Source organism: Rissa tridactyla, unplaced genomic scaffold (genome assembly GCF_028500815.1).
Source record: "Rissa tridactyla isolate bRisTri1 unplaced genomic scaffold, bRisTri1.patW.cur.20221130 scaffold_29, whole genome shotgun sequence".
In the NCBI taxonomy this organism is placed as follows: Eukaryota; Metazoa; Chordata; class Aves; order Charadriiformes; family Laridae; genus Rissa; species Rissa tridactyla.
In genome coordinates, this window is record NW_026529507.1 from 1,700,052 (window position 1) to 1,841,112 (window position 141,061).

The 141,061-nt window shown below is 52.2% G+C and overlaps 8 protein-coding genes across 8 annotated transcripts; 4 read left to right on the top strand and 4 right to left on the bottom strand.

The window, feature by feature from the left end:
* Positions 1-805: 805 nt before the first annotated feature.
* Positions 806-1,714, top strand: LOC128903331 (olfactory receptor 14J1-like; the record flags this gene model as incomplete). The annotated part of the gene is made up of 1 exon (XM_054187347.1): positions 806-1,714. A coding segment is annotated over exon 1 (909 nt), but the record flags the coding sequence as incomplete, so codon positions are not given.
* Positions 1,715-10,502: 8,788 nt separating this feature from the next.
* Positions 10,503-21,093, bottom strand: LOC128903250 (olfactory receptor 14J1-like; the record flags this gene model as incomplete). Its single annotated transcript, XM_054187263.1, has 2 exons — positions 10,503-10,547; positions 20,404-21,093. Coding segments are annotated over 2 exons (735 nt in total), but the record flags the coding sequence as incomplete, so codon positions are not given.
* An 8,903-nt stretch (positions 21,094-29,996) lies between these two features.
* LOC128903251 (olfactory receptor 14J1-like) lies at positions 29,997-43,815 on the top strand (the record flags this gene model as incomplete). The annotated part of the gene is made up of 2 exons (XM_054187264.1): positions 29,997-30,458; positions 43,801-43,815. Coding segments are annotated over 2 exons (477 nt in total), but the record flags the coding sequence as incomplete, so codon positions are not given.
* Positions 43,816-57,905: 14,090 nt separating this feature from the next.
* Positions 57,906-60,483, bottom strand: LOC128903252 (olfactory receptor 14J1-like; the record flags this gene model as incomplete). The annotated part of the gene is made up of 2 exons (XM_054187265.1): positions 57,906-57,911; positions 60,022-60,483. Coding segments are annotated over 2 exons (468 nt in total), but the record flags the coding sequence as incomplete, so codon positions are not given.
* Positions 60,484-60,486: 3 nt separating this feature from the next.
* On the bottom strand, positions 60,487-60,864 carry LOC128903377 (olfactory receptor 14I1-like; the record flags this gene model as incomplete). Its single annotated transcript, XM_054187395.1, has 1 exon — positions 60,487-60,864. A coding segment is annotated over exon 1 (378 nt), but the record flags the coding sequence as incomplete, so codon positions are not given.
* Positions 60,865-63,017: 2,153 nt separating this feature from the next.
* Positions 63,018-72,883, bottom strand: LOC128903253 (olfactory receptor 14J1-like; the record flags this gene model as incomplete). The annotated part of the gene is made up of 2 exons (XM_054187266.1): positions 63,018-63,023; positions 72,242-72,883. Coding segments are annotated over 2 exons (648 nt in total), but the record flags the coding sequence as incomplete, so codon positions are not given.
* A 12,633-nt stretch (positions 72,884-85,516) lies between these two features.
* On the top strand, positions 85,517-86,176 carry LOC128903314 (olfactory receptor 14J1-like; the record flags this gene model as incomplete). Its single annotated transcript, XM_054187330.1, has 1 exon — positions 85,517-86,176. A coding segment is annotated over one exon (660 nt), but the record flags the coding sequence as incomplete, so codon positions are not given.
* A 12,378-nt stretch (positions 86,177-98,554) lies between these two features.
* LOC128903254 (olfactory receptor 14J1-like) lies at positions 98,555-101,158 on the top strand (the record flags this gene model as incomplete). The annotated part of the gene is made up of 2 exons (XM_054187267.1): positions 98,555-99,016; positions 101,150-101,158. Coding segments are annotated over 2 exons (471 nt in total), but the record flags the coding sequence as incomplete, so codon positions are not given.
* Positions 101,159-141,061: the final 39,903 nt, after the last annotated feature.

Here is a 141,061-nt window from a genome sequence, read left to right on the forward strand (position 1 = left end):
CTGTCCTGGAGCATCCTGGTGTTACCTGAATGCCCAGTGGAGAAGCGCAGAGACGCTACGACCAAGGAAAGGCTGCTGGGTTTGTGAAACGAGCCATGTGTGTCCTTGGCGAGAAGTGGGGTGCTGAGACCTTGAGAAAAGGTGAGACGCTGAGCTCTCGGCAGTGGGTTTCTCTGCTCTCAGCAGCGCCTGGTGTCTTTTCAGGTCTACATGTGAGTGTGATTCCCCTCTGTCTCAGAAAGGCACAAGCAGAGGGCAGCTGGGAACAAGACAGAGGGACAGGCCAGCTCCCCTCGCTCTGCACTAACCCTCAGACAATCCCCTGGCCTGGCAGGACTCCCTTTGCTGTCCCTGAACGCAGCAGAAATGGTGAGGGTTTCTGAAATCCAAGAGAATCTCCTGCTGAGACGGGAGAGAGCTGTATAAGAACCTCTCTCCAACACTCTTGCAACTGTGGTTTCATGGCAATGGGAGTGCAGAGACTGACAAGCCCTTTTTTCACGAGGAGAGGTTTATCTGAGAAATTGGGACACCAGGACTGCCCACCCCATTCCCACGAATCTGCTGCTGCAGAGCAGGGCTGACTCCTGGGCATCCGGCGGGCAGAGGTCCCGCTCCTCCTGGCACACCTGGACAGAACCAACCAGAGCTCCAGCCACAGAGCTGAATGAAGATCTGACAGAAATGGAAAAGCAGAGCAGAGCGTGAGGTATGAGAACTGGTGTTGATTTTTCTCAGAAAAGTCTCCCCTAACTTGTCACTGTGCTTTCCTCCTTGTTCAGTGCTCCACACCAAAAGGCACCAAATGTCCAACAGCAGCTCCATCACCCAGTTCCTCCTCCTGGCATTCGCAGACACACGGGAGCTGCAGCTCTTGCACTTCGGGCTCTTCCTGGGCACCTACCTGGCTGCCCTCCTGGGCAACGGCCTCATCATCACCACCATCGCCTGTGACAGCCGCCTCCACACCCCCATGTACTTCTTCCTCCTCAACCTCTCTGTTCTCGACCTGGGCTCCATCTCTGCTACTCTTCCCAAATCCATGGCCAATTCCCTCTTGGGTACCAGGGCCATTTCCTACAAAGGATGTGTTACACAGGTCTTTTTTTTCTTTTTCTGTACTGTAGCAGAGTTTTATCTTCTCACTGTCATGTCCTATGACCGCTACGTTGCCATCTGCAAACCCCTGCACTACGGGACCCTCCTGGGCAGCAGAGCTTGTGTCCACATGGCAGCAGCTGCCTGGGGCAGTGGGTTTCTCCATGCTCTCCTGCACACGGCCAATACATTTTCCCTGCCCCTCTGCCAGGGCAATGCCCTGGACCAGTTCTTCTGTGAAATCCCCCAGATCCTCAAGCTCTCCTGCTCACACTCCTACCTCAGGGAAGTTGGGCTTCTTGTGGTCAGTGTGTGTTTTGGCTTTGGGTGCTTTGTTTTCATCGTGCTGTCCTACGTGCAGATCTTCAGGGCCGTTCTGAGGATCCCCTCTGAGCAGGGACGGCACAAAGCCTTTTCCACGTGCCTCCCTCACCTGGCCGTGGTCTCCCTGTTTGTCAGCACTGCCGTGTTTGCCTACCTGAAGCCCCCCTCCATCTCCTCCCCATCCCTGGATGTGGTGGTGGCTGTGCTGTACTCATTGGTGCCCCCAGTACTGAACCCCCTCATCTACAGCATGAGGAACCAGGAGCTCAAGGATGCCCTCTGGAAATTAATGACCAGGTTATTTTCTGCAGCAATAAACTGTCTCCCGCAAATCACTCATAATGTAATTCATTATACGCCAAGCCCGTCTTCTATAGGTTTGGTTAGGGGTTAGGTAACTGTGTGTTAGGTTTGGTTGAGGGTTTTGGCTTTTTCTTACTTTTTTTTTTTTTAAATTATATACTTTTGTCCTCAAATAAATGTCATTATTTGAGATTTTTTTTTTTACTACCTATCTATCCAAATTTCTGAGACTCACAGAGTCATGCCCAAAATCCTTCTTCTCAGGCCTTTTCTGCACGGGTAGAGCTGCAGGGGTAGAGCCTGAGCGCCGAGGAGGAGGGGAAAGAATCCCAGTACTTGCAGAGCACCAGCACTTGTTCTTTCCGGGGCTGCTCTATTTTCACTTCCACACTCGCCTTCTGAGCCCCTGTGTTGATCTAAGGCCTGAGTGCTCTGGCAGCTTGGTCATGGTGCTGCTGTGTAGCAGCTCTGTGATCACAGGCACGGAGAAGCAATGGGCACCTCTGAGAAAAAGCTCGTCTGCATAACAGAGTTTCCACCATGAAAGGGGATCTGCTCAGGGCAGTGCAGGAAGGATTAGGTCTTCTTCCACAGTTGCTGTCAAGAGCGTTCCTTCAAACGTGCCCTGGTGAGGGATGCCCAGTAAAGAGGTAAAGAGTGTGCGTGTGCAGGGTGAGGGCACACACAACAGTGTCCTTGCACAGCCACACCTCCAGGGACAGGACTGAAGGACCAGCAGAGCGGGGTCTGGTCTGTGCCTTTGTTTGCTGGACACCCCGGGGAAGCTGTCCCAGGGCAATCGTCACAGAACAGACACCTGAAACCACCATTTGCAGAACTGGACGCCTACGCAAACCCAGAGAGGATGTTTGTCTGCCTGTGGAGAGACACCGAATAACGAGGTCAGAAGTCCCTGTTTGCATGGTTCAGAGGAGATTTCGGCATGCACACCGTGTGCATGTGGGGACATGAACCCGAGAGAGCACAAACACCAGCAGCTGTTCTTAGAAATGCCCGAAAGTGCTGTGGGACAGGCCGTGTCCCTTCATTGGAGAGTAACGTCCCCTGGGAAACCCCCTGAATGCAGCACTGGGATGGGCTTCCTTGACCCCAGGTCCCTGTGTCCATTCCTCACGCCGTGGGGCATCTCAGAGAGGTGCCGAGCAGGGAGACACAGCGCGGGGCTGAGGTGCTGCCGGCCTCTGGGAGTGGCAACAGGAGGCCATGGAGTCTGCTGCAGGGCCTCTGCCCGTGCCAGGGAAGGACTCGTGTCTCTGAGCAGCCCTGCCAGAGCCCTGACAGTGCCGTGTGTGTCTCCAGGAACACCTGTGTGCTACCTCACCCTCCCCTCTCTTCATGGCCTGTCCCTTTGATTACACGGTGTGACAGAAGCACCTCTGTGGAGCATCTCCCCTGTGCAGTCCGAAAGGGTTCTGCAGGCGTGAGCGGCATTGCCCTCTAGAAGATGGCATTTCTCACCTCTCACAGAGCACAGAGCACGTCTAGGGAGTAGGAATGCAGTGAGAGGCACAAACCCTCCATGTTTCACCTCTCTGAACGTCCTTCACAATATTTTTAAGCAGCTGACAGAGAAGCAAATGCCTTTAGTACGAGATGTCCTCAACCTTCAGAAAAATTCTCGTCCTCCTCTCTCTCATGACCTGCCCCATGACTGTGGTTGGGAACACCCTCCTCATCATGGGGCTGCCTCTGGAAAACTTGTAAACCTGCTCCAGCTCCACCACTCTGACTGTCCCCTGGCTGGGGACAGCACAATCTCTGCTCACAGCAATGGTAGTGCTCTTTCCTGCACCTTTGGCATGTACAGAGTGTTTCCTGCTGGTGGCCCCATCCTACGATGACGACTGGGCTGTATGCCACCCCCTGCTCTCTGCAAGGCTCAGGAACTGGAAGGGTTGTCTCCAGAAGGCGGCTGCACCTTGGCTAGGGGGATTTCTGTCATCTACAGCAATCATATCCTTCTTGTCCCAGTTGTCCTGGACAGATGTCTGGACCAGATCTGGTCCAGATGTCCTGGAACACTTCTTTGTGGGGGTGAAATACTGGAACAGGTCACCCAGAGAGGTTGTATGTACCCAGTCTCTGGAGACATTCAAAGTCAGGTTGGACAGGGCCCTGAGCAACCTGTCTAATTGAAGATGTCCCTGCTCCCTGCAGGGGGTTGGACTAGGTGGTCTTTAAAGGTCCCTTAAAACCCAACCCTGTTTATGATTCTGTGATTCTGTGGGTTTACACCAATGCTGAAACTCTCCTGATGTGAAACCATTACATTCATCATGGACTTTGTTTTCATAACCTGCTTTTTAGACCCATTCTTCCCCTGCCTGCACTTGGGGGCAGCTCTCCTGCCCAGCATGGGCAGGCAGAAGGCCTTCTCCACCGGCTCCTCTGCCCTCCCTGGAGCCACTCCTTTCTGCGGCACCCCCACCACTGTCAGTGGGATGCCCAGAACAGCCCTCCTGAGAGAGTTTAACAAAGCCCTGTTTCAACACGCACCTCACCCCTGCTCGATCCTCTCATCTACAGCCTGAGGAGAAGGAAGGATGGCGGTTGGGAGGAACTGACAGAAACAGCTTAGGAAAGCTGTCGGCTGCAGAGAGATCCCGTTGGAGTCGTGGGCTTGTAGGAAGAAATCACTTCTGGTTTTCTTCTGAAGCGGCCCCCAAGGATCTGGACAGCGAGTATTGTGTCCTGGGCACTCCTCTGGCAGCGTGTCATAGTGAGAAGACTTTTGGTGTCATGGAGATGGAGAAGGCTGGCCAGTGCCATTGTGAGACCTCTCTCCAACACCTTGGAAAGGCCAGAGCCATCTGAGAGCCTTGGAAAAAGCAGACATGAAACCAGTTTTCAAAAAAGCAGGAAGGAGGATTGGGACAATGACAGACTGGCCAGCCTCATCAGGGAAGGGATATGACAAGTCCTCCTGCAGCCATCTGCAGGCGTTTGAAGGACAAGAAAGGGATGGCAGAAGACATGTGGGAGGGAAAAGAAGGGGATGTCGTGTACCCGGACTTTAGCAAGGCTTTGACATGGTTTTCTGTAGTCTCCTTATAGCCAGGTTGTTGACAGCCGGGCTGAAGAAGTGGACGATGTGGTTGGTGGAAAGCTGTCTGAATAATGACAGAGGGGCATCATCTGTGGTACAAAGTCCTTCTGGAACCCACTTACTAGTGGCATCCATCAAAGACCAGCCCTTGACACCTACTATGGAACATTATTATCTCTCCGTATGATGGCAGACAATGCACTTTCACCTCCTTTGTAGATGATGCCAAGCTGGGGGAGCCCTTGAGGAATGTCACCCTGTTAGCACTGTTGGTAGCAGGAGAGTTGGGAAGGATGACTGTGGTGGGTTACACATGGCAGGGCACGGAGGGTCGGAAGGGAGAAGCGTAGAGGGATGGCACCTTTGGGAATGAGCGCACAGGAGAGGTGACCCAAAGCTGACTAACAGAGTACTCCATCCGACCTGAATCTTGCTCAGTATAAAAGCTGAGGGATCACAGGGCTCAGGCTCTTTTTTCAATGTCAGATGCCAGCTGGAGGAGCGGTGCTAGAGGAGGCTGGGAAGCAAAAGCGTGGTTGTGATGTGACAATTCAGGGCAGCACTTGACCAGGGGCTGATCCCAGGGAAATGGCGCTGGAGCCCCGGTGGTCTCGCTGTGGCCAGGAGAATAATGGCCCCTCCGAGTGGGGTGGGGGCCTGGGCTGGGGCACAACGAGATGCCCTGAGCAGGACAGGGACAAAACTGAATGCCCCAAGTGGGGCAGGAGGCAAACTGCCTGTCCTGAGCTGAGCAGGAGGAACTCAGTGCCCCGAGCAAGAGTGGGGAAAACTAGACGATGCAGGTGGTGCAGGGGCCCAACTGGCAAGCTCAAGGAGGGCAGGAATAGCAACCAGCTGCCTTCTTGGGGCAGAGGCAACACTCACTGCTCTCCAGGCAGGTCGTGGGGTAAAACGAGATGCTAAAAAGCCACCCACAAATGTTTTTTGGAGCTGCAGGGTGGGAGAGCAGCTGGGTGGGGGCCTGGCAGCCACCCGAGGTGCACCCAGTGCAGTTGCTCAAGGGGGTTCTTTGGTAGCACTAGTTCAGAGTCAGTCTGTGGCTGTATCTTGGGGGGTAAATAAAATTCATTGGAAACGAACTTGTAAGACACCAAGTGCTTTGCTGCAGGAGTCTCACAGACACAGTCCTGTACCTGGGAAGAGTGGAAAAGAAGTCCTCAGCCCCCCGACTGTGCCAGCCAAAGCTGTGAAGGGGCTCGCTGACAGCCCTGGGCAGGTTTTTATTCCTGGGGCTGGTGCGGCTCCAGGCAGAGGCGGGAGCTCTGTGGGCAGATGAGCAGCCCTTGGCCAGCAGTGCCTGGGGCAGCCCAACAGCTGCTGGCTGGTGGCTGCAGGAGGTGCCCCAGCTGTGGTGGCTGAGGGGCCACAGTGTGTCCCCGTGCGTCTGGGGGTGGCCCCTGTCACAAAGGGGCAGTGATGCGGCACCCACCCACTGCTTGTGAGCTCACCTGGCTAGGGCTTGGCATCCTCAAGAGCGGGCCAGCCAAAGCTCCTTGGGCTGAGCTGGCCTTGGGACAACTCGGCTGCTTCCTTTGCCACTTGCTTGGCTGCTTTTTCACAACCATTCATCATTTACTGCCCACTTCTCCTCACCTTCCATCCTCTTCTGAAGGTAATGATGATTTGACCTTCAGGACAGATCATACAGGAGGTAGATATGGGATCAAAGTGATGGCTGGTCTATGCCTTCGGAGCTTTAGGGTGAGCTGTTACAGCTTTATAGGCTGGCCAGATACGCGCTATTGGTAGAGTTCCTATTTGCTAATTGTTATTTCTTCAACACATCCCAGGGTGGGTAAGTAGGGGGTGGCAGTGTACTCTGAGGCTTTGGGCTCCGTCTGGAATGAGAAGAAGCCCATCCTGACGGATGCGGTAGGAAGAGAGACAGAAAAGGAGCACAGCAAAAGCAGCTGTTAAGGCAGCGGCTGAAAGCCGGTCCCTCCTGTGTCCAAGGGGGCAAAGTGTGGGGTGGAGAACCAGAGGGCTCTGCTGCTAATGGCAGCCAGAGGGAAGCAGCAGGTCCTCTTCAGAGAAGGTGACACCCAGTGCAGTCTTCCCAAAGGGCCTTGGTAACTGCTGTCAGTTGGAGTCCTGTGACAGGGACAGCAGGGCCGTCAGCTGCAGCTCTGCAGCGGTTGGAACTACCACTGAAACGGTGCTGGTGGCAGATGCTGTTCTCTGGGTTTAGTTTGGGATTTTTTGTAATTTATTTTGTTGAGGTGCAACTATTTCTTTGCACTCAGGTGTCAGGATTAGCACTGATCTTCTCTTTCTGGAGCATGTCCTGGCATCCTTCGTCATCCAGAGATTTCCCTGCTGTTCCTGAAGAGGAGCGATGGCCTCAATGGGGCCACCCATCACTCCTGTGAGTGCCGACTTCACCATCAGGCTTGGACTTTGTGAATCCCCAAAGGCAAGGGACGTGGCTGGTGCTCCGTCCCTGAATGGTGATGTACAGGCAATCGAGAGGGAATTCTGGGGTGAGTCAGTCATGACTTATGAGCCAGTTTTGACATCTCATGTCATGACTTCTCATCATGATGAGACGTGAGGGATGCCCCCATCCATCCCCCAAGTCCATTCAGCACCCAAGCACATCATCAAGGCCTTTCAGCCTTCAGTTCCCTGAGTGTGTTCTGCACTCCAGTTTGGGAAGAAAAGGCCTATTTTCACCCATGGCAATCAGGAAACTCCCTTTTATTACAGAGATACCAAAAGGCAGGCCAGCATTACCATGGTGACAGACTAATTGACAGAAGGTCTCTGGGTCAGACAGACTGGGTTCACCCTCTGGAGAAGTGGGAGAAAGCAAATATTTGTGTTGAGACAGCTGTATGACTGATACAATAAGCACAAGATAAATATGAGGTCACATGTAAACAGAGAGGGGAGACTCAATGCTGCTGAAGCACACTGGTAGAATCAGTTTCCACAGGGCATCCTTGAGCTCCTGGTTCCTCATGCTGTAGATGAGGGGGTTCAGTGCTGGAGGCACCACGGAGTACAGCACAGCCACCACCAGGTCGAGAACTGGGGAAGAGATGGAGGGAGGCTTCAGGTAGGCAAATATTCCAGTGCTGATAAAGAGGGAGACCACGGCCAGGTGAGGGAGGCACGTGGAAAAGGCTTTGTGCCGTCCCTGCTCAGAGGGGATCCTCAGCACGGCCCTGAAGATCTGCATGTAGGACAGCACGATGAAAACAAAGCAAACAAATACTAAAGAGACACTAACCACAAGAAGCCCAACTTCCCTGAGGGAGTCTGAGTGTGAGCAGGAGAGCTTGAGGATCTGGGGGATTTCACAGAAGAACCGGTCCACTGTGTTGCCCTGACAGAGGGGTAGGGAAAATGTATTGGCCGTGTGCAGGAGAGCATGGAGAAACCCACTGCCCCAGGCAGCTGCTGCCATGTGGACACTAGCTCTGCTGCCCAGGAGGGTCCCGTAGTGCAGGGGTTTGCAGATGGCCACATAGTGGTCATAGGACATGACAGTGAGAAGACAATATTCTAATGACATCAAAAAGAGAAAAAAAAAAACAACTGGGCAGCACACCCCGGGTAGGAGATGGCCCTGGTGTGCCACAGGGACTTCACCATGGATTTGGGGACAGTGGTGGAGATGGACCCCAGGTCAAGAACAGAGAGGTTGTGGAGGAAGAAGTACATGGGGGTGTGGAGGCGGCTGTCACAGGCGATGGCCGTGATGATGAGGCCGTTGGCCAGGAGGGCAGCCAGGTAGATGCCCAGGAAGAGCCCGAAGTGCAAGAGCTGCAGCTCCCGTGTGTCTGCGAACGCCAGGAGGAGGAACTGGGTGATGGAGCTGCTGTTGGACATTTTCTCCCTCTGGCTATGGGGGCCTGATTTTTAAGGAAAAGGTAGTGAGAAGTGAAGACTGATGCCTCTGAGTAAATCCTATGCCATTTTTCACAGAACCCCCGGCGTGGCCTTCGTCCTGCCAGGAAGTACTTGCTTCTGCTCCTCAGCTTGAGCTCTGCATTGTACAGGCTGAGCGTGCAACGGGCATCAGGAGACTTGTCTGTCTGCTCCGGAGGAGTCAGTCTTGCTGTGCACCAACAGGAAAATGGGAACCAGGATCGATCTCTGCTTAAATCTGCTCCTGCGATCAAAGAGATTTTGGCATTGACTCTCCAAATTCACCCTACTGCAGAGCAGAGCTGGCCTGATCTTCTGTTGTTTATTTTACTCCTGTTGTCCCCCTCACCTCTGAGGAGTGTTTTCTGAAGGAAGACATCCTTGACATTTCTATCCTGAGAGTCCTGGGATGCAAAGGGACAGACCATTAGTGCTGAGTGAGGACAGCTGGTCTGCCCATCAGCCTTGCTCCCAGGTGCCCTGGTCTCTCACAGCTGCAGGATGATCACACTCAGCTGTTCTTCTGAAAGGAAACTGGGTACTGCTGGGAGCAGAGGAATCCACTTTCAAAGTGCAGATCTCTAAACTCCCCTCCCTTGGACCAGCTGTGCACTTCTGTATGCCTTGAAGATGGGGCGTCCGGCAAAAAGTATGCCATGTCTCTGCTGCCTGGAGCTGCTGCTCTGTGCCCGTTTCCTCCCTGTCCGTGTTCACAGAGCCCATCCCACCCGCTGGGTGCTCAGCTCTGCCCTGCAGACACCTCCTGGCAGCAGGGCACTGCCCAGGAGCATCTCTGTGTGAGAAAGTCCTAAGAAGCAGGTGAGATAGATGCCGAGATCACAGAAATGATGATGCTTTCTGTAGAGAAAGGAATGGGTAGAGGCACTTTTTCAGGTTCCTCACAGACCTACTGGTTTCCCGTTGTAACACTGTAGGAGTTGCAGTCTCTTGTGGAAGCATCACAGCTCCATTGCTGTGATTGCAAACATCACAGCTCCCCAAGTACAGGTCCTCCTTCCTACCCTTTTTAAAAATGGGTGCAATGTTTGCCTTTTTCCAGTCCCTGGGGACTTCACCTGACTGCCACGGCTTTTCAGATATCATGGAGAGTGGCTTGGCAACTCCATCAGCCAGTTCCCTCAGGACTCTGGGATGCATCTTGTCAGCCCCCATAGACTCCTGCATGCTCAGGTTCCTCAGGTGGTCACAAACCTGATCCTTTGCCACAGTGGGGGGGACTTGGCCCCTCAAGTCCCTACCTTGAGGTCCATCCACTCGAGAGGTGTGGGAAGAGAGGTTGCCAGGGAAGACTGAGGCAAAACTGTTGTTGAGTACCTCGGCCTTCTCCTCGACCATTGTTACCAGTTTGCCAGTCTTGCTCATCAGGAGGGGTACGCTTCCTTTGACCTTCCTTTTCTGGCTGACGTATCTATAGAAGCCCTTCTTATTATTCCTTGCCTCCCTTGCCAAATTCATCTCCAGCTGCGCCTTGGCCTTCCTGACCCCATCCCTACGCTCTTCCCAGGATACCTGTCCCTGCTTCCACTGCCTGTGCATTTCCTTCTTGCCCTTTAGTTTGACCAGCAGGTCTCTGCTCAGCCATGCGCATTGCTCAAGGCTTTATCCATGGGGATTATCTCCACCCCAGCCACACCCAGTGCACTGAATGTCCCCTTCCATATCATTCCTGGTCACATCTCTGTCTCATTCCCTGTCCATTGCAGACCAACCATCTGCAATATAAATGTGGGCACCACATGAACTCCTCCTGGGGCCTTTGACAAGCACTTAGACCTCAAAGAGCAGAGAGGTGCCTCTAGGAGGTCCTCCTCTTCCCAAGATATGCTTCCTCAACTGGTGTCTTTAGGACACATGAGTGGTAAATGGAGAAACATGGTCATCCCCTGAGAGCTTCTTAACGTTTCAGTTAGTGGTGAGGCAGTGATTGGTAGTGGGCAGGGATGCCAGAGAGGGCAGAGGAAACTCAGTGACAAACAAGTCTTATGAGGAGCGGCGGAGGGAACTGGGATTGTTTAGTCTGGAGAAAAGGAGGCTGAGGGGAGACCTTATCACTCTCTCCAGCCACCTGAAAGGAGACTGTAGAGAGGTGGGGGTGGGTCTCTTCTCCCAAGTAAGAGGCAAGAGGAAAAGAGGAAACAGCCTCAAGTTGCACCAGGGGAGGTTTAGACTGGATATTAGGAAAAAATTTTTCCTCTGAAAGGGTTATTAAGCATTGGACGAGGCTGCCCAGGGAAGTGCAACCATCCCTGGAGGTATTCAGAAGACGGGTAGACATAGCGCTTAGAGATATGCTTTAGTGATGGTTTTTGTCAGAGTTAGGTTGGTGGTTGGACTCGATGATCTGAAAGGTCTCTTCCAACTTAGGCAAGGCTATGATTCTATGCACCCCAGAATGCAGGTTGCCCTCTTGGCTGCCAGGGCACTCTCCTGACTCACATTAACCCAGCTGCCAACCAGCGCCCCCAGATCCCTTTCTGCAGGGCTGCTTTCCAGCCACTCCTCTTCCAGCCTATACTTGTGGCCACCATTATTTCATCCCAGGTGTAGAATGCACCATTTGTTCTTGTTAAACATGCTGAGAGTTGCCTTCTCTGGGTCACGGACACAGGTGCTAAACCGAACAGGGCCCAGGAGCCAGCATCCCTGTGCTGCCCCACAATGCCCCAGTATGTCCCAGTACGTAGCCTCAGTAAGTCCATGCTGACTGCATTTGAAGACAATTTTTTCTTTTTGGTGCCAAGAAATGTCACCCAAGAGGACACTAACTGGTGGCACACTCCTCACCAACGTGAGCTTGTACAGCCAGTGAGTTGTTCCCTGAATTGCATTTTTGGCCTCATTCAGAGCTGGGTGCAACACTTGCTTGTCCTCTCTCACAAGAGACCTCTGCTAACCCAATGACTTTTCAAAAGGGATATCCCAAAGAAATGTCAATCTTGTTCTGTAACTTCACTACCACTATTTTGCCTGTAATCCTACGTACATAATTTCTCATATCTTTCATACATTTTCACCTGTCCAAATACAATGACCATTTCTAAAGTCATCTTTCCAGGTGCAGACTGTCTAGACAGGGGCCTTTTCTATTATATTCCCATTTTCTCCTTCCCTTACTCTTTCTTCATTCAGGTTCCTGTCACCCATCCAGCTGCTGCTTTGAGCTTCACATGGTTAAAGGTCTCCCCGTCTTTCAGTAGTCTAATTATCTCCTGTAGCCAACTCTTTAACTATGTTTATATCAACCTTTCTGTACCTACCTATCTAAAGCATTTCTCATAAGATTACCCCTTGCAGAAAAGCAACCTCATTAGAGGCAGCATGTACTTAGCATATGGCCGCAGAGGGTGTTTTATTGTTTATCAAACACGATCCGACATGATCAGGCTTTACTTTTCTTTGCTTGCAAAGAGGAGAAACCCTTCTGTGCCTGGGTGCAGCCAGGTCTCTAAGGAGAGCCAGAGGGAGCTGGTGCAATGGAGCTGTAACATCCAGCTGCAGAGATCGGCGGCGAAGTCTGATGGAAGGAAAATGATGTAAATCCCAACTGGGCAATGACAGAAATAGTGGGGTTGGGGTGGGGGTGAGGAGCAAGGATGTCCACACAGTGTCAGACCTCAAGGGACTGCTTTTCCTAGCCATCCAGACCTCCTGAGGAGACCCTCTGGATCAATATCAGTTGCAGAAGACTTCTATCACCTTTTCAATAGACTGAAAAGTAAAATAAAAGAAACCCTTTAAACTAAAAAAAAAATAATTTATTAGGTTCTGATTGAAATCTTCCTTCTTAACTACACTATGAAAGAACTCCAATTAGCTGTAGAAGTCTTGAAGACTTGAAGGAAATTGAAGGAAGAGAAATAGGTCTTTAGGGCTTTCTGTACTTCAATGAGCCCCATGGTGTATTTAGCTCTGAGTCCACGAACCTCAGATACTGAGAGAAGATTAAAAACACTCCTCAAGAAGTCAGAGGCAAAACTCAAAGTACCTGGAAGCATTAATGGGCCCCACTGAGGGCCACTACTGACAAAGTCTCCCCATGGACTCGTTAGAGGAGATAGCTGGAGGCTGTGATTGCAGGAAGGCAAAGGCACAGTGCAGGTGGCTGTAAAGCTGTTGCTTTGTTTGATGAAGCAGAAGGGCCAAACCTGACCCTCAGGCCCTGGGAAGGCAGATCCTGCCCCTCAGGTGTGGCTCAGGGCTCTTCCTGGGGGCAGTGGGGTGTGAGGGTGAGCAAGGCCAAGGGTAGGGAGACTGTGCAACACCTCCCGGCTTCCCCATGCAACCGTGAAGCAGAAACCAAGCCCAGAGCCTCAAAATAAAGTTTCTTCTGGTGGGCCTTGGTGGCAGAGGCAACTGCCATAGCCAAGGGGACAAAGACCTTGGTGCTGTTGGGCTTTTTAGCCTGGCCAGAGCCCTAGGCCACCTCTACTGCAGAGTGACCATCACTGTCCCATGCCTGTGCCTCTTTCCTTGTAGGCTGCAGGCACCCATCATGCTTTCCCACATCGCTCTCGCCCCGGCATTTCCATATCTTTTCTGATGTCTCTCCACTCTCACTGGCTGTTCCTTGAAACACAAAGCCATGGGCTAATACAAACTCCCTCTGGGTGACCTCTTGCACCACAGTGCAACCCTTTGGGTGAGATTTCTTTTTCCTCACATGCAGTCCAAACCTTCCAAGCTGCAGTTTCTTGAGGTTTCCTTCTCTTCCTACTACCAAGAAAAGCTCCACCGCCTCTGAAGCCACCCTTCAAGCAGGTGCAGGCTACTCCTAGAGAGCCCTGGGCCTCCACTTCAAAAGGTACAGAAGCCCAGCTCCCTCAGCTTCTCCACAAAGGCCTCAAACGCCATCCTGGCCAATGTCCTTTGGAGCTTCTCCACTTCCTCCTCCTTCCTTCAGAACAGAGAGCCCCACACACAGACACACTAGACCAGATGTGGCCACAACAGTGCTGAGTCAAGGGGGATGATAAGTGCCTTGTCTGGGTGGCCGTGTGCCCCCTAATGCAGCCCTGTGTGCAGCTAGTCCAGTTCACGGTCCGCATGTACCACTGGCTAAAGTTGCATCCCTCGTAATGCCCAGGACCTTCTCCTCTGGGTCAGTCCTCGGCCAGTCAGGTCCCAGCATGCCCTCATCTCTGGGGTGATCCTGCCCCCAGGAAAGGCCTGGCCACTTCTCCTTGTAAAACTGTGTGAGTTTTCCATTTGCTGAGTCCCAGAGTTTATCAGGGTCCCCCAGGAATGAAGCTCCATTGGGCCAGTCGTTCATGTGTGCCTGCAGATGGCTCTCCCTGACATGTGCTGCCTCTGACAAGATAACAGCATGAGGAATCGCAGGACACTACAGATTATCAAAGGAGGCACTTGATCAATGCCATTGTTCACCAAGGTACACATTCCCATGGTGAGAAGCTCGGAAACACCAAATGAAAGTACAAAGGAAGCCAAACTAGGACCATGGAGGAAAGGGTAAACAGAGGTGGGCTATTTGCATGGGAGGGTACAGGGATGGTCAAGGGGAAAAACTTTTGAGTGGGGAAAGAGGGAAAAAGAAACGGTGAAACAATGGAAAGGATCAGGGCTGTTTGGGGGGACCTGCCAAGCAGCCCTGCATCTGAGCAACCATGCCTGGAGTGCGACAAGAAAGTCCCTGATCGTCTGACCACACTTTCTGGTTGACTTCCACGGTCACCAGGAACCTGACTGATTTCCCTCCCCTCATGAAGGAAAGATGGTGGATTGAAACGCAGAATCATTCATGCTGGAAGGAAGCTGAGGAGATCTCTAGACCACCCTCCTGCCCACAGCAGGGTCAGCTATGGGGTCAGACCAGGTTGCTCAGGGCTTCCTTCATTTTGGGCTTGAAAAGCTCCAAGGATGGAGATGACACAAGCTCTCTGGGAAATCTCCTCCAGTGTTTGACTGTCTTGACAGGGAGAAAGTTTTACTCATTTGTTTCAGCTGATGCCATTGGCCTTCATGCTCCCATCACACACAACAGTGAAGAGCCTTTGTCATGGTGACAGCCAAGAAGATGTGGGAAGGCTGATATTAGGTCTCCCCAAAGCCTTCTCTTCTCCAGGCTTTGCACCTCTGCAGCAAGGTGGCCAATGGCTTTCTGGGCTGCACTAGGAAGAGCACTGCCAGCAGGTCGGTGGAGGTGATCCTTCCTCTCTACTCAGCCCTGCTACAATTTGTCTTGCCCATTTCCCTCGGTGTTTGCTACCCTACTACCTTCACTTAGAGGTGGTGGTAGGGCTTCAGGTTACTGGTTATAAATAGGGTAAAGGCCTCTCATGAATGTTTTCACAGTCAGTGTCACAGAAGTCTAAATATCCTCTGAACAGACCTTACCTCTTCATACCTTCCAACCCCTACTGTTCTGCGATGCTGATTCTTTGATTCCACTGTCATTGCCCAGAGGGGCTACCACAGATGTAGACTGCTCCAGGGCAGGTATTTATATTTAGGCCGATCAATGATGTTGTTGCTTTAATGTTTTTTTGTTGTGGTATATGCTGCTGTTGTTAGGGAAATCACACAAACACTTGAAGGACAACGGAAGGGCTACCACCTTGGTGGCCCTCCAGTGAGCTGGCTCCTGTTTGCCCCTGTCTCACTGTCACTGGTCAGGGTGTGGTGTAAAAGGTGCTGAGCAGAGCAGGACAATCACTTCTTCTGGCTGTGCTCCTGCTCATACAGCCTCAGATGCTGTTGGCCGCCTTTGCTGCTGGCTCTTGTTTGGCCTGATAAAACTCAAGGAGCGCCAGGGCCATTTCCACAGAGCTGCTGCCCAGCCACGCAAAGTGATCCAAAATGGATCAGAGCAGCCCTGCTCTGACATCAGCCTGGTCTCTCAACATCCTTGGATTCATCCTGTCTGGTCCAATGGACGACCAAAGGTTGACCTAACCCATGTAGCCCCTGACTTGATCTGCATCCACTGCTGGATTTCGCATGGGGTTCTGCCTCTTAAGCACACAGACCTGGGAGACCTTGCTGGTGAAGACGCAGGCCAAGAGTACCTGGTACCTATCCACACCTACTCTCTGCAAATTCAGCCGTGACCACACATTATCTTTGTTTATTCTTTAGGTGTTCCTGAAGGAGTAACTGCTCATTGTTGTGCCCTTCAAATCCCTTGCAAGTGTCAAGTCTATGGGAGCTTTGGCTTTTCTAAAACCAACCATATTCCTCAATTCCTCCTTTGTTTTCATCCTGGCATCCACCTCTTCATGCTTCCTTTTTTCTCTGGGGCTTCCCCATGAGTGTCTTGTTTCCCCCAGCTCTTCTTCTGGTAGCTCTGCTTGTTGTCCTGACAATGGGTATGACCACACTCTCGCACTTGAAAGACGCTGTCCTTGCAGACCTCTGTCCTTGCAGACCACTGTACTGCAGACCCTCTGCTGCCCTTCTGTGCTGCTCACGTGGGCTCCCCCCAAACAAGTCAGAAGACTAGGCCAAAGTCTGCTCCTCTGAGGTCTGTCATCTGCATTCTTCTATTCTCCTTCTCCTTGGGAGGTGAGACCCCACTATTTCACGGTCACGGCACCCAAAGCTAGCACTGTTTTTTACGTGAAAAAACAACATTTCCACTAGTTGAAAATGTCCATGGTGTTGATATCTTGTGATTCAGGCAGACGATGAAAATTATTGGCATGCCCAAAACTGGACAGAGAAGAGCCTCATGAAGTTCAGCAAAGGGAAAAGCAAGCCCTGGACCCAGGGAGAGATAGTCCCCTGCACCAGTGTAAGCTGGGGGCTGAGTGACTGAGAGCTTCTCAACACTTTGGCATAGAAGGACCTTTGTGTTCTGAGAGACAAGCAGCTGACCGAGAGCCAGCAGTGTGCCCTTGCAGCAAAGCAGGCCGACAGCCTCCTGGGTGCGTTAGGAAGAGCGGTGCCAGCAGGTCGCGGGCAGCGATCCTTCCTCTCTACTCAACACTGGTGACGCACTTCTGTGGTGGTCAATAATTTACATTTACTTCAGCTTCATTAACTGTTCTGTAACTCCACATCCTTGTGCCCTTGAAGTCCAGGGGAGCTCTGGCTTTTCTAAAACCTCCCTTATTTCTAAATTCCTCCTTTAATTCTTCATCGCCCTCTCATATGCTTCCTTTTCCTATGGAGCTTCCCCATGGGGAGACGCCACTATTTCCCAGGTGAGAACCCTGGCAAGGCCAAAGGCAAAAGGACCTCTGAGGTCCAGCGTCTGCAGTCTTCTGTTCTGCTTCCTCACTGCCCTGGAGTGCTGGGACCCCACTACTTCAGGGTCACGACAGCCAATCTTCACGTCTCTGACCAGCTCTTCCTGCATCGCAGGTATCACATCAAGGTTGGTATTATTTTTGTTGGCCCATCTGGCAGCTGTGCTAAGACGTTGTCCTAAGACACTCCAGAAACCACCTGGACTGTACGTTCTGCTGTGCTCCTCTTTCAGAAGCTGCCAGTATCATGGCAGTCCCCAGCGAGACCCAGGCTCGTACAGCCAGACGCTTCCCTGGGATCCTTCAGAAAGACTATACCCTCTTCCTCATCCTGACTGTGGGTTCCTTATCTCCCACCATGACAGGACACTTCTACTGGCCTCTCCTCTCACCCTCCCCCACAAAGGCTCACCAAACTCTTCACCTGCCCCAAGGAGTTGCGCCATACATCCAGTTAACGGCTTCACTTTCAGGAAACCCCACTCCTGATCCTTCCAGCCTGTCTCTCCTGAAAAGCCTGTAGCCATCCATTGCAGCACCCCAAGCTGTGTGCCTTGTCCCACCACGCCTTGGCAGTTCCTCTGTCAAAGTCAAAAAGCACAGGCTCTCTCTCAACTTGCCTCTTCCCCTGGCTGAGAGTTTTGGTGCACATCTGGGCTGTGGCACCTCAGGTGTAGCTCCAGGCCAAGCTCGGACGTCTCTTAAAGGAAACCTGGTACCAAGCATTGAAGACCTTCTGTGTGCAAAGGCTTTGCTTCACGGCAGAGACACGGTCAAGTGGACGGCACCTGGAAGCTTAAAGCTGAAATTGGATGTTGATGGTGAGCAAAGCCTGCTGTCTGCAAGAACAGAGAGAAACAGGGCTGGGAAGGGCGGCCCTGGCAAGAAAGAGGGTTTTTGTCAGTGGTGTCTCTGCAGCCCTCAAGGGCCTTTGACAAAGGTGAAGGTGATCTCCATGAATGACAAGGTGCTGCTGACAGGTCCCCCACGAGATTTTTTGGCCTGTTCCTTGACTGTATTATGAAGAGGGCGAGTAAATGTTGGGCAAGAGAAAAAACAGCACTTTGAGAGTGCAACACATGAGTGGAGACCCTGGTGTGACGTGTCTTGTGTTCTAAACTGCCTCACATCTACTGCATGGAGAAGGGAGAGACCTTGCCCCACTGCAGTGGCAATCAGTCACTTGTGTTATGAAAATTTGCAAGTGGCCCGTGCTGACCGAGCAGAGAGGCTAGGACACAAAGTACAGAGGTGCAAGTGTAAATATTTAGTCATGCGCATGAGGTGTCCGAGCTCAATTGGGGTACCTCAAATGCGGTTAAACACAGGGTTCTTATGCCATTCAAGCATTCAGGTACCTTATTATTTGACTAATGACTAACTAACACACACACGGAGTACCAATTCCTAATCACAGTAAAACTGCACAAAGTAGCTATATCTCTGCAGCTCCATCAGCCGTCAGCCTTCTCGCGGCTTGTCTATTGATCCAGACGTCCCCGGAGTTGGTCTATTGCTAATTACTTGTCTGTGATGCTGGACACTGGGAGAGTTTCAAAGGTGTGTAAGAGGGACGAGGATACTGGCATTATCTCGGTTCTCCAGGGGTATCTTTTATCCTTCATGGACAGCTGAATGATTCTGAGAAGTCCTTATTTTGAGGGCAGGGCTGTTCTTCTGCTCCTTGTGATGAGCTGACCTCCTTTAACTCACTTACCCAAGCATGATAAATCAGTACACAATGGGAGCTAGCTAGCTATATATCTTAAGAAAGTTAATTCATTCTCATACGATAAAGACTGATGGGCATAAGAGTTAGGGAGGTAAATTTTGATACCCTTGGATCAGAGGATGTCTGTGGCCAGGTGGGTCCTGCAGAGAGCTTTTTGGTGGTCAAGGATCACCTCTTCGTCATCCAGAATGGTCCATGCCAACATGCAGGAAGTCATGCCAAGGTGGCAGGAGGCTGGCATGCATGAGAAAAGAGCTCTGAGTAACATCAAGCCTGAAGAGGAAGCACAGAGAAGGTGGAAGCTGGCTGCCTTCCAGCCTCCAGGGTTCCGTGGTTCTGTGCTGGAGTTGAACTTTCGGTTTTCCTTTTTCCTCTTTCCCCTTCCCAAGTTCTTTTCTTTAACCATTGTCGTAGATTCCTCTACAAACAGCCCAGCTTCTCTTTCCCCACAGGCCCTACATTTGCTTGCTTTGTGCCCTCTCTACGGGGCACAAAGATGTTTCTAACATAGCTGTCGTGACAATTCCTCTGCTGGACAGTACAAAATTAGGAATGCCTTTAATTCCCTGTAGTGCCCTGCAACTCCTCGTGCTGTTATCTTGTGCTGATGCATCACCACAACCATGGTGAGGTGCCTGCACGCAAACATGAAGAACGAACAAAATGGATCTTCAGTCCAGGGGGACCTTGGGAAATTCTGGGACTCAGCCAGAAGAAACTGCTGAAGTTTTACAAAGAGAAGTGGCCAGTCCTGCATCAGGGGGAAGAAAAACACCGTATTACAGTGCCAGGTGGGACGTGACAGGATGAGCAGTGACCCTGAGGAGAAGGGCCCACGCATTATGAGGGATACCACATGAGCCAGTGGCGCATGCTGACCATGAACAAGGCCAGCTGCACACAGGGATGGATTAGGAGGAGAGGGCTACCCAGACAGCTTGACTTTTCATGCCCTTTCAGTGAGCCGTGGTGTGGCCACACCTGGACGTGTCTGTCCCTCTGTGGGAATTCCTGCTGTAGACAGGTGGGGAGGAACGGGAGAGTGCCCAGAGGAGGTCTGCACATGGCCTCTGCTTGAGGCCCCAGACCCCATCCTTCTGACCTCTGCCATCCCAGCACAACCCCAGGAACATGCTGTCCCTGGAGAAACACCAGCCTCTCCAGACAGCTCCAGATTCCCCTCCCACAGGATGGGTGGCCTTTATGTCATCTGTGTGAAGGGCTGGGGTACGTCCCTCAGTTAAACCCACGATCTTACCTCTCACCAGACACCGACTGGTGACTCCTAAATCCAGTCCAATATCTCTAAAATGTTACAAACGGACAGTCAGCTTTTTATTCCTGGACACATGGAGGAGGAAGAAGAACTTCAGGGGTGAATTTCCTCAGGCATGTTTGGAGAAAGACCCCAGCATTAAAGCACTGCACCAGGGAGATCTTGCTTTGTTAACAGAGACTCTGTGAAAGAGGCCAGCTCTGAGCCACTGTGAAATACATTTTTAGAAGGGAACCAGGTGAAACTAAGACGTAAATGTCTCAGGTGTAGTGACACAAGTGAAACCTTTGTGTAGGAGCATAAAAACCATAAATGACAATATCAACAGCAATGATGAGAAATGTAATCATTAAAAACACAAAGCCAATAACAAAACACACAAAAAAGCAGATGGAATCAAATAGTGCGGGAGTCATTTGTGGAGAGAGGTGGAACATTTCTCCCTCTTGAAAAAAATCCATGAAATCAGATACCTAATGGCCTCCTTGAGCTCCTGGTTCCTCATGCTGTAGATGAGGGGGTTCAGTGCTGGAGGCAACACTGAGTAGAGCACAGCCACCACCAGGTCGAGAACTGGGGAGGAGATGGAGGGGGGCTTCAGGTAGGCAAACATGGCAGTGCTGAGAAACAGGGAGACCACAGACAGGTGAGGGAGGCAGGTGGAAAAGGCTTTGTGCCGTCCCTGCTCAGAGGGGATCCTCAGCACGGCCCTGAAGATCTGCACATAGGACAGCACGATGAACACAAAACAACCAAAGCCTAAACAGGCACTGACCACAAGAAGCCCAACTTCCCTGAGGTAGGAGTGTGAGCAGGAGAGCTTGAGGATCTGGGGGATTTCACAGAAGAACTGGTCCAGGGCATTGCCCTGGCAGAGGGGTAGGGAAAATGTATTGGCCGTGTGCAGGAGAGCATTGAGAAACCCACTGCCCCAGGCAGCTGCTGCCATGTGGACACAAGCTCTGCTGCCCAGGAGGGTCCCATAGTGAAGGGGTTTGCAGATGGCAACGTAGCGGTCATAGGCCATAATGGTGAGAAGACAGAACTCTGCTGTGAGAAAGAAGATGAAGAACAAGAGCTGTGCAGCACATCCGGCATAGGAGATGTCCCTGGTGTCCCAGAGGGAATTGGCCATGGCTTTGGGGAGAGTGGTGGAGATGGAGCCCAGGTCAAGGAGGGAGAGGTTGAGGAGGAAGAAGTACATGGGGGTGTGGAGACGGTGGTCACAGGCGATGGTGGTGATGATGAGGGCGTTGGCCAGGAGGGCAGCCAGGTAGATGCCCAGGAAGGTCCAGAAGTGGAAGAGCTGCAGCTCCCGCCTGTCTGCGAATGCCAGGAGGAGGAACTGGGTGATGGAGCTGCCATTCGACATTTTCTTCCCCTGGGCTTGGAGACCTGTGAATGGAAAGAAAAGCAGTGAGAAGTTAGGGAAGATTTCTCTCAAACTAAAGTATTCAATTGGTCTTAGAAACCCACCAAACTGGCTCTCGCCTTTCAGGAAGACCTTTTGCAGGTCCTTTTTGTACACTCTGGTTGGTGCTGGCTGATAGTCCACCAGAGAGCTGAGATCTCTGCAGGATTCAGTCCTGCCCTACAGCCATGGGTAAAAAGGAACACGGGGTGATCTCAGATTAAATCCACTCCTGGCATCAAAGGGCTTTTCAGCATTGTCACCCGACTGCAGGGCAGAGCTCAGGGCACCTTGTTGTTGGTGTTGTTCTGTTGTAGTTTCCCCGCCACACCTGAGGAGTGTTTTTAAGGCAGAAATCCCTGGCATTTCTGCTGTGCTGCAAGTGAAACCTTGTGGGTCCTGCGAGCCAAGGGGACTGTCCCTCAGTGCAGAGCGAGGACAGCGAGTTTGTCCATCGGAATTGCTCTCAGCTGCCCTGTGCTGCTGCCTCTTTGAGCTGGAGGATGATCCCAAGCAGACATTCCCCTGAGAAGAACCTGGACACTGCTGAGAGCAGAGGAGTCCCATTTACAAGCGCAGTTCTCCCAGCCCCTCACCTGAGCTCACTGGACCCGAGGAGGATCTCAGCTCTCCCCTCCCAGCCAGGGACACAGGGGGCTCATTGCAGCTGCCTACATTCAGCCCTCCAGCTGGATTTACGTGGCCTTGGCACTGACATGTCTACTCCGTGGGGCTGCTAGACGACACAGGGATGCCACGGGAGAGCTGAGCCCTTCTGGAGGGCAGCGTGCAGCCAAGCAGGACACTCCTGGGAAAGAGTCAACTAGCCTAAAGATGGGGTGGCTTACTCTCGGCCCCACACACTGCAGTCCCCAGAGCCCAAAATATTAAAAGCATTTGGATGCTTTTCCTCCCTGGATACACAGGCATGACAGGACGTGCAGCATCAGTGTCTGAGCTGCACCTGAATCCTCAGCCCCCCCACAGTGGAAGAAGGGAAGGAACAAGGACAGCAGGGGTGAGAGGGGAACAGGTGAAAATTCTTCTTCAAAAAGAGTCAGGACAGGGAGACACTTGAACATTTCTCCTCCAGGATGTGGGAGAGGAGACCAGGGAGTATTTCCAGGGAATGTATGTGTGGTGGTGGGGAGGTGCCATCCTAAATGGAAAAGGAAATTCCTTTCTCCCACTCCCCATGCATCCCACTAAAGGTGGAAAATTCAAAACATGGGCTCCATTTCTTTCAGGTAAATGCTGCCTTGAAGTCCTTCTCCAAAAGGATCCTCTGCAAATGTTCTGGGGGTGATCTGGAGCTGGGAGGAAACACGACCCATGCAGCACCCTCACGACTGCAGAAGGACCCTGCCATGACACGACTGGGGTCACTCCTTCCACCCACAGCTTCTCCCCGCAGCGCCAGGGGGAGCTCCCCGGGCAGGCTGAGAGCTGACCCTGGCAGGCAGCAGAGTCCCTGGCCCAGCACACAGTTCCCTGGGACACGGGGACCCTGCTCTGAAGGACAGCCCTGAGCACCCCTGCACGCACACCCACCTTCACAGCCCGGCAGCCGTCCCTGGGAGAAGGCAGCCGACATGCCCTGTGCCTTTGGTGATGTGGTAGGGGTGCCCTGCTCTCGAGCACATCCTTCTCAACACCGACGGAGCCTTGAGAGCCTTCCTGACAGATCACATTAGCCATGGGCTATGCCAGCTTTAGGAGACTGCTCCAGGGAGCCTCTCTGCATTATACTGCAGCAGAGACACAGCATGCCCTGTCCCTCTGACGGTGCAGCAGGGAAGCCCTGCTCCACATGTTGTCCTTCTCCTCGAAACTAGAGAAACTGTGAGAGTTGTACTTGCAGATCCCGTAGGCTGGGGGTTGGTCCAGCTTCTGGAGATCCCTCCAGCAGCTGCAGATTCAATGCCCTGCAGCCAGAGACTGTGCAAAGGCTGTGAGGATTTCTCCCAGTGAGCTCTCAGCACTCTCCCACCCCAGGCTGCCTTTAAGATCCGCTGGCCTCACACGTCTCCCCTCGTTACCTGCAGGCATGTAACATGTGCATGCTTCAGTCTCCTCCATGCAATGCAAACAAGGACTTCTGACCTAATCAGGTGGCACTTTCTCGGCTCGCTGTGGCTCCATCATAGATGTCCCTGAGGCTCCAGGGGAACCTGCTGTGAAACAAGCTGAAGTCATGACTGATGTTTCCTCCCTCAGCTGTTGGGGGGGGACATTCCTTTCTGGCAGTATCATTTCCCCTATCAGAGGCAGAGTTAGGTCCCAGAACGACCTCTTCTTTTCCACCTATGAGACAGGACACCCAGACAATGAAAGGGAGGAATCTCCTGTACCCCTGCAAACCACAGTGCACATTTGAAGTGCCAGAGGTGGCCCAAGACATGTGCAGGTATCTCTAAACTTTGATGGAGCAGTTCAGAGGGACAGGGCAGCGTCTGGGGCCATCATTTTGGAGGCTCTTGGGGCATTGCTTTGGGCAGCTGAAGTGACAGCAGATGACCACGTTTAGGACAATGAAGCCTGTTCCTGCTCACTATGTACAGGGCAGCCTATAGAGCTGTTCCTCTGAGCAAATGGAGTCATTGCCATCTGAAGAGCTACGTCTCTCTCTCTTCTCCACCAGCCGTCGTTACCAGATCTCCATTGGCAGTTAGGGCTGGGTTCTCACTGGCACCCCTACAATGCCCAACCTAATTCAGGGCAGCTGCCCAATTTCAAGGTTAACTCCATCCTGTGGAGCTGCCTGAGGTGCCAGGGCTCTCCAGCACAACTGTGTGCAGCCGGCAGGGACAGCACAGGACTTGCGCGAACATCATCCCCATTCAGAGCAGCCGTGTAAGAGACCCCAAGAGACCTTCTGAGGCGGTCAGTGCTTTCCTTCAAGCAACTGCAGTGAGGCAAGTGCTGTCCCATCTCAATCCAGTAGATGCAGGGAGTGCTTCTCCCACATCCCTCAGTCATCCCTTTGATGATGCAGTCAAGGAACAGAGCAATGATTTTCACAGTGTTCCTGGATCTCAGGATACCCATAGCCAAGGACACTTGCAAAAGCCCCTTGTCCTGCCTGGAGATCAGCTTCACCTGCACCACAGGCCCTCTGGGGCTGCAGAGACCCCGCAGACAGCAAAGCCCTCTCGTGCCGGGGCTGCAGAGTCCAGCCCTGCTTCTCTCTCGTCCTGAGGAGAGCAGGGATTGATCTCCTCGTTTCCCCTTTACATTGCCATCTGCCATCCCCCCCAGCATGCTCTGACGCAAACCTTTTGCCTGCACGGTACTTGGGCACTTGGTAACAGCTGGCTTTGTTGCACGCCTGAGCTTGGCCCTCGTGCCACGACTGAGGTCCAGCACATCTCTGCTCTGACACAAAGAACCTATAATGAAGGAGAGGCAGGGGACCAACTCTTATTTAACCAACCTGAGGAAGTCTTGGGCTCACCAACGACTTAACGTCTTACCGGGGACATCAATGACCCTGTGTATTGCGTTGACATGGCTAGGTTTTGGTAGGGGTGAGGGGGCTGCAGAGGTGGCTTAGGAGAAAAGGGATCAAGAGGTGACTCCATGTGAGAGAGAGCCACTTTCAGCTGGCTCCAAAGGGGATATGCCACTGCCCAAAGCTGAGCCAGTAAGCAATTCTCGTGGCACCTCTGTGATAGCATATTGAAGCAAGGCTAAACAGCAGTGTGCAGTCACTGTAAGAGAGAGGAGTGAGACACATGGAGAGAAACAGCCCTGCAGACAGCAAGGCGAGTGGAGAAGGAGGGGGAGCGGGAGTGAAGCTGGGTGGGCACCTGGCAGCCAAAAGTCAGCCCAGCACCCCCTGACATTCCCAGGAGAGCACAGTGCAAATGCTCCTTTAGGTGTCTGGAGGCTCTTTGCCTCAGCTTTTTAGCACAGCTGCCAGATGGGCCAAGCAAGGCGATGCTCACCTGGATCAGAAAACCTGTGTCATCCTTGTCAGCCTTGGCTCTAGTAGCAAAGAAAGAGTGGAGTCTCAGCTCCCGAGGGAGTGAGGACGAAGAGCAGAGTGCAGATTCCAGGTCTCAGGGTGGCAGACATTGGCCTGTTCTGGGAACTTTCCGTTCAGGCTGGAAGTGACCTTGCAAGATTTCTATAGACCAACATTCTACGCAAAGCAGGGTCACAGCAGAAAGTGCCTGCAGCATTTGGGTGCTGCCAGTTGTTAGGGAGTTCCCGCAAACTCCAGATCCTTTCAATGATGATGGAGAGTGGCTTTACTGTGGCATCGTCCTGCCCTCTCAGCTCCCTCGGATGCCACCCCTCCAGTCCCATAGACTGGTAAGGATTGTGTTTGCTCAAGTAACTCCTGACTCTATCCAAATTCACCACGGTTTTTTTTCCCTCCAGAGTCCTGCCTCAAGGCACAAAGGCCTGGGAGAGCTTGCTGGAGGAGACCAAGGCAAGAAGGACACAGAGAATCTCAGATTCATCTACACCTGCTGTTACTAAATTCCAGCAGTGGCCACTCATTCTCTTTGTTTCTTCTTTAACTGTTCCTGAAGCAGCAGCCTCTCCTCTTGGTGCCCTCGAACCCTTGCCTTGCAAGGGTCTATACTTGGGAAGCTCTAGCTTACCTAAAGCCATCCCCATTTCTCCTCTAGAGACCCAGCATCTGTAGTCTGCTGCGGTCTTTTCTCACTCCCCTTGGGAGCTGAGACCCCGCTATTTCATGGTCGCTACAGCCCAGGCTGACATTTTCACACCCCTGATCAGAATTCCCTCTGAATTGACTGGACTCAGCAACACCTTTGTTGGCCTACCTTGCGCCTGTGCAAAGAAGTTGTCCCAAGAGACATGAAACCTGCTGGACAGTATGCATGCTGCTGTGTTCCCCTTCCAGTGGTGTCAGGGTCATTAATGTCTCCAATAAGACCTGGGGTCATTATTCTGGAGACTTCCTTGTGTTGCTTAAATAGGCAAATGAGTGGAGATCCCAGTGTGATGTGCTTCCTGTTCCTGAACTGCTCTGCATCCACTGGATGGAGGTGGGTCAGACCCTGCCTCATTGCCCTCGTGGGATTCAGTTGCCGGCCAACAGAAACTGAATCTATGAGACATGGCATCTGGAGTGTGTGTCTCGCACCCACTCTGAAGGCGATGCCTTTCCCGTAGGTCCTGTGCAGTCCCTGCCGGCCACCTGCAGCTGTGCTGGAGAGCCCTGGCACCTCCTGTAGCACAACAGGCCTGTCCATGGCCATCGAGTAGCTGCCCTGAATTAGGTTAGGTGTGATGTGGGGATGTCCATGAGACATCTGCCGTTACAGTCAGTGGGGATCTAGTATACACGCCTGATGGAGAAGATGGATGATGTCAATGGCAATGAGTACATCTGGTCCCCTGACTACCTCAGAAGGCTGCCCTGGGTTGAAAGAGTAGGGAAAAGTTCAGTTGTCCAAAATGTGGGCACGTGCTGGTGGCCAAAGGAATTCCTCGTGAATCTCAAAGATGGTGGCAGCAGATACTGCCCTGTCTCTATGAACTGCTTCGTTAGATCTTGCAGTTACCGGCACGTATCTTGGACCACGTCTGAGACCTGAAATGTCAGTAGGTGTTTGAGTCTGAAGAGCTCACTGCTGGCCTCCATCTCCAGGAATGACGCTGGAAGCTGAGACCAGCAGCTCCCATGCAGCAGGTGCCTATTTTGTGCCCACCTGAAGAGAGGCAAGAGGAATCCCCCCTCCTGTGGGATTGTGGCAGCCCTAAGTGAGAGCTGAGTCCACTTCACACCCAGGACTACAAACCAAGGAGGAGATGCCTCAATTGACGAAGCCGACTGCCTTCGCTCAGCGGGGGCAAAGGAGATCTGGCACTGTCCAGGTTTCCTGTCTCATACCAGAAGGAACAAGACCTTTCTCGTGCGCAGCTCTCTCTGACAGGAGAAATTACCCGGCTGGAAAGAAGCGTCTCTCCAGAGGTGCAAGAGAGACCACACAGTATTACTTCAGTCTCTTTCCCAGCAGGTTCCCCTGGAGGCACAGGGACACCTCCAGGGAGCCCCGAGGAGGCAGAGAAAGCGACGTCTCGGGCTGGTCCTCTGCGTCTGAGCTGGGCTGGGCTCCTGGCATGGAGGGAGCTCGTGGCAAGCGGGCAGCGCTGCAGAGAGACAGCTCTGCCCAGGAGCAGCTCCTCTGCAAAGGGCAGCAGGGCTGAGGGCACTGCCTGCAGGTAACGAGGGGAGACGTGTGAGGCCAGCGGATCTTAAAGGCAGCCTGGGGTGGGAGAGTGCTGAGAGCTCACTGGGAGAAATCCTCACAGCCTTTGCACAGTCTCTGGCTGCAGGGCATTGAATCTGCAGCTGCTGGAGGCATCTCCAGAAGCTGGACCAACCCCCAGCCTACGGGATCTGCAAGTACAACTCTCACAGTTTCTCTAGTTTCGAGGAGAAGGACAACATGTGGAGCAGGGCTTCCCTGCTGCACCGTCAGAGGGACAGGGCATGCTGTGTCTCTGCTGCAGTATAATGCAGAGAGGCTCCCTGGAGCAGTCTCCTAAAGCTGGCATAGCCCATGGCTAATGTGATCTGTCAGGAAGGCTCTCAAGGCTCCGTCGGTGTTGAGAAGGATGTGCTCGAGAGCAGGGCACCCCTACCACATCACCAAAGGCACAGGGCATGTCGGCTGCCTTCTCCCAGGGACGGCTGCCGGGCTGTGAAGGTGGGTGTGCGTGCAGGGGTGCTCAGGGCTGTCCTTCAGAGCAGGGTCCCCGTGTCCCAGGGAACTGTGTGCTGGGCCAGGGACTCTGCTGCCTGCCAGGGTCAGCTCTCAGCCTGCCCGGGGAGCTCCCCCTGGCGCTGCGGGGAGAAGCTGTGGGTGGAAGGAGTGACCCCAGTCGTGTCATGGCAGGGTCCTTCTGCAGTCGTGAGGGTGCTGCATGGGTCGTGTTTCCTCCCAGCTCCAGATCACCCCCAGGACATTTGCAGAGGATCCTTTTGGAGAAGGACTTCAAGGCAGCATTTACCTGAAAGAAATGGAGCCCATGTTTTGAATTTTCCACCTTTAGTGGGATGCATGGGGAGTGGGAGAAAGGAATTTCCTTTTCCATTTAGGATGGCACCTCCCCACCACCACACATACATTCCCTGGAAATACTCCCTGGTCTCCTCTCCCACATCCTGGAGGAGAAATGTTCAAGTGTCTCCCTGTCCTGACTCTTTTTGAAGAAGAATTTTCACCTGTTCCCCTCTCACCCCTGCTGTCCTTGTTCCTTCCCTTCTTCCACTGTGGGGGGGCTGAGGATTCAGGTGCAGCTCAGACACTGATGCTGCACGTCCTGTCATGCCTGTGTATCCAGGGAGGAAAAGCATCCAAATGCCTTTAATATTTTGGGCTCTGGGGACTGCAGTGTGTGGGGCCGAGAGTAAGCCACCCCATCTTTAGGCTAGTTGACTCTTTCCCAGGAGTGTCCTGCTTGGCTGCACGCTGCCCTCCAGAAGGGCTCAGCTCTCCCGTGGCATCCCTGTGTCGTCTAGCAGCCCCACGGAGTAGACATGTCAGTGCCAAGGCCACGTAAATCCAGCTGGAGGGCTGAATGTAGGCAGCTGCAGTGAGCCCCCTGTGTCCCTGGCTGGGAGGGGAGAGCTGAGATCCTCCTCGGGTCCAGTGAGCTCAGGTGAGGGGCTGGGAGAACTGCGCTTGTAAATGGGACTCCTCTGCTCTCAGCAGTGTCCAGGTTCTTCTCAGGGGAATGTCTGCTTGGGATCATCCTCCAGCTCAAAGAGGCAGCAGCACAGGGCAGCTGAGAGCAATTCCGATGGACAAACTCGCTGTCCTCGCTCTGCACTGAGGGACAGTCCCCTTGGCTCGCAGGACCCACAAGGTTTCACTTGCAGCACAGCAGAAATGCCAGGGATTTCTGCCTTAAAAACACTCCTCAGGTGTGGTGGGGAAACTACAACAGAACACCACCAACAACAAGGTGCCCTGAGCTCTGCCCTGCAGTCGGGTGACAATGCTGAAAAGCCCTTTGATGCCAGGAGTGGATTTAATCTGAGATCACCCCGTGTTCCTTTTTACCCATGGCTGTAGGGCAGGACTGAATCCTGCAGAGATCTCAGCTCTCTGGTGGACTATCAGCCAGCACCAACCAGAGTGTACAAAAAGGACCTGCAAAAGGTCTTCCTGAAAGGCGAGAGCCAGTTTGGTGGGTTTCTAAGACCAATTGAATACTTTAGTTTGAGAGAAATCTTCCCTAACTTCTCACTGCTTTTCTTTCCATTCACAGGTCTCCAAGCCCAGGGGAAGAAAATGTCGAATGGCAGCTCCATCACCCAGTTCCTCCTCCTGGCATTCGCAGACAGGCGGGAGCTGCAGCTCTTCCACTTCTGGACCTTCCTGGGCATCTACCTGGCTGCCCTCCTGGCCAACGCCCTCATCATCACCACCATTGCCTGTGACCACCGTCTCCACACCCCCATGTACTTCTTCCTCCTCAACCTCTCCCTCCTTGACCTGGGCTCCATCTCCACCACTCTCCCCAAAGCCATGGCCAATTCCCTCTTGGACACCAGGGACATCTCCTATGCCGGATGTGCTGCACAGCTCTTGTTCTTCATCTTCTTTCTCACAGCAGAGTTCTGTCTTCTCACCATTATGGCCTATGACCGCTACGTTGCCATCTGCAAACCCCTGCACTACGGGACCCTCCTGGGCAGCAGAGCTTGTGTCCACATGGCAGCAGCTGCCTGGGGCAGTGGGTTTCTCAATGCTCTCCTGCACACGGCCAATACATTTTCCCTACCCCTCTGCCAGGGCAATGCCCTGGACCAGTTCTTCTGTGAAATCCCCCAGATCCTCAAGCTCTCCTGCTCACACTCCTACCTCAGGGAAGCTGGGCTTCTTGTGGTCAGTGCCTGTTTAGGCTTTGGTTGTTTTGTGTTCATCGTGCTGTCCTACGTGCAGATCTTCAGGGCCGTGCTGAGGATCCCCTCTGAGCAGGGACGGCACAAAGCCTTTTCCACCTGCCTCCCTCACCTGGCCGTCGTCTCCCTGCTTGTCAGCACTGCCATGTTTGCCTACCTGAAGCCCCCCTCTATCTCCTCCCCAGTTCTCGACCTGGTGGTGGCTGTGCTGTACTCAGTGTTGCCTCCAGCACTGAACCCCCTCATCTACAGCATGAGGAACCAGGAGCTCAAGGAGGCCATTAGGTATCTGATTTCATGGATTTTTTTCAAGAGGGAGAAATGTTCCACCTCTCTCCACAAATGACTCCCGCACTATTTGATTCCATCTGCTTTTTTGTGTGTTTTGTTATTGGCTTTGTGGTTTTAATGATTACATTTCTCATCATTGCTGTTGATATTGTCATTTATGGTTTTTATGCTCCTACACAAAGGTTTCACTTGTGTCACTACACCTGAGACATTTACGTCTTAGTTTCACCTGGTTCCCTTCTAAAAATGTATTTCACAGTGGCTCAGAGCTGGCCTCTTTCACAGAGTCTCTGTTAACAAAGCAAGATCTCCCTGGTGCAGTGCTGTAATGCTGGGGTCTTTCTCCAAACATGCCTGAGGAAATTCACCCCTGAAGTTCTTCTTCCTCCTCCATGTGTCCAGGAATAAAAAGCTGACTGTCCGTTTGTAACATTTTAGAGATATTGGACTGGATTTAGGAGTCACCAGTCGGTGTCTGGTGAGAGGTAAGATCGTGGGTTTAACTGAGGGACGTACCCCAGCCCTTCACACAGATGACATAAAGGCCACCCATCCTGTGGGAGGGGAATCTGGAGCTGTCTGGAGAGGCTGGTGTTTCTCCAGGGACAGCATGTTCCTGGGGTTGTGCTGGGATGGCAGAGGTCAGAAGGATGGGGTCTGGGGCCTCAAGCAGAGGCCATGTGCAGACCTCCTCTGGGCACTCTCCCGTTCCTCCCCACCTGTCTACAGCAGGAATTCCCACAGAGGGACAGACACGTCCAGGTGTGGCCACACCACGGCTCACTGAAAGGGCATGAAAAGTCAAGCTGTCTGGGTAGCCCTCTCCTCCTAATCCATCCCTGTGTGCAGCTGGCCTCGTTCATGGTCAGCATGCGCCACTGGTTCATGTGGTGTCCCTCATAATGCGTGGGCCCTTCTCCTCAGGGTCACTGCTCATCCTGTCACGTCCCACCTGGCACTGTAATACGGTGTTTTTCTTCCCCCTGATGCAGGACTGGCCACTTCTCTTTGTAAAACTTAAGCAGTTTCTTCTGGCTGACTCCCAGAATTTCCCAAGGTCCCCCTGGACTGAAGATCCATTTTGTTCGTTCTTCATGTTTGCGTGCAGGCACCTCACCATGGTTGTGGTGATGCATCAGCACAAGATAACAGCACGAGGAGTTGCAGGGCACTACAGGGAATTAAAGACATTCCTAATTTTGTACTGTCCAGCAGAGGAATTGTCACGACAGCTATGTTAGAAACATCTTTGTGCCCCGTAGAGAGGGCACAAAGCAAGCAAATGTAGGGCCTGTGGGGAAAGAGAAGCTGGGCTGTTTGTAGAGGAATCTACGACAATGGTTAAAGAAAAGAACTTGGGAAGGGGAAAGAGGAAAAAGGAAAACCGAAAGTTCAACTCCAGCACAGAACCACGGAACCCTGGAGGCTGGAAGGCAGCCAGCTTCCACCTTCTCTGTGCTTCCTCTTCAGGCTTGATGTTACTCAGAGCTCTTTTCTCATGCATGCCAGCCTCCTGACACCTTGGCATGACTTCCTGCATGTTGGCATGGACCATTCTGGATGACGAAGAGGTGATCCTTGACCACCAAAAAGCTCTCTGCAGGACCCACCTGGCCACAGACATCCTCTGATCCAAGGGTATCAAAATTTACCTCCCTAACTGTTATGCCCATCAGTCTTTATCGTATGAGAATGAATTAACTTTCTTAAGATATATATCTAGCTAGCTCCCATTGTGTACTGATTTATCGTGCTTGGGTAAGTGAGTTAAAGGAGGTCAGCTCATCACAAGGAGCAGAAGAACAGCCCTGCCCTCAAAATAAGGACTTCTCAGAATCATTCAGCTGTCCATGAAGGATAAAAGATACCCCTGGAGAACCGAGATAATGCCAGTATCCTCGTCCCTCTTACACACCTTTGAAACTCTCCCAGTGTCCAGCATCACAGACAAGTAATTAGCAATAGACCAACTCCGGGGACGTCTGGATCAATAGACAAGCCGCGAGAAGGCTGATGGCTGATGGAGCTGCAGAGATATAGCTACTTTGTGCAGTTTTACTGTGATTAGGAATTGGTACTCCGTGTCTGTGTTAGTTAGTCATTAGTCAAATAATAAGGTACCTGAATGCTTGAATGGCATAAGAACCCTGTGTTTAACCACATTTGAGGTACCCCAATTGAGCTCGGACGCCTCATGCGCATGACTAAATATTTACGCTTGCACCTCTGTACTTTGTGTCCTAGCCTCTCTGCTCGGTCAGCACGGGCCACTTGCAAATTTTCATAACACAAGTGACTGATTGCCACTGCAGTGGGACAAGGTCTCTCCCTTCTCCATGCAGTAGATGTGAGGCAGTTTAGAACACAAGACACGTCACACCAGGGTCTCCACTCATGTGTTGCACTCTCAAAGTGCTGTTTTTTCTCTTGCCCAACATTTACTCGCCCTCTTCATAATACAGTCAAGGAACAGGCCAAAAAATCTCGTGGGGGACCTGTCAGCAGCACCTTGTCATTCATGGAGATCACCTTCACCTTTGTCAAAGGCCCTTGAGGGCTGCAGAGACACCACTGACAAAAACCCTCTTTCTTGCCAGGGCCGCCCTTCCCAGCCCTGTTTCTCTCTGTTCTTGCAGACAGCAGGCTTTGCTCACCATCAACATCCAATTTCAGCTTTAAGCTTCCAGGTGCCGTCCACTTGACCGTGTCTCTGCCGTGAAGCAAAGCCTTTGCACACAGAAGGTCTTCAATGCTTGGTACCAGGTTTCCTTTAAGAGACGTCCGAGCTTGGCCTGGAGCTACACCTGAGGTGCCACAGCCCAGATGTGCACCAAAACTCTCAGCCAGGGGAAGAGACAAGTTGAGAGAGAGCCTGTGCTTTTTGACTTTGACAGAGGAACTGCCAAGGCGTGGTGGGACAAGGCACACAGCTTGGGGTGCTGCAATGGATGGCTACAGGCTTTTCAGGAGAGACGGGCTGGAAGGATCAGGAGTGGGGTTTCCTGAAAGTGAAGCCGTTAACTGGATGTATGGCGCAACTCCTTGGGGCAGGTGAAGAGTTTGGTGAGCCTTTGTGGGGGAGGGTGAGAGGAGAGGCCAGTAGAAGTGTCCTGTCATGGTGGGAGATAAGGAACCCACAGTCAGGATGAGGAAGAGGGTATAGTCTTTCTGAAGGATCCCAGGGAAGCGTCTGGCTGTACGAGCCTAGGTCTCGCTGGGGACTGCCATGATACTGGCAGCTTCTGAAAGAGGAGCACAGCAGCATGTACAGTCCAGGTGGTTTCTGGAGTGTCTTAGGACAACGTCTTAGCACAGCTGCCAGATGGGCCAACAAAAATAATGCCAACCTTGATGTGATACCTGCGATGCAGGAAGAGCTGGTCAGAGACGTGAAGATTGGCTGTCGTGACCCTGAAGTAGTGGGGTCCCAGCACTCCAGGGCAGTGAGGAAGCAGAACAGAAGACTGCAGACGCTGGACCTCAGAGGTCCTTTTGCCTTTGGCCTACGCTGAGGAGTTTTCGTGGGGATCCAATGGTCAGGAGCACTGAAGGTGGCGCAAAGCTCTGTACAGCTGGTCTTCAAGGACAGCATCCTCCAAGAAGAACATTGGCCTGTATCAAAACTCAGTTTGAAACCTGAAAGTAAATTCAGGGGAATCATAACGAGATTTCCAACTTCAGGAATTCTTACAGAAGAAAACAAAGATATTAGTTGGACACTGCTGTATTGAGTTAGAGTAGGGAGAGAGAGTTCCGAGATACTCTATGCCTTTTTTGCCTCAGACTTCCCCAGCAAGGTCTCTCAGGGCTTTGTGCCTCGAGGCAAGACTCTGGACAAGAACAGCCAATGGCGGATAGGAATGAAATCAGGATCTACTGGAGCAAACTCAACCACTACCAGTACATGGGAATGGACGGGGTACATCCAGAGGTGCTGGAAAGTAAGGGAATGTCACAGTGAGGCCACTCTCCATCATCTTGGAAAGGTCCTGGAGACTGGCGGGACTCCCTGACATCTGGCAAAAAGTAAATGCTGCATGCATCTTTCAAAAGGGTCCAGAGAAGGAGGTGGGGAGCTAAAGGCTGCTTAGCTTCCCTTTAGATGAGGAACATGTCCCAAAGCATGTTCTCTCGCACTGCATTTCTGGGTGCCTGAAGGAGACGGTGCCTGGATGAACTCAGGCAACATGTACACCGGTTACGGTTTGGCACTTGGAGGGCCATGGTGTTATGCCATTGAACGCCCCATAAAGATTTGGCCATCTCAAAAAAGGGACAATAGGAGGGAAGTGCTAGCAGGTGGGACCATTGCTTGACTGCAAAGAGATAAAGGCAGGATCTATCCAACATATCCAAACTTCATTGCGCCCAGCCTCTTTTAGATAGGAGATATAGATGTGAAATATATTAAAATAAACTTGTCCTCGGAACACAGTCTGGGATCTGTGCTTGACAGGAAAATGTGTTTTCTATTGGTCTAAGGCCATCCAGAATGGAAAGTGAACTTCAGGGCAGGGAATGGGGACTTGACATACAGCTGAGGCATGTCTTCTCTGTATTGAACTCTGCCTGCCTTTGATTTCCTTTGTTGGCAATTAGGAAACACCATTCTGTGTCAGCTCGTTTTCAAGGTAAAGCAGGTGGGAACCGGTGCCAAGGAGTGGAAACACGCAGCTACGGACTGGAGTGGAGAAAGCTCAGGTTTGAACAGGCTGCTGTCAGTCCTGGTTGCCAGGTGAGAGACATGGTGAGATTGAGACAAAGCCTGTCCATGGAGTGTTAGCAATAAAGGGTCTTGCCTTAAAGGGTCTTGAGGCTCCATTAGCAGAAATTCAGGACCAATATGAACTGGAGATTGCTGGCATCATTTCATGTGTAAGAAGAAAAAATAAAGAACAAAATAAGAAGGAAGCAATCCTTTCTTATGGTTGTTTAGTATTGAAATGTATTCATCTGAGAACTCTCTAATTAAGCACAGAAGAACTGAGGAATCCAGGAAGACTATGCACAGAGACTTGGCTGGTTATGGCATTTTGTATGGAAATGAGTCCTCTCCGGCCAAGATCCTGTAGACCCTCAAACACTGGGCAAGCCTCTAGAGAAGTAAAACTCAGCAGCAAACCCCAAGATGGTGAGGGTGTTACCAGGCCCCACTGATGCCCATCACTGGAGACACCATGGAGGGAACGACCGGACAAGATTCCTGTCCCTGGGGACCGGTGAAGCAGAAAGTGAGAAGCACTGGTTATAGGTGGAAAATCAAATGTGGAGGTGGCTCTGAAAACCTTTGATGCACTTCATCAATGGAGATAGCTACGCCCTGTCCCCTGTCCCTTGGGGATTTGCCAGAGCCTGTGAGATTCCAACAGTTCACCCACCTTCTTCCAAAGCCCTGATAATGTTCCCCTCGCACATAAGATGCCTTAGCCCCCCGACTTGCTTGAACCTTCTGGTGGAAGTTCCAATATGAACTGGTGCCAAAGGCAGCCAAGTGGTGTGCTACATCTGACATTGCCAATGCATTCTTCTTTTTCAATCCCTTTGGCAGCAGGGTGCAGGCCACAGTTTGCTTTCACGTGGTGTCCAATGCACCTGGAATGCCCCCAGTGACAGGACAAGAGGTACTTGAACATAAGAAGTTCCATCCAAACATGAGGAGGAACTTCTTGACTTTGAGGGTGGCAGAGCACTGGAACAGGCTGCCCAGAGACGTGGTGGACTCTCCTTCTCTGGAGACATTCAAAACCTGCCTGGACGCATTCCTGTGCAACGTGCTCTAGATGAACCTGCTCCGGCAGGGGGGTTGAACTACGTGATCTCCAGAGGTCCCTTCCAACCCCTACCATTCTGTGATTCTGTAATCGACTATCCTACAGTTTGCCATGGACTAATCCAAACTGCACTGGAAGAGCCTGATAGCCCTGAACATGTACAATACATCCATGATCTCATCATGTGGGGCAACAAAGCAGAAGTGTTTGAAAAGGGAAAAAGAGCAATTCAGATTCTTCTGAAAGCTGGTTTTGCCATAAAAGAAGCAAGGTCAAGGGACTTGCAGAGAAGATTCAGTTCTTGGGAATAAAACGGCAGGATGGATGCCATCATGTCCCTACGGATGCGGTCAACAAGATAGCAACCATGTCTCCACCAGCTAAGAAGAAGGAAGCACAAGCTTTCTTAGGCCTTGTGGGATGCTGGAGAATGCATATTCCAGGTTGTAATCAGCTTGTGAGCCCTCTCTATGGAGTAACCTGAAAGAAGATCTATTCTGAGTGTGGCCTTGAGCAACAGCAACCCTTTGAGCAGATCAAACAGGAGATAGCTCGTGTGGTAGCTCTTGGGTCTGTCCAGACAGGACCAGCCGTGCGTAATGGTCTCTACAGTGCAGCTGGGGCACGTGGTCTCACCTGGAGCCTCTGGCAGAAATCATCGGGAGAAACCTGAGGTCAACCTCTAGGCTTTGGAGATGAGGGTATTGAGGATCGGAAGCCCTCAGCACCCCAATCGAAAAAGAGATCCTGACAGCGTATGAGGGGGTTTGAGCCACTGCAGAAGTTGTTGATGGGCAAGCACGGCTCCTCCTGGCACAGCAGTTGCCTGTGCTACACTGGATATCCCCTCCACACATCACGCGACTGACGCTACATGGACTAAGCGGGTAGTGCTGATCACACAGTGAGCTCGACCAGGGAAACCAAACCTCCAGGAATCCTTGAAGAGATTACGGACTTTCCAGAGGGCATAGATTTTGGAGCATCTCATGAGGAGGTGGCTCCTGCCCAGGTGGCACCCTCATACAATGAGTTGTCATCTACTGATGAAAGGTGTGAAAGGCAGGGCCAGAAGGCTGGATGCCTCTCCCAAAGCTGCTATCAGGAGCACACCCAAGGAACTGTTCCATGAAAAGTCCTCATGGTGTTCTGGGGTTCTCCACAGACTCAGGGGGACAGGGTCAGAGTTGCAGGGGGATCTGTTAGGGACCAAGGGCTGGACGAAGAGAGCTCCCTTCTTGGTGGCACATGTCCAAGCAGAGTGCACATGGCCTTCGATTGTTCTTCCTGGTACTGTCCCGCTTGTGGTATGGGTGATGGCCACTGCTATCCTGGAGAGGAACTTGGAGTTGCCAGGAGAGCTCATGGGATCTCCCGGAAAAGTATGCGAGTCTGGGTGAGCAGTGAGTGGCACCTCATCAAATGAGTGACCATCCAAGGTGGAGTGTCCTTGAAGCAAAGGTGAACCTAAAGAGCCCATGGGCTAACAAGACCCCTGCAATGCCAGGAGCCAGCAGGCCAAAGGGACAAAAGACTAGACAATGGTTCAGCCCACTGTCCTGGAGACCCTGTGGGACCGATCTAGGGCAGCCCTTCCCTGCCCTTTGTGACACTAAAGACACCCCATTGTCCTGCCAAGCCCTGTCCTTGTCTACTGAGCAATCAGGGAAGATGGAAGGGGACTCGGCAGCAGTGATCCCTTTCTGGCTGGGGCTGCTCCCCACCTTGACCAACATGGCGAGTGCAGGGTCACCCCATGGCCCCAGGGCACCACAGCCCCCTCCCTCTGCAGAGCAGCACCGCCAGCTCAGGTCCCTGCAGGAAACATGGGGTGGGAACCAGGAATGTCCAGCCAGGCCAGCCTGGACACACTCACCTGGGGAAAGGCTTTCTGGGGAGAAAGGGTGACCAGGGAGAAGAGCAAGGGAGCATTTCTGTGCCTGCAGGGAGGAATCCATGGGAAGGACAAACCTCTTTCTGCAGGCCCCCACTCTGGGCAGGCTGCTCTGTGCCTGGAGCAGGACTCTTGTGCTGGCCTGGGGAGAGGGGCTGGCACTGAGGGGACACAGACCATCTGTGGCCCAGGCACTGGGGGAGGCCACCAAAACAGGAGGGCTGAGGGGGACAGAGCCCTGAGGGCTGCTGGGGTACTTTGCCAGGGAGATGTCTCCCCACCCTTGAGCACACCTGTCCCATGTGGTTCCAGCACGGTGGGGCCATTGGACCGTTAATGGGGCAGCAAGGACGGCCTTCCCATTGCTCTCCGGTTTCCCATCCCCTTACTCCTCGCTCAGTCACATCCCTCTAAACTCCGCAGGTGCTGCTTTGAGCTTCAGGCAGTTGGAAGAATGCCCTGGTCTTTCAGCAGGCTGATAATCTCTTCAGCCTAATCCTTCCATGTGTTTATATCTGTCATATCCCATCCATCTCTCTCCCATACTTGGAGTGAGGTTATTCCTTTTGGTTGGTGACCCTCGCTGGAGGAGGTTCACCAGGTTGAAGAAGCCCATGTCCCTCATCGTCCCCACACAGGGCTTATGCGCTAAGCCCCAATCCTCAAAACTAAGAAATTCCAACTGAACTCAAGAAAACAGGTTTTGGCATCAAGAACCCTGGCACGGGCTGCCCTGAGAGGCTGTGGAGTGTCCTGTCGTGGAGATACTAAAAACCAGCCTGGACATCTTCTTAAGTGACCTGCTCTGGCTGACTCCCTCTAGGGCAGCAGGAATGAACTAGACGATCTCCAAAGATCCCTTTCAATCTACATGATTCTGTGAGGACATGGCAGTCCAGCAACATCTAGGGTAGATGCTTGTGAGGTCCCTTCTGCCTGAGAACCCAACAGGCCAGCAGCAGGCCAAGGCCTGGCGTGTTGATTGTGAGGTCACCGCTGCTATAACGGCAGGAACCTGGTGGCAGGCCAACCCCCGGCTCAAGGCTGGGTTCGGTGCCTACGAGGTCATTTCTCCATGAGTACCTGACAGGCCAGCAGCAGGCACGTGGTGTGGATGTCGGTTATGAGGTCAGTGCTGCCACAATCTCTGATAGGCCAGAAGCAGGCAGATATTGACTTGGAGGTCACTTCTGCCTGAGTCCTTGATAGCCCCGCAGCAGGCAAATGGCCTGAATGCCAGTTGTGAGGCTGCTGCTGCCTGAGGACCTGAGAGACCATGAGCAAGCTCGTGGGTGTTTGAAGCCCTGTGTTCCAGAGCACCCCTTAGGCCAGCAGGTTGAAGACCAGGCTTAGTTCTTGTGAGGCCCCAAGTATGGGACATGCCAGCAGCATGCGTATGAATGCAACACACAGTATGGGACACGCCAGCATGTATGGAACACACCAGCAGCTAGAGGTCGCTTGTGGGATCACTGCTGCTTGGGCACATGATTATCCAGCAGCAGGCTCATGACTGGGGTCTGTGTTTGTGAAGTCATTTCCTTCTGAATACCTTTGTAGGCCAAAATGAGGCTTGTGGCTGTGTTTGGAGCCTGTGTGGTCTCTTCATCTTGGAAACTTTCTGGACTCTAACATAGGTGGTGGGACATCCACACTAATGGTCCCAAGGCTTCTTCCAGCTTTTACTTTCTGAGCAGTGAAATGTCTTGGGATTTCTCTTCCATGGGTTGAGGTTTCTGGGCTCACTGGTAGGGCGTCCAACAAAGCTAAGATGCCTGGGCGTGAAGAGTGAAATATTTATTAATATACAAACAGTGATTTAACAAAATTAGTAGTGAACGCGACAGTGTTTTATGGGATGTGATGACAAGGTACACTTGATTCTTTATTGCATAGAGGACAGGGTCGGACAAGCTGTCAGGGAGACCCTCCCGTTGAGTCATGAGGCTCAACTTGCTTTCTAAACTCCTTCTCGGAGAGGAGTCTGCCTGAGGCTGGATCCAATGCTAGTCCCAGCCTTGGTTAACGGTTTATGTCTAAAGGATTATATATGTGCAATCAATCCTTTCTATCACTTAGCTAAGATTTCACAGTTTAACGTTCTATTAATCACCTACCGAGAATCTGTTGTGGCAAGGAATCTCTCGACGTCTAGGAGGAGAACCTTAAGCGAGCATCCCTGCTCAAGGGGAGATCCTGGCGTGCAGCCCACCGCCGTGCAGGAGAGCTCCAAGCACTCTTGGGCTGTCCACTATTTATAGAGTAAGAGAATTGACCTACAGTCATATTCGCATGGGGACAAAATATCTAGGCCCCCACTCCAGACAGTGTGTTGGCTGTGTTGCCAGCCATCCCCCAAAGTCCAGGTGACACTCATCACACCTCCCACTGATGGTTATGGCTTGAGCAGGAGCTGGGGAGGGGCAGAAGCGGGAGAGCGCAGCGCCACAAAATGCGGCACACAGGGATGTGGTTTAGTGGTGGACCTGGCAGGGTTGGGTTTACAGTTGGACACAATGATGTTAAAGATCCTTTCCAACATAGATGATTCCATGAGTCTGTGATTGTTTTGAGCCTCAGGACTCTGCTTCCTCCTCGCCCCTTCTCTGGGAGGCCAGGAGGTGTCACAGAATTTTCCTACGCTTGGCATTGCTCCCCCTCACATCCCTCTGCCCCAGGAAGAGCCCTGGGCCACAAGTGAGGGACAGGATCTGCCTTGCCAGGGCCTGGGGCTGAGGGCTTGGCCTTTCTGCTGCATCAAACCAACCAAGGGTTTCTTCAGCATTACAGCCACCTGCACTCTGCCTTTGCCCACCTGCAATCACAGCCTCCAATTATCTGCTCTAACGAGTCCCTGGGGAGGCTTTGTCAGGAATGGCCCTCAGTGGGGCTCATTAATGCTTCCAGGTACTTGGAGTTTGACTTCTGATTTCTTGAGCACTCTGTTCAACCTTCTCTCAGTATCTGAGGTCTGTGGACTCAGCAGCAAATACCCCATGGGGCTCATTAAAAGACAGAAAGCCTTAACAAGCTTCTCTTTTTGTAATTTTCTTCAAGACTTGTACAGCTAATTGGAGAGGTTTCATAGTGTAATGAAGTAGGAAGATTTCAAAATGCATCTGATAAAAATGATCTTTTCTGTTAAAGGATATATTTTATTACTTTTCACTTTGCAGAAGAGGTGATAGAAGCATTCTCTGATTGATATTGGTGCAGAGTGTTTCCTCAGGAAGTCTGGACACCTAGGTAAAGCAGTCCCTTGATGTCCATCGCTGGATGGACAGCCTTGCTCCTCACCTCCCCAACCTCACCATTTCTGACATTGCCCACCTGGGACTTGCATCACTGCTCCTTGCATCAGACTTCTCCACTGGTCTCTGCAGCTGGAGGTTACAGCTCCATTGCTCCATCTCCCACCTGAGCCCCTTAGAGACCTGGCTGCACCCAGGCACAGGAGAATTTTCCCCATTCTTCAGAAAAGAAAAGTAAAGCACAATCAGTTTTCATAAACAATAAATGATATTCTGTAATCATATGCTAAGTACAAGCTACCACTAATGAAGTTGATTTCTACAAGGGATAAACTTAGGTAGTTAGATAAAAAATGATAGATATAAACATAATTAAAGAGCTGGCTAAGGAGGCAATTAGACTGTTGAGAGACAGTCAGGCTGTTCAGTCCCTGAAGGTGAAAGCAGCAGCGTGGGCGAGAGGTACCTGGATGAACAAAGAGTAAATGGAGAAGAAAACTGAAGAATTACGAAAGGGCCTTTGCCTAGACAGTCTGGATCTGAAAAGGTGACTTTAGAAATGGTCACTGTATCAGGACAAGTAGACAAAATATTAGAGAAACTAACTGCACTGTGTAACAGGGAGAATAGTTGTAATGGCGTTAGAGGGAAGATCAATATTTCTTTGGAATATCCTTTCTGAGAGGTCATGGGATTGGCAGAGGTCTCTTGTGAGAGAGGACAAGCAAGTGGTGCACCCATCTTTGGAAGAATCCAACACTGCACCCCAGGGAACCAGAGGCTGCACAGGCTCACATCGGTGAGGAGCGGGCCATCAGTTGGAGTCCTCTTGGGTGACATCTGTGGGCACCAACAGCAGAACGTGTCCAAAACCCATCAGCATGGACTTACCAAGGGTCAATCATGCCTCGCCAACCTGACTGCCTTCACGATGTAGTAACTGCATTTGTGCATGAGGGCACTCTTGCCACGTTTGTCAATAGCAATAAACTCGGAGGATCATTTGTTTACCAATTAATTTACCAATTACTGCCATGGGCAAAACAGACCCAACTTGGGAAAATTCATTAAATGTATTTCCAATTGATTGTAACAGAATAGGACAGTGAGAAATAAAACACAATTCAAAACACCTTCCCCCCTCCCTCCCTCCCTTCTTCCCAGGCTCAACTTCATTCCTAACTCTTCTACCTTTGCCCCGAGTGGCACAGGGGGGTTGTGGAATGGGAGTTGCCATCAGCTCATAACACTTCGTTTCTGACCTTGCCCAAATGTGGGTCCTTCCCACTGACTGCAGTTCTCCACAAACTGCTCCAGCGTGGATCCTTTCCACAGGGTACAGTCCTTCAGGCGTGGACTGCTGCAGTGTGGGTCCCCCACAGGCCACAGGTCCTGCTGCAAAACCTGCTCCAGCATGGGCTCCTCTCCTTGGGCAGCAGGTCCTGCCAGGAGCCTGCTCTACCGGGGTCCTCCATGGGCTGCTGGTCTAACTCTCCTAAAGGAAAAAGGCCAGCCCAGCACGGCTTCTCTTCTGGACCAGACCACAAGAAGTCCCGGAGGATGGCTGTTTCCTATGCCCGTGGGACTTGAGAAAACTCAGAAGACTCCAGTGTTTTGGGTATTGCTGAACAGAGTTTGCATGGTGTCAAGGCCTTCTCTGTTTCTTCGTTCTGCTCCCTCCAGTGAGTAGGTGGGAGGTGAGAAAGAAGTTGAGAGGGGACCCAGCCAGGACCGCTGATCCAAACTGACCAGAGGCATATTCCATACCATATGACCTCATGCTCAGAAATAAAAGCTTGAGGCACAGGAGGAAGATGGTGGGGTTTTTTATTGTTTAAGGAGTCTGCTGCTTGGAGACTGGCTGGGCATTAGTCTGCTTGTGGGAGGTGTTGAGTGATGGTCTCCGTTTCACTTGTTGAGGTTTTTTTTAATCTCTTCTCTTCACCAGTTAAATTGTTATGTTGACCCCAAACTTTTCACACTTTATTTCTTCCTTGTCCCACTTGTGAAGGGGGAAGAAAGTGTGAGCGACTGTGTGGCTGCTGGGCTATTGGCTATTGGCCATGGTCAACACATCACAGCAAGGAAGATTGTGATAGCTGGGAGCGAGTTCAGCGGTTGGCCACCAAGATGCTTAGGGGCTGAAGGGGAAGGGCCTTCTTTAGCCTGGAGAAGGGAAGGTCTTGGGAAGCTCATAGCAGCCTGTGTGTCCCTATGGGGACATTTTCAGGGCCATGGAGCCAGGCTTGTGACAGTGGTGCTTGGCAGGAGGTTAATAGACAATGGTCAGATGTTGAAATAAGGAAGGTTCAGGACAAAGAAAATGAGAATCTTTTCCTCTGTGAGGGCATTCAAGCATTGCAGGAGGTTTCCCAGTGACATTGTGCCATCTCTGTCCTTGGATGTTTTCCATCTCCTACGGGATAAAGCCTTGAGCAACATTTGACCAGCATTGGTCATGCCTTGAGGCATTTGACCAGCTTCCTGAACAAAGCTATCAGTATGCCATGCCTCCTGAGATTCCTGGGAACAGCCACTTTCTTGTCTTTCTTGTTCTTCTACAAACTTCTCCACATCTCCAGACCAAGTGGTGATTTAGGCTGTAAAGAGAATGGAAACAAAGCCTCTGGCTTGGTTACTATCAACTTAATTGCTAAAAGAGAGTGAGATGGAGGGATCTCAGAGCTTCCAGATTCCTGTGGAAGATTGAAGGCCTCCAAGAAAGGAGTTGAAAATAAGAGTGTTGAACTAGCCTAGCCTTTACATCACTTCACATGGGATGCTTCGGCTTCCCACTTTCAGCATTGGCACCCAGAAACCTCACATGCTTTTCTTCCTCTCCTCCCCAAACCTGACCAAGTGACATGAAGAAAGAAAGCAGAAAGGCCCTAGGCCCCTGTGAATCAGCTGGGGTCTGGCACTTGGAGGGCCGCTCAGTGAATGGCAGTTCTTTCGTGGTCCACCCGATAAAGAATCAAGCTGGGAAGTCAGCCTGCAAGAGCAAACCAACAAGGTCCATGGACAGGCAAGGCTGTGTCTGGAGAACCTTTACACCTACAGCGTAGATCAAGCTGGGGCTGAACCTCAGGCCTGGGCTTAAAGGGGATCCTGAGCTGAGGGACAGAGGGGTGGGAGGAGGCCCCAGGTGAAGCTGCTCAGGGCCATGAAGGCCTGTGGATATTTTCAGGGCCCTGACATGGTTTCCATGGGAGCCCACCTGCCAGTGCCCTCAGTAGGCCTCCTTCCCTACTGTCCAGGGCCTGTGCTCTGCTCCTCTCCTTCCCTGTTCCCCTGGAGATCTGGGAGACCACCATTTGATGGTCACTACAGCCAAGGCTGAGACTGGTCTTCACATCTCTGACCAGCTCTGCCTCTTGGCAGTACCAGCTCCACTTGCGCATCAGTGTGGCCCATTTGGCAGCTGTGCTAAGAACCATCAGCATGGACTTACCATGGGTAAATCAAAGAAAAAGGAAGCCTACAGAAGGTGGAAGCAAGGACAGGTAGCCTGGGAGGAATACAGAGAAATTGTCCAAGCAGCCATGGATCATGTCAGGAGAGCTAAAGCCCAGAGAGAGTCAAATCTGGCCAGAGGCATCAAGGGCAACAAGAAAGCTGAATAAAGAACACGGACTTCACAGTATCCTGTTGCCTGGGGTTGGCGTGGCGACCTGGTTCAGGAACGGCACAGCGACCAATCACAGGCCGCTCGGTCCATCGACTCGCAGACACCAATGTGGTGGACGGCAAATGGCGTTTATTAGTACATGACACAGCCTTATATAGCTCGAGTTTACAACGTCACTTCCGTCTGCTCACATCATAAACTAACCACTATTGGGAGAGGGGCTCTATCTTTCCGTACAGCGCGATATCTTCCGGCCGCCAGACCCTAACTACCTACATTTCCCCCCTCCCTATGGATAACCAAACTAGCTAAAATAGAAAAATAGAAAACTTGAATAAAAAACATCTTCCTGAAGAAGAACGATGGCCGCAATGGGGCCACCCATCACTCCCACTCCATGACCCCAAGTGCTATTGGAGACTTTAATGACACTCACTGGCAGGTGAGCATGGCAGGATGCATACTGTCCAGCTGGTGTTGGGGTCTCTTTGGACAACTTCTTTGCACAGGCGCAGACCAACAAAGGTGATGCTCACTCCAATCCAGTCCTTGCAAAAGAGGAAGTGCTGATCAGGGATGCGAAAACCAGTGTCAGCTTTGGCTGTAGGGACCATGAAATACTGGGAGAAGATTTTAGCCTCTTCAGGGGACTTTCAGTGGTAGGCTCATGGGCAGCAGTATTCAAAGGCAGCAGAGCTCAGTACAGTTGGTCTTTCAGAGAAGCATCTTCCAAGCATAAGAACTGTCGACATTCATAAGCCGGAAAACAACCAGACATTTCAGGAGAGCAGCTTGGCTAAGGAAGGAACGTGGATGCAAGGACTGATGCAGGAATTTAGAAATAGGGATGGCTTTAGAGGAGCCAAAGCTTCCCTAGTGTTGACCCTTGCAAGAGCTTCGAGGACATCAAGAGGATCTCTTAGTACTTCCAGACCAATGCAAAAAAAAACCCAAAGATTATCTGTGGCCACTGCAGAATTTAGTAAGAACAGGTGTAGAGAAATATGAGATACTGTATCCCCCTTGCCTTAGTCTTCCCCAGCAAGGTCTCTCAGCCCTTTGCTCCTCAAGGCAGGAGTCTGGAAGAAAATAACCAGCAGTGAATGCGGATCAATTCAGGTGTCACTTGGGCAAACATAGTCCTTACCAGCCTATGGGGCTGGAGGGGCAGGCTCCCAAGGACCTGAGCGAGCAGGACAGTGTCACCGTGAGGCCCTTCTCCATCATCTTTGAAAGGTCACGGAGTCTGAGGGAACTCCCTGATTACTGTAAGAACCCAAACATTGCATGCACCTTGCAAAAAGGCCCAAAGGATGAGCAGGGTAACAGAAGGCTGTGCCCCCCTGTGACACCCCTTTCTGGGTGTCTGAAAGAGAAGGTGATTTACCCTGGATTTACCCAAGGTAGCTTCTTCCTGGCCATCCTTTTTACGTTTTCTGAAGAAAGGAGAGGATTTCTGGGCAAGGAAGAGCAATGATTGTCTTCTACCTGGAAGTCAGCAAGGCTTTCAGCATCATCCCCCACAATGTTCAATGTCAGCACACTATGGTCTGCATGGATGGATAAATAGATGGGTAAAAACCAGCTGGACAGGAGGGAGGACTTCTGGTGGAAGTTCCAATATGAACTGGTGCCAAAGGCAGCCAAGTGGTGTGCTACATCTGACATTGCCAATGCATTCTTCTTTTTCAATCCCTTTGGCAGCAGGGTGCAGGCCACAGTTTGCTTTCACGTGGTGTCCAATGCCCCTGGAATGCCCCCAGTGACAGGACAAGAGGTACTTGAACATAACTAGTTCCATCCAAACATGAGGAGGAACTTCTTGACTTTGAGGGTGGCAGAGCACTGGAACAGGCTGCCCAGAGACGTGGTGGACTCTCCTTCTCTGGAGACATTCAAAACCCGCCTGGACGCATTCCTGTGCAACGTGCTCTAGATGAACCTGCTCCGGCAGGGGGGTTGAACTACGTGATCTCCAGAGGTCCCTTCCAACCCCTACCATTCTGTGATTCTGTAATCGACTATCCTACGGTTTGCCATGGACTAATCCAAACTGCACTGGAACAGCGTGATACCCCTGAACATGTACAATACATCCATGATCTCATCATGTGGGGCAACAAAGCAGAAGTGTTTGAAAAGGGGAAAAGAGCAATTCAGATTCTTCTGAAAGCTGGTTTTGCCATAAAAGAAGCAAGGTCAAGGGACTTGCAGAGAAGATTCAGTTCTTGGGAATAAAATGGCAGGATGGATGCCATCATGTCCCTATGGATGCGGTCAACAAGATTGCAACTATGTCTCCACCAGCTAAGAAGAAGGAAGCACAAGCTTTCTTAGGCCTTGTGGGATGCTGGAGAATGCATATTCCAGGTTGTAATCAGCTTGTGAGCCCTCTCTATGGAGTAACCTGAAAGAAGATCTATTCTGAGTGTGGCCTTGAGCAACAGCAACCCTTTGAGCAGATCAAACAGGAGATAGCTCGTGTGGTAGCTCTTGGGTCTGTCCAGACAGGACCAGCCGTGCGTAATGGTCTCTACAGTGCAGCTGGGGCACGTGGTCTCACCTGGAGCCTCTGGCAGAAATCATCGGGAGAAACCTGAGGTCAACCTCTAGGCTTTGGAGATGAGGGTATTGAGGATCGGAAGCCCTCAGCACCCCAATCGAAAAAGAGATCCTGACAGCGTATGAGGGGGTTTGAGCCACTGCAGAAGTTGTTGATGGGCAAGCACGGCTCCTCCTGGCACAGCAGTTGCCTGTGCTACACTGGATATCCCCTCCACACATCACGCGACTGACGCTACATGGACTAAGCGGGTAGTGCTGATCACACAGTGAGCTCGACCAGGGAAACCAAACCTCCAGGAATCCTTGAAGAGATTACGGACTTTCCAGAGGGCATAGATTTTGGAGCATCTCATGAGGAGGTGGCTCCTGCCCAGGTGGCACCCTCATACAATGAGTTGTCATCTACTGATGAAAGGTGTGAAAGGCAGGGCCAGAAGGCTGGATGCCTCTCCCAAAGCTGGTATCAGGAGCACACCCAAGGAACTGTTCCATGAAAAGTCCTCATGGTGTTCTGGGGTTCTCCACAGACTCAGGGGGACAGGGTCAGAGTTGCAGGGGGATCTGTTAGGGACCAAGGGCTGGACGAAGAGAGCTCCCTTCTTGGTGGCACATGTCCAAGCAGAGTGCACATGGCCTTCGATTATTCTTCCTGGTACTGTCCCGCTTGTGGTATGGGTGATGGCCACTGCTATCCTGGAGAGGAACTTGGAGTTGCCAGGAGAGCTCATGGGATCTCCCGGAAAAGTATGTGAGTCTGGGTGAGCAGTGAGTGGCACCTCATCAAATGAGTGACCATCCAAGGTGGAGTGTCCTTGAAGGAAAGGTGAACCTAAAGAGCCCATGGGCTAACAAGGCCCCTGCAATGCCAGGAGCCAGCAGGCCAAAGGGACAAAAGACTAGACAATGGTTCAGCCCACTGTCCTGGAGACCCTGTGGGACCGATCTAGGGCAGCCCTTCCCTGCCCTTTGTGACACTAAAGACACCCCATTGTCCTGCCAAGCCCTGTCCTTGTCTACTGAGCAATCAGGGAAGATGGAAGGGGACTCAGCAGCAGTGATCCCTTTCTGGCTGGGGCTGCTCCCCACCTTGACCAGCATGGCGAGTGCAGGGTCACCCCATGGCCCCAGGGCACCACAGCCCCCTCCCTCTGCAGAGCAGCACCGCCAGCTCAGGTCCCTGCAGGAAGCATGGGGTGGGAACCAGGAATGTCCAGCCAGGCCAGCCTGGACACACTCACCTGGGGAAAGGCTTTCTGGGGAGAAAGGGTGACCAGGGAGAAGAGCAAGGGAGCATTTCTGTGCCTGCAGGGAGGAATCCATGGGAAGGAGAAACCTCTTTCTGCAGGCCCCCACTCTGGGCAGGCTGCTCTGTGCCTGGAGCAGGACTCTTGTGCTGGCCTGGGGAGAGGGGCTGGCACTGAGGGGACACAGACCATCTGTGGCCCAGGCACTGGGGGAGGCCACCAAAACAGGAGGGCTGAGGGGGACAGAGCCCTGAGGGCTGCCGGGGTACTTTGCCAGGGAGATGTCTCCCCACCCTTGAGCACACCTGTCCCATGTGGTTCCAGCACGGTGGGGCCATTGGACCGTTAATGGGGCAGCAGGGCCCGCCTTCCCATTGCTCTCCAGTTTCCCATCCCCTTACTCCTCGCTCAGTCACATCCCTCTAAACTCCCCAGGTGCTGCTTTGAGCTTCAGGCAGTTGGAAGAATGCCCTGGTCTTTCAGCAGGCTGATAATCTCTTCAGCCAAATCCTTCCATGTGTTTATATCTGTCATATCCCATCCATCTCTCTCCCATACTTGGAGTGAGGTTATTCCTTTTGGTTGGTGACCCTCGCTGGAGGAGGTTCACCAGGTTGAAGGAGCCCATGTCCCTCATCGTCCCCACACAGGGCTTATGCGCTAAGCCCCAATCCTCAAAACTAAGAAATTCCAACTGAACTCAAGAAAACAGGTTTTGGCATCAAGAACCCTGGCACGGGCTGCCCTGAGAGGCTGTGGAGTGTCCTGTCGTGGAGATACTAAAAACCAGCCTGGACATCTTAAGTGACCTGCTCTGGCTGACTCCCTCTAGGGCAGCAGGAATGAACTAGACGATCTCCAAAGATCCCTTTCAATCTACATGATTCTGTGAGGACATGGCAGTCCAGCAACATCTAGGGTAGATGCTTGTGAGGTCCCTTCTGCCTGAGAACCCAACAGGCCAGCAGCAGGCCAAGGCCTGGCGTGTTGATTGTGAGGTCACCGCTGCTATAACGGCAGGAACCTGGTGGCAGGCCAACCCCCGGCTCAAGGCTGGGTTCGGTGCCTACGAGGTCATTTCTCCATGAGTACCTGACAGGCCAGCAGCAGGCACGTGGTGTGGATGTTGGTTATGAGGTCAGTGCTGCCACAATCTCTGATAGGCCAGAAGCAGGCAGATATTGACTTGGAGGTCACTTCTGCCTGAGTCCTTGATAGCCCCGCAGCAGGCAAATGGCCTGAATGCCAGTTGTGAAGCTGCTGCTGCCTGAGGACCTGAGAGACCATGAGCAAGCTCGTGGGTGTTTGAAGCCCTGTGTTCCAGAGCACCCCTTAGGCCAGCAGGTTGAAGACCAGGCTTGGTTCTTGTGAGGCCCCAAGTATGGGACATGCCAGCAGCATGCGTATGAATGCAACACACAGTATGGGACACGCCAGCATGTATGGAACACACCAGCAGCTAGAGGTCGCTTGTGGGATCACTGCTGCTTGGGCACATGATTATCCAGCAGCAGGCTCATGACTGGGGTCTGTGTTTGTGAAGTCATTTCCTTCTGAATACCTTTGTAGGCCAAAATGAGGCTTGTGGCTGTGTTTGGAGCCTGTGTGGTCTCTTCATCTTGGAAACTTTCTGGACTCTAACATAGGTGGTGGGACATCCACACTAATGGTCCCAAGGCTTCTTCCAGCTTTTACTTTCTGAGCAGTGAAATGTCTTGGGATTTCTCTTCCATGGGTTGAGGTTTCTGGGCTCACTGGTAGGGCGTCCAACAAAGCTAAGATGCCTGGGCGTGAAGAGTGAAATATTTATTAATATACAAACAGTGATTTAACAAAATTAGTAGTGAACGCGACAGTGTTTTATGGGATGTGATGACAAGGTACACTTGATTCTTTATTGCATAGAGGACAGGGTCGGACAAGCTGTCAGGGAGACCCTCCCGTTGAGTCATGAGGCTCAACTTGCTTTCTAAACTCCTTCTCGGAGAGGAGTCTGCCTGAGGCTGGATCCAATGCTAGTCCCAGCCTTGGTTAACGGTTTATGTCTAAAGGATTATATATGTGCAATCAATCCTTTCTATCACTTAGCTAAGATTTCACAGTTTAACGTTCTATTAATCACCTACCGAGAATCTGTTGTGGCAAGGAATCTCTCGACGTCTAGGAGGAGAACCTTAAGCGAGCATCCCTGCTCAAGGGGAGATCCTGGCATGCAGCCCACTGCCGTGCAGGAGAGCTCCAAGCACTCTTGGGCTGTCCACTATTTATAGAGTAAGAGAATTGACCTACAGTCATATTCGCATGGGGACAAAATATCTAGGCCCCCACTCCAGACAGTGTGTTGGCTGTCTTGCCAGCCATCCCCCAAAGTCCAGGTGACACTCATCACACCTCCCACTGATGGTTATGGCTTGAGCAGGAGCTGGGGAGGGGCAGAAGCGGGAGAGCGCAGCGCCACAAGATGCGGCACACAGGGATGTGGTTTAGTGGTGGACCTGGCAGGGTTGGGTTTACAGTTGGACACAATGATGTTAAAGATCCTTTCCAACATAGATGATTCCATGAGTCTGTGATTGTTTTGAGCCTCAGGACTCTGCTTCCTCCTCGCCCCTTCTCTGGGAGGCCAGGAGGTGTCACAGAATTTTCCTGCACTTGGCATTGCTCCCCCTCACATCCCTCTGCCCCAGGAAGAGCCCTGGGCCACAAGTGAGGGACAGGATCTGCCTTGCCAGGGCCTGGGGCTGAGGGCTTGGTCTTTCTGCTGCATCAAACCAACCAAGGGTTTCTTCAGCATTACAGCCACCTGCACTCTGCCTTTGCCCACCTGCAATCACAGCCTCCAATTATCTGCTCTAACGAGTCCCTGGGGAGGCTTTGTCAGGAATGGCCCTCAGTGGGGCTCATTAATGCTTCCAGGTACTTGGAGTTTGACTTCTGATTTCTTGAGCACTCTGTTCAATCTTCTCTCAGTATCTGAGGTCTGTGGACTCAGCAGCAAATACCCCATGGGGCTCATTAAAAGACAGAAAGCCTTAACAAGCTTCTCTTTTTGTAATTTTCTTCAAGACTTGTACAGCTAATTGGAGAGGTTTCATAGTGTAATGAAGTAGGAAGATTTCAAAATGCATCTGATAAAAATGATCTTTTCTGTTAAAGGATATATTTTATTACTTTTCACTTTGCAGAAGAGGTGATAGAAGCATTCTCTGATTGATATTGGTGCAGAGTGTTTCCTCAGGAAGTCTGGACACCTAGGTAAAGCAGTCCCTTGATGTCCATCGCTGGATGGACAGCCTTGCTCCTCACCTCCCCAACCTCACCATTTCTGACATTGCCCACCTGGGACTTGCATCACTGCTCCTTGCATCAGACTTCTCCACTGGTCTCTGCAGCTGGAGGTTACAGCTCCATTGCTCCATCTCCCACCTGAGCCCCTTAGAGACCTGGCTGCACCCAGGCACAGGAGAATTTTCCCCATTCTTCAGAAAAGAAAAGTAAAGCACAATCAGTTTTCATAAACAATAAATGATATTCTGTAATCATATGCTAAGTACAAGCTACCACTAATGAAGTTGATTTCTACAAGGGATAAACTTAGGTAGTTAGATAAAAAATGATAGATATAAACATAATTAAAGAGCTGGCTAAGGAGGCAATTAGACTGTTGAGAGACAGTCAGGCTGTTCAGTCCCTGAAGGTGAAAGCAGCAGCGTGGGCGAGAGGTACCTGGATGAACAAAGAGTAAATGGAGAAGAAAACTGAAGAATTACGGAAAGGGCCTTTGCCTAGACAGTCTGGATCTGAAAAGGTGACTTTAGAAATGGTCACTGTATCAGGACAAGTAGACAAAAAATTAGAGAAACTAACTGCACTGTGTAACAGGGAGAATAGTTGTAATGGCGTCACAGGGAAGATCAATATTTCTTTGGAATATCCTTTCTGAGAGGTCATGGGATTGGCAGAGGTCTCTTGTGAGAGAGGACAAGCAAGTGGTGCACCCGTCTTTGGAAGAATCCAACACTGCACCCCAGGGAACCAGAGGCTGCACAGGCTCACATCGGTGAGGAGCGGGCCATCAGCTGGAGTCCTCTTGGGTGACATTTGTGGGCACCAACAGCAGAACGTGTCCAAAACCCATCAGCATGGACTTACCAAGGGTCAGTCATGCCTCGCCAACCTGACTGCCTTCACCATGAAGTAACTGCATTTGTGCATGAGGGCAACTCTCGCCACGTTTGTCAATAGCAATAAACTCGGAGGATCATTTGTTTACCAATTAATTTACCAATTACTGCCATGGGCAAAACAGACCCAACTTGGGAAAATTCATTAAATGTATTTCCAATTGATTGTAACAGAATAGGACAGTGAGAAATAAAACACAATTCAAAACACCTTCCCCCCTCTCTCCCTCCCTTCTTCCCAGGCTCAACTTCATTCCTAACTCACGGAATCACGGAATCTTCAGAGTTGGAAGGGACCTCTAGAGATCATCTAGTCCAACTCCCCTGCTAGAGCAGGATTACCTAAAGCACATCCCTCAGGGCTGCATCCAGGCGGGTCTTGAAAATCTCCAGAGTAGGGGACTCCACAACCTCCCTGGGCAGCCTGTTCCAGTGCTCTGTCACCCTCACCGTAAAGAAGTTTTTCCGTGTATTTGAACGGAACTTCCTATGTTCTAGCTTGTGCCCATTGCCCCTTGTCCTGTCGCTGGGAACCATTGAAAAGAGCCTGGCTCCGTCCTCCTTAAACCCACCCTTTAGATACTTGTAAACATTAATCAGGTCCCCCCTCAACCTTCTCTTCTCCAGGCTAAAGAGTCCCAGCTCTTTCAGCCTTTCCTCATAAGGGAGGTGCTCCAGTCCCATAATCATCTTGGTTGCCCTTCGCTGGACTCGCTCCAGTAGTTCTCTGTCCCTCTTGAACTGGGGAGCCCAAAACTGGACACAGTACTCCAGTTGTGGCCTCACCAGTGCAGAGTAGAGGGGGAGAATGACCTCCCTCGACCTACTGGCCACAGTCTTTCCTATGTAGCCCAGGATGCCATTGGCCTTCTTGGCGACAAGGGCACACTGCTGGCTCATGGATAATTTGCTGTCTACTAGGACCCCCAGGTCCTTCTCCTCAGAGCTGCTTCCCAGCATGTCTGCCCCTAACCTATACTGGTGTTTGGCATTCTTCCTTCCCAGGTGCAGGACCCTACACTTGCTTTTGTTGAACCTCATTTGGTTCTTCTCTGCCCAGCTCTCCAGCCTGTCCAGGTCACGCTGGATGGCAGCACGGCCCTCTGGAGTGTCGGCCACCCCTCCCAGCTTGGTATCATCAGCGAACTTGCTGAGGATACACTCTGTCCCCTCATCTAGGTCATTGATGAATATATGGAACAAAATTGGACCAAGTATTGACCCCTGAGGGACACCACTGGTTACAGGCCTCCAACTGGACTCTGTGCCACTGGTCACAACCCTCTGAGTTCTGTCACTCAGCCAGCTCTCGATCTACCTCACCGTCACCTCATCTAGCCCATACTTGCTAAGGTCAAGGTAGATGACATCTACGGCTCTCCCCTCATCCAGCCAACCCATTATAACATCATAGAAAGCTATCAGATTGGTCAGGCATGATTTGCCCTTGGTAAATCCATGCTGCCCACTTCCAATAACTTCCTGTTCCTCTACGTGTTTGGAGATGACATCCAGAATGAGTCGCTCCATTACCTTCCCAGGGACAGAGGTGAGACTAACCGGCCTGTAGTTCCCTGGGTCCTCCTTCTTGCCTTTTTTTGAAGATTGGAGTGATGTCAGCCTTCCTCCAGTCCTCAGGCACCTCTCCTGTTCCCCATGACCTTGCAAAGACAATGGAGAGCGGTCTAGCGATAACATCTGCCAGCTCTCTCAGCACTCGCGGGTGCATCCCGTCAGGGCCCATGGATTTATGAACGTTCGGCTTGGCCAAGTGGTCTCTGACCCGGTCCTCCTCAACTAAGGGAAAGTCTTCCTCTCTCCCGACCTTCCCCCTTGCCTCCAGGGTATGGGATGCGTGAGGGACGGCTTTATCAGTGAAGACCGAAGAAAAGAAGGCATTCAGTAACTCTGCCTTCTCTGTGTCTTCCACCACTAGGGCACCCGTCTCATTCATCAGTGGACCTATATTTTCCCTAGTCTTCCTTTTTCTGTTGATATACTGGAAAAATCTCTTCTTGTCGTCTTTAACTGCAGTGGCCAAGCTGAGTTCTGATTGAGCTTTGGCCCTTCTAATCTTCCCCCTGCATAGCTTTGTTATATCTTGATAATCCTCATAAGTTGCTAAGCCCCTTTTCCAGAGAATGTAAGCCTTCCTTTTTTTTCTGAGGTCCAGCCAAAGCTCTCTATTTAGCCAGGCTGGCCTTCTTCCCTGTCGGCTCGTCTTTCGGGACATGGGGATGGCCTTCTCCTGTGCTTCTAAGAGCACCTGCTTGAAGTATGACCAGCCTTCCTGGGCACCTTTGCTCTTCAAAACTGCCTCCCAAGGGACACTCTCAACCATGCTCCTAAACAGGTTAAGGTCTGCCCTTCGGAAATCCAAGGTGGCAGTTCTGCTGGCTCCCCGCCTCGCTTCACCAAGAATTGAAAACTCTATCATTTCATGGTCACTTGAACTCTTCTACCTTTGCCCCGAGTGGCACAGGGGGGTTGTGGAATGGGAGTTGCCGTCAGCTCATAACACTTCGTTTCTGACCTTGCCCAAATGTGGGTCCTTCCCACTGACTGCAGTTCTCCACAAACTGCTCCAGCGTGGATCCTTTCCACAGGGTACAGTCCTTCAGGCGTGGACTGCTGCAGTGTGGGTCCCCCACAGGCCACAGGTCCTGCTGCAAAACCTGCTCCAGCATGGGCTCCTCTCCTTGGGCAGCAGGTCCTGCCAGGAGCCTGCTCCACCGGGGTCCTCCATGGGCTGCTGGTCTAACTCTCCTAAAGGAAAAAGGCCAGCCCAGCACGGCTTCTCTTCTGGACCAGACCACAAGAAGTCCCGGAGGATGGCTGTTTCCTATGCCCGTGGGACTTGAGAAAACTCAGAAGACTCCAGTGTTTTGGGTATTGCTGAACAGAGTTTGCATGGTGTCAAGGCCTTCTCTGTTTCTTCATTCTGCTCCCTCCAGTGAGTAGGTGGGAGGTGAGAAAGAAGTTGAGAGGGGACCCAGCCAGGACCGCTGATCCAAACTGACCAGAGGCATATTCCATACCATATGACCTCATGCTCAGGAATAAAAGCTTGAGGCACAGGAGGAAGATGGTGGGGTTTTTTATTGTTTAAGGAGTCTGCTGCTTGGAGACTGGCTGGGCATTAGTCTGCTTGTGGGAGGTGTTGAGTGATGGTCTCCGTTTCACTTGTTGAGGTTTTTTTAATCTCTTCTCTTCACCAGTTAAATTGTTATGTTGACCCCAAACTTTTCACACTTTATTTCTTCCTTGTCCCACTTGTGAATGGGGAAGAAAGTGTGAGCGACTGTGTGGCTGCTGGGCTATTGGCTATTGGCCATGGTCAGCACATCACAGCAAGGAAGATTCTGATAGCTGGGAGCGAGTTCAGCGGTTGGCCACCAAGATGCTTAGGGGCTGAAGGGGAAGGGCCTTCTTTAGCCTGGAGAAGGGAAGGTCTTGGGAAGCTCATAGCAGCCTGTGTGTCCCTATGGGGACATTTTCAGGGCCATGGAGCCAGGCTTGTGACAGTGGTGCTTGGCAGGAGGTTAATAGACAATGGTCAGATGTTGAAATAAGGAAGGTTCAGGACAAAGAAAATGAAAATCTTTTTCTCTGTGGGGGCATCCAAGCATTGCAGGAGGTTTCCCAGTGACATTGTGCCATCTCTGTCCTTGGATGTTTTCCATCTCCTACGGGATAAAGCCTTGAGCAACATTTGACCAGCATTGGTCATGCCTTGAGGCATTTGACCAGCTTCCTGAACAAAGCTATCAGTATGCCATGCCTCCTGAGATTCCTGGGAACAGCCACTTTCTTGTCTTTCTTGTTCTTCTACAAACTTCTCCACATCTCCAGACCAAGTGGTGATTGAGGCTGTAAAGAGAATGGAAACAAAGCCTCTGGCTTGGTTACTATCAACTTAATTGCTAAAAGAGAGTGAGATGGAGGGATCTCAGAGCTTCCAGATTCCTGTGGAAGGTTGAAGGCCTCCAAGAAAGGAGTTGAAAATAAGAGTGTTGAACTAGCCTAGCCTTTACATCACTTCACATGGGATGCTTCGGCTTCCCACTTTCAGCATTGGCACCCAGAAACCTCACATGCTTTTCTTCCTCTCCTCCCCAAACCTGACCAAGTGACATGAAGAAAGAAAGCAGAAAGGCCCTAGGCCCCTGTGAATCAGCTGGGGTCTGGCACTTGGAGGGCCGCTCAGTGAATGGCAGTTCTTTCGTGGTCCACCCGATAAAGAATCAAGCTGGGAAGTCAGCCTGCAAGAGCAAACCAACAAGGTCCATGGACAGGCAAGGCTGCGTCTGGAGAACCTTTACACCTACAGCGTAGATCAAGCTGGGGCTGAACCTCAGGCCTGGGCTTAAAGGGGATCCTGAGCTGAGGGACAGAGGGGTGGGAGGAGGCCCCAGGTGAAGCTGCTCAGGGCCATGAAGGCCTGTGGATATTTTCAGGGCCCTGACATGGTTTCCATGGGAGCCCACCTGCCAGTGCCCTCAGTAGGCCTCCTTCCCTACTGTCCAGGGCCTGTGCTCTGCTCCTCTCCTTCCCTGTTCCCCTGGAGATCTGGGAGACCACCATTTGATGGTCACTACAGCCAAGGCTGAGACTGGTCTTCACATCTCTGACCAGCTCTGCCTCTTGGCAGTACCAGCTCCACTTGTGCATCAGTGTGGCCCATTTGGCAGCTGTGCTAAGAACCATCAGCATGGACTTACCATGGGTAAATCAAAGAAAAAGGAAGCCTACAGAAGGTGGAAGCAAGGACAGGTAGCCTGGGAGGAATACAGAGAAATTGTCCAAGCAGGCATGGATCATGTTAGGAGAGCTAAAGCCCAGAGAGAGTCAAATCTGGCCAGAGGCATCAAGGGCAACAAGAAAGCCGAATAAAGAACACGGACTTCACAGTATCCAAGTGCTGTTGTGTAGAGTTCTTTGTTTCAACACCAAGCTGTGTGAAGCAGTTGACAAGCTGGAGGGATGGGATGCGATCCAGAAGGACCTGGACAGGCTTGAGAGATGGGCCTGTGTGGACCTCATGAAGTTCAACCAGGCCAGGTGCAAGGTCCTGCACGTGGGTCGGGGCAATCCCAGGCACAAATACAGGCTGGGTGGAGAATGGCTTGAGAGCAGCCCTGAGGAGAGGGACTTGGGTGTGCTGGTGGATGAGAAGCTCAACGTGAGCCAGCAATGTGCACTCGCAGCCTGCTCCGGTGTGGGTCCCCCAGAGGCCACACTTCCTGCCAGAAACCCTGCAGAGGCATGCTGGAGTGGATGGCAGGTGGACACAAAACGATGGATGAGATTCCCACAACGAGAGTAAAAGCTGCAGTCCCCAAGGCCAGAGAGAAACAGGCCTTGGCTGCGCAGCCCTGGCAGGAGAGGGGTTTGCTGTCCCAGGTTACTCTGAAGCACTGTGGGACCTATGGCAGAGGTGGAGCTGATCTGCAAGAAGGACAAGCTGCTGCTGAGAAAGTCCCTGGGGGAGGACAGCTTGTGATCTAGGCACACTGTGGGCATCATGCTGGGGGCTGACTGGCTAGATAGTGGCTCTGCAGAGAAGGACCTTGGGGTCCTGGAGGACAAACAGCTGAGCATGAGCCAGCAATGCACCACCATGACAAAGGCCAACAGCCTCCTGGGCTGCATCAGGAAAAGCATTGCTGGCAGATGGAGGGAGGTGACCTTCCCCTCTCCTTGGCACTGGTGAGGCCACACCTGGAGTGCCCACACCCTGCACACTCACACAACTTAGCTCTACACTGACATTTTCCTCTCCCAGGCTTTTACCAGCCCATCCCAGCTGTTCCTCATCTCTCTCCAGAGCCCTTGCCCTCTCCTCTGCCCAGCCAAGCACAGCTGCCCAGTCTGGGCTGGTCCCACAGCAGTGCCCACCACAGTTGCTGCAGAGCTCTCGGCACTCACTCCACAGCCCCAGCTCCTCTGAAGGGCACACAGCCCCTGGGGGGCAGACAAGGAGCTCAGCCTCCCCATCAGCCCCAGGCTAGTGCTGGCCTCAAGGCAATGAGGAAAACAGGCTAGTCACTCTCTGCCTCTCCTGATAGCCTTTTGAGGTGACCCCCAACCCTGAGTGAATTTGCCCCCTCCTCTGCTCACATCAGCCCCGCTCCCCAGGACAGCACGACATTCCTTGGCCCTGAGGGTCCTCTGGCAGCTCCCACACCTCTCCAGCCTCCCTTTCCCACGCCTACCGGATCCACACTGACTTTCTGGGCATTGCAGAGTCCTTGTTTGTGCATACCTCAGTTTAGTGTTTTGCTTGTGGGGGACTTCACCTCTGTGGATGTTTCATCTCCTGTGTCTTCATTCACTCCCAGCTCAGGGCACGTGGTGAGTCCCCATCCTCTCCTCACACGTCCAAATTCATTTCCATAGAGCCTGCTGTATGCCATAAGTCCTGACACATGTGAAGCAGCCTGAGGAGGTAATCGGGAGCTCATGCACCATCTCCACTACCACTGGAGACAAGAAGAGAGCCTTTCAAACCAGAACATTTGGTCCACGGAACCCAATAGTACAGTGAGCTTAACCCCAAACACAGGGAGAACACAGGGAGAAGAGACTCTTTGAAAGACCAGTTCGTTGGACATTTTATTGGCAGCACCTTTGGAGGAAGCACCTAGCATCCAGGCACTGCACCTGGGAGAGGCCTTTTTCTTGAAGAGCTGCTATTAGGCAGGTCACCTTTGACACAGTGTTGTGCAAGGGTCAGACACAACTGGAACAAACCTCAAGACAAGTGGTACAAACCCAGAAAATTATACAGAAGCAGGATGACTGCAAGAGAAAAAAGCAGGCTTATTGCCTAACAGAAAGTCTAGAAAACATGCGGAGAAGGGGAGACAATTTATTAATGGTGAAACAACGTCCATTGAGCCAGTTTCCATAGGGCATCCTTGAGCTCCTGGTTCCTCATGCTGTAGATGAGGGGGTTCAGTACTGGAGGCACCAATGAGTACAGGACTGCCACCACCAGGTCTAGAGCTGGGGAGGAGATGGAGGGGGGCTTGAGGTGGGCAAACACAGCAGTGCTGAGAAACAGGGAGACGACGGCCAGGTGAGGGAGGCAGGTGGAAAAGGCTTTGTGCCGTCCCTGCTCAGAGGGGATCCTCAGCACGGCCCTGAAGATCTGCACATAGCACAGCACGATGAAAACAAAACAACCAAAGCCTAAACAGACACTAACCACAAGAAGCCCAACTTCCCTGAGGTAGGAGTGTGAGCAGGAGAGCTTGAGGATCTGGGGGATTTCACAGAAGAACTGGTCCAGGGCATTGCCCTGGCAGAGGGGCAGGGAAAATGTATTGGCCGTGTGCAGGAGAGCATAGAGAAACCCACTGCCCCAGGCAGCTGCTGCCATGTGGACACAAGCTCTGCTGCCCAGGAGGGTCCCGTAGTGCAGGGGTTTGCAGATGGCAACGTAGCGGTCATAGGACATGACGGTGAGAAGAAAATACTCAGCTAACATGAAAAAGAAAAAGAATAAGAGCTGGGCCACACATCCTGTGTAGGAGATGTCCCTGGTGCCCCACAGGGAATTGGCCAGAGATTTGGGGACAGTGGTGGAGATGGAGCCCAGGTCAAGAACAGAGAGGTTGAGGAGGAAGAAGTACATGGGGGTGTGGAGGCGGTGGTCACAGGCAATGGTGGTGATGATGTGGCCGTTACCCAGGAGGGCAGCCAGGTAGATGCCCAGGAAGAGCCCGAAGTGCAAGAGCTGCAGCTCCTGTGTGTCTGCGAATGCCAGGAGGAGGAACTGGGTGATGGAGCTGCTGTTGGACATTTTTGTCCTCTGCACATGGGGACCTGTTCAAAGAAGAGACCAAAGTCTATTCAATTTCTCAGAAAAACTTCTGAAAGTTCCTCTCCCCTTTCAAGCAGACCTTTGGCAGGTCCCTTTCATGAGCTGTGGTTGGTGCTGGCTGAGGGTGCCGCTGGGAGCAGGGGGCTCTGCAGGATTCAGTCCTGCCTACAGCAATTGGTCGATAGGAAGACGGGGTGATCTTAGCCTACATCCACTTTTGATATCGAAGTGCTTTTCAGCATTGTCACTCCTAATTCACCCGACGGCAGAGCAAAGTTGAGGGGAATTTGTTCTGTGGATTTTGTTCCAGTTGTCACACAAGAGCTGAGGAGTTTTGGAGCATTCCTGCTGCACTCCAAGTGAAATCCTGTGGGTGCTGGCAGGCAAAGGGACTGTCCCTCAGTGAAGAGTGTGGAGAGCTGACCTGTCCCTCAGCCCTGCTCCCAGCTGCCCTGGGCAGGCACCTTTTTGAGCTTGAGGACAGTAACACCCAGGTGTTCCCCCCAGAAGACCAGGACACTGCTGAGAGCAGAGGAATCTCATCTCTCCCCTCCCAGCCAGGGACACAGAGGCCTCATTGCACCTGCCGACCTACAGCCGTCCCATGGCATCTCCTTGGCCTTAGCGCTGTGGTGTCTTCTCTGTCGGGTACTTAGAAAACACAGAGATGCCATGGGAGAGTTGTGACCTTCTGGAGGGCAGCCTGCAGCTCAGCAGGGCCCCCTCAGGGAAAGAGCCAAATGTCTTTAAGATGGGGTGTCCTAAAAGGTCTTTTCCAGTCAGGCACACTCTGGTGCCTGGCTCCAAAGTCCGCGAGGGGATTTGGCTGCTTTTCCTCCATGGAAACATCTGCATGGCAGGACCCAAGTGCTTGTGTCTCAGCTGAAGCTGAATCCCCATCTCCCTCTTTGTTGGTTGAGCTGTTGGGAAAGAAAGTGATGGCCGAGTGTTTGTGACGCTGAGAGTGGGGGGCTGCACTGTGTGGGAGAGGAGACCTGGGAGCTGCTGCAGGAAAGGTGCTTGCACTGCAGCGGATGGCAGGGGGGTGCCCGAATCCCCCCTCCCCTCACGTTTCTGGGATCTCCTCCCTCTCTGACAATGTTTCTGCTGCCTGGAGCTGTCTCTGCTGGGAACCACTTCTCTGTGCCCAGGTCTCCTCCTTTGCAGTGCTCACACAAAGAGAACCCCATCCCACCTGCGATGTGCTCAGCTCTGCCCTGCAAACACCTCCTGGCAGCAGGGAACTGCTCCAGGGCATCTCTGCCTGCAGAGGGGCAAAGGGGCGGCTCAGAGAACTCAAAGGGAGTGGGCGACCCCGTGCCTTCGCAAGAGTGGGAAAATAAAGTCCCATCTCCCACTGTCCACCCAGCCAAACAAGGTGACTCATCTCAAAGCACAGACTCCTTCCCTTTCAGGTAATCCCCACTTTGACCAGCCTCTTGAAAAGTTTCCTTGGAAATGCCCTGGCAGTGATCCCCCGGGGTGCAGGGACCGTCTGCGGAAGGACAGCCCTGGGCTCCTCTGGCTGCACACCCAGTTTGGTACCCCTGCAGTCATCCCAAAGACAAGGAAACCACCGTGCCCCGACCTACTGAAGTGCAGCAGGGAAGCCCTGCTCCAGAGCACGTCCTCCTCCTCTACTTGGGAATCTCTGAGAATCCTCCTGCCAGGTCCTGCAGGCTGCGGGATGAACCAGGTCTAGGATGTCCTCCAAAGAACACCAAACTCAGTACCCTGCAGCCAGAGACTTACCATATAGAGGGCTGTGAAGATTCCTCCCGCAGTGAGAGCTCAGCTATCCCCCCGCTCCTAGAGTGCCTTTAACATCTCTGCCTTGCTCCTCTCCCCTTGGCACCTGCAGGCAGTGCCCTCAGCCCTGCTGCGCTTTGGGCAGAGCTGTCTCTCTGCAGTGCTGTGGAAGGAGTGCTGCCCGCTTGCCATGAGCTCCCTCTGTCCCAGGAGCCCAGCCCAGCTCAGCAGCAGAGGACCAGCCCAAGGCAGCCCTTTCTCTGCCCACTTTGGCCTCCCTTCAGGTGTCCCTGGGGCTTCGGGAGAACCTGCTGGGAAACAGGCTGAAGTCAGCACTGAGGTTCCCTTCCTCAGCTGGGCAGAGACACTTCTTTCCAGCTGTGTCAGTTCTATTACCAGAGACAGAGTTAGGCATGAGAATAGCCTTTCCTTGTCTCACCATTAGACAGGACACCCACACAGCTCTTTACCCCTGGTGGGTGCAGTGATGCAGCTGAATCATTTGAGGCATCTCATCCTGGGTTTGAAGTCCTGGGCTAGGAGAGGACTCCCTCTTGTTCCTTCCACAAACCCACAGGAGGTGGGATTCTTCTTGCCTCAGTTCAGGTGTGCACAAACACAGGCAGCTGTATGGGAGCTCCTTGTCTCAGCTCTCAGGCTACTTAATGGAGATTGAGGGTGTTGTTCAGGTGGAAACACCTGGTGACATTGGAGGTGACACCAGAGCTTGTCCAAGACATTTGCAGGTGACTGCAAGCTCTAATGCGGCAATGCTGAGAGACAAGGCAGCATCGGGGGGCACCATCCTGGAGCCTTGTGAGGAATTCCTTTGGCAGATGGAAATGACAGCAGGTGTTTACGTTTACGACAACTAAAACCTTTCCTTTTCCTTGTATCTACAGCAGCCTACAGAGGTCATCAGCTGAGCAAACAGACCTAAGTCCCTCTCTTTCTCTTCTCCATCAGCTGTAGTTCCTAGCTCTCCACTGACTGTAATGGCAGTTGTTTCATGGACATCCCTACATGGCTTAACCCAACTCAGGAAGCTTCTCAATGGCCAAACACAGGCCTGTGGTGCTAAGTGAGATGCCAGCACTCTCCAGCACAGGCTGGCAGGGACCGCACAGGACCTATGGGAAAGCCATTGGTGTTCAGAGCAGATGCCTGAGGGACACCTCAGAGGGCACTGCAGGCCGATTTGGTTCCTTTGTGCAAGCCTATGTGGCATCTCAGGCACGTTCAGTTTCCGTGGATCAGCGACTGAAACCCACCACTGCAGTGAGGCACGGTCTCACCCATCTCCATTCAGCTGATGCAGAGCAGGTCATGAACAGGAAGCCTATCACACTGGGGCCTCAAATGATTTGGCTGCTCCCAAACTCTCCCAGTTCTTCTTTCAACAATCCTTTCCTGAGGCCCTTGATGAGACAGTCGACACAGGTGAATGATTTTCACAGTGTTCCTGGATCACAGCTTATCCACACGCAAGGACATTTTGAGCAGCACCTTGTCATCCTGGAGATCAGCTTCACCTCCGCCACAGGTCTTCAGCAACACTACAGACAACAAAGCCTGCTTCTTCCAGGGCTACAGAGCCCAGCCTGGCTTTTCTGGTGTTGTAGGGAGCAGCGTTTCCTCGTTTAGTGCCTTCACATTGCCGCCTGCCGTCGCATCCAGTATGTCTCTGGTCTCGAGCACAGCATTAGCAGGTGTGGGGTCTTGGGCACTTGGTACTGGGTTTGCCTGGGACAAGTCCAAGCTTGGCCCCAGTGCTCCAGCTCAGGTGCTGCAGACCAAATGTGCACCAGTGCCCTCAGCCTGGGGCACAGACCGGAGGAGCTGGAGTCCCATGTACCATCCTAGAGTTTGTACGTTGGTGGAATAAGTGGCAAGGGGTGGTGGGACAGCTCACAGTGGTGCTGCCATGGTGCATAGGGGCTTTTCAGGAGAGACGGGCCAGGAAGATGAGGAGGGAGATGCCCTCCATGTGCAGGAGCTTGTTCTATGTGTGGAGCTCCTCTATGGGATGTGCAGCAGGTTGCGTGAGCCCTTGTGAGTGAGGGTCAAAGGAGAGGCCTGTTAGTGTGACACCCTCATTGGAGACAAAGCACCTGCAATCAGGGTAAGGAAGTGGAGAAAGGTTTGCTTAAGCAAGCCATGGAAGTCCTCAGATCCATGACCCCAAGTGCTATTGGAGACTTTAATGACACTCACTGGCAGGTGAGCATGGCAGGATGCATACTGTCCAGCTGGTGTTGGGGTCTCTTTGGACAACTTCTTTGCACAGGCGCAGACCAACAAAGGTGATGCTCACTCCAATCCAGTCCTTGCAAAAGAGGAAGTGCTGATCAGGGATGCGAAAACCAGTGTCAGCTTTGGCTGTAGGGACCATGAAATACTGGGAGAAGATTTTAGCCTCTTCAGGGGACTTTCAGTGGTAGGCCCATGGGCAGCAGTATTGAAAGGCAGCAGAGCTCAGTACAGTTGGTCTTTCAGAGAAGCATCTTCCAAGCATAAGAACTGTCAACATTCATAAGCCGGAAAACAACCAGACATTTCAGGAGAGCAGCTTGGCTAAGGAAGGAACGTGGATGCAAGGACTGATGCAGGAATTTAGAAATAGGGATGGCTTTAGAGGAGCCAAATCTTCCTTAGTGTTGACCCTTGCAAGAGCTTCAAGGACAACAAGAGGATCTCTTAGTACTTCCAGACCAATGCAAGAAAAAACCCAAAGATTATCTGTGGCCACTGCAGAATTTAGTAAGAACAGGTGTAGAGAAATATGAGATACTGTATCCCCCTTGCCTTAGTCTTCCCCAGCAAGGTCTCTCAGCCCTTTGCTCCTCAAGGCAGGAGTCTGGAAGAAAATAACCAGCAGTGAATGCGGATCAATTCAGGTGTCACTTGGGCAAACATAGTCCTTACCAGCCTATGGGGCTGGAGGGGCAGGCTCCCAAGGACCTGAGCGAGCAGGACAGTGTCACCGTGAGGCCCTTCTCCATCATCTTTGAAAGGTCACGGAGTCTGAGGGAACTCCCTGATTACTGTAAGAACCCAAACATTGCATGCACCTTGCAAAAAGGCCCAAAGGATGAGCAGGGTAACAGAAGGCTGTGCCCCCCTGTGACACCCCTTTCTGGGTGTCTGAAAGAGAAGGTGATTTACCCTGGATTTACCCAAGGTAGCTTCTTCCTGGCCATCCTTTTTACATTTTCTGAAGAAAGGAGAGGATTTCTGGGCAAGGAAGAGCAATGATTGTCTTCTACCTGGAAGTCAGCAAGGCTTTCAGCATCATCCCCCACAATGTTCAATGTCAGCACACTATGGTCTGCATGGATGGATAAATAGATGGGTGAAAACCAGCTGGACAGGAGGGCTGTCGTGGTTTGGGGCAGATTGGCCAATGGTGAGATGACAGATGCTCTCCCCCACCTCTCATTCCAAGGAGACACAGAAAAGAGAGAAAAAGATTTATGAGTTTAGAAAAAAATGGTTACTGTAATAAAAAAGTAATAGTTCATTGAAGTAGTTACATTAATGAAATATTAATAATAAAATATAAAGGAAATAATGAAATAGATACAATGCACACAAAACCGTTTCAGGCTCCGAGGGAGATGTCAATGGCAGGCACTGGGGAAGTCAAGGACTGGACTCAGCACCAGATAGGAACTGGATATCGGATATAGATTCAGGAACGCACAGATCAGGATCAAAGTCAGAGAAACAGGGTCCTCCTCAGACATCAGTCACTGAACAAAGAGAGCCATTGAAGAAAAGAGCCGACCTTTTGATCCCTCATCTTTTATACTGAGCATGGGAGATGGGATGGAACATTCAGGAGATGGGATGGAACCATGGTAATGCTGGCCTCCTTTGTGGTATCTCTGCAATAAAAGGGAGTTTCCTCAGTGCCATGGGTGAAAATAGGCCTTTTCTTCCCAAACTGGAGTGCAGAACACACTCAGGGAACTGAAGGCTGAAAGGCCTTGATGATGTGCTTGGGTGCTGAATGGACATGGGGGATGGATGGGGGCATCCCTCATGTCTCATCATGATGAGAAGTCATGACATGAGATGTCAAAACTGGCTCATAAGTCATGACTGACTCACCCCAGAATCCCCTCTCGATTGCCGGTACATCACCATTCAGGGACGGAGCACCAGCCACGTCCCTTGCCTTTGGGGATTCACAAAGTCCAAGCCTGATGGTGAAGTCGTCACTCACAGGAGTGATGGGTGGCCCCATTGAGGCCATCGCTCCTCTTCAGGAACAGCAGGGAAATCTCTGGATGATGAAGGATGCCAGGACATACTCCAGAAAGAGAAGATCAGTGCTAATCCTGACACCTGAGTGCAAAGAAATAGTTGCACCTCAACAAAATAAATTACAAAAAATCCCAAACTAAACCCAGAGAACAGCATCCGCCACCAGCACCGTTTCAGTGGTAGTTCCAGCCGCTGCAGAGCTGCAGCTGACGGCCCTGCTGTCCCTGTCGCAGGACTCCAACTGACAGCAGTTACCAAGGCCCTTTGGGAAGACTGCACTGGGTGTCACCTTCTCTGAAGAGGACCTGCTGCTTCCCTCTGGCTGCCATTAGCAGCAGAGCCCTCTGGTTCTCCACCCCACACTTTGCCCCCTTGGACACAGGAGGGACCGGCTTTCAGCCGCTGCCTTAACAGCTGCCTTTGCTGTGCTCCTTTTCTGTCTCTCTTCCTACCGCATCCGTCAGGATGGGCTTCTTCTCATTCCAGACGGAGCCCAAAGCCTCAGAGTACACTGCCACCCCCTACTTACCCACCCTAGGATGTGTTGAAGAAATAACAATTAGCAAATAGGAACTCTACCCATAGCGCGTATCTGGCCAGCCTATAAAGCTGTAACAGCTCATCCTAAAGCTCCGAAGGTATAGACCAGACGATACTTCGATCCCACATCTACCTCCTGTATGAACTGTCCTTAAGGTCAAATCATTGTTATCTTTGGAAGAGGATGGAAGATGAGGAGAAGTGGGCAGTAAACAATGAATGGTTGGGAAAAAGCAGCCAAGCAAGTGGCAAAGGAAGGAGCCGAGTTGTCCCAAGGCCAGCTCAGCCCAAGGAGCTTTGGCTGGCCCGCTCTTGAGGATGCCAAGCCCTGGCCAGGTGAGCTCACAAGCAGTGGGTGGGTGCCGCATCACTGCCCCTTTGTGACAGGGGCCACCCCCACATGCACGGGGATGCACTGTGGCCCCTCAGCAACCACAGCTGGGGCACCTCCTGCAGCCACCAGCCGGCAGCTGTTGGGCTGCCCCAGGCACTGCTGGCCAAGGGCTGCTCATCTGCCCACAGAGCTCCCGCCTCTGCCTGGAGCCGCACCAGCCCCAGGAATAAAAACCTGCCCAGGGCTGTCAGCGAGCCCCTTCACAGCTTTGGCTGGCACAGTCGGGGGGCTGAGGACTTCTTTTCCACTCTTCCCAGGTACAGGACTGCGTCTGTGAGACTCCTGCAGCAAAGCACTTGGTGTCTTACAAGTTCGTTTCCAATGAATTTTATTTACCCCCCAAGATACAGCCACAGACTGACTCTGAACTAGTGCTACCAAAGAACCCCCTTGAGCAACTGCACCGGGTGCACCTCGGGTGACTGCCAGGCCCCCACCCAGCTGCTCTCCCACCCTGCAGCTCCAAAAAACATTTGTGGGTGGCTTTTTAGCATCTCGTTTTACCCTACGACACGCCTGGAGGGCAATGAGTGTTGCTTCTGCCCCAACGAGGCAGCTGGTTGCTATTCCTGCCCCCCTTGAGCTCGCCAGTTGGGCCCCTGCACCGCCTGCGTCCTCCAGTTTTCCCCACTCTTGCTCGGGGCACTGAGTTCCTCCTGTGAATTGTCACATCACAACCACGCTTTTGCTTCCCAGCCTCCTCTAGCACCGCTCCTCCAGCTGGCATCTGACATTGAAAAAAGAGCCTGAGCCCTGTGATCCCTCAGCTTTTATACTGAGCAAGATGCAGGTGGGATGGAGTACTCTGTTAGTCAGCTTTGGGTCACCTCTCCTGTGCGCTCATTCCCAAAGGTGCCATCCCTCTACGCTTCTCCCTTCCGACCCTCCGTGCCCTGCCATGTTTAACCCACCACAGTCATCCTTCCCAACTCTCCTGCTACCAACAGTGCTAACAGGGTGGGATTCCTCAAGGGCTCCCCCAGCTTGGCATCATCTACAAAGGAGGTGAAAGCGCATTGTCTGCCATCATACGGAGAGATAATAATGTTCCATAGTAGTTGTCAAGGGCTGGTCTTTGATGGATGCCACTAGTAAGTGGGTTCCAGAAGGACTTTGTACCACAGATGATGTCCCTCTGTCATTATTCAGACAGCTTTCCACAAACCACGTCGTCCACTTCTTCAGGCCGGCTGTCAACAACCTGGCTATAAGGAGACTACAGAAGACCATGTTAAAGGCCTTGCTAAAGTCTGGGTACACAACAACCCCTTCTATTCCCTCCCACATGTCTTCTGCCGTCCCTTTCTTGTCCTTCAAACGCCTGCAGATGGCTGCAGGAGGACTTGTCATATCCCCTTCCCTGATGAGGCTGGCCAGTCTGTCATTGTCCCAATCCTCCTTCCTGCCCTTTTGGAACACTGGGTTCATGTCCGCATTTTCCAAGGCCCCAGGAACCTCTCAGATGGCTCTGGCCTTTCCAAGGTGTTGGAGAGAGATGTCACAATGACACTGGCCAGCCTTCCCCATCTCCCTGACAGCAAAAGCCTTCTCACTCTGGAAAACTTCCAGAGGCGTCACTTTCCAAGGAGTGCCCAGGACACAATACTTAACTTGTCCAGGCCCTCAGGGCCACTTCAGAAGAGTGATTTCTTCCTACAAGCCCACGACTCCAACGGGATCTCTCTGCAGCCGACAGCTTTCCTAAGTTGTTTTTCCCAGTTCCTCCCAACCCCCATCCTTCCTTCTCCTCAGGACTTTGTACCACAGATGATGTCCCTCCGTCATTATTCAGGCAGCTTTCCACCAATCACATCGTCCACTTCTTCAGCCCGGCTGTCAACAACCTGGCTATAAGGAGACTACAGAAGACCATGTTAAAGGCCTTGCTAAAGTCTGGGTACACAACAACCCCTTCTATTCCCTCCCACATGTCTTCTGCCATCCCTTTCTTGTCCTTCAAACGCCTGCAGATGGCTGCAGGAGGACTTGTCATATCCCTTCCCTGGTGAGGCTGACCAGTCTGTCATTGGCCCAATCCTCCTTCCTGCTTTTTTGAAAACTGGTTTCATTTCTGCTTTTTCCAAGGCTCTCAGATGGCTCTGGCCTTTCCAAGGTGTTGGAGAGAGGTCTCACAATGGCACTGGCCAGCCTTCTCCATCTCCATGACACCAAAAGTCTTCTCACTATGACACGCTGCCAGAGGAGTGCCCAGGACACAATACTCGCTGTCCAGATCCTTGGGGGCCGCTTCAGAAGAAAACCAGAAGTGATTTCTTCCTACAAGTCCACGACTCCAACGGGATCTCTCTGCAGCCGACAGCTTTCCTAAGCTGTTTCTGTCAGTTCCTCCCAACCCCCATCCTTCCTTCTCCTCAGGCTGTAGATGAGAGGATCGAGCAGGGGTGAGGTGCGTGTTGAAACAGGGCTTTGTTAAACTCTCTCAGGAGGGCTGTTCTGGGCATCCCACTGACAGTGGTGGGGGTGCCGCAGAAAGGAGTGGCTCCAGGGAGGGCAGAGGAGCCGGTGGAGAAGGCCTTCTGCCTGCCCATGCTGGGCAGGAGAGCTGCCCCCAAGTGCAGCTCTGCTGCACACACAGGATTCCAGCATGAACAGGAAGGGGAAGATTGGGTCTAAAAAGAGGTTATGAAAACAAAGTCCATGATGAATGTAATGGTTTCACATCAGGAGAGTTTCAGCATTGGTGCAAAGAGCCCAGCCCACCTATTTCTGAAGACATTTGCTTCACTGTCAGGTGCTTAAAAATATCGTGAAGGACGTTCAGAGAGGTGAAACATGGAGGGTGTGTGCCTCTCACTGCATTCCTACTCCCTAGACGTGCTCTGTGCTCTGTGAGAGGTGAGAAATGCCATCTTCTAGAGGGCAATGCCGCTCACGCCTGCAGAACCCTTTCGGACTGCACAGGGGAGATGCTCCACAGAGGTGCTTCTGTCACACCGTGTAATCAAAGGGACAGGCCATGAAGAGAGGGGAGGGTGAGGTAGCACACAGGTGTTCCTGGAGACACACACGGCACTGTCAGGGCTCTGGCAGGGCTGCTCAGAGACACGAGTCCTTCCCTGGCACGGGCAGAGGCCCTGCAGCAGACTCCATGGCCTCCTGTTGCCACTCCCAGAGGCCGGCAGCACCTCAGCCCCGCGCTGTGTCTCCCTGCTCGGCACCTCTCTGAGATGCCCCACGGCGTGAGGAATGGACACAGGGACCTGGGGTCAAGGAAGCCCATCCCAGTGCTGCATTCAGGGGGTTTCCCAGGGGACGTTACTCTCCAATGAAGGGACACGGCCTGTCCCACAGCACTTTCGGGCATTTCTAAGAACAGCTGCTGGTGTTTGTGCTCTCTCGGGTTCATGTCCCCACATGCACACGGTGTGCATGCCGAAATCTCCTCTGAACCATGCAAACAGGGACTTCTGACCTCGTTATTCGGTGTCTCTCCACAGGCAGACAAACATCCTCTCTGGGTTTGCGTAGGCGTCCAGTTCTGCAAATGGTGGTTTCAGGTGTCTGTTCTGTGACGATTGCCCTGGGACAGCTTCCCCGGGGTGTCCAGCAAACAAAGGCACAGACCAGACCCCGCTCTGCTGGTCCTTCAGTCCTGTCCCTGGAGGTGTGGCTGTGCAAGGACACTGTTGTGTGTGCCCTCACCCTGCACACGCACACTCTTTACCTCTTTACTGGGCATCCCTCACCAGGGCACGTTTGAAGGAACGCTCTTGACAGCAACTGTGGAAGAAGACCTAATCCTTCCTGCACTGCCCTGAGCAGATCCCCTTTCATGGTGGAAACTCTGTTATGCAGACGAGCTTTTTCTCAGAGGTGCCCATTGCTTCTCCGTGCCTGTGATCACAGAGCTGCTACACAGCAGCACCATGACCAAGCTGCCAGAGCACTCAGGCCTTAGATCAACACAGGGGCTCAGAAGGCGAGTGTGGAAGTGAAAATAGAGCAGTCCCGGAAAGAACAAGTGCTGGTGCTCTGCAAGTACTGGGATTCTTTCCCCTCCTCCTCGGCGCTCAGGCTCTACCCCTGCAGCTCCAGAAAAGGCCTGAGAAGAAGGATTTTGGGCATGACTCTGTGAGTCTCAGAAATTTGGATAGATAGGTAGTAAAAAAAAAATCTCAAATAATGACATTTATTTGTGGACAAAAGTATATAATTTAAAAAAAAAAAAAGGCAAGAAAAAGCCAAAACCCTCAACCAAACCTAACAGACAGTTACCTAACCCCTAACCAAACCTATAGAAGACGGGCTTGGCGTATAATGAATTACATTATGAGTGATTTGCAGGAGACAGTTTATTGCTGCAGAAAATAACCTGGTCATTAATTTCCAGAGGGCATCCTTGAGCTCCTGGTTCCTCATGCTGTAGATGAGGGGGTTCACGGCTGGAGGCACCACGGAGTACAGCACAGCCACCACCACATCCAGGGATGGGGAGGAGATGGAGGGGGGCTTCAGGTAGGCAAACACGGCAGTGCTGATAAAGAGGGAGACCACGGCCAGGTGAGGGAGGCACGTGGAAAAGGCTTTGTGCCGTCCCTGCTCAGAGGGGATCCTCAGCACGGCCCTGAAGATCTGCACATAGGACAGCACGATGAACACAAAGCACCCGAAGCCTAAACAGGCACTGACCACAAGAAGCCCAGCTTCCCTGAGGTAGGAGTGTGAGCAGGAGAGCTTGAGGATCTGGGGGATTTCACAGAAGAACTGGTCCAGGGCATTGCCTTGGCAGAGGGGCAGGGAAAATGTATTGGCCGTGTGCAGGAGAGCATGGAGAAACCCACTGCCCCAGGCAGCTGCTGCCATGTGGACACAAGCTCTGCTGCCCAGGAGGGTCCCGTAGTGCAGGGGTTTGCAGATGGCAACGTAGCGGTCATAGGCCATAATGGTGAGAAGATAAAACTCTGCTGCAGCACAGAAAAAGAAAAAAAAGTCCTGTGTAACACATCCTTTGTAGGAAATGGCCCTGGTACCCAAGAGGGAATTGGCCATGGATTTGGGAAGAGTAGCAGAGATGGAGCCCAGGTCGAGAACAGAGAGGTTGAGGAGGAAGAAGTACATGGGGGTGTGGAGGCGGTGGTCACAGGCGATGGCGGTGATGATGAGGCCGTTGGCCAGGAGGGCAGCCAGGTAGATGCCCAGGAAGAGCCCGAAGTGCAAGAGCTGCAGCTCCCGTGTGTCTGCGAATGCCAGGAGGAGGAACTGGGTGATGGAGCTGCTGTTGGACATTTGGTGCCTTTTGGTGTGGAGCACTGAACAAGGAGGAAAGCACAGTGACAAGTTAGGGGAGACTTTTCTGAGAAAAATCAACACCAGTTCTCATACCTCACGCTCTGCTCTGCTTTTCCATTTCTGTCAGATCTTCATTCAGCTCTGTGGCTGGAGCTCTGGTTGGTTCTGTCCAGGTGTGCCAGGAGGAGCGGGACCTCTGCCCGCCGGATGCCCAGGAGTCAGCCCTGCTCTGCAGCAGCAGATTCGTGGGAATGGGGTGGGCAGTCCTGGTGTCCCAATTTCTCAGATAAACCTCTCCTCGTGAAAAAAGGGCTTGTCAGTCTCTGCACCCCCATTGCCATGAAACCACAGTTGCAAGAGTGTTGGAGAGAGGTTCTTATACAGCTCTCTCCCGTCTCAGCAGGAGATTCTCTTGGATTTCAGAAACCCTCACCATTTCTGCTGCGTTCAGGGACAGCAAAGGGAGTCCTGCCAGGCCAGGGGATTGTCTGAGGGTTAGTGCAGAGCGAGGGGAGCTGGCCTGTCCCTCTGTCTTGTTCCCAGCTGCCCTCTGCTTGTGCCTTTCTGAGACAGAGGGGAATCACACTCACATGTAGACCTGAAAAGACACCAGGCGCTGCTGAGAGCAGAGAAACCCACTGCCGAGAGCTCAGCGTCTCACCTTTTCTCAAGGTCTCAGCACCCCACTTCTCGCCAAGGACACACATGGCTCGTTTCACAAACCCAGCAGCCTTTCCTTGGTCGTAGCGTCTCTGCGCTTCTCCACTGGGCATTCAGGTAACACCAGGATGCTCCAGGACAGACTGGCATCCTGGAGGGCAGCGCAGTGCTTGGAAGGACACCCCAAGGAGACACCCAAGTGTCCTAGTGATGGTGTCTCAGAAGGGGAGAGTCAGCTCATTCCCCAGCCACATAGACTACTTTGCCCACAGCCCCACGGGTTAGAGGAGAGCTTGGACACTTCATTCCCATGGAGACACTTGCTCAGGGGAAGGGGTCTGCATTGGAGGGGATCATACAGAGTTTTCTGAATCCTTCCTCCCACAGCATTTCTGGTTTCTCTTTCCTCTCATTCCCTGATCATAGCTCTGCTGCCGGGAGATTTTCCTCCTGGGAGGTGTTTCCCTGTCCCATGTCTTTTCCCTGTCAGCTCTCACAGACCCCATCCCAACCCCTGTGCGCTCCCCTTGGCCCCACAGAAACCTGCCTGTTTGCCGGGCACTGGCCGGGTTCACGTTCCTGTTTGCAGGTGGAAAAGGGCAGGTCAGAACAACCCCGATGGGTCCAGCAGAGCTGATGCTGGTGCTGCCCATGGGCAGAGGAGTGGCTGAAGGCACTCCAGGAGGTTCCTGGCAGACGTACTGATCACTCAAAGCTACAGCTCAGGAGTCTCACTGACTTCTTCCCACTTGAGAGCTCCCTATACATGTATCCCTTGTTCTACCTCCCCACCCTCTCACTAGGAAAATAAAAACACAAACGCAGGAAAGCTCCCTATCTGTAACGTAATTCCTGCCTTGAGCTTTCCCTCAAACAATCCCCTGGGAAATGTCCTGGGGGTGAACTGCAGCTGAGAGCAGCCCTGCCCCACGCAGCACCCCCTTGACAGCAGGACACTCTCCTGCCAGGAGTTGCCTCTTCCCCCCACAGCTTCTCCCCGCACTGCTGTTGGGAGCTCCTCAGGTAAACGGAGAGCTGATCCTGACAGGAGATAAGTCCCTGCCACGGCACAAAGCACCCTTGGGTGAAGGGACCCTGCTCTGAAGGACAGCCCTGGGCACCCCTGGCTGCACACCCACCTTCACACTGCAGCCATCCCCGGGTGAAGGCAGCTGATGTGCCCTGTCCCTTTGACAGAGCCACAGGGAAGCCCTGCTCCAAAGCAAGTCCTTTTCCTCTACGCTGGAGAAACTGTGAGAGACCTCCTGATAGATCCCAGAGGCTGTGGGATGTGCCAGCTTTGGGAGATCATTCCAGGAACCGCAGCTGCATTGCCCTGCAGCCAGAGACTTACCCTGTTCAGGGCTGTGAAGATCTTTCTCCAAGCGAGCTCTCCTCTCTCCTCCCACCCCAGACTGCCTTTACACTCTCTGCCTCCCTCCTCTGCCCTCGCTGCCTGCAGGCAGTGCCCTCAGCCCTGCTGCGCTTGGCAGAGGAGCTGCTCCTGGGCAGAGCTGTCTCTCTGCAGCGCTGCCCGCTTGCCATCAGCTCCCTCCATGCCAGGAGCCCAGCCCAGCTCAGCAGCAGAGGACCAGCCCAAGGCAGCCCTTTCTCTGCCCCCTCGGGGCTCCCTCCAGGTGTCCCTGGGGCTCCAGGGGAACCTGCTGGGAAACAGGATGAAGTCACCACTGATGTTCCCTCCCTCAGCTGGGCAGAGACACTTCTTTCCAGAACTTTTAATTCTCCTCTCAAAGTTACATCGAAATATCACCTTTTTTGGTCTTATTATTAGATAACCGCAAGCTCTGCTGGAGCCGTTCATAGAGACAGGGCATCGTCTCAGGGATCCTGAATGAGCCTGGTGGGAAAGCCCTTTGGCCACGCGAAATGACAGCTGATGCCTAAACAAGGGCCATAAGAATCTTCTCCTCTTTGTGTTCATGGCAGTTTTTAGAGGAATTCCTATGTACAACTGCCGTCCTGGGCCATAGGGAGAGCTTGGTCTCTCTCTTTTCCATCAGCTCAATTTACCAGATCTCCAGTGCCTCTAATGGCATCGCAGAGAGTGCAGCTGGGTGTCTGTTCCCTTCACTGGTGCCTTCAGTCAGAGGCATCAGTCATCAGGTGTCATCAGAGAGGCGAGGGCTGTCCCTTCTCCACACAACAGCTGCAGGCATTGCATGGACATGGAGCACGTCACACGGGGATCTTTACTCACTGCCCTGATGATACAATCAATGAAAAGACCAATAGATTTCACAGTGTGCCTGGATACATCTTGTCCTCCAGGGCAGCATCCTCCAGATCCAGCAGTGGTGCATATCAAAACTCAACTGAAACTCAAATAGGAATTCCAGGGCACCGAGATGAGCTTTAGGTAATTCAGAAATAGTTAAACGAAGAAAAGGGAATAATGTAGGAGCACTGTCGAATTTAGTAGGAGTAGGACTAGACCTGAGATATTCAATGTCCTCTTTGCCTCAGTTACCAGCAGCGAGGTCTCCCAGGCCTTGGTGCTTTGAGGCAGGACTCTGGAGGAGAGCAACCAGCAGTGGATGGGGATCAAGTCAAGGGTTACTGGAGCAAACTACACCCTTACCAGTCCGTGGGTCCAGAGGTTTGCATCCAGGGGTGCTGAGAGAGTGATTTTTCACTAGGAAGTGTTGGTCTGTTATGATCCCAGTAAGAAAGGCACTCCGACTTCATAATGTATGTTTTGAAACGCTGTTCATGTGGTCTAGCACTGTACGGAGAGTATCCCAGGGGCAATCCTATGACATTTTAGATTGTGGGGACTCCAGGATGTGTGCATTAAATGGGCTTTGAACTGAGTGCAGGACACCATGCAGACCCCATCCATAGAAGACAGTCTCCTGTTTTTCTCTTTCAAGCTACTGTAGGATTTTCTTACAGGGAACAACACTATTCACCATCTCTACACTCAAACAGAAAGGAAGTTTCCATGAGAAGCTCCTGCTGCAGGGTCGCATACAGGCAAGGCCTCGCAGGAGGCGTAATGTCCGGCAGAGAGTGGGACCTGTCTGCAGGCTCTTGTGTGACAACATGCTGCTGAGGTTGTCCTGCAGCCAAGGGACCTGTGCAGCACAGCACGGGTGTGAAGGCCACGCTGTACGTGCAGCACAGCCCAGCCCAGCACAAACTGCTCGATGGACAATGGTTGTTCTGGTCAGGATCGGTGCTCAGGTTTCCCTGTGAGGAGTCTGCGCTCCACCCTGGTGCCACAGCTGAGCTGCTGCCGCCCAATTGTGCCCTTCCAGGAGGATCCCCGTGTCTTGTCCCAGCCCTGTGATGATTTTGGATTCAATGAGGTGTGGTGGCACAGCTTGCTGAGCTGTGGTGCTGCAATGGAAGGACACAGGCTCTGCTGGAAGGAGCGGCAGGGAGGATGAGGATGGGGGGATGCCGCCTGTGTGAAGGAGCAGCTCAGACCTATGGAGCTCCTCTATGAGATGGGCAATAGGGTGAGTAGCTTGTGTGAGTGAGGATGGGAGGAGAAGCCAGTAAGCGTGACACTGTCTTGGCAGTTATAAACTACGTGATCAGGCACAGTAGGCAGAACAAGTCTTAAATAGGAACGCAAAGAAGTCTCCAGGTAAATGAGGAGATTCCTATGGGGAACAGTAATTGCCCAGGCATTCACTGGCCAGGCAGAGAAACAAGGTGCCAGCAGCCTGGAGCATCATGAGACAACTTCTTAGCAGAGCTGCCTGGTGGGCCAGGAAGGGCGATGCTCACCTAGACCTGGTCCTGGCCAACAAGGAAGCGCTGGTCAGGGATGTGACAATTAGTGTCAGCCTTGCTGGAGTGACCAGGAAATAGCGGGGTCCCAGAGGCCAAAGAGGAGTGAGGAAGGCCAGCAGAGGAACACACGTGGGTGGCTCCAGAGGAAAAGACTTTGATGTACTCTGGGGACTGATACAAGCGGTGCCATGGCAAGCAGCTTTGAAGGGTGAAGGAGCTCGGGAAATCATATAGGCATTACAGGACGGCCTCCTCCAAGCACAGGAATGATGTCTTGGAATACCATGAAGAGAAACACTCATCTCAGGAGGCTGCTGGTATAAACGGACTGGGCTGCAGGGCAAAAAGGCAGCACACAGGAGGTGGAAGGCGGGGAAGCTGCAGAGGAGGCATTTAGAAACCTGGCCCCAGGATGTCGGGAGGATGCCAAAGCCAAAGCTCCCAGAGGCTTGAGAGTTGCAGGGATGGGTGGAGGAAGCACAATGAGCTGACAGAGGCTCAGAGGGTCATGTGGAATGAGTCACACTCTGCCTGGAGGCCTGTAACAAGTGGGCACTGCAGAGGTTTGCATGTTGACTGCGCCTCAGCCTAGGAGATGGGGATTCCGCCTGCTGGGGGTGGCTGTGCCAGTCCATCCACATGGGTCTAGACGGGGCAGACTCTTCCCGAAGACATTTCTGTAAGCCAAATGTGTTGGGATCAATGCAGAACTGGCTCTTCAAAATCAAGCGTTAAATTGACTTGGCCTCTTTGCTTGGACATCTTTTCATTTTGACTGCGCTCCTGAAAACTCTTTAATGAGCCAGAGAAGAGCTGAAGACTGAAGGAAACTTATGCCCAGACTTGGCTCCTTCGTGTGTTTTTTGTGGTAAGGAGCGCTCTGGTGCCAAGTTCCTGAAGTGCAGATCCTGAAAGATTGACTAGTCCTCTTGAGAAGTAAAAGCAGCAAACCTCCAGGTTTCTGAGGGTGTTATCAGATCCTGCTGAAGTCCCTCACTGCACAGACCATGCAGGGAAGGAGCAGACAAAGTTCCTGTCCCTGTGGTGTGGTGAAGCAGGAAGTCGGAGACACATGGGCCAGGAAGAAATTTAAATGTGGAAATCACTGTGAAAGGCCTTGATGTGCTTCACCAAACAGGACGGCCAAGCCTGGACTCCCATCCCCTGGGGAGGGATGTCCATTGCCTCTTGAGATGCTCTGGGCTCTGTTTGGGTGATGTGGCAGTGATGAGGTGCCAGGTGCAGGTCAGCAGTAGGAACCTCCCAGGCTCTGGGGAGGGTGGGTGAGGAGGCAACAAGGCGCTGGAGCTGTAAGGACTTGGTGTCCTCTCATTGAGCTCAGTGGAAGAGACAGAAGCCACAGCTGAGCAGACAAGGGTCTCCGTTCTCTTGGGGTGTCAAAGCCCCACCAAGGCCCTTGGCCATCCCCAAAACACAGCTACACTCTCCTGTGCCTGGGTCTGCTCCCTTGCTTCCAACACCAAGCTGTGGGTTTCTGAGGATTTGCCAGTGCCTGTGAGCTCCCCACAACCCATTCGGTTTCTTCCAAAGCCTTGCTAATGCTCACTTATTGCGCAAGATTTCCAAGCCCCAGAGTTCCTGGAATCCCGTATGTCGCTCCACATCCCAGCACCAAAGAGCACATCCCCCTTCTTCTTCTGCCTCAGGATCAAAACTCAACTTAGCCCACTGTTGCATGACACCCCCTGATATTTCCTTTCTTCTTTCTGCCTTTAAGTCCCTCACTGCTGCCCCTACACTGCTCTCTCCCTGTGCAAGCAAGGTCAGCTCCTTGGGCACGGCTACCCCAAGCCGTGGGCATTCCCCATTTGCCAGGCTGAGGCATGCACACAAGCTGGAAACAGCTGTTCCCATCCCTGGTTTGCACAGGAGGGGCCTTCCTTCCTGCCATCTTCCCAGGACAATCCTCTTCCTCATCCTCCAAACACGGACATCAGCCCTTTTCCATTGCTGGTTTTAGGCATGGTTTTAAGGATTCGCTACAGCCATCGGCTATCCCCTTGTTTCTCACTGACATCCCCCAATTCTCTCTCCCACACGGCCAATCACTGCTGCTCACAGCCACTCAGTCTTCAGAAGAGGCCTTGAGCATTTTGGATCTTCCAGGTGTTTTTTATGGTGTTCCTCACGTTCTCCAGAGCGCATGGTGAGCTTTTCGGGACATAACAGGGCCTTGTTGACCATCTCTTTGGGAATGGTTGGCTTTTTATGACCATCTGTGCAGAAAGAGGAGTAACAGAAAAGCACCAAATATATCCAAACGGGTGCCGAGTGAAGTGTCAGTAAGGACCGGGTGAGCTCCCCCCCTGCCTGTGGCTTCCTGGTGAGGAGTCTGTCCTGAGAAGGGGATCCAACCTCTGCCACTCTCCAGAGAGGGAAACCAGCAGTGTCCATGCCACCTGGGGACACAACGGATGACCTTTGCAAGACCACCCTTCATCTGAACCACTTCAGGTCCTTGTGGACTTGGGTGCCATGCTCTATATTGCAATTACTCACGTCATTGGCGTTGGCCGGAGGGGCTACCACAGATGTGGACTGCTCCAGTGCAGACATTTATATTTCGGCAGAGGAATGTTTCCGTTGCTGTAGTAGTAACTGATATTCTTAGGGAACTCACACAAACACTTGAGGGATAATGGAAGCGTTACCACCTCAGTGTCCCTCCAGTGAGCTGGTTCCTGTTTGCCCTTGTCTCACTGTCACTGGGCAGGGTGTGGTGTAAAAGGCACTGAGCAGAGCAGGAAAATCACTTCTCCTTCAGGCCTTGCCTCTTTTGAGATGTATGCAAGATGTGCTTGTGGCTTCCTCCAGTCGTGATGGCCTTCTAAAACGGATCAGAGCAGCCCTGCTCTGACATCAGCCTGGTCTCTCAACATCCTTGGCTTCATCCTGTCAGGTCCAATGGGCTACCAAGTTTTGACCAATCACTGCTGGATTTCACATGGTGTTCTTCACCTTGGTGGTGAAGACTGCGGCCAAGAGTACCTCACACTTATCCACATCTACATCAGCCTGGTCTCTTAACATCCTTGGATTCATCCCATCTGGGCCATTGGACTACTAAAGGTTGACCTTACCTCGGTAGCCCCTGATTTGATCACCATCCACTGCGGGAGTTCATGTGGGGTTCTGCCCCTTAGGCACATGGAACTGGGAGACCTTGGTGGTGAAGACTGAGGCCAAGAGTACCTCACACCTATCCCCACCTACATTTAGCAAATTCAACAGTGGCGACACAATATCTTTGTTTCTCCTTCAACCGTTCCTGTAGGAGGAACAGCTCATCCTTGTGCCTTTGAACTCCCTTGCACGTGTTCTAGCTCTGCGTGAGCTCTGCCTTTCTAACTCCAACTGTATTTCTGAATTCCTCCTTTTTATTTTAATCCTTGCATCCACCTCTTGCATGTTTCCTTTTGTCTATCGAGCTTCCCCATCACTTTCCTGTTTCTCCATGTCTGGGCTGCGGCACCTCAGCTGTGGCACAATTGGGGTGAGAGTAGATTTGCCAAAGGGAAACCTGCTTCCAAGCCCCCAAGACCTCAAGTGCGCAAAGGCTTTGCTTCCAGGCTGGAGTTGATGGCAGATAGTCATGTGAAGAAGAAATTAGGTCCTCTCAAAGGGATCAAACCCTGCTTTCCAAAGGGCCAGAGAGAAACAGAGCTCAGCAGTCAGTCTGAGCAGGAGAGGGCTTTGCTCTCTGTTGTGTCTCTGCAGCCCTGAGGGCCTGTGCTGGGGGGGAAGCTGATCTCAGGAAGGAAGAGATGATGTTGACAATGTCCTTGAGTGTGGAAATCCTGTGATTGAGGTCCACGGTGAAAATCATTGGCCTGATCCATGACTGTATCATCAAGGGGATGGTTAAACTCTGGAGGAGAGAAGAACCAGCAGAGTGTGAGAGTGAAGGAACACGTGTGGAGACCCTGGTGTGATGTGCTTGGTATTCATGCCCTGCCCGGCATCTACCGTAAAGAGAAGGGACAGCCCTTGCGTCACTGCAGTGGTGGGATTCTGTCAGTGGCCCAAAGGCAGCGTCTCTCTCTGAGATGCCCTGGGGGATGCCTGTCCCACAGCTAGTCTGGATGGGGACGGGGCTCCTGTACAGGGCCTGTGCTGTCCATGTCAGCTGCGTGCAGTTGTGCTGGAGAGCCCTGGCACCTCCCACAGCACCACAGGCCTGAATGGGTCAATTAAAGTAAGATTCAGCTGCCCTGAGTTAGATTAGGCAATGAAGGGTATGTGAGACATGTAGAAAATACAGCTGATGGAGATCAGAAAGAGAGGGACTCCATTTTCCCTGTGCCACGTGACTCCATTTGGTCAGCTGAATCCCTCTCTAGGCTGCCCTGGTCATAAGGAAGAGTCCTTATGTCCTTGTTCACTTGTCCTGGAGTGGGCCAAAGCCTCACTGCCCTCAAAGAAGATGCTCCCACACGCTGCTCTGTCTCTATGAATTGCTCCACTAGAGCTAGAGCTTGAAGTTATCAGTATGAATCTTGGTCACCTCGGGCACCAAAATCACCACAAAATCACCGCGTGACTATACCGGAACATCTCCAGCCCACCCTGTCCATTCATTAGCAAGGGAGCTGAGGCAAGGAGCTGACATGCAGGAGCCCATTTCGGTCACTTCTGAACTGAGGAAAGAGGAATCCCACCTCCTGGGGGTCTGTGGTGTGCATGGGATGGAGCTACCTCCTCCTTTACGCCCGAGGACTACAAGCCCAGGATGAGGACCCTCCATTGACTCAGATGAATCGCTTTTCTCAGAACAGTTAAATGAGATTCTTCCCTAGCATTCTCTGGGCGTTCTATTACAAAATGAAAGAAAAAAGGTATTCTTGGACCTATATATGTCTAATTGAGAAATGCAACTGTAGGAAAGAAGTGTCTCTGCCCAGCTGATGCAGGGAACATAAGGGATTGCTTCAGAGCCAAGGACTGATAAGGGTGTAGTTTGCTCAAGTAACCCTTGGCTTGATCCCCATCAGAGTCCTGCCTCAAAGCACCAAGGCCTGGGAGACCTCGCTGCTGGTAACTGAGGCAAAGAGGACATTGAATATCTCAGGTCTAGTCCTACTCCTACTGAATTCGACAGCGGTCCTACATTATTCCCTTTTCTTCCTTTAACTGTTCCTGAATTACCTAAAGCTCATCTCGGTGCCCTGGAATTCCTATTTGAGTTTCAGTTGAGTTTTGATATGCACCACTGCTGCATCTGGAGGATGCTGCCATTTCGCTTGGCCAAAGGGCTTTCCCACCAGGCTCATTCATGATCCCTGAGACGATGCCCTGTCTCTATGAACGGCTCCAGCAGAGCTTGCGGTTATCTAATAATAAGACCAAAAAAGGTGATATTTCGATGTAACTTTGAGAGGAGAATTAAAAGTTCTGGAAAGAAGTGTCTCTGCCCAGCTGAGGGAGGGAACATCAGTGGTGACTTCATCCTGTTTCCCAGCAGGTTCCCCTGGAGCCCCAGGGACACCTGGAGGGAGCCCCGAGGGGGCAGAGAAAGGGCTGCCTTGGGCTGGTCCTCTGCTGCTGAGCTGGGCTGGGCTCCTGGCATGGAGGGAGCTGATGGCAAGCGGGCAGCGCTGCAGAGAGACAGCTCTGCCCAGGAGCAGCTCCTCTGCCAAGCGCAGCAGGGCTGAGGGCACTGCCTGCAGGCAGCGAGGGCAGAGGAGGGAGGCAGAGAGTGTAAAGGCAGTCTGGGGTGGGAGGAGAGAGGAGAGCTCGCTTGGAGAAAGATCTTCACAGCCCTGAACAGGGTAAGTCTCTGGCTGCAGGGCAATGCAGCTGCGGTTCCTGGAATGATCTCCCAAAGCTGGCACATCCCACAGCCTCTGGGATCTATCAGGAGGTCTCTCACAGTTTCTCCAGCGTAGAGGAAAAGGACTTGCTTTGGAGCAGGGCTTCCCTGTGGCTCTGTCAAAGGGACAGGGCACATCAGCTGCCTTCACCCGGGGATGGCTGCAGTGTGAAGGTGGGTGTGCAGCCAGGGGTGCCCAGGGCTGTCCTTCAGAGCAGGGTCCCTTCACCCAAGGGTGCTTTGTGCCGTGGCAGGGACTTATCTCCTGTCAGGATCAGCTCTCCGTTTACCTGAGGAGCTCCCAACAGCAGTGCGGGGAGAAGCTGTGGGGGGAAGAGGCAACTCCTGGCAGGAGAGTGTCCTGCTGTCAAGGGGGTGCTGCGTGGGGCAGGGCTGCTCTCAGCTGCAGTTCACCCCCAGGACATTTCCCAGGGGATTGTTTGAGGGAAAGCTCAAGGCAGGAATTACGTTACAGATAGGGAGCTTTCCTGCGTTTGTGTTTTTATTTTCCTAGTGAGAGGGTGGGGAGGTAGAACAAGGGATACATGTATAGGGAGCTCTCAAGTGGGAAGAAGTCAGTGAGACTCCTGAGCTGTAGCTTTGAGTGATCAGTACGTCTGCCAGGAACCTCCTGGAGTGCCTTCAGCCACTCCTCTGCCCATGGGCAGCACCAGCATCAGCTCTGCTGGACCCATCGGGGTTGTTCTGACCTGCCCTTTTCCACCTGCAAACAGGAACGTGAACCCGGCCAGTGCCCGGCAAACAGGCAGGTTTCTGTGGGGCCAAGGGGAGCGCACAGGGGTTGGGATGGGGTCTGTGAGAGCTGACAGGGAAAAGACATGGGACAGGGAAACACCTCCCAGGAGGAAAATCTCCCGGCAGCAGAGCTATGATCAGGGAATGAGAGGAAAGAGAAACCAGAAATGCTGTGGGAGGAAGGATTCAGAAAACTCTGTATGATCCCCTCCAATGCAGACCCCTTCCCCTGAGCAAGTGTCTCCATGGGAATGAAGTGTCCAAGCTCTCCTCTAACCCGTGGGGCTGTGGGCAAAGTAGTCTATGTGGCTGGGGAATGAGCTGACTCTCCCCTTCTGAGACACCATCACTAGGACACTTGGGTGTCTCCTTGGGGTGTCCTTCCAAGCACTGCGCTGCCCTCCAGGATGCCAGTCTGTCCTGGAGCATCCTGGTGTTACCTGAATGCCCAGTGGAGAAGCGCAGAGACGCTACGACCAAGGAAAGGCTGCTGGGTTTGTGAAACGAGCCATGTGTGTCCTTGGCGAGAAGTGGGGTGCTGAGACCTTGAGAAAAGGTGAGACGCTGAGCTCTCGGCAGTGGGTTTCTCTGCTCTCAGCAGCGCCTGGTGTCTTTTCAGGTCTACATGTGAGTGTGATTCCCCTCTGTCTCAGAAAGGCACAAGCAGAGGGCAGCTGGGAACAAGACAGAGGGACAGGCCAGCTCCCCTCGCTCTGCACTAACCCTCAGACAATCCCCTGGCCTGGCAGGACTCCCTTTGCTGTCCCTGAACGCAGCAGAAATGGTGAGGGTTTCTGAAATCCAAGAGAATCTCCTGCTGAGACGGGAGAGAGCTGTATAAGAACCTCTCTCCAACACTCTTGCAACTGTGGTTTCATGGCAATGGGGGTGCAGAGACTGACAAGCCCTTTTTTCACGAGGAGAGGTTTATCTGAGAAATTGGGACACCAGGACTGCCCACCCCATTCCCACGAATCTGCTGCTGCAGAGCAGGGCTGACTCCTGGGCATCCGGCGGGCAGAGGTCCCGCTCCTCCTGGCACACCTGGACAGAACCAACCAGAGCTCCAGCCACAGAGCTGAATGAAGATCTGACAGAAATGGAAAAGCAGAGCAGAGCGTGAGGTATGAGAACTGGTGTTGATTTTTCTCAGAAAAGTCTCCCCTAACTTGTCACTGTGCTTTCCTCCTTGTTCAGTGCTCCACACCAAAAGGCACCAAATGTCCAACAGCAGCTCCATCACCCAGTTCCTCCTCCTGGCATTCGCAGACACACGGGAGCTGCAGCTCTTGCACTTCGGGCTCTTCCTGGGCATCTACCTGGCTGCCCTCCTGGCCAACGGCCACATCATCACGGCCATCGCCTGTGACCACCGCCTCCACACCCCCATGTACTTCTTCCTCCTCAACCTCTCTGTTCTCGACCTGGGCTCCATCTCTGCTACTCTTCCCAAATCCATGGCCAATTCCCTCTTGGGTACCAGGGCCATTTCCTACAAAGGATGTGTTACACAGGACTTTTTTTTCTTTTTCTGTGCTGCAGCAGAGTTTTATCTTCTCACCATTATGGCCTATGACCGCTACGTTGCCATCTGCAAACCCCTGCACTACGGGACCCTCCTGGGCAGCAGAGCTTGTGTCCACATGGCAGCAGCTGCCTGGGGCAGTGGGTTTCTCAATGCTCTCCTGCACACGGCCAATACATTTTCCCTGCCCCTCTGCCAGGGCAATGCCCTGGACCAGTTCTTCTGTGAAATCCCCCAGATCCTCAAGCTCTCCTGCTCACACTCCTACCTCAGGGAAGCTGGGCTTCTTGTGGTCAGTGCCTGTTTAGGCTTTGGTTGTTTTGTGTTCATCGTGCTGTCCTATGTGCAGATCTTCAGGGCCGTGCTGAGGATCCCCTCTGAGCAGGGACGGCACAAAGCCTTTTCCACGTGCCTCCCTCACCTGGCCGTGGTCTCCCTCTTTATCAGCACTGCCGTGTTTGCCTACCTGAAGCCCCCCTCCATCTCCTCCCCATCCCTGGATGTGGTGGTGGCTGTGCTGTACTCCGTGGTGCCTCCAGCCGTGAACCCCCTCATCTACAGCATGAGGAACCAGGAGCTCAAGGATGCCCTCTGGAAATTAATGACCAGGTTATTTCGTGCAGCAATAAACTCTCTCCTGCAAATCACTCATAATGTAATTCATTATACGCCAAGCCCGTCTTCTATAGGTTTGGTTAGGGGTTAGGTAACTGTGTGTTAGGTTTGGTTGAGGGTTTTGGCTTTTTCTTACTTTTTTTTTTTTTAAATTACATACTTTTGTCTTCAAATAAATGTCATTATTTGAGATTTTTTTTTTACTACCTATCTATCCAAATTTCTGAGACTCACAGACTCATGCCCAAAATCCTTCTTCTCAGGCCTTTTCTGCACGGGTAGAGCTGCAGGGGTAGAGCCTGAGCGCCGAGGAGGAGGGGAAAGAATCCCAGTACTTGCAGAGCACCAGCACTTGCTCTTTCCGGGGCTGCTCTATTTTCACTTCCACACTCTCCTTCTGAGCCCCTGTGTTGATCTAAGGCCTGAGTGCTCTGGCAGCTTGGTCATGGTGCTGCTGTGTAGCAGCTCTGTGATCACAGGCACGGAGAAGCAATGGGCACCTCTGAGAAAAAGCTCGTCTGCATAACAGAGTTTCCACCATGAAAGGGGATCTGCTCAGGGCAGTGCAGGAAGGATTAGGTCTTCTTCCACAGTTGCTGTCAAGAGCGTTCCTTCAAACGTGCCCTGGTGAGGGATGCCCAGTAAAGAGGTAAAGAGTGTGCGTGTGCAGGGTGAGGGCACACACAACAGTGTCCTTGCACAGCCACACCTCCAGGGACAGGACTGAAGGACCAGCAGAGCGGGGTCTGGTCTGTGCCTTTGTTTGCTGGACACCCCGGGGAAGCTGTCCCAGGGCAATCGTCACAGAACAGACACCTGAAACCACCATTTGCAGAACTGGACGCCTACGCAAACCCAGAGAGGATGTTTGTCTGCCTGTGGAGAGACACCGAATAACGAGGTCAGAAGTCCCTGTTTGCATGGTTCAGAGGAGATTTCGGCATGCACACCGTGTGCATGTGGGGACATGAACCCGAGAGAGCACAAACACCAGCAGCTGTTCTTAGAAATGCCCGAAAGTGCTGTGGGACAGGCCGTGTCCCTTCATTGGAGAGTAACGTCCCCTGGGAAACCCCCTGAATGCAGCACTGGGATGGGCTTCCTTGACCCCAGGTCCCTGTGTCCATTCCTCACGCCGTGGGGCATCTCAGAGAGGTGCCGAGCAGGGAGACACAGCGCGGGGCTGAGGTGCTGCCGGCCTCTGGGAGTGGCAACAGGAGGCCATGGAGTCTGCTGCAGGGCCTCTGCCCGTGCCAGGGAAGGACTCGTGTCTCTGAGCAGCCCTGCCAGAGCCCTGACAGTGCCGTGTGTGTCTCCAGGAACACCTGTGTGCTACCTCACCCTCCCCTCTCTTCATGGCCTGTCCCTTTGATTACACGGTGTGACAGAAGCACCTCTGTGGAGCATCTCCCCTGTGCAGTCCGAAAGGGTTCTGCAGGCGTGAGCGGCATTGCCCTCTAGAAGATGGCATTTCTCACCTCTCACAGAGCACAGAGCACGTCTAGGGAGTAGGAATGCAGTGAGAGGCACACACCCTCCATGTTTCACCTCTCTGAACGTCCTTCACGATATTTTTAAGCACCTGACAGTGAAGCAAATGTCTTCAGAAATAGGTGGGCTGGGCTCTTTGCACCAATGCTGAAACTCTCCTGATGTGAAACCATTACATTCATCATGGACTTTGTTTTCATAACCTCTTTTTAGACCCAATCTTCCCCTTCCTGTTCATGCTGGAATCCTGTGTGTGCAGCAGAGCTGCACTTGGGGGCAGCTCTCCTGCCCAGCGTGGGCAGGCAGAAGGCCTTCTCCACCGGCTCCTCTGCCCTCCCTGGAGCCACTCCTTTCTGCGGCACCCCCACCACTGTCAGTGGGATGCCCAGAACAGCCCTCCTGAGAGAGTTTAACAAAGCCCTGTTTCAACACGCACCTCACCCCTGCTCGATCCTCTCATCTACAGCCTGAGGAGAAGGAAGGATGGGGGTTGGGAGGAACTGACAGAAACAGCTTAGGAAAGCTGTCGGCTGCAGAGAGATCCCGTTGGAGTCGTGGACTTGTAGGAAGAAATCACTTCTGGTTTTCTTCTGAAGCGGCCCCCAAGGATCTGGACAGCGAGTATTGTGTCCTGGGCACTCCTCTGGCAGCGTGTCATAGTGAGAAGACTTTTGGTGTCATGGAGATGGAGAAGGCTGGCCAGTGCCATTGTGAGACCTCTCTCCAACACCTTGGAAAGGCCAGAGCCATCTGAGAGCCTTGGAAAAAGCAGAAATGAAACCAGTTTTCAAAAAAGCAGGAAGGAGGATTGGGCCAATGACAGACTGGTCAGCCTCACCAGGGAAGGGGATATGACAAGCACTCCTGCAGCCATCTGCAGGCGTTTGAAGGACAAGAAAGGGATGGCAGAAGACATGTGGGAGGGAATAGAAGGGGTTGTTGTGTACCCAGACTTTAGCAAGGCCTTTAACATGGTCTTCTGTAGTCTCCTTATAGCCAGGTTGTTGACAGCCGGGCTGAAGAAGTGGACGATGTGGTTGGTGGAAAGCTGCCTGAATAATGACGGAGGGACATCATCTGTGGTACAAAGTCCTGAGGAGAAGGAAGGATGGGAGTTGGGAGGAACTGACAAAAACAGCTTAGGAAAGCTGTCGGCTGCAGAGAGATCCCGTTGGAGTCGTGGGCTTGTAGGAAGAAATCACTCTTCTGAAGTGGCCCTGAGGGCCTGGACAAGTTAAGTATTGTGTCCTGGGCACTCCTTGGAAAGTGACGCCTCTGGAAGTTTTCCACAGTGAGAAGGCTTTTGGTGTCAGGGAGATGGGGAAGGCTGGCCAGTGTCATTGTGACATCTCTCTCCAACACCTTGGAAAGGCCAGAGCCATCTGAGAGGTTCCTGGGGCCTTGGAAAATGCGGACATGAACCCAGTGTTCCAAAAGGGCAGGAAGGAGGATTGGGACAATGACAGACTGGCCAGCCTCACCAGGGAAGGGATATGACAAGTCCTCCTGCAGCCATCTGCAGGCGTTTGAAGGACAAGAAAGGGATGGCAGAAGACATGTGGGAGGGAATAGAAGGGGTTGTTGTGTACCCAGATTTTAGCAAGGCCTTTGACATGGTCCTCTGTAGTCTCCTTATAGCCAGGTTGTTGACAGCCGGGCTGAAGAAGTGGACGATGTGGTTGGTGGAAAGCTGCCTGAATAATGACGGAGGGACATCATCTGTGGTACAAAGTCCTGAGGAGAAGGAAGGATGGGAGTTGGGAGGAACTGACAAAAACAGCTTAGGAAAGCTGTCGGCTGCAGAGAGATCCCGTTGGAGTCGTGGGCTTGTAGGAAGAAATCACTCTTCTGAAGTGGCCCTGAGGGCCTGGACAAGTTAAGTATTGTGTCCTGGGCACTCCTTGGAAAGTGACGCCTCTGGAAGTTTTCCACAGTGAGAAGGCTTTTGGTGTCAGGGAGATGGGGAAGGCTGGCCAGTGTCATTGTGACACCTCTCTCCAACACCTTGGAAAGGCCAGAGCCATCTGAGAGGTTCCTGGGGCCTTGGAAAATGCGGACATGAACCCAGTGTTCCAAAAGGGCAGGAAGGAGGATTGGGACAATGACAGACTGGCCAGCCTCACCAGGGAAGGGATATGACAAGTCCTCCTGCAGCCATCTGCAGGCGTTTGAAGGACAAGAAAGGGATGGCAGAAGACATGTGGGAGGGAAAAGAAGGGGATGTTGTGTACCCGGACTTTAGCAAGGCCTTTGACATGGTCTTCTGTAGTCTCCTTATAGCCAGGTTGTTGACATATGGGCTGAAGAAGTGGACGATGTGGTTTGTGGAAAGCTGTCTGAATAATGACAGAGGGACATCATCTGTGGTACAAAGTCCTTCTGGAACCCACTTACTAGTGGCATCCATCAAAGACCAGCCCTTGACAACTACTGTGGAACATTATTATCTCTCCGTATGATGGCAGACAATGCACTTTCACCTCCTTTGTAGATGATGCCAAGCTGGGGGAGCCCTTGAGGAATCCCACCCTGTTAGCACTGTTGGTAGCAGGAGAGTTGGGAAGGATGACTGTGGTGGGTTACACATGGCAGGGCACGGAGGGTCGGAAGGGAGAAGCGTAGAGGGATGGCACCTTTGGGAATGAGCGCACAGGAGAGGTGACCTAAAGCTGACTAACAGAGTACTCCATCCCACCTGCATCTTGCTCAGTATAAAAGCTGAGGGATCACAGGGCTCAGGCTCTTTTTTCAATGTCAGATGCCAGCTGGAGGAGCGGTGCCAGAGGAGGCTGGGAAGCAAAAGCGTGGTTGTGATGTGACAATTCACAGGAGGAACTCAGTGCCCCGAGCAAGAGTGGGGAAAACTGGAGGACGCAGGCGGTGCAGGGGCCCAACTGGCGAGCTCAAGGGGGGCAGGAATAGCAACCAGCTGACTCGCTGGGGCAGAAGCAACACTCATTGCCCTCCAGGCGTGTCGTAGGGTAAAACGAGATGCTAAAAAGCCACCCACAAATGTTTTTTGGAGCTGCAGGGTGGGAGAGCAGCTGGGTGGGGGCCTGGCAGCCACCCAAGGTGCACCCAGTGCAGTTGCTCAAGGGGGTTCTTTGGTAGCACTAGTTCAGAGTCAGTCTGTGGCTGTATCTTGGGGGGTAAATAAAATTCATTGGAAACGAACTTGTAAATCACAAAGTGCTTTGCTGCAGGAGTCTCACAGACGCAGTCCTGTACCTGGGAAGAGTGGAAAAGAAGTCCTCAGCCCCCCGACTGTGCCAGCCAAAGCTGTGAAGGGGCTCGCTGACAGCCCTGGGCAGGTTTTTATTCCTGGGGCTGGTGCGGCTCCAGGCAGAGGCGGGAGCTCTGTGGGCAGATGAGCAGCCCTTGGCCAGCAGTGCCTGGGGCAGCCCAACAGCTGCCGGCTGGTGGCTGCAGGAGGTGCCCCGGCTGTGGTTGCTGAGGGGCCACAGTGCGTCCCCGTGCATGTGGGGGTGGCCCCTGTCACAAAGGGGCAGTGATGCGGCACCCACCCACTGCTTGTGAGCTCACCTGGCCAGGGCTTGGCATCCTCAAGAGCGGGCCAGCCAAAGCTCCTTGGGCTGAGCTGGCCTTGGGACAACTCGGCTGCTTCCTTTGCCACTTGCTCGGCTGCTTTTTCCCAACCATTCATCGTTTACTGCCCACTTCTCCTCACCTTCCATCCTCTTCCAAAGGTAACAATGATTTGACCTTAAGGACAGTTCATACAGGAGGTAGATGTGGTATCGAAGTATCGTCTGGTCTATGCCTTCGGAGCTTTAGGATGAGCTGTTACAGCTTTATAGGCTGGCCAGATACGCGCTATGGGTAGAGTTCCTATTTGCTAATTTTTATTTCTTCAACACATCCCAGGGTGGGTAAGTAGGGGGTGGCAGTGTACTCTGAGGCTTTGGGCTCCGTCTGGAATGAGAAGAAGCCCATCCTGACGGATGCGGTAGGAAGAGAGACAGAAAAGGAGTACAGCAAAAGCAGCTGTTAAGGCAGCGGCTGAAAGCCGGTCCCTCCTGTGTCCAAGGGGGCAAAGCGTGGGGTGGAGAACCAGAGGGCTCTGCTGCTAATGGCAGCCAGAGGGAAGCAGCAGGTCCTCTTCAGAGAAGGTGACACCCAGTGCAGTCTTCCCAAAGGGCCTTGGTAACTGCTGTCAGTTGGAGTCCTGCGACAGGGACAGCAGGGCCGTCAGCTGCAGCTCTGCAGCGGCTGGAACTACCACTGAAACGGTGCTGGTGGCGGATGCTGTTCTCTGGGTTTAGTTTGGGATTTTTTGTAATTTTGTTGAGGTGCAACTATTTCTTTGCACTCAGGTGTCAGGATTAGCACTGATCTTCTCTTTCTGGAGCATGTCCTGGCATCCTTCGTCATCCAGAGCTTTCCCTGCTGTTCCTGAATGGCAGCGATGGCCTCAATGGGGCCACCCATCACTCCTGTGAGTGCCGACTTCACCATCAGGCTTGGACTTTGTGAATCCCCAAAGGCAAGGGACGTGGCTGGTGCTCCGTCCCTGAATGGTGATGTACCGGCAATCGAGAGGGAATTCTGGGGTGAGTCAGTCATGACTTATGAGCCAGTTTTGACATCTCATGTCATGACTTCTCATCATGATGAGACGTGAGGGATGCCCCCATCCATCCCCCAAGTCCATTCAGCACCCAAGCACATCATCAAGGCCTTTCAGCCTTCAGTTCCCTGAGTGTGTTCTGCACTCCAGTTTGGGAAGAAAAGGCCTATTTTCACCCATGGCACTGAGGAAACTCCCTTTTATTGCAGAGATACCACAAAGGAGGCCAGCATTACCATGGTTCCATCCCATCTCCTGAGTGTTCCATCCCATCTCCCATGCTCAGTATAAAAGCTGTGGGATCAAAAGGTCGGCTCTTTTCTTTAATGGCTCTCTTTGTTCAGTGACTGATGTCTGAGGAGGACCCTGTTTCTCTGACTTTGATCCTGATCTGTGCGTTCCTGAATCTATATCCGATATCCAGTTCCTATCTGGTGCTGAGTCCAGTCCTTGACTTCCCCAGTGCCTGCCATTGACATCTCCCTGGGAGCCTGAAACCGTTTGGTATACATTGTATCTATTTCATTATTTCCTTTATATTTTATTATTAATATTTCATTAATGTAACTACTTTAATGAACTCTTACTTTTTTATTACAGTAACCATTTTTTTCTAAACTCCTAAATCTTTTTCTCTCTTTTCTGTGTCTCCTTGGAATGAGAGGTGGGGGAGAGCATCTGTCATCTCACCATTGGCCAATCTGCCCCAAACCACGACAGCCCTCCTGTCCAGCTGGTTTTCACCCATCTATTTATCCATCCATGCAGACCATAGTGTGCTGACATTGAACATTGTGGGGGATGATGCTGAAAGCCTTGCTGACTTCCAGGTAGAAGACAATCATTGCTCTTCCTTGCCCAGAAATCCTCTCCTTTCTTCAGAAAACGTAAAAAGGATGGCCAGGAAGAAGCTACCTTGGGTAAATCCAGGGTAAATCACCTTCTCTTTCAGACACCCAGAAAGGGGTGTCACAGGGGGGCACAGCCTTCTGTTACCCTGCTCATCCTTTGGGCCTTTTTGCAAGGTGCATGCAATGTTTGGGTTCTTACAGTAATCAGGGAGTTCCCTCAGACTCCGTGACCTTTCAAAGATGATGGAGAAGGGCCTCACGGTGACACCGTCCTGCTCGCTCAGGTCCTTGGGAGCCTGCCCCTCCAGCCCCATAGGCTGGTAAGGACTGTGTTTGCCCAAGTGACACCTGAATTGATCCGCATTCACTGCTGGTTATTTTCTTCCAGACTCCTGCCTTGAGGAGCAAAGGGCTGAGAGACCTTGCTGGGGAAGACTAAGGCAAGGGGGATACAGTATCTCATATTTCTCTACACCTGTTCTTACTAAATTCTGCAGTGGCCACAGATAATCTTTGGGTTTTTTCTTGCATTGGTCTGGAAGTACTAAGAGATCCTCTTGATGTCCTCGAAGCTCTTGCAAGGGTCAACACTAGGGAAGCTTTGGCTCCTCTAAAGCCATCCCTATTTCTAAATTCCTGCATCAGTCCTTGCATCCACGTTCCTTCCTTAGCCAAGCTGCTCTCCTGAAATGTCTGGTTGTTTTCCAGCTTATGGATGTCGACAGTTCTTATGCTTGGAAGATGCTTCTCTGAAAGACCAACTGTACTGAGCTCTGCTGCCTTTGAATACTGCTGCCCATGGGCCTACCACTGAAAGTCCCCTGAAGAGGCTAAAATCTTCTCCCAGTATTTCATGGTCCCTACAGCCAAAGCTGACACTGGTTTTCGCATCCCTGATCAGCACTTCCTCTTTTGCAAGGACTGGATTGGAGTGAGCATCACCTTTGTTGGTCTGCGCCTGTGCAAAGTTGTCCAAAGAGACCCCAACACCAGCTGGACAGTATGCATCCTGCCATGCTCACCTGCCAGTGAGTGTCATTAAAGTCTCCAATAGCACTTGGGGTCGTGGATCTGAGGACTTCCATGGCTTGCTTAAGCAAACCTTTCTCCACTTCCTTACCCTGATTGCAGGTGCTTTGTCTCCCATGAGGGTGTCACACTAACAGGCCTCTCCTTTGACCCTCACTCACAAGGGCTCACGCAACCTGCTGGGCATCCCATAGAGGAGCGCCATACATGCAACAAGCTCCTGCACATGGAGGGCATCTCCCTCCTCATCTTCCTGGCCCGTCTCTCCTGAAAAGCCCCTATGCACCATGGCAGCACCACTGTGAGCTGTCCCACCACCCCTTGCCACTTATTCCACCAACATACAAACTCTAGGATGGCACGTGGGACTCCAGCTCCTCCGGTCTGTGCCCCAGGCTGAGGGCACTGGTGCACATTTGGTCTGCAGCACCTGAGCTGGAGCACTGGGGCCAAGCTTGGACTTGTCCCAGGCAAACCCAGTACCAAGTGCCCAAGACCCCACACCTGCTAATGCTGTGCTCGAGACCAGAGACATACTGGATGCGACGGCAGGCGGCAATGTGAAGGCACTAAACGAGGAAACGCTGCTCCCTACAACACCAGAAAAGCCAGGCTGGGCTCTGTAGCCCTGGAAGAAGCAGGCTTTGTTGTCTGTAGTGTTGCTGAAGACCTGTGGCGGAGGTGAAGCTGATCTCCAGGATGACAAGGTGCTGCTCAAAATGTCCTTGCGTGTGGATAAGCTGTGATCCAGGAACACTGTGAAAATCATTCACCTGTGTCGACTGTCTCATCAAGGGCCTCAGGAAAGGATTGTTGAAAGAAGAACTGGGAGAGTTTGGGAGCAGCCAAATCATTTGAGGCCCCAGTGTGATTTGCTTCCTGTTCATGACCTTCTCTGCATCAGCTGAATGGAGATGGGTGAGACCGTGCCTCACTGCAGTGGTGGGTTTCAGTCGCTGATCCACGGAAACTGAACGTGCCTGAGATGCCACATAGGCTTGCACAAAGGAACCAAATCGGCCTGCAGTGCCCTCTGAGGTGTCCCTCAGGCATCTGCTCTGAACACCAATGGCTTTCCCATAGGTCCTGTGCGGTCCCTGCCAGCCTGTGCTGGAGAGCGCTGGCATCTCACTTAGCACCACAGGCCTGTGTTTGGCCATTGAGAAGCTTCCTGAGTTGGGTTAAGCCATGTAGGGATGTCCATGAAACAACTGCCATTACAGTCAGTGGAGAGCTAGGAACTACAGCTGATGGAGAAGAGAAAGAGAGGGACTTAGGTCTGTTTGCTCAGCTGATGACCTCTGTAGGCTGCTGTAGATACAAGGAAAAGGAAAGGTTTTAGTTGTAAACGTAAACACCTGCTGTCATTTCCATCTGCCAAAGGAATTCCTCACAAGGCTCCAGGATGGTGCCCCCCGATGCTGCCTTGTCTCTCAGCATTGCCGCATTAGAGCTTGCAGTCACCTGCAAATGTCTTGGACAAGCTCTGGTGTCACCTCCAATGTCACCAGGTGTTTCCACCTGAACAACACCCTCAATCTCCATGAAGTAGCCTGAGAGCTGAGACAAGGAGCTCCCATACAGCTGCCTGTATTTGTGCACACCTGAACTGAGGCAAGAAGAATCCCACCTCCTGTGGGTTTGTGGAAGGAACAAGAGGGAGTCCTCTCCTAGCCCAGGACTTCAAACCCAGGATGAGATGCCTCAAATGATTCAGCTGCATCACTGCACCCACCAGGGGTAAAGAGCTGTCTGGGTGTCCTGTCTAATGGTGAGACAAGGAAAGGCTATTCTCATGCCTAACTCTGTCTCTGGTAATAGAACTGACACAGCTGGAAAGAAGTGTCTCTGCCCAGCTGAGGAAGGGAACCTCAGTGCTGACTTCAGCCTGTTTCCCAGCAGGTTCTCCCGAAGCCCCAGGGACACCTGAAGGGAGGCCAAAGTGGGCAGAGAAAGGGCTGCCTTGGGCTGGTCCTCTGCTGCTGAGCTGGGCTGGGCTCCTGGGACAGAGGGAGCTCATGGCAAGCGGGCAGCACTCCTTCCACAGCACTGCAGAGAGACAGCTCTGCCCAAAGCGCAGCAGGGCTGAGGGCACTGCCTGCAGGTGCCAAGGGGAGAGGAGCAAGGCAGAGATGTTAAAGGCACTCTAGGAGCGGGGGGATAGCTGAGCTCTCACTGCGGGAGGAATCTTCACAGCCCTCTATATGGTAAGTCTCTGGCTGCAGGGTACTGAGTTTGGTGTTCTTTGGAGGACATCCTAGACCTGGTTCATCCCGCAGCCTGCAGGACCTGGCAGGAGGATTCTCAGAGATTCCCAAGTAGAGGAGGAGGACGTGCTCTGGAGCAGGGCTTCCCTGCTGCACTTCAGTAGGTCGGGGCACGGTGGTTTCCTTGTCTTTGGGATGACTGCAGGGGTACCAAACTGGGTGTGCAGCCAGAGGAGCCCAGGGCTGTCCTTCCGCAGACGGTCCCTGCACCCCGGGGGATCACTGCCAGGGCATTTCCAAGGAAACTTTTCAAGAGGCTGGTCAAAGTGGGGATTACCTGAAAGGGAAGGAGTCTGTGCTTTGAGATGAGTCACCTTGTTTGGCTGGGTGGACAGTGGGAGATGGGACTTTATTTTCCCACTCTTGCGAAGGCACGGGGTCGCCCACTCCCTTTGAGTTCTCTGAGCCGCCCCTTTGCCCCTCTGCAGGCAGAGATGCCCTGGAGCAGTTCCCTGCTGCCAGGAGGTGTTTGCAGGGCAGAGCTGAGCACATCGCAGGTGGGATGGAGTTCTCTTTCTGTGAGCACTGCAAAGGAGGAGACCTGGGCACAGAGAAGTGGTTCCCAGCAGAGACAGCTCCAGGCCGCAGAAACCTTGTCAGAGAGGGAGGAGATCCCAGAAACGTGAGGGGAGGGGGGATTCGGGCACCCCCCTGCCATCCACTGCAGTGCAAGCACCTTTCCTGCAGCAGCTCCCAGGTCTCCTCTCCCACACAGTGCAGCCCCCCACTCTCAGCGTCACAAACACTCGGCCATCACTTTCTTTCCCAACAGCTCAACCAACAAAGAGGGAAAGGGGGATTCAGCTTCAGCTGAGACACAAGCACTTGGGTCCTGCCATGCAGATGTTTCCATGGAGGAAAAGCAGCCAAATCCCCTCGCGGACTTTGGAGCCAGGCACCAGAGTGTGCCTGACTGGAAAAGACCTTTTAGGACACCCCATCTTAAAGACATTTGGCTCTTTCCCTGAGGGGGCCCTGCTGAGCTGCAGGCTGCCCTCCAGAAGGTCACAACTCTCCCATGGCATCTCTGTGTTTTCTAAGTACCCGACAGAGAAGACACCACAGCGCTAAGGCCAAGGAGATGCCACGGGACGGCTGTAGGTCGGCAGGTGCAATGAGGCCTCTGTGTCCCTGGCTGGGAGGGGAGAGATGAGATTCCTCTGCTCTCAGCAGTGTCCTGGTCTTCTGGGGGGAACACCTGGGTGTTACTGTCCTCAAGCTCAAAAAGGTGCCTGCCCAGGGCAGCTGGGAGCAGGGCTGAGGGACAGGTCAGCTCTCCACACTCTTCACTGAGGGACAGTCCCTTTGCCTGCCAGCACCCACAGGATTTCACTTGGAGTGCAGCAGGAATGCTCCAAAACTCCTCAGCTCTTGTGTGACAACCGGAACAAAATCCACAGAACAAATTCCCCTCAACTTTGCTCTGCCGTCGGGTGAATTAGGAGTGACAATGCTGAAAAGCTCTTCGATATCAAAAGTGGATGTAGGCTAAGATCACCCCGTCTTCCTATCGACCAATTGCTGTAGGCAGGACTGAATCCTGCAGAGCCCCCTGCTCCCAGCGGCACCCTCAGCTAGCACCAACCACAGCTCATGAAAGGGACCTGCCAAAGGTCTGCTTGAAAGGGGAGAGGAACTTTCAGAAGTTTTTCTGAGAAACTGAATAGACTTTGGTCTCTTCTTTGAACAGGTCCCCATGTCCAGAGGACAAAAATGTCCAACAACAGCTCCATCACCCAGTTCCCCTCCTGGCATTCGCAGACACATGGGAGCTGCAGCTCTTGCACTTCGGGCTCTTCCTGGGCATCTACCTGGCTGCCCTCCTGGCCAACGGCCTCATCATCACCACCATTGCCTGTGACCACCGCCTCCACACCCCCATGTACTTCTTCCTCCTCAACCTCTCTGTTCTTGACCTGGGCTCCATCTCCACCACTGTCCCCAAATCCATGGCCAATTCCCTGTGGGGCACCAGGGACATCTCCTACACAGGATGTGTGGCCCAGCTCTTATTCTTTTTCTTTTTCATGTCAGCTGAGTATTTTCTTCTCACCGTCATGTCCTATGACCGCTACGTTGCCATCTGCAAACCCCTGCACTACGGGACCCTCCTGGGCAGCAGAGCTTGTGTCCACATGGCAGCAGCTGCCTGGGGCAGTGGGTTTCTCAATGCTCTCCTGCACACGGCCAATACATTTTCCCTGCCCCTCTGCCAGGGCAATGCCCTGGACCAGTTCTTCTGTGAAATCCCCCAGATCCTCAAGCTCTCCTGCTCACACTCCTACTTCAGGAAAGCTGGGCTTCTTGTGGTCAGTGCCTGTTTAGGCTTTGGTTGTTTTGTGTTCATCGTGCTGTCCTACGTGCAGATCTTCAGGGCCGTGCTGAGGATCCCCTCTGAGCAGGGACGGCACAAAGCCTTTTCCACGTGCCTCCCTCACCTGGCCATCGTCTCCCTGTTTCTCAGCACTGCCGTGTTTGCCCACCTCAAGCCCCCCTCCATCTCCTCCCCAGCTCTAGACCTGGTGGTGTCAGTCCTGTACTCATTGGTGCCTCCAGTACTGAACCCCCTCATCTACAGCATGAGGAACCAGGAGCTCAAGGATGCCCTATGGAAACTGGCTCAATGGACGTTGTTTCACCATTAATAAATTGTCTCCCCTTCTCCGCATGTTTTCTAGACTTTCTGTTAGGCAATAAGCCTGCTTTTTTCTCTTGCAGTCATCCTGCTTCTGTATAATTTTCTGGGCTTGTACCACTTGTCTTGAGGTTTGTTCCAGTTGTGTCTGACCCTTGCACAACACTGTGTCAAAGGTGACCTGCCTAATAGCAGCTCTTCAAGAAAAAGGCATCTCCCAGGTGCAGTGCCTGGATGCTAGGTGCTTCCTCCAAAGGTGCTGCCAATAAAATGTCCAACGAACTGGTCTTTCAAAGAGTCTCTTCTCCCTGTGTTCTCCCTGTGTTTGGGGTTAAGCTCACTGTACTATTGGGTTCCGTGGACCAAATGTTCTGGTTTGAAAGGCTCTCTTCTTGTCTCCAGTGGTAGTGGAGATGGTGCATGAGCTCCCGATTACCTCCTCAGGCTGCTTCACATGTGTCAGGACTTATGGCATACAGCAGACTCTATGGAAATGAATTTGGACGTGTGAGGAGAGGATGGGGACTCACCACGTGCCCTGAGCTGGGAGTGAATGAAGACACAGGAGATGAAACATCCACAGAGGTGAAGTCCCCCACAAGCAAAACACTAAACTGAGGTATGCACAAACAAGGACTCTGCAATGCCCAGAAAGTCAGTGTGGATCCGGTAGGCGTGGGAAAGGGAGGCTGGAGAGGTGTGGGAGCTGCCGGAGGACCCTCAGGGCCAAGGAATGTCGTGCTGTCCTGGGGAGCGGGGCTGATGTGAGCAGAGGAGGGGGCAAATTCACTCAGGGTTGGGGGTCACCTCAAAAGGCTATCAGGAGAGGCAGAGAGTGACTAGCCTGTTTTCCTCATTGCCTTGAGGCCAGCACTAGCCTGGGGCTGATGGGGAGGCTGAGCTCCTTGTCTGCCCCCCAGGGGCTGTGTGCCCTTCAGAGGAGCTGGGGCTGTGAAGTGAGTGCCGAGAGCTCTGCAGCAACTGTGGTGGGCACTGCTGTGGGACCAGCCCAGACTGGGCAGCTGTGCTTGGCTGGGCAGAGGAGAGGGCAAGGGCTCTGGAGAGAGATGAGGAACAGCTGGGATGGGCTGGTAAAAGCCTGGGAGAGGAAAATGTCAGTGTAGAGCTAAGTTGTGTGAGTGTGCAGGGTGTGGGCACTCCAGGTGTGGCCTCACCAGTGCCAAGGAGAGGGGAAGGTCACCTCCCTCCATCTGCCAGCAATGCTTTTCCTGATGCAGCCCAGGAGGCTGTTGGCCTTTGTCATGGTGGTGCATTGCTGGCTCATGCTCAGCTGTTTGTCCTCCAGGACCCCAAGGTCCTTCTCTGCAGAGCCACTATCTAGCCAGTCAGCCCCCAGCATGATGCCCACAGTGTGCCTAGATCACAAGCTGTCCTCCCCCAGGGACTTTCTCAGCAGCAGCTTGTCCTTCTTGCAGATCAGCTCCACCTCTGCCATAGGTCCCACAGTGCTTCAGAGTAACCTGGGACAGCAAACCCCTCTCCTGCCAGGGCTGCGCAGCCAAGGCCTGTTTCTCTCTGGCCTTGGGGACTGCAGCTTTTACTCTCGTTGTGGGAATCTCATCCATCGTTTTGTGTCCACCTGCCATCCACTCCAGCATGCCTCTGCAGGGTTTCTGGCAGGAAGTGTGGCCTGTGGGGGACCCACACCGGAGCAGGCTGCGAGTGCACGTTGCTGGCTCACGTTGAGCTTCTCATCCACCAGCACACCCAAGTCCCTCTCCTCAGGGCTGCTCTCAAGCCATTCTCCACCCAGCCTGTATTTGTGCCTGGGATTGCCCCGACCCACGTGCAGGACCTTGCACCTGGCCTGGTTGAACTTCATGAGGTCCACACAGGCCCATCTCTCAAGCCTGTCCAGGTCCTTCTGGATCGCATCCCATCCCTCCAGCTTGTCAACTGCTTCACACAGCTTGGTGTTGAAACAAAGAACTCTACACAACAGCACTTGGATACTGTGAAGTCCGTGTTCTTTATTTGGCTTTCTTGTTGCCCTTGATGCCTCTGGCCAGATTTGACTCTCTCTGGGCTTTAGCTCTCCTAACATGATCCATGCCTGCTTGGACAATTTCTCTGTATTCCTCCCAGGCTACCTGTCCTTGCTTCCACCTTCTGTAGGCTTCCTTTTTCTTTGATTTACCCATGGTAAGTCCATGCTGATGGTTCTTAGCACAGCTGCCAAATGGGCCACACTGATGCACAAGTGGAGCTGGTACTGCCAAGAGGCAGAGCTGGTCAGAGATGTGAAGACCAGTCTCAGCCTTGGCTGTAGTGACCATCAAATGGTGGTCTCCCAGATCTCCAGGGGAACAGGGAAGGAGAGGAGCAGAGCACAGGCCCTGGACAGTAGGGAAGGAGGCCTACTGAGGGCACTGGCAGGTGGGCTCCCATGGAAACCATGTCAGGGCCCTGAAAATATCCACAGGCCTTCATGGCCCTGAGCAGCTTCACCTGGGGCCTCCTCCCACCCCTCTGTCCCTCAGCTCAGGATCCCCTTTAAGCCCAGGCCTGAGGTTCAGCCCCAGCTTGATCTACGCTGTAGGTGTAAAGGTTCTCCAGACGCAGCCTTGCCTGTCCATGGACCTTGTTGGTTTGCTCTTGCAGGCTGACTTCCCAGCTTGATTCTTTATCGGGTGGACCACGAAAGAACTGCCATTCACTGAGCGGCCCTCCAAGTGCCAGACCCCAGCTGATTCACAGGGGCCTAGGGCCTTTCTGCTTTCTTTCTTCATGTCACTTGGTCAGGTTTGGGGAGGAGAGGAAGAAAAGCATGTGAGGTTTCTGGGTGCCAATGACTGAAAGTGGGAAGCCGAAGCATCCCATGTGAAGTGATGTAAAGGCTAGGCTAGTTCAACACTCTTATTTTCAACTCCTTTCTTGGAGGCCTTCAACCTTCCACAGGAATCTGGAAGCTCTGAGATCCCTCCATCTCACTCTCTTTTAGCAATTAAGTTGATAGTAACCAAGCCAGAGGCTTTGTTTCCATTCTCTTTACAGCCTCAATCACCACTTGGTCTGGAGATGTGGAGAAGCTTGCAGAAGAACAAGAAAGACAAGAAAGTGGCTGCTCCCAGGAATCTCAGGAGGCATGGCATACTGATAGCTTTGTTCAGGAAGCTGGTCAAATGCCTCAAGGCATGACCAATGCTGGTCAAATGTTGCTCAAGGCTTTATCCCGTAGGAGATGGAAAACATCCAAGGACAGAGATGGCACAATGTCACTGGGAAACCTCCTGCAATGCTTGGATGCCCCCACAGAGAAAAAGATTTTCATTTTCTTTGTCCTGAACCTTCCTTATTTCAACATCTGACCATTGTCTATTAACCTCCTGCCAAGCACCACTGTCACAAGCCTGGCTCCATGGCCCTGAAAATGTCCCCATAGGGACACACAGGCTGCTATGAGCTTCCCAAGACCTTCCCTTCTCCAGGCTAAAGAAGGCCCTTCCCCTTCAGCCCCTAAGCATCTTGGTGGCCAACCGCTGAACTCGCTCCCAGCTATCACAATCTTCCTTGCTGTGATGTGTTGACCATGGCCAATAGCCAATAGCCCAGCAGCCACACAGTCGCTCACACTTTCTTCCCCCTTCACAAGTGGGACAAGGAAGAAATAAAGTGTGAAAAGTTTGGGGTCAACATAACAATTTAACTGGTGAAGAGAAGAGATTAAAAAAAACCTCAACAAGTGAAACGGAGACCATCACTCAACACCTCCCACAAGCAGACTAATGCCCAGCCAGTCTCCAAGCAGCAGACTCCTTAAACAATAAAAAACCCCACCATCTTCCTCCTGTGCCTCAAGCTTTTATTCCTGAGCATGAGGTCATATGGTATGGAATATGCCTCTGGTCAGTTTGGATCAGCGGTCCTGGCTGGGTCCCCTCTCAATGTCTTTCTCACCTCCCACCTACTCACTGGAGGGAGCAGAACAAAGAAACAGAGAAGGCCTTGACACCATGCAAACTCTGTTCAGCAATACCCAAAACACTGGAGTCTTCTGAGTTTTCTCAAGTCCCACGGGCATAGGAAACAGCCATCCTCCGGGACTTCTTGTGGTCTGGTCCAGAAGAGAAGCCGTGCTGGGCTGGCCTTTTTCCTTTAGGAGAGTTAGACCAGCAGCCCATGGAGGACCCTGGTGGAGCAGGCTCCTGGCAGGACCTGCTGCCCAAGGAGAGGAGCCCATGCTGGAGCAGGTTTTGCAGCAGGACCTGTGGCCTGTGGGGGACCCACACTGCAGCAGTCCACGCCTGAAGGACTGTACCCTGTGGAAAGGATCCACGCTGGAGCAGTTTGTGGAGAACTGCAGTCAGTGGGAAGGACCCACATTTGGGCAAGGTCAGAAACGAAGTGTTATGAGCTGACGGCAACTCCCATTCCACAAGCCCCCTGTGCCACTCGGGGCAAAGGTAGAAGAGTTAGGAATGAAGTTGAGCCTGGGAAGAAGGGAGGGAGGGAGGGGGGAAGGTGTTTTGAATTGTGTTTTATTTCTCACTGTCCTATTCTGTTACAATCAATTGGAAATACATTTAATGAATTTTCCCAAGTTGGGTCTGTTTTGCCCATGGCAGTAATTGGTAAATTAATTGGTAAACAAATGATCCTCCGAGTTTATTGCTATTGACAAACGTGGCAAGAGTGCCCTCATGCACAAATGCAGTTACTACATCGTGAAGGCAGTCAGGTTGGCGAGGCATGATTGACCCTTGGTAAGTCCATGCTGATGGGTTTTGGACACGTTCTGCTGTTGGTGCCCACAAATGTCACCCAAGAGGACTCCAGCTGATGGCCCGCTCCTCACCGATGTGAGCCTGTGCAGCCTCTGGTTCCCTGGGGTGCAGTGTTGGATTCTTCCAAAGATGGCTGCACCACTTGATTGTCCTCTCTCACAAGAGACCTCTGCCAATCCCATGACCTCTCAGAAAGGATATTCCAAAGAAATATTGATCTTCCCTGTGACGCCATTACAACTATTCTCCCTGTTACACAGTGCAGTTAGTTTCTCTAATTTTTTGTCTACTTGTCCTGATACAGTGACCATTTCTAAAGTCACCTTTTCAGATCCAGACTGTCTAGGCAAAGGCCCTTTCCATAATTCTTCAGTTTTCTTCTCCATTTACTCTTTGTTCATCCAGGTACCTCTCGCCCACGCTGCTGCTTTCACCTTCAGGGACTGAACAGCCTGACTGCCTCTCAACAGTCTAATTGCCTCCTTAGCCAGCTCTTTAATTATGTTTATATCTATCATTTTTTATCTAACTACCTAAGTTTATCCCTTGTAGAAATCAACTTCATTAGTGGTAGCTTGTACTTAGCATATGATTACAGAATATCATTTATTGTTTATGAAAACTGATTGTGCTTTACTTTTCTTTTCTGAAGAATGGGGAAAATTCTCCTGTGCCTGGGTGCAGCCAGGTCTCTAAGGGGCTCAGGTGGGAGATGGAGCAATGGAGCTGTAACCTGCAGCTGCAGAGACCAGTGGAGAAGTCTGATGCAAGGAGCAGTGATGCAAGTCCCAGGTGGGCAATGTCAGAAATGGTGAGGTTGGGGAGGTGAGGGGCAAGGCTGTCCATCCAGCGATGGACATCAAGGGACTGCTTTACCTAGGTGTCCAGACTTCCTGAGGAAACACTCTGCACCAATATCAATCAGAGAATGCTTCTATCACCTCTTCTGCAAAGTGAAAAGTAATAAAATATATCCTTTAACAGAAAAGATCATTTTTATCAGATGCATTTTGAAATCTTCCTACTTCATTACACTATGAAACCTCTCCAATTAGCTGTACAAGTCTTGAAGAAAATTACAAAAAGAGAAGCTTGTTAAGGCTTTCTGTCTTTTAATGAGCCCCATGGGGTATTTGCTGCTGAGTCCACAGACCTCAGATACTGAGAGAAGGTTGAACAGAGTGCTCAAGAAATCAGAAGTCAAACTCCAAGTACCTGGAAGCATTAATGAGCCCCACTGAGGGCCATTCCTGACAAAGCCTCCCCAGGGACTCGTTAGAGCAGATAATTGGAGGCTGTGATTGCAGGTGGGCAAAGGCAGAGTGCAGGTGGCTGTAATGCTGAAGAAACCCTTGGTTGGTTTGATGCAGCAGAAAGGCCAAGCCCTCAGCCCCAGGCCCTGGCAAGGCAGATCCTGTCCCTCACTTGTGGCCCAGGGCTCTTCCTGGGGCAGAGGGATGTGAGGGGGAGCAATGCCAAGTGCAGGAAAATTCTGTGACACCTCCTGGCCTCCCAGAGAAGGGGCGAGGAGGAAACAGAGTCCTGAGGCTCAAAACAATCACAGACTCATGGAATCATCTATGTTGGAAAGGATCTTTAACATCATTGTGTCCAACTGTAAACCCAGCCCTGCCAGGTCCACCACTAAACCACGTCCCTGTGTGCCGCATCTTGTGGCGCTGCGCTCTCCCGCTTCTGCCCCTCCCCAGCTCCTGCTCAAGCCATAACCATCAGTGGGAGGTGTGATGAGTGTCACCTGGACTTTGGGGGATGGCTGGCAACACAGCCAACACACTGTCTGGAGTGGGGGCCTAGGTATTTTGTTCCCATGCGGATATGACTGTAGGTCAATTCTCTTACTCTATAAATAGTGGACAGCCCAAGAGTGCTTGGAGCTCTCCTGCACGGCAGTGGGCTGCACGCCAGGATCTCCCCTTGAGCAGGGATGCTCGCTTAAGGTTCTCCTCCTAGACGTCGAGAGATTCCTTGCCACAACAGATTCTCGGTAGGTGATTAATAGAACATTAAACTGTGAAATCTTAGCTAAGTGATAGAAAGGATTGATTGCACATATATAATCCTTTAGACACAAACCGTTAACCAAGGCTGGGACTAGCATTGGATCCAGCCTCAGGCAGACTCCTCTCCGAGAAGGAGTTTAGAAAGCAAGTTGAGCCTCATGACTCAACGGGAGGGTCTCCCTGACAGCTTGTCCGACCCTGTCCTCTATGCAATAAAGAATCAAGTGTACCTTGTCATCACATCCCATAAAACACTGTCGCGTTCACTACTAATTTTGTTAAATCACATAAAGACTCTCCAGATACTAAGGGGGAACCTCCACCAGCTCAGCCTTTGCTTCCCCCTCCGCTACGTCCGTGACGCGCTAAGTTGCCCGGACCCTTAAAGGTCTGTGCCACAGGCTACCCTCCTGAGGAAGATCCGCTTGACCCGGGGCCCGTTGATCCCGATAAAGAGCCTGACTTGTATCCCCCTGACCCTCATGATACATGGGCGAATATTAGACGTCAAGCTTTAAAAGAAGGTGACTTGGAAATAGCGCGAACGATAGTCGCCCCTGTTATTTATGAAGGCCGGGGAGTGCAGTAGGAGGCTTTGTCCTTCCCTGTGATTAAAGAGCTGCGCCGTACCGTCACAGAACACGGGCTCTCTTCCCCATATTTTGCTAGCCTGCTGTCTTCTGTCTTTGATACGTACGTTATGACTCCCCATGATTTAAAATCTCTAGCGCAATTGTTATTAACCCCTCCCCAGTATTCCCTCTGGGAGTCGCATTGGAGAGGGGGCCTTCAAACTCTCCTCACCAGCTACGTAGGTCATAATAATGCTGCTCTTGCCGCACTGACCATGGAGCACCTTATGGGTACGGGTCAGCACTCTGATCCAGCGGCACAGGCTCGAGATTGTCCACGAGAGGCCCTGGAAGCGATCCGCGAAGAAGCAAAAAAGGGTTTACTCAAAATACACGATTCCCGTAAACCTCAAAAGGCATTCACCTCTATTACGCAGGAACCTTGGGAACCGTACATGCAATTTATTGATAGACTTAAGCAAGCTTTAGAACGCCAAATAGATAATACCGAAGCTCGAGAGATTTTGCTATTAAAATTAGCAGTTGAAAATGCTAACGCCAACTGTAAAAAATTACTTAAATCTCTCCCTAACCCAGCTCCGACCTTGGTCGAAATGGTGGAGGCTTGTAATCGTATTGGTACTGTAGACCACAAATTTGAAGCGATGGCAGCTGCTTTCGCAGCTATGAGAGGCATGTCTGGGGGAGGAAATTGCTACGGTTGTGGTAAACCAGGCCATATCAAACGAAATTGTCCCACTTCTAATGGGGGAGCTAAAGCCCAAGTCCCTGGGATCTGTCCCCGATGCAGGAAGGGGCGTCATTATGCTAATCAATGTCGTTCTAAGTATAATTTGCAAGGGCAGCCGATACAGGGAAACCGCTTGCGGAGCGCGGGGCAGCGACGCACACAGACACAAGTATCGTCGCCGGTGAATCGAGCCATGCAGATGGGTGTGACCCCGCCACAAGTCTTCGCCCAGCAACAGCCGGTAGCGCCGGATTGGACCTGGCAACCTCACACGCAGTAACATTGCTTGATTCCTCTGTTCATTTATTAGCAACTAATGTTTCAGGTCCTTTACCCCCGAAAACACAAGGGCTACTATTAGGGAGATCATTGGTAACCTTAGCCGGACTTTTTGTATTGCCTGGAGTAATTGATGCGGATACCGTTGGGGAAATTAAAATCATGGCCTGGACCCCATTTCCCCCTTGCACAGTACCCAAAGGAAGCCGCATTGCACAATTACTATTGATCCCGCAGAACGCAAGCTCTCTTTCGCTTCACCCACCTCCGCAGCAAAGACAAGGAGGTTTTGGATCTACTGGGGATCCACAGATTCTCTGGGTACAGTCCATTTCCCAGAAGCGACCACTTTGTCAATGTACTCTTATTCACGGCACTCAGCAAGTAATCCTGAATGGGATTATTGACACAGGGGCCGATGTTACCGTAATTTCACAGGCGAAGTGGCCTCCACAATGGCCTTTGGCAGCTGTGCCTCAGGCACTAGCCGGAATCGGAGGAGTTGGTAGAAGCCACCAATCCTCGGAATTGATCCAAATCAAAGGCCCAGAAGGACGAGTGGCTTCCGTCAAGCCTTTTGTGCTGCCTGTTCCTATGGTCTTATGGGGATGTGATGTGCTGTCACAATGGGGAACTTCCATTCAGTCGCATTTTTAGGAGGGGCCATTGAGGTGCGCGACACCCTGAAACTGACTTGGAAAACTCAGATGCGCATTTGGGTAGATCAATGGCCCCTACCACTCGAAAAGCTTCGCGCTCTCCAAGAACTGGTTACGGAACAATTAGCAAAAGGACATATAGTACCTACTACTAGTCCTTGGAATTCACCTGTCTTTGTTATTAAGAAGCAATCTGGCAAGTGGCGCCTGCTCCATGATCTCAGAAAAATCAATGATGCTATGGTAGATATGGGAGCCCTGCAGCCAGGGCTCCCTTCTCCAACTATGATCCCCCGCAATTGGCATCTCACCGTTATTGACCTTAAGGATTGCTTTTTTAATATTCCACTACACCCTGACGACGCTGCCAAATTTGCTTTTTCAGTCCCAAGTGTCAATATGCAAGCTCCTGTGCAACGATATCAGTGGGTTGTACTGCCACAGGGAATGAAAAATAGCCCGACAATTTGTCAATGGTGTGTCGCTAAGGTACTTAGCCCTGTCAGGGTTGCGTTGCCTCAAGTTCTGTTATATCATTATATGGATGATATCTTGATGGCTGCGCCTCACCTTGAGCTCATGGAAAAGGCCGTAGCCCTTGTCACGGCTGCTGTCAATTCGGCAGGCCTCTGTATTGCGCCCGAAAAAGTCCAGAAAATGCCCCCTTGGACCTACTTGGGTTGGCGCATCAGGACCCAGACGATAGTTCCCCAACCTGTGCATATACAGGCGGACATTAAAAATTTGCACGATGTTCAAAAATTATTAGGGACCATTACTTGGGTCCGACCCTCGCTAGGAATCTCCAATTCAGACTTAAGCCCTTTGTTTGAACTCCTCAAGGGAGATTCCGATTTACGCTCCCCTCGTCGACTTGGTCCTGAAGCCGCTGCCTCATTACAAAAAGTAGCGGAAGCCATTGCCTCACGGCAAGCACACCGCTGTGCGCCTGAATTGCCCTTCAATTTAATTATTTTGAACCCTGCACGTCAGCCATATGCTTTGATTTTTCAATGGGACCCTAACAATCCTGATCCCTTATTAATCATTGAGTGGGTCTTTTTACCCAACCAGCCCACTAAAACAATTTGGACGCAACATGAAATGTTTGCTTCCTTGATAATTAAAGCACGGCAGCGCTTGCTTGCCCTGTCAGGGATGGACTTTGCTTCTATCTGTTTACCTGTAACTAATACGTACCTACAATGGTTATTCCAACAGTCTGATGCTTTCGTGTTTGCCTTAACAGATTATTCGGGTCAACTAACCTCACATCCTCCGTCCCACAAGCTTCTACATGCTCATTTTAACTTAACATCCATACCAAAGAGATGTCACCAGCCCCTCCAAGGCCTTACTGTGTTCACCGATGGGTCTGGAAAAACACACAAGTCGGTGATTGTCTGGTGGGATGACCGCTCTCAACAATGGGAGTCGGACGTTGAGACGGTCTCCGGGTCCCCTCAAATCGTAGAGCTTGCCGCTGTTGTTCGAGCTTTTCGTAAGTGGTCTACACCACTGAATCTTATTACTGATTCTGCTTATGTTGCAGGCGTCGTCGAACGGGCAGAGGCCTCGGTGCTGCGTCATACTTCGCATGCCGATTTGTTTGCTTTGTTGCAGGAACTTGTTTTCCTTTTAACCTCTCGAACACATCCCTATTTTGTTTTACATGTTAGATCGCACACCTCTTTACCTGGGTTTATTGCAGAGGGCAATCGATGGGCCGATATGCTCACTCTGCCGGTACAAGTTTTACCTGACCGTATTGCGCAAGCTAAGCTTAGTCATTCCTTTTTCCATCAGAATGCAGGGGGCCTCAAATGTCAGTTTGGCCTCACTTCTCAGCAAGCGGCGAACATTATCGCTGTCTGCCCTGATTGTCAAAAACATTCTTTTCCTACGGCACCAGGTGGGGTCAATCCCAGAGGTTTACAAAGCCTGCAATTATGGCAGACGGATGTCACACACTATCCAGAATTTGGGAGATTAAAATACGTCCATTCCTCTATTGACACCCTTTCAGGCGCTCTATTTGCCTCCTGCCATGTGGGGGAGGCGGCGAAAGATGTTCGCAGGCATCTGCTGCGTGCTTTTGCTACCTTAGGCATCCCTGCACAAATCAAAGCAGACAATGGCCCTGCTTATGTCTCGGCTGCACTTAAAACCTTTTTTATCTCTTGGGGGATCACTCACATCACTGGGATCCCGCATTGCCCTACGGGCCAGTCCCTGATTGAACGCTCTCATCAGTCTTTAAAGCGCTTGTTACAGCAACAGAAAGGGGGAGTAGGGACAGCCACCCCTGAAGAACGTCTACAGAAAGCCCTGTATGTTTTTAACTTTTTAAATTGTTCTTTAATAGATAACAACCCTCCGATCGTTCGCCACTTTAACACAAACACTTCTTTCGAAGCCAGCGTAAAAGCTCCAGTCCTGATCCGCGACCCTGAGACAGGTAAGGTCTTGGGGCCATACCCCCTTGTCACAGGGGGCAGAGGCTATGCTTGTGTCTCCACAGAACGAGGCCCCAGGTGGATCCCAGCGAAGAGCGTGCGACCTTTCCGTGAACCCCTACCACAGTCGGACGGCCACAACACCAATCCACAGCTAGATCATTCCCCTGAACAGCATACCGGAGAACATTCGGAGGACTGATGCAGTGCTCTTATGGACAATAGAGCAGAGACTCCAGTAGAACTTATTCATTGCGTCACCTGTGGTAATTGTGACCCTTGGGTTTTCTGTGACTGCTATCGCTGTGGTAAGAGATGGTAGCGATGGTTAACATTGGCCAATAGATGGTGTGACAGTTGCCTAATATATGAAGTTAGCATTGTAAGAATTTAGCATTGCAAAAATAAAAAAAAAAAAAAAAAGGGGGTGGGGGGAAGAGTCGGTCAAACATTATGATCCTGTTAACACCTTTTTGTATATGTGCGGCCTGGACACATGCCAATCCTTTGCCAGGGTACCATTCTCACCTTTTTGACCCCCGTCAAAATGTCTGGGTTACTCTGGCCAGGTCGCTCAATACAACTAGCTTTTGTGCCAGTCTTGCTACGCCCAGCTCGCCCTTCATCACCTGCTTAGTAGGGGTACCACTGAATAACTCGACCTTTTTACTGTTTAATAACTCTATGACAACCTTACGGAAGCAGTACAGTATTTCTGGAAGGCTTCCTTTTTCATGGAAAAATCTTAAGGACCTTTTTGAAAAATACGATAATTGGGATGATAAATTGCCAATAGGGCCCGAGCCGCAGGAAATTGACTTAGTAGATTCTCTTAATGCCTCTCACTGTTTGTTTATTGGCCTTAGGTCATGGTCAGGGGCCCAAAAAGAGGGGCGCTTAGTAAAGGATTCTCCACCGACCGCCATCTCACCTATTGGTAATGCTACCCTCTGGCAACAACAATGGTGTTTGAGCATTGCTCGAGACGCCACTCACTCAGCCCCCGGTACCATGCTCCCTAGGCGGCTCCCCTTGGGGTTCTTTTTTATTTGCGGAAATAGAGTTTGGTCTGGGATCCCTTCTAACCCTAGAGGAGGCCCATGTACTATTGGACAGCTTAGTCTTGGCACTCCTCACTATCATCCAAGCCCAAAAAAGCGGTTACGTTTTACTCGTGACACAACACAAGCATTAGAAAATACTTGCGACGATAATGTTAAGCTATGGAATCGCTGGGAGGTTTTTTTCGCCTCGCTATTTACCCCTGGGGTGGCAGCAGCGAGAGCCCACAGAGACTTAGATGCAATTGCCTGTTGGGTGGTTAAGCAAGCAAATGCTACCAGCCGCATACTATCTGAGATGGCTGAAGACTTGTCCACGGTACAACACGCAGTCCTGCAAAACAGAGCCGCTATTGACTTCTTGCTACTGGCCCACGGACATGGCTGTGAGGACTTTGACGGAATGTGCTGCATGGACTTAGAGGACCACTCTTCTTCGCTACATAAGCAAATTACACAACTCCTCGCGCATTCACAAAAGGTGCAATCTGATACGGACTTCTTCGGATTGGGTGCTTCGGGTGATTGGTTTGGGCTAAAGGGCTGGCTTAGGAGCCTGGTACAATCTGCTGTACTCATATTAGTTATTACATTGGTAGGCCTTTTGATTCTAAGCTGCGCTCTTTCCTGTGTTAGGTCTATGGTGACTAAAGTTGTTCGACATACGTGGTTTATTCGAAACGGCGATATTCCGAAGATTTACGCTAGTGTTAGTTCTGTCCAGCTCACTGAGTATGATGACCTTTAAACCCGCGCCTCAGTTCGGCCTTTAAAGAAACAAAAAAGGGGGAGATGTCGGGGGCGGCTAGCAGAAAAGTACAAATATGCAAGAAATTCGAGGGCATGCCGACCTTGCAGACCTGAGACAAATAACTCTGAGGAGCCAGGGAACAACTGGCCTTGCAGGTCTGAGATAAATAACCTTGAAGAAGTAGGGAGTAGGCAACAAGTTATCACTGTAGCTTTTAGCACAATCCAAAACTGTAGCTTCTAGCATGTAGCGAAACCGCAAGTAGGAGGGATTATTGTAATGAAACATTTAGAGCTAAGCCAATTAGAAATGATAGAATTTGTGTAATTTATGTAACTGTTAAGTAGCTGTATAAAAAGCTTTCCGACGCCTCTAATAAACCGACATTTTGCTTGCATCAAGCAGCGTCCCGTCTCTCAATCGCGGCACCAGGGCTCTCCAGCACAACTGCGTGCAGCCGGCAGGGACAGCACAGGACTTGCGCGAACATCATCCCCATTCAGAGCAGCCGTGTAAGAGACCCCAAGAGACCTTCTGAGGCGTTCAGTGCTTTCCTTCAAGCAACTGCAGTGAGGCAAGTGCTGTCCCATCTCAATCCAGTAGATGCAGGGAGTGCTTCTCCCACATCCCTCAGTCATCCCTTTGATGATGCAGTCAAGGAACAGAGCAATGATTTGCACAGTGTTCCTGGATCTCAGGATACCCATAGCCAAGGACACTTGCTAAGCCCCTTGTCCTGCCTGGAGATCAGCTTCACCTGCACCACAGGCCCTCTGGGGCTGCAGAGACCCCGCAGGCAGCAAAGCCCTCTCGTGCCGGGGCTGCAGAGTCCAGCCCTGCTTCTCTCTCGTCCTGAGGAGAGCAGGGATTGATCTCCTCCTTTCCCCTTTACATTGCCATCTGCCATCCCCCCCAGCATGCTCTGACGCAAACCTTTTGCCTGCACGGTACTTGGGCACTTGGTAACAGCTGGCTTTGTTGCACGCCTGAGCTTGGCCCTGGTGCCACGACTGAGGTCCAGCACATCTCTGCTCTGACACAAAGAACCTATAATGAAGGAGAGGAAGGGGACCAACTCTTATTTAACCAACCTGAGGAAGTCTTGGGCTCACCAACGACTTAACGTCTTACCGGGGACATCAATGACCCTGTGTATTGCGTTGACATGGCTAGGTTTTGGTAGGGGTGAGGGGGCTGCAGAGGTGGCTTAGGAGAAAAGGGATCAAGAGGTGACTCCATGTGAGAGACAGCCACTTTCAGCTGGCTCCAAAAGGGACATGCCACTGCCCAAAGCTGAGCCAGTAAGCAATTCTCGTGGCACCTCTGTGATAGCATATTGAAGCAAGGCTAAACAGCAGTGTGCAGTCACTGTAAGAGAGAGGAGTGAGACACATGGAGAGAAACAGCCCTGCAGACAGCAAGGCGAGTGGAGAAGGAGGGGGAGCGGGAGTGAAGCTGGGTGGGCACCTGGCAGCCAAAAGTCAGCCCAGCACCCCCTGACATTCCCAGGAGAGCACAGTGCAAATGCTCCTTTAGGTGTCTGGAGGCTCTTTGCCTCAGCTTTTTAGCACAGCTGCCAGATGGGCCAACCAAGGCGATGCTCACCTGGATCAGAAAACCTGTGTCATCCTTGTCAGCCTTGGCTCTAGTAGCAAAGAAAGAGTGGAGTCTCAGCTCCCGAGGGAGTGAGGACGAAGAGCAGAGTGCAGATTCCAGGTCTCAGGGTGGCAGACATTGGCCTGTTCTGGGAACTTTCCGTTCAGGCTGGAAGTGACCTTGCAAGATTTCTATAGACCAACATTCTACGCAAAGCAGGGTCACAGCAGAAAGTGCCTGCAGCATTTGGGTGCTGCCAGTTGTTAGGGAGTTCCCGCAAACTCCAGATCCTTTCAATGATGATGGAGAGTGGCTTTACTGTGGCATCGTCCTGCCCTCTCAGCTCCCTCGGATGCCACCCCTCCAGTCCCATAGACTGGTAAGGATTGTGTTTGCTCAAGTAACTCCTGACTCTATCCAAATTCACCACGGTTTTTTTTCCCTCCAGAGTCCTGCCTCAAGGCACAAAGGCCTGGGAGAGCTTGCTGGAGGAGACCAAGGCAAGAAGGACACAGAGAATCTCAGATTCATCTACACCTGCTGTTACTAAATTCCAGCAGTGGCCACTCATTCTCTTTGTTTCTTCCATCCCCATTTCTCCTCTAGAGACCCAGCATCTGTAGTCTGGCTTCAGTCTTTTCTCACTCCCCTTGGGAGCTGAGACCCCACTATTTCATGGTCGCTACAGCCCACGCTGACATTTTCACACCCCTGATCAGAATTCCCTCTGAATTGACTGGACTCAGCAACACCTGTGTTGGCCTACCTTGCACCTGTGCAAAGATGTTGTCCCAAGAGACATGAAACCTGCTGGACAGTATGCATGCTGCTGTGTTCCCCTTCCAGTGGTGTCAGGGTCATTAATGTCTCCAATAAGACCTGGGGTCATTATTCTGGAGACTTCCTTGTGTTGCTTAAATAGGCAAATGAGTGGAGATCCCAGTGTGATGTGCTTCCTGTTCCTGAACTGCTCTGCATCGACTGGATGGAGGTAGGTCAGACCCTGCCTCATTGCCCTCGTGGGATTCAGTTGCCGGCCAACAGAAACTGAATCTATGAGGCATGGCATCTGGAGTGTGTGTCTCGCACCCACTCTGAAGGCGATGCCTTTCCCGTAGGTCCTGTGCAGTCCCTGCTGGCCACCTGCAGCTGTGCTGGAGAGCCCCGGCACCTCCTGTAGCACAACAGGCCTGTCCATGGCCATTGAGTAGCTGCCCTGAATTAGGTTAGGTGATGTGGGGTTGTCCATGAGACATCTGCCGTTACAGTCAGTGGGGATCTAGTATACACGGCTGATGGAGAAGATGGATGAGGTCAATGGCAATGAGTACATCTGGTCCCCTGACTACCTCAGAAGGCTGCCCTGGGTTGAAAGAGTAGGGAAAAGTTCAGTTGTCCAAAATGTGGGCACGTGCTGGTGGCCAAAGGAATTCCTCATGAATCTCAAAGATGACGGCACCAGATACTGCCCTGTCTCCATGAACTGCTCCGTTAGATCTTGCAGTTACCGGCACGTATCTTGGACCACGTCTGAGACCTGAAATGTCAGTAGGTGTTTGAGTCTGAAGAGCTCACTGCTGGCCTCCATCTCCAGGAATGACGCTGGGAGCTGAGACCAGCAGCTCCCATGCAGCAGGTGCCTATTTTGTGCCCACCTGAAGAGAGGCAAGAGGAATCCCCCCTCCTGTGGGATTGTGGCAGCCCTAAGTGAGAGCTGAGTCCACTTCACACCCAGGACTACAAACCAAGGAGGAGATGCCTCAGTTGACGAAGCCGACTGCCTTCGCTCAGCGGGGGCAAAGGAGATCTGGCACTGTCCAGGTTTCCTGTCTCATACCAGAAGGAACAAGACCTTTCTCGTGCGCAGCGCTCTCTGACAGGAGAAATTACCCAGCTGGAAAGAAGCGTCTCTCCAGAGGTGCAAGAGAGACCACACAGTATTACTTCAGTCTCTTTCCCAGCAGGTTCCCCTGGAGGCACAGGGACACCTCCAGGGAGCCCCGAGGAGGCAGAGAAAGTGACGTCTCGGGCTGGTCCTCTGCGTCTGAGCTGGGCTGGGCTCCTGGCATGGAGGGAGCTCGTGGCAAGCGGGCAGCGCTGCAGAGAGACAGCTCTGCCCAGGAGCAGCTCCTCTGCAAAGGGCAGCAGGGCTGAGGGCACTGCCTGCAGGTAACGAGGGGAGACGTGTGAGGCCAGCGGATCTTAAAGGCAGCCTGGGGTGGGAGAGTGCTGAGAGCTCACTGGGAGAAATCCTCACAGCCTTTGCACAGTCTCTGGCTGCAGGGCATTGAATCTGCAGCTGCTGGAGGCATCTCCAGAAGCTGGAACAACCCCCAGCCTACGGGATCTGCAAGTACAACTCTCACAGTTTCTCTAGTTTCGAGGAGAAGGACAACGTGTGGAGCAGGGCTTCCCTGCTGCACCGTCAGAGGGACAGGGCATGCTGTGTCTCTGCTGCAGTATAATGCAGAGAGGCTCCCTGGAGCAGTCTCCTAAAGCTGGCATAGCCCATGGCTAATGTGATCTGTCAGGAAGGCTCTCAAGGCTCCGTCGGTGTTGAGAAGGATGTGCTCGAGAGCAGGGCACCCCTACCACATCACCAAAGGCACAGGGCATGTCGGCTGCCTTCTCCCAGGGACGGCTGCCGGGCTGTGAAGGTGGGTGTGCGTGCAGGGGTGCTCAGGGCTGTCCTTCAGAGCAGGGTCCCCGTGTCCCAGGGAACTGTGTGCTGGGCCAGGGACTCTGCTGCCTGCCAGGGTCAGCTCTCAGCCTGCCCGGGGAGCTCCCCCTGGCGCTGCGGGGAGAAGCTGTGGGTGGAAGGAGTGACCCCAGTCGTGTCATGGCAGGGTCCTTCTGCAGTCGTGAGGGTGCTGCATGGGTCGTGTTTCCTCCCAGCTCCAGATCACCCCCAGGACATTTGCAGAGGATCCTTTTGGAGAAGGACTTCAAGGCAGCATTTACCTGAAAGAAAGAGGGTCCCTGCTTGGAGTTTTCCACTCCTTCTTTGCTGGATGGGTTGTGAGAGAGAGGATTTTACTTCTCCGTTCTGGAGAAGGCAATGATACCCTGGTTCTAGCAGGAACTTTTCTAAGCTGCTTGTTAGCGCTTGCAGGCACTTGCCCTGAGGGCAGAGCTGAGCACACAGCAGGTGTGGTGGGTTCTCTGAGCACTGAAAGGGAGGAGACCTGGGGACAATGACACAGCCCCAGGCAGAGACAGCTCTGGGTGGCAGAGACATGGGCAGAGAGTGAAAGGGAGCTACTGCAGGAAAGGTCATGGGAGAGGGGATTCCAGGCCCTCCCTGCCATCCCCTGCAGTGCAGGTGCCTTCCCTGGAGACATTCTATGGTCTCCTCTCCCCACACAGTAGAGTCCTCCACCCCTGACTATCCCGGGTATTAAGTCCTGAGCGTCCTTCCCAGCAGCCCAACCACCAAAGAGGAGAAATCCTTGAGTGTCTGACTGTGTCTCCCTGTCCTGACTCTCTTGGCAGGAGAACTTTGGCATGTTCCCCTTTTGCCCCTTCTGCCCTTTTTCTTTCCCTTCTTTTCACTGTGGTGGGGCGTGAGGATTCGGGTGCAGCTCAGACACTGACGCTGCATGTCCGGTCATGCCGGTGTATCCAGGGAGGACAAGCATCCAAATCCACTTATGTTTTGGGCTCTGGGGACTGCAGTGTGTGGGGCTGAGAGCAAGCCGGCCCTGTGGGCAGGATACTCCATCTTTAGGCTAGTTGATTCTTTCCCAGGAGTGTCCTGCTTGGCTGCACGCTGCCCTCCAGAAGGGCTCAGCTCTCCCGTGGCATCCCTGTGTCGTCTAGCAGCCCCACGGAGTAGACATGTCAGTGCCAAGGCCACGTAAATCCAGCTGGAGGGCTGAATGTAGGCAGCTGCAGTGAGCCCCCTGTGTCCCTGGCTGGGAGGGGAGAGCTGAGATCCTCCTCGGGTCCAGTGAGCTCAGGTGAGGGGCTGGGAGAACTGCGCTTGTAAATGGGACTCCTCTGCTCTCAGCAGTGTCCAGGTTCTTCTCAGGGGAATGTCTGCTTGGGATCATCCTCCAGCTCAAAGAGGCAGCAGCACAGGGCAGCTGAGAGCAATTCCGATGGACAAACTCGCTGTCCTCGCTCTGCACTGAGGGACAGTCCCCTTGGCTCGCAGGACCCACAAGGTTTCACTTGCAGCACAGCAGAAATGCCAGGGATTTCTGCCTTAAAAACACTCCTCAGGTGTGGTGGGGAAACTACAACAGAACAACACCAACAACAAGGTGCCCTGAGCTCTGCCCTGCAGTCGGGTGACAATGCTGAAAAGCCCTTTGATGCCAGGAGTGGATTTAATCTGAGATCACCCCGTGTTCCTTTTTACCCATGGCTGTAGGGCAGGACTGAATCCTGCAGAGATCTCAGCTCTCTGGTGGACTATCAGCCAGCACCAACCAGAGTGTACAAAAAGGACCTGCAAAAGGTCTTCCTGAAAGGCGAGAGCCAGTTTGGTGGGTTTCTAAGACCAATTGAATACTTTAGTTTGAGAGAAAACTTCCCTAACTTCTCACTGCTTTTCTTTCCATTAACAGGTCTCCAAGCCCAGGGGAAGAAAATGTCGAATGGCAGCTCCATCACCCAGTTCCTCCTCCTGGCATTCGCAGACACGCGGGAGCTGCAGCTCTTGCACTTCTGGACCTTCCTGGGCATCTACCTGGCTGCCCTCCTGGCCAATGGCCTCATCATCACCACCATTGCCTGTGACCACCGTCTCCACACCCCCATGTACTTCTTCCTCCTCAACCTCTCCCTCCTTGACCTGGGCTCCATCTCCACCACACTCCCCAAAGCCATGGCCAATTCCCTCTGGGACACCAGGGACATCTCCTATGCAGGATGTGCTGCACAGCTCTTGTTCTTCATCTTCTTTCTCACAGCAGAGTATTGTCTTCTTACCATTATGGCCTATGACCGCTACGTTGCCATCTGCAAACCCCTGCACTACGGGACCCTCCTGGGCAGCAGAGCTTGTGTCCACATGGCAGCAGCTGCCTGGGGCTTTGTTTTCCTCTACGCTGTGCTGCATGCGGCCAATACATTTTCCCTACCCCTCTGCCAGGGCAATGCCTGGACCAGTTCTTCTGTGAAATCCCCCAGATCCTCAAGCTCTCCTGCTCACACTCCTACCTCAGGGAAGCTGGGCTTCTTGTGGTTAGTGTCTGTTTTGGCTTTGGTTGTTTTGTTTTCATCGTGCTGTCCTACGTGCAGATCTTCAGGGCCGTGCTGAGGATCCCCTCTGAGCAGGGACGGCACAAAGCCTTTTCCACGTGCCTCCCTCACCTGGCCGTCGTCTCCCTGTTTCTCAGCACTGCCATGTTTGCCTACCTGAAGCCCCCCTCCATCTCCTCCCCAGTTCTCGACCTGGTGGTGGCTGTGCTGTACTCAGTGTTGCCTCCAGCACTGAACCCCCTCATCTACAGCATGAGGAACCAGGAGCTCAAGGAGGCCATTAGGTATCTGATTTCATGGATTTTTTTCAAGAGGGAGAAATGTTCCACCTCTCTCCACAAATGACTCCCGCACTATTTGATTCCATCTGCTTTTTTGTGTGTTTTGTTATTGGCTTTGTGTTTTTAATGATTACATTTCTCATCATTGCTGTTGATATTGTCATTTATGGTTTTTATGCTCCTACACAAAGGTTTCACTTGTGTCACTACACCTGAGACATTTACGTCTTAGTTTCACCTGGTTCCCTTCTAAAAATGTATTTCACAGTGGCTCAGAGCTGGCCTCTTTCACAGAGTCTCTGTTAACAAAGCAAGATCTCCCTGGTGCAGTGCTTTAATGCTGGGGTCTTTCTCCAAACATGCCTGAGGAAATTCACCCCTGAAGGTCTTCTTCCTCCATGTGTCCAGGAATAAAAAGCTGACTGTCCGTTTGTAACATTTTAGAGATATTGGACTGGATTTAGGAGTCACCAGTCGGTGTCTGGTGAGAGGTAAGATCGTGGGTTTAACTGAGGGACGTACCCCAGCCCTTCACACAGATGACATAAAGGACACCCATCCTGTGGGAGGGGAATCTGGAGCTGTCTGGAGAGGCTGGTGTTTCTCCAGGGACAGCATGTTCCTGGGGTTGTGCTGGGATGGCAGAGGTCAGAAGGATGGGGTCTGGGGCCTCAAGCAGAGGCCATGTGCAGACCTCCTCTGGGCACTCTCCCGTTCCTCCCCACCTGTCTACAGCAGGAATTCCCACAGAGGGACAGACACGTCCAGGTGTGGCCACACCACGGCTCACTGAAAGGGCATGAAAAGTCAAGCTGTCTGGGTAGCCCTCTCCTCCTAATCCATCCCTGTGTGCAGCTGGCCTCGTTCATGGTCAGCATGCGCCACTGCCTCATGTGGTGTCCCTCATAATGCGTGGGCCCTTCTCCTCAAGGTCACTGCTCATCCTGTCACGTCCCACCTGGCACTGTAATACGGTGGTTTTCTTCCCCCTGATGCAGGACTGGCCACTTCTCTTTGTAAAACTTAAGCAGTTTCTTCTGGCTGACTCCCAGAATTTCCCAAGGTCCCCCTGGACTGAAGATCCATTTTGTTCGTTCTTCATGTTTGCGTGCAGACAGCTCACCATGGTTGTGGTGATGCATCAGCACAAGATAACAGCACGAGGAGTTGCAGGGCACTACAGGGAATTAAAGACATTCCTAATTTTGTACTGTCCAGCAGAGGAATTGTCACAACAGCTATGTTAGAAACATCTTTGTGCCCCGTAGAGAGGGCACAAAGCAAGCAAATGTAGGGCCTGTGGGGAAAGAGAAGCTGGGCTGTTTGTAGAGGAATCTACGACAATGGTTAAAGAAAAGAACTTGGGAAGGGGAAAGGGGAAAAAGGAAAACCGAAAGTTCAACTCCAGCACAGAACCACGGAACCCTGGAGGCTGGAAGGCAGCCAGCTTCCACCTTCTCTGTGCTTCCTCTTCAGGCTTGATGTTACTCAGAGCTCTTTTCTCATGCATGCCAGCCTCCTGACACCTTGGCATGACTTCCTGCATGTTGGCATGGACCATTCTGGATGACGAAGAGGTGATCCTTGACCACCAAAAAGCTCTCTGCAGGACCCACCTGGCCACAGACATCCTCTGATCCAAGGGTATCAAAATTTACCTCCCTAACTCTTATGCCCATCAGTCTTTATCGTATGAAAATGAATTTACTTTCTTAAGATATATATCTAGCTAGCTCCCATTGTGTACTGATTTATCATGCTTGGGTAAGTGAGTTAAAGGACGTCACATCATCAGAAGGAGCAGAAGAACAGCCCTGCCCTCAAAATAAGGACTTCTCAGAATCATTCAGCTGTCCATGAAGGATAAAAGATACCCCTGGAGAACCGAGATAATGCCAGTATCCTCGTCCCTCTTACACACCTTTGAAACTCTCCCAGTGTCCAGCATCACAGACAAGTAATTAGCAATAGACCAACTCCGGGGACGTCTGGATCAATAGACAAGCCGCGAGAAGGCTGATGGCTGATGGAGCTGCAGAGATATAGCTACTTTGTGCAGTTTTACTGTGATTAGGAATTGGTACTCCGTGTCTGTGTTAGTTAGTCGTTAGTCAAATAATAAGGTACCTGAATGCTTGAATGGCATAAGAACCCTGTGTTTAACCGCATTTGAGGTACCCCAATTGAGCTCGGACACCTCATGCACATGACTAAATATTTACACGTGCACCTCTGTACTTTGTGTCCTAGCCTCTCTGCTCGGTCAGCACGGGCCACTTGCAAATTTTCATAACACAAGTGACTGATTGCCACTGCAGTGGGACAAGGTCTCTCCCTTCTCCATGCAGTAGATGTGAGGCAGTTTAGAACACAAGACACGTCACACCAGGGTCTCCACTCATGTGTTGCACTCTCAAAGTGCTGTTTTTTCTCTTGCCCAACATTTACTCGCCCTCTTCATAATACAGTCAAGGAACAGGCCAAAAAATCTCGTGGGGGACCTGTCAGCAGCACCTTGTCATTCATGGAGATCACCTTCACCTTTGTCAAAGGCCCTTGAGGGCTGCAGAGACACCACTGACAAAAACCCTCTTTCTTGCCAGGGCCGCCCTTCCCAGCCCTGTTTCTCTCTGTTCTTGCAGACAGCAGGCTTTGCTCACCATCAACATCCAATTTCAGCTTTAAGCTTCCAGGTGCCGTCCACTTGACCGTGTCTCTGCCGTGAAGCAAAGCCTTTGCACACAGAAGGTCTTCAATGCTTGGTACCAGGTTTCCTTTAAGAGACGTCCGAGCTTGGCCTGGAGCTACACCTGAGGTGCCACAGCCCAGATGTGCACCAAAACTCTCAGCCAGGGGAAGAGGCAAGTTGAGAGAGAGCCTGTGCTTTTTGACTTTGACAGGGGAACTGCCAAGGCGTGGTGGGACAAGGCACACAGCTTGGGGTGCTGCAATGGATGGCTACAGGCTTTTCAGGAGAGACAGGCTGGAAGGATCAGGAGTGGGGTTTCCTGAAAGTGAAGCCGTTAACTGGATGTATGGCGCAACTCCTTGGGGCAGGTGAAGAGTTTGGTGAGCCTTTGTGGGGGAGGGTGAGAGGAGAGGCCAGTAGAAGTGTCCTGTCATGGTGGGAGATAAGGAACCCACAGTCAGGATGAGGAAGAGGGTATAGTCTTTCTGAAGGATCCCAGGGAAGCGTCTGGCTGTACGAGCCTGGGTCTCGCTGGGGACTGCCATGATACTGGCAGCTTCTGAAAGAGGAGCACAGCAGCATGTACAGTCCAGGTGGTTTCTGGAATGTCTTAGGACAACGTTTTAGCACAGCTGCCAGATGGGCCAACAAAAATAATGCCAACCTTGATGTGATACCTGCAATGCAGGAAGAGCTGGTCAGAGACGTGAAGATTGGCTGTCGTGACCCTGAAGTAGTGGGGTCCCAGCACTCCAGGGCAGTGAGGAAGCAGAACAGAAGACTGCAGACGCTGGACCTCAGAGGTCCTTTTGTCTTTGGCCTACGCTGAGGAGTTTTCGTGGGGATCCAATGGTCAGGAGCATTGAAGGTGGTGCAAAGCTCTGTACAGCTGGTCTTCAAGGACAGCATCCTCCAAGAAGAACATTGGCCTGTATCAAAACTCAGTTTGAAACCTGAAAGTAAATTCAGGGGAATCATAACGAGATTTCCAACTTCAGGAATTCTTACAGAAGAAAACAAAGATATTAGTTGGACACTGCTGTATTGAGTTAGAGTAGGGAGAGAGAGTTCCGAGATACTCTATGCCTTTTTTGCCTCAGACTTCCCCAGCAAGGTCTCTCAGGGCTTTGTGCCTCGAGGCAAGACTCTGGACAAGAACAGCCAATGGCGGATAGGAATGAAATCAGGATCTACTGGAGCAAACTCAACCACTACCAGTACATGGGAATGGACGGGGTACATCCAGAGGTGCTGGAAAGTAAGAGAATGTCACAGTGAGGCCACTCTCCATCATCTTGGAAAGGTCCTGGAGGCTGGCGGGACTCCCTGCCATCTGGCCAAAAGTAAATGCTGCATGCATCTTTCAAAAGGGTCCAGAGAAGGAGGTGGGGAGCTAAAGGCTGCTTAGCTTCCCTTTAGATGAGGAACATGTCCCAAAGCATGTTCTCTCGCACTGCATTTCTGGGTGCCTGAAGGAGACGGTGCCTGGATGAACTCAGGGAACATGTACACCGGTTACGGTTTGGCACTTGGAGGGCCATGGTGTTATGCCATTGTACGCCCCATAAAGATTTGGCCATCTCAAAAAAAGGGACGATAGGAGGGAAGTGCTAGCAGGTGGGACCATTGCTTGACTGCAAAGAGATAAAGGCAGGATCTATCCAACGTATCCAACCTTCATTGATCCCAGCCTCTTTTAGATAGGAGATATAGATGTGAAATATATTAAAATAAACTTGTCCTCGGAACACAGTCTGGGATCTGTGCTTGACAGGAAAATGTGTTTTCTATTGGTCTAAGGCCATCCAGAATGGAAAGTGAACTTCAGGGCAGGGAATGGGGACTTGACATACAGCTGAGGAATGTCTTCTCTGTATTGAACTCTGCCTGCCTTTGATTTCCTTTGTTGGCCATTAGGAAACACCATTCTGTGTCAGCTCGTTTTCAAGGTAAAGCAGGTGGGAACCGGTGCCAAGGAGTGGAAACACGCAGCTACGGACTGGAGTGGAGAAAGCTCAGGTTTGAACAGGCTGCTGTAAGTCCTGGTTGCCAGGTGAGAGACATGGTGAGATTGAGACAAAGCCTGTCCATGGAGTGCTTGCAATAAAGGGTCTTGCCTTAAAGGGTCTTGAGGCTCCATTAGCAGAAATTCAGGACCAATATGAACTGGAGATTGCTGGCATCATTTATTGTGTAAGAAGAAAAAATAAAGAACAAAATAAGAAGGAAGCAATCCTTTCTTATGGTTGTTTAGTATTGAAATGTATTCATCTGAGAACTCTCTAATTAAGCACAGAAGAACTGAGGAATCCAGGAAGTCTATGCACAGAGACTTGGCTGGTTATGGCATTTTGTATGGAAATGAGTCCTCTCCGGCCAAGATCCTGTAGACCCTCAAACACTGGGCAAGCCTCTAGAGAAGTAAAACTCAGCAGCAAACCCCAAGATGGTGAGGGTGTTACCAGGCCCCACTGATGCCCATCACTGGAGACACCATGGAGGGAACGACCGGACAAGATTCCTGTCCCTGGGACCGGTGAAGCAGAAAGTCAGAAGCACTGGTTATAGGTGGAAAATCAAATGTGGAGGTGGCTCTGAAAACCTTTGATGCACTTCATCAATGGAGATAGCTACGCCCTGTCCCCTGTCCCTTGGGGATTTGCCAGAGCCTGTGAGACTCCAACAGTTCACCCACCTTCTTCCAAAGCCCTGATAATGTTCCCCTCGCACAGAAGATGCCTTAGCCCCCCGACTTGCTTGAACCTTCTGGTGGAAGTTCCAATATGAACTGGTGCCAAAGGCAGCCAAGTGGTGTGCTACATCTGACATTGCCAATGCATTCTTCTTTTTCAATCCCTTTGGCAGCAGGGTGCAGGCCACAGTTTGCTTTCACGTGGTGTCCAATGCACCTGGAATGCCCCCAGTGACAGGACAAGAGGTACTTGAACATAAGAAGTTCCATCCAAACATGAGGAGGAACTTCTTGACTTTGAGGGTGGCAGAGCACTGGAACAGGCTGCCCAGAGACGTGGTGGACTCTTCTTCTCTGGAGACATTCAAAACCCGCCTGGACACATTCCTGTGCAACGTGCTCTAGATGAACCTGCTCTGGCAGGAGGGTTGAACTACGTGATCTCCAGAGGTCCCTTCCAACCCCTACCATTCTGTGATTCTGTAATCGACTATCCTACAGTTTGCCATGGACTAATCCAAACTGCACTGGAACAGCGTGATACTCCTGAACATGTACAATACATCCATGATCTCATCATGTGGGGCAACAAAGCAGAAGTGCTTGAAAAGGGGAAAAGAGCAATTGAGATTCTTCTGAAAGCTGGTTTTGCCATAAAAGAAGCAAGGTCAAGGGACTTGCAGAGAAGATTCAGTTCTTGGGAATAAAATGGCAGGATGGATGCCATCATGTCCCTACGGATGCGGTCAACAAGATTGCAACTATGTCTCCACCAGCTAAGAAGAAGGAAGCACAAGCTTTCTTAGGCCTTGTGGGATGCTGGAGAATGCATATTCCAGGTTGTAATCAGCTTGTGAGCCCTCTCTATGGAGTAACCTGAAAGAAGATCTATTCTGAGTGTGGCCTTGAGCAACAGCAACCCTTTGAGCAGATCAAACAGGAGATAGCTCGTGTGGTAGCTCTTGGGTCTGTCCAGACAGGACCAGCCGTGCGTAATGGTCTCTACAGTGCAGCTGGGGCACGTGGTCTCACCTGGAGCCTCTGGCAGAAATCATCGGGAGAAACCTGAGGTCAACCTCTAGGCTTTGGAGATGAGGGTATTGAGGATCGGAAGCCCTCAGCACCCCAACCGAAAAAGAGATCCTGACAGCGTATGAGGGGGTTTGAGCCACTTCAGAAGTTGTTGATGGGTAAGCACGGCTCCTCCTGGCACAGCAGTTGCCTGTGCTACACTGGATATCCCCTCCACACATCACGCGACTGACGCTACATGGACTAAGCGGGTAGTGCTGATCACACAGTGAGCTCGACCAGGGAAACCAAACCTCCAGGAATCCTTGAAGAGATTACGGACTGTCCAGAGGGCATAGATTTTGGAGCATCTCATGAGGAGGTGGCTCCTGCCCAGGTGGCACCCTCATACAATGAGTTGTCATCTACTGATGAAAGGTGTTATGCTCCGTTCACTGAAGATCCTGTCGTGTTGTAGGAAACCATCGGAAGCTGTGGTGTGGAGTCCCACACAAAAAGTTGCTGAAGCCACGGAAGGAGAAAGGGTGTGAAGGCAGTTTGCAGAAGTGAAAGCCATCCAACTGGCCCTAGAGACTGCTGAACAAGAAGAGTGGCCAGTACTGTCTACTCTGGGGGTGACCAGAGCAAAATTAGGGGCAGAGGGGAGGGCATCAAGACTGCCTTGCAACCGTCAGCTCCAGGTGAGCTTTGCCTTTCCTAAAAACATTCTTGTGCAACACAGACAATAAATGCCAAGTACTTTTCTGTAACCTGTCCTTACTTTCACCTCCTGGACACCTGCTTTGTGGCCCATACCAGTGCCCTCTCCATACCCAGCCCCAGCCCCACGCTCGGTCCCACTGTGCAGGAGCCCCGTGGGATGCATCGGTTCAGGGGTGGGGAGAGATCACCAGGGCAAAATGCCCTGAGAGCCCTCAGTGCTCAGCCCATGTCTGCCCTCCTGCACTGACAGCACCCTCAGTGCCTGACCGCTTCCCAGCCCCAGCCGTGTCCCACACGGAGGGTCGCAGACAGTCCTGCTGTGGGGTCAACCAAGGTCTGGGCAAGTAGAGAGACTGGGCACGGTGGGGTGTTCCCCTGACAAAGGCGCTGAGACCAGCAAACCTCACCCATTACCTGGGGCGAGTGGCAGGTGCTGGCAATGGCCTATGGGACATGCTGGGGTGATGAATGTCCTGGACACCTTCCTGGTCTGTTCATGCCACCAAGGGCACACAGCAGCCTCCTTTCTCCTCCACCTACGTGTCTCCGCTCCCTTCATGGACACCTGGCTCTGCACTGCACACCCACGGGAGCGTGTCCTCACCCTGCATAGTCACACCGCCCAGCTAATGCTCTTTGGTTTTTTTCTCTCCTGGTCACTTTGCAGTCCAGGCCAGCTCTCCTCACCTCCCTCGCCCTCACCCAGCTGAACCCAGACCAGCAGAGCAGCCCATTCTGGGCTGGCCCCATGGCAGAGCCCACCACAGGGTGAAGCAACACTTGGGGAGCTCACCCCACAGCCCCTCTACAGGGCTCAGCAGCTGCTGGGGGGCAGAGAGGGGTCTCTGTTTCCCCATGAGCCCCTGGGCTGGAGGCTGAACACAGCAGGAGGAAAAGGAGGTTAGTGAAACTTCGTGATCCCTGGTCTCAAGTCCAGGAGATCCCCACCACAGACTGCCTGAGCTCCCCGAGTTCCAGCCCCTCTCCCCAGGCCAGATCAAGCACCCTGGCCCAGCGACAGAGCAGCCTGCCCCAGGCGTGTGCCTGCAGAAAGAGTTTCTCTTTCTCACGGATTCCTCCCTGCAGGCAAACAAATGCTCCCTTGCTCTTCTCCAGAGACACCCCTTCTCCCCAGAGAGCCTTTCCCCAGGTGAGTGTGTCTCTGCTGGCCTGGCTGGCCATTCATGGTTGCCTCCTCATGCGCCCTGCAGGGCCCCGAGCTGGCGGTGCTGCTCTGTAGAAGGAGGGGGCTGCGGTGCCCTGTGGCCATGGCGTGACCCTGCACTGGCCGGGCTGGTCATAGTGCCGAGCAGCCCCAGCCGTGTGATGTTCACGCTTGCTGAGCTCTTTTGCATCTTCCTTCATGGCTCAATAGCCAAGGATGGGGCTGGGCAGGATTCAACCCAACCAACTCGAAATTTCTAACCCAAAAAATCCAACTCAAAAAACCCCAAATCCAACCCAAAATCTAACTGAAAAAAACCAACCAAATCCAGCCCAAAAAATCCAAGCCCAAAAAATCCAACCCCAAACATCCAACCCAAATTAATCCAAAATCCAGTCCAAAGTCCAACCCAACAAAACAAAATCCACCCCAACATCCAACGCAACCGACCCAAAATCCCAGGGCTCAAGGCCAGCTTGGACGGCGTTGGGGGAACCTGATCTGCTTGAAGATGTCCCTGCCAATGGCAGCCCCACCACTGCGGGCAGCACATCAGCGGTTGCCATGCCACCACCACCACACACTCAGCGCTGGCCCTGCCACCGTCACGTCACAATGGCTGCCTGACACGCCTGCACAGAGGTGAAAATCCAATGCAAAGAATCCAACCCTAAAAAATCGACCTGACCAACCCACAATCAAACCCAAAATCCAACTCATTAAACCCAAAATCCATCCCCAAAAAAACCCAACCCCAAAAACCCAACCCCCAAAAACCAACCACAAAAATACCGGTCCAAAAATCCAACCCCAAAAATCCAGTCCAAGAAACTCAAAATCCATCCAAAATCCAAATCAAAAAACCCCAAATCCAACCCAGAATCCAACCCAACCGACCCAGAAGAGGCTGTGTCCAGTTTTGCGCCCCCCACCACAAAAAAGACATTGAGGGGCTGGAGCAGGTCCAGAGAAGAGCAATGAAGCTGGTGAGGAGTCTGGAGAACAAGTCTGATGAGGAGCAGCTGAGGGAGCTGGGGCTGTTTAGCCTGGAGACAAGGAGGCTGAGGGGAGACCTTCTTGCTCTCTACAACTCCCTGAAAGGAGGGTGTACAGAGGTGGGGGTCAGTCTCTTCTCCCAAGAAACAAGCAACAGGAGAAGAGGAAACGGCCGCCAGTTGCCCCAGCAGAGGTTTAGACTGGATATTAGGAACAATCTTTCCCCTGAAAGGTTTTTCAAGCATTGGAACAGGCTGCACAGGGAAGTGGCTGAGGCACCATCCCTGGAGGTAATTAAAAGACGGGTAGACAGAGTGCTGAGAGACCTTTGGTTTAATGATGGTTTTTCTTAGAGTTAGGCTGATGGTTGGACTAGATGATCTGAAAGGTCCCTTCCAAGCTAGGCAATTCTATGCTTCTATGATTCTCCCTCAAGTGTGCCCCGGGGCCCGGCTCAATGCTGCTGGATGAGCCAGAAGGGCACATTGCCCCAGCACCTGGACACACAGATGCCTGCTGCAGGCAGGGCCCCGGCCGCGCATTGGCACGGTGCCAGAAACCAACCCAGAAAACTGGCAAGTCCTCCTTTTTGTCTCTGTGCCAGGGAGCCAGGAGCTCCCCTCTCCTCCCCTGCGCTGCCACGTTGAAGGGCTGCAGCGCCCACTGTAGAGCAGCTGGCCACAAGGGGGAAGGACAGGGGGACTCTGTCAAAGAGGAGAGCTTTTCTACCCCTTTCCACTTCCTTTACCTTTTCCCCCAGCTTTGTCCTGCAGAAGACAGGCTTGGAGCCAGACAGCACGGGGACCTTGACCCCGAGCGGGAGGTCCAGCAACGCTGTAGGTCCTTCTGCCAGTGGCTGTCTCCTGCTCCCGAGCTAGAAAGAGACACACACTCAGGGGCGCTCAGGCACTATCTCCATAAGCCTCCTGCACGGCACTTGCTAGAAAGGCTCTCGCAAGACTCCCACCAGGGGCAGCGCCAAGAGCAAGCCCCGTCAAAAGCTGCTCTCTGCTTCCTCGCCCCCGGCCCCACAACTCCCATCCTCTCCTCAACCCACATCCGCCTCCTGTCGCAGCAACCCCTGCCACCTGCTTAGCCGTGAGCCATGCTGGGCAGAGAGGCACGACTCCCCGCAACTCTGCCCAGCACCACCACCTTTCTATCCCTCCCAGCTCCCCACACACGCCCCGAGGCCCCAGAGCAGCCCCACGTGTCCCCGGCTCCCGGGCTGAGCCCTCTCCATCGGCCCGTTGCTCACCTCTCCCCTCCTCCCCGCTGTGCTCAGCAGTGTGTCCACCTTTGGGACGCCAGCAGTGAGACGGTGCTCCATGGCTCCTTGCAAGAGCTCTCCTGGAGCTGTGACCCTGCGCTGCCACCTCTCGCTCCAGAGGCACCCAGCTGCGGCCACCACAGCCAGTCTCCCAGCAAGCGGCTCTAGAGAGCAGACGCACATTGTTGCATCGTCACGTTGCCACGACACCGCACTGCACATCGTCATGTTGCCACGCCGCTGCCCGGCTGCTGCCCAGCCAGCCCGGGGCCCACCTGGAGGCCCATCTGGACACGCGTGTGGGCCACTCGCTCTCGCTTTGGACAGTCAAGATGTGGCTGTGAATCTAAAAACGACTGCCTGGATGCTAAAAACGCTGTTTGAGAGCTTGACAATGAGTCTTTGAATCTTAAAAAGGGCTTTGGAACTTGTAAATGAGGGTTTGTACCCTAAAAATAAAGCTTTGGGATCAAACCCATGATAATTTGGTGCCTAAAAGAGGGGTTTAGACCATAAAAATGAGGGTTTTGACATTCAAGATGCACCTTGGACCCTAAAACTGACTGGCTTAATCTTAAAAATGCCTCTTTGGAGCCTGAAAAAGGGCTTAGGAAACTAAAAGTGCGTTTTTGTACTCTTGAAAGGAGACATTACACACCACAACTGAGCCTTGGGGTCCTCCCCAGCCCCCAGTGGGGTCGACAGTGTCCCCTGGTCTCACTGTGACACGGAGGTGGACAAAACTGATGCTGCCATGGAACCAGCCCAGCAGGCGGCCGCTGTCCCCACAGCCCTGGGCATAGGGCACCTGTGGGGACAGGGAGGGGGACAAGAGACCTGGAGGGACAGAGACAGGGCTGGGGACAGTGGTGTGGCCAGGACACCTGTGGGGACAGCGATGGGGACATGGCACCTACAGGGATGACACTGGGGTCAGGGATAGGGTCAGCTGCAGGTTGTACACCTGCCCCTCCTCTGCGCTCCCACACGGGGAAGTCAGGGGGCTGAATCTGGCACGTGTGTCCCCCTCCCCGCAGCGTCCCCACACCCCAAGGTGCTCTCCCCATCTCCTCAGTGTCCCCCCCAAACCTGTGAGCAGCAGAAGGCTCCATGTCACCTCCGTGCTGGTGACGACCGCCTGTCTGACGCGGATGGAGGAGGGGAAGCTGATGCAGAAGATGTGCTGGACGTCGGCTGGGTCGAACACCTCCAGGGTGTCGCTCTGCTTCTGCTCCGTCAGCATGCAGGCGTGGGGGGGCTCCCCACGGGGATCCACTGTCACTGTGGGGAGGAGGGGACGGTCACCCAGCATGGCGGTGGCAGGGGGGGAAGGGGGAGTGAGGGGTCGGCATACATCCCTGACGCCGTGGGAAAGGGCCTGGCAGGAGCAGGCGTGACGGCCAGAGTCACAGAGAAAGAGGTGGGTCCTGCTGTAACCCAGGAGGAAGAGGTGCTGCTGGGCAAGCGCCAGCTTGTGGTAGCCATGAGAGGGGGGAGACAGGATGGAGGCCATCAGTGCTCGCTGCCAGCCGCGGCCCAGGCTCTGCAGGTACGGCCCCTTGGTGTCTGGAGGGGGGGGACGCCGGCACGTTGTTACTGGCTGTGGGACAAAGGGCCACCACCCCCACGCCCCCGTGGCAACGGCCGACTCCCAGTTGAGGATGGCGGCCCTCTTGCAGGGCCAGGCACTGGCTGGGGAGAGGGGTGCGGAGGGGAGGCAGCGGCACGTCGGGTCCAGGCTCAGCAGGTCGGGCAGCGTCAGGAAGGAGATGATGAGCAGCAGCTGTGGGGAGAGGGGGGCGGAGAGCATCAACCCTGGGCACCCCCGGCTTTGAGGGGGAGGCCCCAGCACCGCCATCTCCCCCTGCTCAACGCACCGTCTCGGGGACGTGTCCCCCCCTCCTCACAAGCCTTCAGGCTACTGAGGCGTCACTTGGGCTGGAGGGAGGGGAGTGGGTGAGGTGATGGCGGGTGGCCCCACAGCCAGCATCCCCCTCCTCCTCCTGGGTGCTCAGGCTGCACAGCAGCAGCACCCGCCCTTCCCCTGAGGTGATGCTGCCTCCGATTGGTCCCCTCGGCTGTCACTCTGCCCTGGGTTGGGGCCTGCCCTGCCTGGAGGCGGCTCCTGATTGGCTCCCAGGTGGTCAGGCTGCCCAGGCACAGGTCACCTGAGGTGGTGCACTCTCTGATTGGCTGCCTGGGCTGTCACTCTGCCCAGGATCTTTTCTTTCATTGGCTCTACTTCTGCCTTGCTCCTCCCATCAACTGATGGGTCAGACGCTTATCAATCATCTGTGTGCTGCTCGAACTCCAGCTGTGATTGGTGGAGCCCACATGCCCCGCCCCCACATGGTGCCAAGGGTTGTTTTTGACTCCTGCCACCTTCCCTGCACGCCTTGAAGATTGATTGGTTGGTTACACATCAATCTTGTGCCTTGCTCCCGCCTCCTCAAAGGCGATTGGCTCTTTGGGGCAGATAGGCGGGACAGAGAGGGGAGGGCGGACGTAGCCAGGCGACAAGCTGCGCCTTTGGGTTCAGACCCTCAGGTTGGAACTGTGGGCCCTGAAGAAATGTTCTGTGTCGGAAAAGATGGTTTTGAGTCCCAAAACTGAGGATTTCAGCCTTAAAAATGGGGCGTTGGAAATGAAATGGAAGCTTTGAACCCCGAAATCAGGTTTTGTGCCCTCAAATGACGTTTTTCTACCAAAACCTGAGGCTTTACACCCTAAAAATGGGGCTTGGGAGGCTCAAAATGAGGTTTTCGGCCTTCCAAATTGTGGACTGAATCCTAAAAAGGGAGATTTCCTCCCTGAAAATGAGGTATTGGAAGCTAAAAATGAGGATTTGGTCCTGGAAATGAAATTTGGATTCTGAAAATGAGGCTTTGGCCCTCCAAAATCAGACTTTGAGCCTTAAAAATGGTGCTCTGGGCCCTTCATATGAGTCATTGGACCTAAAAGTGGGTCTTGGAACGTATAAATGAGGTCTTGGACCCTAAAAGGGAGGGTTTGGACCCAAAAAAGGAGCCTTTCAGGCCTAGAATGAAGGTGTTGGACTCTAAAAATGAGGCTTTTGAGCCTAAAAAATGAGGCTTTGATCTTTAAAGGAGGGTTTTGGCCCATAAAGATGAGGGTTTAGACACTTACAGTGCAACCTGGACCCTAAAAACGACTGGCTGGATCGTCAAGACCATGCTTTGGAGCCTGAAAATGAGGCTTTGGACACTTAAGATGCAGCTTTGGACTCTGAAAAGGAGCTTTTGCAAACTGAAACGGAGCCTTTGGACCATGAAAATGGTGCTTTAGAGCCTACCATGAGGCTTTGGAAGCCCAAACGAAGACTTTGGAAAACAAAAATGAGGCTTTGGACACTGTAAGTGTAGCTTTGGAGCCTAAACCCTCTCCCCTGCTCCTTTTGCTCTGGCAGGGCTCCAGCCAGGCTGGAGGGGACAAGAGGATAAAAGGAGTTCCCCGGGCATAGAGAAAGGCAGCGGGAGGGCTCTGGGTGGCACCCAAGGGCACACGGAGGGCCGTGGTGGGTACCCAGAGGCACGCCAAGGGCTCGGGGTGGGCATCGAGAGGCAGCCAGAGGGCTCTGGGCTGCAGCAAAGGGCACATCTAGAGCCCAGGGCCGCACCAAGGGGCAAGCAGAGGGCCTTAGGAAGCACGCAAAGAGAAATGGAGGTCCTTGGGAGGCAGCCAAAGGCCATTTGGTGGCCCCTCAGCTGCCCCGAAAGGCCCACACACTGGTCCCGGGGGGACAGGGGAAGGAAACAGGCCTTGAGAAGACAAGAGGAGGGGTCCCGTGGCAAAGACAACAAGCTGAAGCCCATCCATTGGCAGGACACCAAAAGGCCCAGCGAGGGCCCTGGGTGGGAACCCAAAGGCCCATCAGGGCTCTTGAGGGGACCAGAGGATAAAGGCACAGAAGAAGGCGCAGCCTTCAGCAGCACCTGCAGATGGGACTCGCCTACGGCATGAGTAGAGCTTTGCAGGGCTGGACCAGCCCCTCAGAGAGCCCAGCCGCAAAGCTTCCTACACAAGGCTAAAACCTTGGCTGCTTTTCTCTTCCCTACTTCACATTCCCTGTAAAACTGGGTCTTAGCCTGACCAGGGCTGTAGGAGGGAGGAAGACGAGGGAAAACGTTGCAGGGAAAATGCCCAGACACGGTGTGGCCTGGCGTGACTCCTGTAGGTACAAGCAAGCCCTTGGGAGCGTCCTGGTTTGAGGTAAAGCAGAACCAATTTTGTGTTCAGTAATTTTACTCTGCAGCTAAGCCTCTTCTAACCAACTGAACTCTCTGACATTAACAGCGTATTGTCCAGACGCTGTTCGCTCCCAGAGTGATAAGACCTCGTTGTTTCTAATTTATGCCAAGGAACGGTGTGCAGAGAGGCTCCTGCTCATCCTTATTGCTGTCACAGCCAAGCTCAGCTCACTGTGTTATTGCCCCGTTGGAGGGGGGGAAGCGGAGAAGCGTAGAGGGGCGGCACCTGCGGGGAGGAGGGGACAGGACGGGGGATCCCAAACTGACCCACGGGGTATTCCATCCCACCTGCCCCACGCTCAGTATAAAAGCTGAGGGATCACATGGGGCAGTCTCTTCTTTCGACGGCCGACGTCCCAGGAGGACTCTGTCAGTTCACCTGACTTTAATCCTGAACCGTGCATTCCCAAACCCAGATCGGGAATCCAGCTCCCGTCCATCACTGAGTCCAGTCTGGGACTTTCCCAGTGCCTGCCGGTGACGTGATCGTCATCCTGGGAGTCTGATACAGTTTTGTGCATATCGTATAGATTTCAATAGTTTCTTTTTATTTTATTATTCATATTTTATTAAAGTAGTTAGTTGCTTCTGTGACTCCAGAGGTGTAATGCCGGGACTGCTGAAGGCCTTCTGTTGGCCCGGGAGCATCTCGCTCAGTGCCTCAGGGGAGGGGTGGGAGGAGAGTCTGTGAGATCTGCTCTTTGATTTCTCCTGCTTCCTCTGCAGGTGGGACTGTTGGAGGGAGGCTGAGAGGTGGCAAGACCTTCCTTGGTTGAAGCTTCTCTGAATTCTGCTCTGACATCCTTTCTTCCTCTGACTTCTTCTTCAAGGTTTCCAGAACTTCAGGGTCAATGGTTTTGGCATACCCGACCGATTCTGCACCCAGCTGCTGAATTCTGGAGATGGCTTTTTGCGTGCTCTCCTTGGCAGTCTCACGACTCACTCGGGAGATATCAACAGCCTTTTGCAGTGGCTGCAAGATGAGCAGCTTTGCCCAAGAAGAAGAAGTGTCCAAAGGATCTGCCCCTCTGGCACTGGCAACCGAGCTTCCGCTGACCTCATCGGGAGCCCTCCTTAAGACGTGGACGGACTGGTCCAGCGCCTTCACCTGCTCCAGCACTTCCTTGACCATGGTCTTGGCCTTCTCTTTAACCTCCTGGTCTTCGTCCAGCGTAGCCTGCAGCAGCGTAGGCTGGATGCTTTTAGGCACTTCTTCTTCGGCCTTCTTCTTCGGCACACTTTGGAGACTTAGAATGTTGCAGGTTGTTGCAGGGGATGGAAGGCCGGCAGCATTTAATGGGCCCCCTGCTAATGAGAACTGGGCTAATCAAAGACTGCCTTGAAGAGAAAACCAACCCACGAATGGCCAAGCACCGGCACTGTCAGGTTCAGGGACGCTGCATCTTTGGATGCAGAAGTCTTTGGATGAAAACCAGAGGTTTTCAACCAGACGCGAAACCAGCACCATGAACCATGCGGCCATTTAGTGCAGCTCACAGGTTCGTGCTAAATGTGCGAGTCCACGCGCAGAAGTGGCCACTGAGAGTGCCCAGGCACACTTTTGTGTCAGAAGGGGCTAGTGCCTCCTGTCCGAGATACACGGGAAGGAAAGCGCCCACTTCTTGGTCTCTGACAGCCACCTTCAAACGACAACAGGACACACACCAGCCAGGCACCACTTCCTCAGCAACCAAGCATGGCTCACAAGCCCCGAGGAGCTGCATCTGTGTGTGTGGCAGCACCCTCTCCCAAGGCCCGGGTACCAAGGCACTAGCGCACAGCGGAGGCGGCCCCCAGACCGACCCCCACCTCTGTACACCCTCCTTTCAGGGAGTTGCAGAGAGCGAGAAGGTCTCCCCTCAGCCTCCTTTTCTCCAGGCTAAACAGCCCCAGCTCCCTCAGCTGCTCCTCATCAGACTTGTTCTCCAGACTCCTCACCAGCTTCATTGCTCTTCTCTGGACCTGCTCCAGCCCCTCAGTGTCTTTTTTGTGGTGAGGGGCGCAAAACTGGACACCGCACTCGAGCTGGGGCCTCACCAGTGCCCAGTACAGGGGGACGGTCACTTCTCTAGTCCTGCTGGCCACACTGTTCCTGATACAGGTCAGAACGCTGTTAGTCCAACCTGGCCTTGCGTCCCGGGATTCTGGGTTTGTTGGGTTGGAGTTTGGGGTGGATTTTGGGTTTTTTGATTTGGCTTTTGGATTGGATGTTGAGTTTCCTGGACTGGATTCTTTTTGTTGGACATTTCCTGTTGGATTTTTGGGGTTGTTTTTTTTATTTATTTAAGTTGTTTTTTGGGGTTCACGTTTTGGGGTTGGATTTTGGGTTTAATTATGGGTTGGTCGGTTGGAATTTTGGGGTTTGATTTTTACCCCTGTGCGGGCGTGTCAGGCAGCCATTGTGACATGAGGGCGGCAGGGCCAGCGCTGAGTGTCTGGCGGTGGTGGCATGGCAACCGCTGATGTGCTGCCCGCAGTGGTGGGGCTGCCATCGGCAGGGACATGTTCAAGCAGGTCAGGTTCCTCCAACGCCGTCCAAGCTGGCCTTGAGCCCTGGGATTTTGGGTCGTTTAGGTTGGATTTGGCGTTTTTTGCGGGTTTTTTTAGGGTTGGGTTTTTTATGTTGGATTTTTTGGTTGAGTTTTCCATTGAGTATTTGGGTTTTTTGGGGTTGGATTTTTTAGATTGGATTTTTTATGTTTTTTTTGTTGTTGTTGTTGTATTTTGGGTTGGATTTGGGGTTTTTCGGGTTGGATTTTTAAGGTTAGATTTTTTCTGTTAACCCAGCTGAATTTTGGGTTGGATTTTGGGTTGGGTTTTTCATTTTTTTCGGGTTGGATTTTTCGGGTTAGAAATTTTGGGTTGGATTTTTTCGGATTGGATTTTTTGGGGTGGATTGTTGTTTTTTTTCAGTTAGATGTTGGGTCATATTTTGGGTTTTTTGGGTTTGATTTTTCGGGTTAGAAATTTCAAGTGGGTTGGGTTGAATTTAATGTTGGGTTTTTTGGGGTTGGATTTTTCTGGGTTCAGGTTTTGGATTTTTTTGGGTTTGAATTTTTGCGTTGGATTTTGGGTTGGATTTTTGGGGTTAGATTTTCACCCCTGCACGGGCGTGTCAGGCAGCCATTGTGACATGAGGGCGGCAGGGCCAGCGCTGAGTGTCTGGTGGTGGCATGGCAACTGCTGATGTGCTGCCCGCAGTGGTGGGGCTGCCATCGGCAGGGACATGTTCAAGCAGGTCAGGTTCCTCCAACGCCGTCCAAGCTGGCCTTGAGCCCTGGGATTTTGGGTGGGTTGGGTTGGATGTTGGGGTGGATTTTGTTTTGTTGGGTTGAATTTTGGATTGGATTTTGGATTTTTTTGGGTTGGATGTTTGGGCTTGGGTTTTTTGGGCTTGGATTTTTTGGGGTGGATTTGGGTTTTTTTCAGTTAGATTTTGGGTTGGATTTTGGGTTTTGGGGTTGGATTTTTGGGGTTGGACTTTTTGGATTGGATTTTTGCAGTTGGTTGGGTTGAATTTTGGGTTGGGTTTTTTGGGGATTGGGTTGTTTGGAGTTGGGTTTTGGACTTTTTTGGGTTTGATTTTTTGGGTTGGATTTTGGGGTTGGGTTTTTTGGGTTTGATTTTTACCCCTGCATGGGTGTGTCAGGCAGCCATTGTGACATGACAGTGACAGGGCCAGCGCTGATTGTCTGGCGGTGGTGGCATGGCAACCGCTGATGTGCTGCCCGCAGTGGTGGGGCTGCCATCGGCAGGGACATGTTCAAGCAGGTCAGGTTCCTCCAACGCCGTCCAAGCTGGCCTTGAGCCCTGGGATTTTGGGTCGGTTGGGTTTGAAGTTGGAGTGGGTTTTTTTTTAATGGTTGGATTTTGGCTTGGATTTTGGAATTTTTGGGCTTTACCTTTTTTGGCTTGGATTTTTTGGGCTTGGATTTTTTGGGGTGGATTTTATGTTTTTTGAGTGATATTTTGGGTTGCATTTTGGGTTTTTCAGGTTGGATTTTTGGGGTTTGGTTTTTCAGGTTGGATTTTTCGGGTTGGATTTTTCGGGTTGTTTGGGTTGAATTTTGGGTTGGGTTTTTTTGTTTGGGTTTTTTGGGATTGGGTTTTTGGGGGTTCGGTTTATGGTTTTTTGATTAGATTTTGGGTTTTGGGGACTCGATTTTTGGGGTTGGGCTTTTTGAACCCTGGGATTTTTAGTTGTTTGGAGTGGATTTTGGGGTGGTTTTGGTTGGGTTTTTTTGGGGTGGGGGTGTTTGGGTTGGGTTTTTCTTTTTGGGCTAGATTTGTTGGGGTTGGATTTTTGGACTGGGCTGTCCCCAGGGCCCTCCATCCCCCATGCGTTTAAACTTGGCTGTCTGATACCAACCAAATCCCTTTGATTTGGCTGAAAATAAAAGTATTCCAGTGCTTGACAAACCTTTCAGTGAAGAAATGTTTTTCCTACTATCCAATCTAAATCTTCCCTGGCACAACTCCTGGCCATTTCCTCTTGTCATGTAACTCGTTACTTGGGAGAAGACACCAGCAGCCACCTCGCCACTTCCAAGCCTGTAGTGCTGCATTGGTTTTTCGTGACCCAAGTGTAGGACCCGGCACTTGGCTGTGTTGAACCTCAGGCCACTGGCCTCTGCCCATCGATCCAGCCTGTCCAGATCCCTCTGCAAAGCCTTTCTACCCTCAAGCAGGTCGACACTGCCAACCAACTTGGTGTCGTCTGCAACCTTATTGAGGGTGCACTCGATCCCCTCATCCAGATCATTGATAAAGACATTAAAAGGAACTGGCCCCAGTTGTAGGCCCTGGGGAAAACCACTTGTGACCAGCTGCCACCTGCATTAAACTTTGTTCACCACCACTTTGGCCACTCTTTGGCTCAGCCATCCAGCCAGGTTTTCACCTGGCATAGAGTACTCCCGTCCAAGCCACGGGCAGCCAGTTTCTCAGGGAGAATTCTTTGGGAAATGCTGTCAAAGGCGTTTCTAAAGTCCAGGTAAAGAACATCCACAGCCTTTCCCTCATCCACTAAGTGGGTCACCTTCTCATAGAAGGAGATCAGGTTTGTCAAGCAGGACCTGACTTTCATGAACCCATGCTGACTGGGCCTGATCACCTGGTTGCCCTCATGTGCCACATGATGGCACTCAGGATGATCTGTTCCATGATCTTCCCCACACTGAGGTCAGACTGACAGGGCGGTAGTTCCCAGGATCCTCCTTCTGGCCGTTTATGTTGATGGGTGTCACCTTTACTAACCTCCACTTAACTGGCACCTCCCTGCTTTGCCAGGACTGCTGAAAAATGATGGAAAGCGGCTTGGTGAGCATCTCCGACAGCTCCCTCAGTACCTGTGGGTGGAACCCATCTGGCCCCATAGATTTGTGTATGTCTAAGTGCTGTAGCAGGTCCCTCACTATTCCCTTTGGATTATGGGGGCTTCATGCTGCTCCCCATCCCTGTCTTCCCACTCAGGGGCTGAGTACCCAGAGAACTGCTGGTCTTACTACTAAAGACGGAGGCAAAGAAGGTATTAAGTACCTCAGCCTCTTCCTCATCCATTTTCACTATGTTTTCCGCCATATCCAATAAAGGATGGGGATTCTCCTTAGCTCTCTTTGTGTTTCTAATGTAATCATAGAAACATGTTTTAGTGTCTGTTATGACATTAGCCAGACAAAGACCTAGTTGGGCATTGGCCTTTCTAATTTTTTCCCTGCATAACCTCACAATATCCTTGTAGTTCTCCTGAGTTGCCTCCCCCTTCTTCAAAATGTCATAATCTCCTTTTTTCCCCTGAGTTTGAGACAAAGCTCTCTGTTCGGCCAGGCCAGTCTTCTTCCCCACCAGCTTGTGTTTAGGCACATGGGGATGGCCTGATCCTGCGCCTTTTAAAATTCCTTCTTGAAAAATGTCCTGCCTTCCTGGACTTCTTTTGCCCTTCAGGACTGCCTCCCAGGGGACTCTGTCAACCAGGCCTCTCAAAAGGGCAAACTAAGATAACCAGGTCCGAAGCCCAGAGAGTTATTGCCATTAGGCACCTCCTGATGGTGGAGGGAGGGGAAGCCCAAAAGAAGGAACTCCGTGACACTGGTATGGTTCAATAGTTTGCATCCAAGCTGCAGTGTTCAAGGGCAGATGGTCAGTGGAGGAAACAATGCTTCAGGAGGTTAAAAGAAGATGAGACAGAGCGAAAGAACGTAGAAGGACGAGAAAAGAGGTTCATGGGGACATTCGGGCACAGGCTGGAAGGAAAACAGAAGATAGGAGAGGAGAATCATCTGAGAGCAAGAAGACATCCTTTGATGTACAGAGAACAAACTTGCTAAGTGAGTCAGAGTAGGACTGCGCTATAAAATGTATGCCAGTTATTGGATTCGAGCTCTTTACCCAAGAGCCTCTTTACAGTCGATGGAGAAAAAAATTGGTGTTTCTCAGTCGTTCTTACTCTAGTCTATTTAAATATATCTTTTAGGATGGGCTAAAAGGAATTCTACTGAAAGATAAAACACCTCAGCAAAGTAGCTTTAACCTTTGTCTCCTAACCTTAGGAGAGAAACAGAGAAAGCAGCGTGGAGATGGTGACAAATGAGGAGAGATGTGGGAAGTAAAGGTAAGCAGGACAGCCAGAGAAAAGGGGAAGGTTTGGTTTTCAGGGAAAACCAGAGCCAAAGAGGGCAAAGAGGAAAAGCCTGTGTTAAAACTATTCTCTTTTCAGGACTGTCTTTCCATCCATGCTTGAACTTTGCCAGGTAGAACAGAAAGCTTTGTAAA